Source organism: Barbus barbus, assembly GCF_936440315.1.
Source record: "Barbus barbus genome assembly, chromosome: 40".
NCBI lineage: Eukaryota > Metazoa > Chordata > Actinopteri > Cypriniformes > Cyprinidae > Barbus > Barbus barbus.
The window spans coordinates 27540279-27684457 of NC_136718.1; the positions used below are offsets into that span (position 1 = coordinate 27540279).

The 144179-nt window shown below is 42.8% G+C and overlaps 2 protein-coding genes across 2 annotated transcripts; both read left to right on the forward strand.

The window, feature by feature from the left end:
- The first annotated feature begins 8768 nt into the window (after window positions 1-8768).
- On the forward strand, window positions 8769-64422 carry LOC306859230 (atrial natriuretic peptide-converting enzyme-like). Its single transcript, XM_079400149.1, has 23 exons — window positions 8769-8934; window positions 9080-9214; window positions 9458-9604; window positions 13076-13363; window positions 15621-15840; window positions 32040-32224; window positions 32302-32415; window positions 41544-41651; window positions 42664-42774; window positions 43410-43532; window positions 43645-43752; window positions 43963-44194; window positions 44277-44422; window positions 47260-47367; window positions 47456-47569; window positions 47658-47768; window positions 48859-48976; window positions 49379-49507; window positions 50437-50486; window positions 50580-50754; window positions 55341-55612; window positions 58539-58672; window positions 62671-64422. The coding sequence occupies exons 3-23, from the start codon at window positions 9484-9486 to the stop codon at window positions 62851-62853; spliced, it is 3150 nt and encodes a 1049-aa protein (XP_079256275.1). The 5' UTR covers window positions 8769-8934; window positions 9080-9214; window positions 9458-9483; the 3' UTR covers window positions 62854-64422.
- A 1199-nt stretch (window positions 64423-65621) lies between these two features.
- On the forward strand, window positions 65622-80883 carry LOC306859762 (neuromedin-K receptor). The gene is made up of 6 exons (XM_079401004.1): window positions 65622-66057; window positions 70979-71167; window positions 71250-71400; window positions 75855-76051; window positions 78924-79218; window positions 79619-80883. Exons 1-5 carry the CDS (start codon window positions 65696-65698, stop codon window positions 79171-79173), a joined length of 1149 nt encoding a protein of 382 aa, XP_079257130.1. The 5' UTR covers window positions 65622-65695; the 3' UTR covers window positions 79174-79218; window positions 79619-80883.
- Window positions 80884-144179: the final 63296 nt, after the last annotated feature.

Genomic DNA, 144179 nt, shown 5'->3' on the forward strand with positions numbered 1-144179 from the left:
CACTCGCAAAAAGCGGATCACTCGCCAAAATAAAAGTATCCCAAAAATAAGCTCCTTTCAAAATAATATACCCGTTACATATTTATTCAATACAGTGTCTAAATTAACAAAAAATAAAGCATCAGCAGGTTGACATTCCCCAACAGCATAGCAGTAATGACTTTTTGAACATCAGAGATAAAATTGTAATCATGCAGCCTTCAGCTACAGTATCGCATTAGATAGTGTACTATATAGCACTTTTCCACTGCGTGGTACTACCCGGCTCGGCACGGTTCAGAACGGCACGACACGGCTCAGTTTGTGTTTTCACTACAGTTTAGTACCGCTTTAGAGTGGGCGGGATTATTCACGTGTCATTATAGTTGCGCCGCCTCTACTGCCATGACTCCTGAAAAACGTTTTAATTCCACGTCGCTCCATCACGCTCTCGCTGGATCCGCTCCTCAGCTATCAATGAGAGGATCGTCTATACTTCCTCAACAGACAACGACACAGCCATTTTTTGGTTGTTTAAAAAAGGTGCGCTCATTCAAAACAGTTGCGTTCGATCCTTTGCTGGCTGTGCCGATTTAAATCTAGTGGGTCTGTTGTGTCTCGTGCCGAAAGTTCAATGACGCAGGCAGTGACGATTTTCCACGGCCAATCAGTGATCAGCAGAGTTTACACATCATGTTTTGGTAACAGTAAGGCTTGGTTGAAAAAGCGGCCGAGGTGGTACTAAAAAAAATACCAGGTACTGTACCCAGTGGAAAAAACAAACAAAAGTGAGCTGTACTGAACCGTACCGTGCTATACCATGCAGTGGAAAAGCGGCAATAGATCCCCTGAGGAAAAATTCCACCCATTCTCTACTATAGGAGAGAAAGAATTGTATAAATTGTTAAATCATCTAAACCAACAAGATGTATGTTAGACCCTATTCCATCTAAACTACTAAAAGGGGTGCTTCCAGAAGTCATAGATCCTCTTCTGAATATTATTAATTCATCACTGTCATTAGGATATGTCCCAAAAATCTTTAAACTTGCTTTTATTAAGCCTCTCTATAAAAAACCTATAACTTGACCCCAAAAACTTAATTAATTACAGACCGATCTCGAATCTCCCTTTCTGTCAAAGATAATAGAAAAGGCAGTATCCTCTCCGCTATGTTCCTTCTTAGAGAAAAATGGTATTTGTGAGGAATTCCAGTCAGGATTTAGACCGTATCATAGTACTGAGACTGCTCTCATTAGAGTTACAAATGACCTGTGTGGTGAGTGGGGCGGGGCCGAGAGCCGTGGGAACGGAGCGAGGCCGGTGGAGTTCTCAACCAGCTGAGAGGCTCTCACTCGCGGTGCCATGCGATGGTACTGGACCTCTTTGGTGGCGGACGGCGATGGCTCCTCCGGTCGAGGGCAGCCGGCAGCGAGTCCCCCACTCCCTGCTCCTCCCCAACATGACGGATGGCAGCAGGCTACGGCCACATGGCGAATGGCGCCGACTCCTCCGCTCCCTCTCGGACGGCAGCCCCCCTCCTCGACCCAGGAGCACAGCAGCGAGCCTTCCGTCCCACCTGTTGTTCCATCGCTCCAGCACCTCAGCCGCCTCGGGCAGCCAGCGGCCGCCCCCGCTACTCCCTGCTGCCCGATCTCTTCAGCACCGCGATCCCCCTCAGCAGCGAGGGCTCTCTCACAGCGTGTCCCTCCTTCCTCCCGGGTTTCGGCACCAATGTACCAATGTTCGTAGGTCGGGAAGAAGGAGGCGGGAACCGGCAAACATTTAAAGATTTAATAACAAAAATAACCAAACACAAAAGTAAAGCGGCAGCCCCTCACGGACGACTGCCGCACACAAAACACAAAATAAAATCCAGGCCTGGTCCTCTCTCGTCTTCCACTGTCGTCACTCCTCCTTTTATCCTTCCGGAGCTCCTCCGTGGGACTCGAGACCGGTGAGTGTCGCAGGTGTCGCTCATAATCATTAACTCCACCGGCCTCGCTCCGTTCCCACGGCTCTCGGCCCCGCCCCACTCACCACAACCTGCTCTTATCATCTGATGGTGGTTGTAACTCTTTATTAGTGCTAAGTGGACTCTAAAACTTTGATGTCATATAAGCATATTTATTAGAATACAAGATAACTTGGGTCAAAAACATGTCATTAAACTCCAGATACTGAGACTTTAAAATCAGATGATTATGTTGACAAAACAGAAAAAAAAATGATATATTCAATTAGATTAGACAAGAAACAGAAGCGTTTCACTACTGTCTCAGACTTCTGAAGCCCTTGTATATTGTAAATGCATGTAAAAATTATACAGTTAGAAAACACATTATGTAATGAAACCGGTGACCATTCAGAGCATGAAGTGTCCAACATTCAACAACTTGTTTTTTTGTTTAATTAAGAGCATCACACATGTATTTTAAGTGCTCTTCATCGTGTTGTCATTGCAGGAGCGACACACTAATCAGGCTATTTATACTACAGAATGGCACAGAATAGAACAGTGCACGAGTGTGTGAATCGGGACTCACCTTCTGTCTTGTTTAGACCTTTTCTTTCCTACAATACATCTGTGTTCTGGTCTGTATGAAGACCCGTTCACACCAAAAACAATAACAATAATGTTCTAACTCTAGTGAAGTTCACACCACAACTATACCTATAATGGCACAGAGGAGAGATATCGCTGGAATCACTTTCAGAGTGATTTTTTCCAGCCGATGAACGATAAAAAAAACTGACAGCCAATCAGAATCCATCCTGCTTTAAAGAGATCCAGCATTTAAAGAGGTAGATGACAAAACTGCAGCGCGCTTACAATAAACAGAACATTATCATGTGTCGGAGCAGATGCTTATATAGTTATTACTAGCTGCAGTCCGTAAGTTTTGCCTCTTTGTCTCCATCTCTGTTTGAAACCTGCAATTGCAGTTATTTGCTGAATTATCATCTTTACGTGGGTTGTCCCAAATAAGAATTTTCACCGGATATTATCATGAGTAATGAGTAAGTAACATGTCTGCCACGTTTGTTCTGACCAACTGAAGAAAACGCATTACCATAAATCGCAACAACGGTGATTTAATCTAAAGATCAGTTAGCTAATATCACATCTAACCATGCAAGTTATTATTACTGTTATACTTTGTTCTCAAATTAATGATGTTAATAACATCAGTTTTGTATGACTATGTGTATGTAGTGTGTATTAGCGTTACATGTAGATTTCAATTTCTGTCAATTCTAATCTGTAATTATCAGTCATACCTTTTGAATTTCATATAAATAAATTCTTTTAAACCCCAAAAAGCTAATTATTCTTCCTTAGAACTGGTTCTCTTTAAAATACAAATCTTGTGTAATCCCAGGCTATCTGTTAGATGCACATTTAAAACTGGAATATAATCTAATTTCAGTCACGTCTTTCATATAAACAAACTTTTCTGGATTACAATCCGCCAACAAAATGATAAATTTAATTATTCCAGCTGCTGTGAGAAAAGGCTATAAACAATCCTCCACCTGCAGGACCCTCAAACTAAAAAAACATTATTATAAGCTAACCGTTGTGAATCAGGCTAAAGTAAGGAGATAGTTTTGAACGCTGGTTATGTATTTGCTCAAAAATTGATTTTGGATAATTTTTAACCAAAAAAAGTTATGGACTGCAGCTTTAACATTAACTGTAGTAATCATTATAATTATCATTGCAGTTAATGCTATTATCATTATATTTGTGTAATTATTGTTATAATTTGTATAATATATTTGTTTATAATTGTTACGCTCTGCGACCTTTTGTGCTGTTATTTCCTTTTTGTCTTTTTGCTGTTCTTACACTCATGCTCTTAGGTACCGCCTTCCTTGGATTCTACTGGCCATCTTTGCTGTCATTCATCATTAGTCAACTATGACGACATGTTTCTCTTGCCAATCACGTTATTGTCCGAGAGGTTTAAATGGAGAACGTCAGCGAGAAGAGCGGGAGTGGGTGTGACGCTTTGGGATTGTGATTGTTGCGCGCATCCGCGGAATGTATGTGTTGCGCTCTTTGTTTGGCTCACTTTAGTTGGCGGAGTTTCAGAGCTTTAATGGTTTTGGTAATGTCTTGTTAATGTCTTAGTCATAACCTCCATTGTTAATGGCTAGTTTTGTCAGCTTGTCGCTGGTTTGGAATACAAGGAAGGAGTGGAAGAGTAACTCACGTGATCCATATACCCGCACGTAGAGATCTTTGATGTATTAGACACATTAGTTTATTATTGTGCGCTTTTCCTGTATGTTTTGCTTTGTATATTTAGTGTAGTTTATGATGCTTTTGGCGTTGAAGACTTTTTCCTTTTATATCTTTACTTTAATAGTTTAGGGGATTTGGGAATTAGTTAGTATGTGGGATTCTTTTGTTATTTTTATTTTATGATTTAAGCGCCACTTTAACTTCCCTTCTTTTTCCTTTGTCTTGTTTGTTTAACTACTAATTTCTTGGGAACAATAAACTTTTCTTGAGGTGTAATTTGTGTCACGTGTTCCATTGCTATCCATTTCCCTGGCTTATTTCTTTAATATGTCATCTTAATGTTACCTCTTTCAAATCCTAGACTAAATTAACATCAGAGACGTAACAATCTTTATCGACTCAAGACGGCGGCGCGATCAAATGCAGCGGCTGGTCCGGGTCCCAAAGACGGTGCTTTTATGTCTTTTAATGTCGTCTGTTCGTCTCCAAATTGTGTAAAATTACCGCTAACTCGCAAAGAAATCAATCCAAAACACATCTATGATCGCCAAAGCCTTTTGGATATTGGCAACGCGTACGAACACCAACTCTCTGCTCTTCACACTGCTGACCCACGACTGCACTGCCAAGTCCAGCTCCAACCACATCATCAAGTTTGTTGATGACACAACAGTGGTAGGTCTCATCAGCAACAACGATGAAACGCACTACAGAGAGGAAGTGGCACAGTTGGCTGAATGGTGTGGCACAAACAATCTGTCCCTCAGTGTGGAGAAGACAAAGGAGGTTGTGATGGACTTCAGGAGAAACTCCGTTGACCACCCCCCACTGACCATCGACAGCTCGACTGTGGAGAGAGTCAGCAGCACTAAATTCCTGGGGGTGCACATCACAGAGGATCTCACCTGGACCACCAACACCATGTCACTCTCCAAAAAGGCACAACAGCGCCTACACTTTCTCCGCCGGCTGAAAAGAGCAAGTCTCCCTCCACCCATCCTCAGCACATTCTACAGAGGCACCATTGAGAGTCTGCTGACCAGCTGCATCACTGTCTGGTACGGGAACTGCAGTGCTGCTGACCGCAAGACCCTCCAGCGGACAGTGAACACAGCTGCAAAGATCATCTGTGCCCCTCTCCCCTCCATCCTGGACATTTTCCTTACACGATGCTCCAGCAAAACCAACAGCATCGTGAAGGACTCCACCCATCCCTCCTACAGTCTCTTCCAGCTCCTACCATCAGGAAGACGGTACCGGAGCATCAGAGCCCGCTCCACCAGACTGCTCAACAGCTTTTTCCCCCAGGCTGTGAGAGCCCTGAACTCAAACCACCCCGCCCCCCTCTGAAACCCCATGCAAACCCCTACCTCCTGACACATGGACCACATTTAGCGGAATGACAATAAAGCTCAACTTGAACTTGAACTATTGTTGTAGTTAATGTTATGGTCAGTTATCATCACAGTTATGGTTCTTGGTGTGAACAAGCCTTAAGTGTTTTGCAGATGTTCTTGAATCATTCTTTAAAATGATACTGTACTTCAACAAGACTTCAGCTGTGATTCTCTCTCTCTCTCTCTCTCTCTCTCTCACACAACACACACACTCACTCACTCACTCACACTCACACCTAATGGTTAGAGAGTCGGACTCGTAATCCAAAGGTTGTGGGTTTGAGTCTCCGGCCGGCAGGGATTGTAGGTGGGGGGAGTGAATGTCCAGCGCTCTCTCCACCCTCAATACCACGACTGAGGTGCCCTTGAGCAAGGCACCGAACCCCCAACTGCTCCCCGGGCGCTGCAGCATGGCTGCCCACTGCTCCAGGTGTGTGTTCACGGTGTGTGTGAGTGTGTGTGTGTGTGTGTGTGTGTGTGTGCATTTGTTCACTACTCACTGCTGTGTGTGTGCACTTGGATGGGTTAAACGCAGAGCACCAATTTCGAGTATGGGTCACCATACTTGACAATACGTCACGACTTTACTTTACTTTTACTTTACACACACACTCACACTCACTCACTCACACATGTTGGGTTTCCATGTTTTATGGGGACATCCCATAGGCGTAATGGTTTTTATACTGTACAATCTGTATGTGCTATTGCCCTACACCAACCCTACACCTAAACTTAGCCCTCACAGGAAACATGCTGCATTTTTAGATTTTCAAAAAACTTTATGCTGTATGATTTATAAGCTTGTTTCCTCATTGGGACCAAAAAATGTCCCCACAAGATTAAGATTTACTGGTATTACTATCCTTGTGGGGACATTTGGTCCCCAGGACGTGATGAATACCAGGTGCACACACACACTCACACACACTCACTCACACACACTCACTCACACACACACTCACACTCACACACACACACACTAACACACACTCACTCACACACACTCACACACACACTCACACACACACACACTAACACGCACTCACTCACACACACACACACACACACTCACTCACTCACTCACTCACTCACACACTCACACACACACTCACTCACTCACTCACTCACTCACACACTCACTCACTCACACACACACTCACACACTCACACACTCACACACACACTCACTCACACACACACACACACACTCACACACACTCACTCACACACTCACACACACTCACACACACACACACTCACCAGTCCCGGTGTGAGCGCTCGACCTGCCGTCTGATTCTCAAACACTGTCAGCTCATAAAACTCCTGAATATCTGTGGAAGAACACACACACTTCATATTAAATGACCAAAAACACACTGCCAGCAAAAATATTGGAATAATTAAGATGATTTAATGTTTCTGAAAGAAGTCTCTTCTGCTCACCAATTTATTTGCTCAAAAATACAGTAAAAATTGTGAAATATTACTACAGTTTAAAATAGCTGTTTAAACTGTAATATATTTCTGTGATGCGCAGCTGTATTTTCAGAAATCATTCTAATATGCTGATTTACTGATCAAGAAACATTTCTGATTATTGTTGTGCTGCACAATATTCAGTCCGTGAATATTAACATTTACATTTATGCATTTAGCAGACGCTTTTATCCAAAGCGATTTACATTTGCATTCAAGTTACAGTATTTACATTTTATCAGCTCAGAACCCATGACCTTGGCGTTGCTATGCTCTACTGTTTGAGCTACAGGAACGTATGCATATATGTTTGGGGTCAGTAAGAAATTAATACTTTTATTCATCATTGATGCATTAAAGTGATCAAAAGTGACAGTAAAGACATTTATAATGTTACAAAACATTTCTATTTAAAATAAATGCTGTTCTTTTGAACTTTCTAGTCATCTGTGAATCCTGAAAAATAAAATGTATCACAGTTTCCACAAAAATTAAATGTTTTCAACATTGATAATAATCAGAAATGTTGGTTGATCAGTAAATCAGTATATTATTATGATTTCTGAAGATCATGTGACTCTGAAGACTGCAGTAATGATGCTGAAAATACAGCTGCAGATCACAGAAATACATTACACTTTAACAGATTTATTTTAACTGTAATAACATTTCATCAAATAAATTCAGTCTTGTTGAGCAGAATAGATTCCTTCAAGAACCATTAAAAAATCCTAATGATTCCAAATTTCTGTCCAGTAGTGTAATTTTAGAGGATTATAAACAGATTCATATAAATACATATCAGCGTGTTGTTATGATCAGTGTGTGTCTGCATGTGATTTAAAAGCATCTCGTCTGCCAGCAGGGAATCCTGACAATCATCACTGTCATTAGGATATGTCCCCAAAACCTTCAAAATGGCTGTTATTAAGCCTCTCATTAAAAAAACACCACTTGACCCCAAGGATCTAGTTAATTACAGACCGATCTCGAAAAATGATATCTGTGAGGAATTCCAGTCAGGATTTAGACCATATCATAGTACTGAGACTGCTCTCATTAGAGTTACAAATGACCTGCTTCTGTCATCTGATCGTGGTTGTATCTCTTTATTAGTTCTACTGGATCTTAGTGCTGCGTTCAACACTATCGACCACAACATTCTTTTAAATAGACTAGAACACTTTGTTAGCATTAGTGGAAGTGCATTAGCATGGTTCAAATCGTACTTATCTGACCGCCATCAGTTTGTAGCAGTGAATGAAGAGGTATATCGATCACAAGTGCAGTACGGAGTACCTCAAGGCTCAGTACCATTACTTTTCACGCTTCACATGTTACCGTTGGGAGATATCATGAGGATACATGGTGTTAGCTTTCACTGTTATGCTGATGATACTCAGCTCTGTTTTTCTTTGCACATTTACACATTTTCCACATTTGGCTCTTTCACCAAGAATGAAACAAAGTTTTTCGGTTGGGCTACAAATGTTAAATTTGGGAAATATTTGATTAATTTTGGGGTAATGGCGGTCTCTAATGTGCAGCTGAGTCTCTGTCACTCCCAGGCTGGCGCTCTCTCTCTCTCTCTCTCTCTCTCTCTCTCTCTCTCTCTCTCTCTCTCTCTCTCTCTCTCTCTCTCTGTCTCTCTCTCTGGTGGAGATATAAATGCGTGCACCGGACTCGCTCTTCCTCAGACAGACCGATACGTGAGGATAAAACAAATGAGTTATAAAAATAACAGCAGAATACAATAATAAGGGAGTAGAATAATAGAGAAGGGAGAGAGTGTGTTTTCGCGATGGAATCGGCTGCAATGAACTTTCAGTAAGTGTCCAGTGAGTCTCTCTCTCTCTCTCGTGTGTGTGTGTCAGATTTGAACTCTCGCACTACAGTTTCTCTCTTTCCTTTCCGTTCCTATAAATAACACACTGGTTTGTGTGAGTGTGTGTTTCGGATTCTCCTGCACAAGCTGGAAACTCTGAAGCGAAAAATACCTGGGTAAAAATAGCCTCGGTTTCTCTGCTCTGATGGTCCAGAGCGCCGCTGATCTGCTGCCGTTACCGGAGGAGCGTCACAGCGCGAGCCGATCTCCAGCCCTTTACCGGTGAGATCAAAGTTCAGTCTCATTTCTGAAATGACCTTTATATTTATATTGATTTTATATTTATATTGATATATGACTGTCGTTAAAGCAACATTTACCGTTATGACTGACATATTAGCTGTTATGAATATGAGCTGAATGAATATGAATATATGTCATTCAGCTGAATATGATCAGTCCTGCTGATACACAAACTCACTGCAAACTCTCTCTCTCGCTCTCTCTTTGTGAGTGTGTCCTCAGGTGTGTGTGTGTCAGATGAGCTCATCATGGGTGAAGCGTTCACACACACGCAGCCCTGCGGGAAACATCTGCGACTGCTGCTCTTCATACTGCTACCATGTGTGTGTGTCCTCATCTGTGTGTGTGTGCTGCTGCTGGCGCTCACAGGTAACAGACACACACACACACACACACACACACACTCACAAACTTACACACACACTCACTCACACACACACACACACACACACACACACACAGGGACTGAGCGGATCCGTCAGCCTGCTCTCAGCCTTGACGCATGGAGTGATGATACAAACAAGTATCAAATAACACGTGTGTTAGAACACACACACACCTGCTGTCTCTCTGTACATGCTGATGGTGTGTGTGAGATGATTCCAGCATCTTCACTCCGCTCTTGTGGCATTTGTCCGTGTATCAGTGAGGTTTTCAGGCTGTTATGTCTAATTTTGTCTCCTGCCAAATGAGTCACAACATGATGTTCACTGTCGTCTCTGAAAAAGAGAAATCTGCAGCGATGAAACATGTTTGTTCAGTCTGTTATGTGTTTGTAAATGTCTGACTACGCTTCTGAGGTCCAGAATGTCCTCAGTAATAGTTAAACATACTAGTGAGCCGGACCTCACTAAAGGCTTATAAATGTTTCAGTGCAAATCTATGAGATGAACTCATTAATACAGTCAAACCAACGTGTGTGTGTGTTTGTGTGTGAGTGATGTATTTGTATTTGTGTGTGTGTGTGAGTGTGAGTAGGAGAGTGTAAGTGTGTGTGTGTGACGTATCTGTATAATTGTGTGTAGGAGAGTGTAAGTGTGTTTGAGTATGAGAGTGTAAGTGTGTGTGTGTGACGTATCTGTATAATTGTGTGTAGGAGAGTGTAAGTGTGTTTGAGTATGAGAGTGTAAGTGTGTGTGTGTGATGTATTTGTATAATTGTGTGTAGGAGAGTGTAAGTGTGTGTGTGAGATTGAATGAGTGTGTGACGGAGTGTGTGTGTGAGAGGTTGAAAGAGTGTGTGACTGAGTGTGTGTGTGTGTGTGTGTGTGTGAGAGAGAGAGATTGAATGAGTGTGTGACTGCATCTCCTCCTCTCTGTCTGTTTGCTCCTCATAAAAGCTCAAAGAAATCATTTGATGCTTCCAAGGTCAAAAGGTCAGCGTCTGGACAGACGTGCATGCTGATAACATCTTCTCCCCAAATTATCCTGCCGTCGTCCTCTTTCTCTGTCTCTGTCTCTCTCTCCATCTCCATCTCACTGTCTCTCTGTCTCTGTCCCTCTGCTGCTTTTTGTTTATTGGCCAGAAGGTCTCTTTGGTGAGACGTGATCAGAGCTGTGAAAGCGAGACACTCGTTCTGTCCGGACGTCCTGCTGTGTCACCGAGTCTGTTTTTGCAGCGTCACAGTGGCTGTCATCTCCCTCTCTCTCTGTCCTAAGAGCGGCCGAGATGCAGGTGTGTGGTGTGATGAGGTGGGGATCAGGCACAGGTGATGCTCGCCTGCAGCTTCCTCTGCTTTTCTTCCACTGCTTTCCGTCTGCTCTGTAGTAGGGCTGCACGATATATGGTTTCAGTATTGATATCACGATGTGCGCACCCTCGATAGTCACATTGCAGGATGTGCGATGTTTAGTACACTGATCGTTATATACTGATGGTTTTGTTTGCTCACACACAGACAGCGTGTCTACACCGGACTCAGAGCGACCGCTGCACATCATCTGAACTTTGTGTCAATCATAAACAGAACGAGGCATCAGTTGACTGTCGGGGATTAATCTGTCGCACCACATCCAGTGTAGACCGTGTCACTGATTATAATGTGTTCTGTAGTGTTTTGTGGTCAGGTGTAGACACAGTGAGAACCACGCAGATGCTCGTGAACACTGAATTATGTTCACTTCCACATCTATTTGTGCCTGAAAAGACACATACACATGAAACTGTCAAAATGCATATCTTCAAGTGTCCTTATAAACACAGTTGCTTATGGCTCAGGTGAAGGTAAACAACAAGAAAGAAAACAGTATATTAGTTCACAGCAGTTTAATATTCCTGTTGCTTTCTGTGTCATGGATGTTAATCAAACAAAACATCAAAACAAAACAAAAAAATCACTTTTGTAGCTTTAACACAGATTTTTAACAAAGATTTTTAACTCAAACTGTCGCAGCCTGTTAGTCATATAATGGCAGTCAATGAGAGACAAAAAAGCTTACATAGACAAATCAAAATTAAGCCTTGCGGCTCGTGACTGACAGACTGCAGTTAAAAATCTTTGTCTGTGTTCTACTGAAGAAACCTACATCTTGGATGCCCTTAGTGTAAGCAGATAAACATCAAATTTTCATTTTTGGGTGAACTATCCCTTTAAGAGCTGTTTGTGTGCAAAAAAGAGTGGCATGATTCTGGATCAGTTGAGGCTTTTTTAATGTAGGTTGTAGTTCTCTCACAGTTCTGAAGACAGAATATTAGACAACTAAACAAAATCTCATGGAATTTCTGAATGGAATAATTCAATGACTCACTCAAGATTGACTGATTGTGTTTTTGAATGAATATTTTGAATGAATGATTCAAAGACAAATACATTTTCAACAGCCCCTTTTCGCCAACTAAAAAAAATACACCCCTCACAGACCCCTCTGTGATATCAGGACAGAAGCGGTCAAAAGTGCACTAAAGAGTGATGTGATCTAGACTCGGCTCTGTCTCCACCCTGTTATGATTTTCTCTGTTCCTCTCTCATCTGACTGCGTTCCAGTATTCTGTCCTGTTAACAGTCACCTCACGACCTGTGTGAATGACTTTCTTCTGTGGAACACAAAGATATTTTGATAAATGTCTCTAAATGTCTCTCTTTTTTGTCCATACAGTGAAAGTCAGTGGAGTCCAATGTTGTTTGGTTCCCAACGTTCTTTAAAACATTTTTTGTTTCATAGATTAAAGAAAGTCACTCAGGTTTGAACGAGATGATGTAAATTGGACTCAATTTCTTTTTTGGATTAAAGATCCCTTTTACAAACATTCAGCGTTGTGATTCTCATGCTTGCTTGCTGTGAAATCTTTCCAAACGAGGGTCTAGTTCACTGCTGGCATGAAAACGATCTGGCCTAATTTGCGGAAATGACCCACTGTTGATTATAGTTTATTATGGTGCGTTTGTCTTGGCTGAAATTTCCTTTGTGAAGCAGCTCGTATTGGTCACGTTGCTGCAAAATAATAAACTCTTAAAAATAAAGCTTCCAAGAGGGGGTTTTCACACTGAGGCCATAGAAGAGCCACTCTGGGTTCCCCAAAGAACCTTTCAGTGATTTAAAATAAAAAGATAATTCTTAGTGTGAAGATCATTTTAATCATCTAAAGAACCCTTTTCTACTACTGATGTTAAAGGTACTTCATGGAACCATCCGGGCCATTAAAGAACCATTATGTTGCAGAATGTGAGTGAGTGAGTGAGTGAGAGTGTGTGAGAGTGAGAGTGAGTGAGTGTGTGACAGTGTGAGAGTGTGTGTGTGTGTGTGTGTGTGTGTGTGAATATCCTTAGTACTTCAGCCGTTGCTGTTTTTGTATTGAAACTCTCTCTTCCACTGCTGTTTCTGGTTTCCCGTCTTTGTCCAGGTTTATTCGGGAATGGCCTGCTGGATGCCGCATCTTCTGTTTCCGTAGTGACCGCAGGGCCCTTTAACGGCACGGACCCCGGGCCGATGATGGCCGATAATGGGACAATGTCTCCGCAGTCCAGCACGCAGCGGGTGGTCCTGACAAACACCCCTCCGCAGTGGGACTCGGCACACTGGATGCCTCGCGCCGTTACCGCCTCATCCTCACCGGCGGGCCCCACCGCCGCGGCCCTTGTGGACTGGGGGACATCCGTCTCCACTGTGATGAGCGTGAGCGCTGACGCTGGTACGGTCATGAAGAGCACGTGTTTGCATGTGTGGTTTAAAACTAACTAAAAATGGCCAGATATTCTCTCATCATCCCAGTATATGACCTTCTTTCTTCAGATAATCACAATGTTTTTTTCTCTCTATGAGATTATTTAATGCAAGTCTCAAATGCAGGGTTTGCAAAGATCCTTTAAAAGTCCTTAAAAAGTCTCAAATCAGAGCAGAAAGTCTTACATTCGTAAAGTCATTAAATGTTGCATGCACTGCAAAAAAAAAAAGATATCTCAGTATCGTGTTTTCCAGTGCAAATATCTAAAGATACTTCAATCAAGATATATTTACTGGAGATGCAAACAGAAGGTATGAAGTCTTGTTTTCTAAGAAATGAATCAAAATGAAGTGTGTGTAGATTGTCGTCACGTGGCTGGTTGCTTTCTGGAGCGTCAACGTTGGGACTTTTTGTTTTATGTATTCACGAAGACAGATTATTTTTCTGAAATATGTGTTCATCTGAAGAAAGAAAGTGAATGATCCCTTTAAATGTCACATGCTTCGCCTCATATTTTATCATCTGCTGTATGCTTCTGTCTCTCTCTCGCTCTCTTTAGCCCTTTTATGTCAAACATCTCGCTGCTTTTGTCCTCTGCAGACCAGCTGCTAATCTAATTTCAGCACAGATTTTTCTCCTGTCTCTCTCTCTCTGCGTATTTGTGTGTGAGATGGCATGTTTCAGTGTCCTCAGTGAAGGTTCTGTCCTGAAAGTCATCTGTGTGTGTCCTCTTGTGATGACCTCTACAGAGGGTGCGCCGTATGCTTTTATTTGTCTCTGTCTCCTCCAAACAGCCTAATGATTAATCGTATTTCCTGAGGTCTGTGTGTGTGTGTGCGTGTGCGCGTGCGTGTGTGTGTGTGTGTGTGTGTGTGTGTGAAGGCTGTTCCTCTCGTCTTTCTGACTTTGACTTTAGCACTAGAATCACAATTACAATCAGAGTCTCTTAGAGAGCAGTCACACACACACACACACACACACACACACACCGACACAGACTCATATACCACACACACTAGGGCTGGGCGATATGAGCAAAAATTCATATCTCTATATTTTTTGGCTGATTTGTTGTATATGGTATATATCTCGGTTTTTATACACTTTGAATTTGGATTAAACAAATAAAGCAACTATAACCATAGGCATATATTATGTTAAAAAATGGTTAACATTACATTATAACATTGCAATCTAAAAACAAAAATAATGCTTTTAAAGCAGAAGTTAAATTTAACTAAAATAAAATTTAAAATAATGAAAAAAACATTAATTGAGTAAAAAGGCTGTTCTGATTATCCCATTACAGTCACTTTACAGTTAGCGCTATCATACACATACACTTACTTGTAGGTTTAAAATTCTACATATGTCACATTTATTGTTTATTAACTACAAATATTTCAGCAAAATGTATATTTTAGTCAGAATTATTATTTCATTGCGCGTCTGTTTGGCGCGCAGCGGCGCTCGTTCAATGAACTCTGTGAAGTTTAGCAGAGAATCTCAAAGCAGAAGGCTCATGCACTTCTGACAGCAAAATGGAAATATTTCCATGCCTTTCTAACATTTACAGATGGAGAATATACCTGTGAAATGTAAGAAAACCGCACATCTCAAACACATTAAACAGCGCGAGTAGCATCTCTATCAGCAGCACACGCAACCTTTCTGTTGGAGCTGTTTTAAACTGAAACTAAACTATAGGCTTCTATATCTTATGAGTTTTTTTTTGTTTTTAAAGCACTTCATATAAAGTTTCACATGTTTAGAACAAATTGTACTATGCCCTTTCTCCGCAGCAGCTCAGTCTGTGTCCTCCACTATATTTTCAGATGCGCTCATTTCAAACTACAGTATATCAATATAAACGTTATTGCCTCATATCATATTGCTTATATAGAATATATCGATATATTGTACAAACTCGATATACCGCCCAGCCCTAACACACACTCACAGATTCACACGCACACACAAAATCACGCGCACACACACACACTCACACACAGACAGACAGTAAGACTGAGAGAATCAGCAGTGTTTCACTGCTTTGCATGAATGTCATTAGTGGTAAACATGAATTTTAATCTCATGGATATTATGAAGAATGGTGAAATCAAGCAACAATAGTGAACCGCTCAAAACGCACCTCTTCTAACCACTGAAACCACTCCTTGCTGGACGCATCAGCCAATCAGATTTCTCTGGTGTTTGGTAACAGGTTTCTGCTCTGACATCACGGAGAGTCAGTGTCACATGCTGCCGTACAACCAGAGTGGTGTGTTGCTGGGGACGCTGGGGACGAGGGACATCAAGAGCAACGAGCTGCAGATGTTCCTCAAGTTCTTCAGCTACCTGAGTCGACTGTCCTGCTACAGACACATCATGCTGTTCGGATGCTCCATCGCACTCCCACAATGCATCAGCCACAGAGACCGCAGGTCTGTGACACGATCACACTCTGTCTCACTCTTCAGCTTCAGTGTGCTTCATTGCCAGGTTATTGGTTTGCATGTAAACTGGTAAATCAGGTTATTTCAGTAAACTGATTTGAGACCCTGGAGCACAAAGCAGTCATAAATACAACACAAATTCCGGAAATGTTGGGACGTTTTTTAAATTTGAACTAGATGATAAAGTTTGTTGAGACAAACTTTAAGTTGGCTTGAGAAAGCCGGACCAGAAAGTTTTTAAAAGTTTAAAAAAGTTTTAAGTTTGACGGTTTTCAGTCTGAAATAGTTTGAAGTTTAAAGTAGTTTTAAAAGCTTAAAGTTTGATAGATAGATAGATAGATAGATAGATGGATGGATGGATGGATGGATGGATGGATGGATGGATGGATGGATGGATGGATGGATGCTAAGAACCGCAGAGTGGTTGGTAGGGTATTCTAGGTGGTTGCTAGGGTGTTGCTATGTTGTAGCTAAGGTGCTCTGGATGGTTGCTAGGGTGTTGCTATGCAGTTGCTAGGGTACTCGGGGTGGTTTCTAGCGTGTTTCTATGCGGTTGCTAGGGTACCCGGGGTGGTTGCTAGGGTGTTGCTATGCGGTTGCTAGGGTACACAAGGTAGTTGCTAAGGTGTTGCTATGTGGTTGCTAAGGTACTCTGAGTGGTTGCTATGGTATTGCTATGCGGTTGCTAGGGTACTCTGAGTGGTTGCTATGGTGTTGCTATGCGGTTGCTAGGGTACTCAGGGTGGTTGCTAGGTTGGTTTGGATAGATAGATAGATAGATAGATAGATAGATAGATAGATAGATAGATAGATAGATAGATAGATAGATAGATAGATAGTCAGATTCAAGATTCAAGAGTTTTTATTTGTCACATACACAATTATACAGAGTATAACCAGCAGTGAAATGTTGGTCAGGTCCGCTCCAAGGACAGTGCAATTATAAAGTATACAAATATTAAGAAAAGAAAAGTAGAAAAAATAAAATAAAAGAATAAAATATATAAATAAAAAAAATATAATATAAATGTGCAGGTCAGTATGTTGTTGACTTAAATAGTAATAAGAGGAATGTGCAAAAAAGTTGTACAGGGTATTTAAATAGCAGCAATATGAGGTAGAGAAAAATTATGAATAGCTTATTGATATATGATATTTACATGGATAAAAATTATGAATAGCTTATTAATATGGTGATATTTACATGGAGTCAAGTGATGTTATGACACAGAGTTAGAGTTTAGGAGCCTGATGGCCTGGGGGAAGAAGCTCCTCCTAAGTCTCTCAGTTTTTGCCATCAGGCTACGGAAGCGCTTACCAGATGGAAGCAAAGTGAAAAGACGGTTACCAGGGTGATTTGAGTCCTTGAAGATTTTAACAGCTCTATTTTTGCAGCGTTTGAGGTAGATGTCCTGCAGAGAGGGGAGAGCAGACCCTGAGATGCGCTCAGCTAAGCGCACAACTCTCTGTATTGCTTTGCAGTCCTGATTGGAGCTGTTTCCATACCACACCGAGATGCACTGAGTCAATACACTTTCTATGGTCCCTGAATAGAAAGTTTTCAGGATTGCTGGTGAGACCCTGAATTTCCTCAGCTGACGCAGATGGTACAGTCTTTGCCTGGCTTTCTTAACCTGTGTTTGGATGTGTGTAGTCCAAGTCAGGTTCTCGGAGATGTTTACACCGAGGTACTTGAAGCTACTCACCCTCTCCACAGGGGTCCCACTGATCATAAGAGGAGTGTAGGGCTGCTGCTGTCTCTTCCTAAAGTCCATGATCAGCTCTTTACTTTTGCTCACATTCAGAGAGAGACAGTTGTCCTGGCACCATGATGTGAGACTCTCTACCTCATCCAAGTATGCGGTCTCATCGTTGTTGGAGATGAGGCCCAGAACCACAGTATCATCAGCGAATTTGACAATAGATGTGGAGCTTTGAGAGGACACGCAGTCATGCGTGTAGAGAGAGTAGAGCAGGGGACTCAGGACACAGCCCTGTGGGGCTCCTATGTTCAGAGTGATGGAGTTTGAGGTGAACTGGCCAACTTTCACCACTTGAGGTCTGCCGGTGAGGAAGTCTTGAATCCAGTCACAGAGTGAGGAGTTTAGGCTGAGGTCTGTGAGTTTAGATGCCAGCCTTACATAATTCCCATTGTTGCTGTCCATGTGTGTGAGAGAAGAGTGGAGGACGTGAGAAATGGCATCGTCCATGGATCTGTTTGGGCGATAGGCAAACTGAAGAGGGTCCAGAGTATCAGGTATGGAGGAGCAAATGTGGCTCTTTACAAGTCTCTCAAAAACCTTCATGACTATAGATGTGAGGGCAACTGGGCGATAGTCATTCAGGCAAGAGGGTTTATTGTTCTTTGGCACAGGGATAATAATGGATTTTTTGAATGAAGTGGGAACCACGGAGGTAGCAAGGGACTCATTAAAGATGGAAGTGAACAAACCAGCGAGCTGATCGGCGCAGGACCTCAGAACACGGCCGGTTATCCCATCAGGTCCGGCTGCTTTCCTGACGTTCACTCTCTTTAGCGCCCTCCGAACCTCATCCTCCGACACGGTGATTACAGGATCATCGCTGCTCTGCCTGCTGCTTCCTGACGCACTGGTCGGCAGAGACGCGCCGCCGCCGTTGCCATCGACGCGGCCGTAGAAGATGTTTAACTCCTCGGCCAGCAACGGATCTGCTCTCACCTCCGTGGAGGATTTGTTTCCGAAGTCACAGATGGTCCTCAGTCCCTGCCACATCCGTCGAGAGTCGTTAAGCTGGAAATGAGACTCAATTCTCTCTCTGTATCTGTGTTTGGCGGCTCTTACTGCGCGTCGGAGAGCATAGCAGACAGAAGAGCCTCATTGTAAGTGGCAGTGCGTGTGTTAACCGCGGCACAGATTGTTCTGTCCACCCACGGTTTCTGATTGGAGAATGTCCTTATCGTTATTGTTTCTGTTGCTTGCTCGGTTAGCGTGTTTACAAAGCTTAATGCTACATCCGTGAACTCGCTGACGTCAGAAGAACTCGCCCGGAACATGTCCCAGTCAACGTCATCAAGCGCCACCTGCAGCATAGTCTCTGAGTGGGAGGACCAGCGCGTGCGTCACTACTCTCTGCACCGGAGGTTCCTGAACGAGCCTTTGTTTGTATCCCGGTGTTAGAAAAATGGCGGCATGGTCCGATTTGCTAAAAGCCGGTATTGAGCAGGCTTTGTAGGCATCCGTGAAATGAGTGTAGCAATGATCCAGTGTGTTTGGTCCTCTAGTTGGACAGGATACGTGTTGATGGAAGTTCGGCATGACCTGCCTGAGGTTGGCTTTGTTAAAGTCCCCCGCGATGATAAAGGCAGTGTCAGGATGTTTGTTAATGTAGCCGCTGAGCACATCGTGAAGCTTAGACAAAGCCAAGCCGGTGTCTGCCTGTGGTGGAATGTACACAGCAGTAACTATGATCGATGAGAACTCCCGGGGCAGATAAAATGGGCGGCAAATAATGGAAAGATTTTCCAGATGAGGCGAGCAGGAACGTGACAGAATGGAGATATTCCTGGGATCACACCATTTCTTGTTGATCATGAAACATACTCCTCCACCCCTGGATTTACCGGCCTCTGCTGTTCTGTCCGTCCGAAAGACAGAGAAGTTATCACTCGGCATTACAGCAGTGTCCGGGACCGAGGACGAAAGCCACGTTTCTGACAAACAAAGGATGTTACAGTCCCTTATGTCCCGTTGGAAACTAATCCTGGCTCTAAGATCGTCCATCTTATTCTCCAAGGATTGGACATTAGCGAGGAGAATGCTTGGAAGAGGAGGACTGTGAGCCCTTTTCCTGAGTCTGACTCGAATTCCAGCGCGCTTCCCGCGGTGTTTCTTGATCCGTCGCCATCGGGGGGTTATTGTTTATCTCCGCGTTCCGAAGAATCTCCAGAGGCCACGCAGGATTTGTGGATAAAGTGTCCTGAAGCAGGTTGGTGTAGCGGTTTCCAATGTCCAAAAGTGTTTCTATGTTGTAGGTGATCAGTGCCGACGTGAAATGTGTAAAAAGAGAAAGTAAAAGTAAGTAAAAAAGAAAGTTAAAGCAAAATCTCAGCGGAGCGACCCGAACGGCATCCGAACACAGCGGCGCCATTAACAATTAATTAATGGCGCCGCTGTCAGATGATAGATAGATGGATGGATGGATGGATAGACTGATAGATAGAAATAGTCAGATGATGGATGGATGGATGGATGGATGGATGGATGGATGGATGGATGGATGGATGGATGGATGGATGGATAGATAGATAGATAGATAGATAGATAGATAGATAGATAGATAGATAGATAGATAGATAGATAGATAGATAGATAGATAGATAGATAGATAGATAGATAGATTCCGTCAATGTAAGTCTATGGGATTTTTATGATTTTTAATCTTCATTTTTATGAAAACCGTAAGTCCGATCAGTTAGAAAAGATATAGCAACTCGAGTCATATCAGTCTGAAGAGCTGGGCTGAGTTTGGAGTCTGTAGAGTTAAAGCTCTAGGAGGAGTAGCATTTAGAAATTTTTGTCTCAGAAAAAGAATAATAATAAGTTTAAATAGGATTTCAGTAAGTTGGCTTTCTCAAGCCAACTTAATAAAATGAAAACTAAAAGAATTTCAAATCACATGAGCCAATATTTTATTCACAATAGAACATAGAGAACACAACAAATGTTTAAACTGAGATATTTTACACTTTTATCCACTAAATGAGCTCATTATGAATTTGATGCCTGCTACAGGTCTCAAAAAAGTTGTCACGGGGGCAACAAAGGGCTGAAAAAGCAAGAAATTTAGAAAAGATTCAGCTGGGAGAACATTTAGCCACTAATTAAGTTAACTGACATAAGGTCTGTAACATGATTAGCTATAAAAGGGATGTCTTAGAGAGGCAGAGTCTCTCAGAAGTAAAGATAGGCAGAGGCTCTCCAATCTTTGAAAGAGTGCGTAAAAAGATTGTGGAATACTTTAAAAACAATGTTCCTCCATGTCAAATTACAAAGGCTTTGCAAATCTCATCATCTACAGTGCATAACATCATCAAGAGGTACAGAGAAACTGGAGAAATCTCTGAGCGTAAGGGACAAGCCTGAAGACCTTTGCTGGATGCCTGTGGTCTTCGGGCCCTCAGATGACACTGAATCACTCATCGGCATGATTCTCTCATTGACATTACTAAATGGGCCCAGGAATACTTCCAGAAACCACTGTCGGTAAACACAATCCGCCGTGCCATCTGCAGATGCCAACTAAAGCTCTATCATGCAAAAAGGAAGCCATATCAAGTCAAGTCAAGTCTGCTTTATTGTCAATTCTTCCACATGTACGGCACATACATACAGAGAATTGAAATTGCGTTACTCTCATACCCTTGGTCCATACAGTTAACATTAAACACGTTCAAATACAGATAATACAGTTTAAACATATGTACATACAACTATACAGCTATACAGATGAGGACATTGTAGAAAAATAAAGAAATGGATAAAGTGGCATAAGGCGCATGGCAGAATAGATAGAGTGCAAACCAGTTAAATAAAGACAAAACTGTGCAGATATATTTGTAGTGCAAAAAGAGCTTATCAATCTGAGGACATTGTAGAAAAATAAAAAAAAGAGATAAAGTGGCATAAGGCACATGGCAGAATAGATAGAGTGCAAACCAGTTAAATAAAACAAAACTGTGCAGATGTATGTGTAGTGCAAGAAGAGCTTGTCAGTAGGGAGAACAGTCCTTCTATCAGACTATCCGAAGAGGTAGTTTGCAGTCAATGCTGGATGAGGTAGTGATCAGTCCAATGCTGCACAAGTGACAGGTGCTGGTCACAGTTTTTTTTTTTTTTTTAAGTTGGTGAGGGGGGGGGGGGGTCTCATAGTGTCAGAGTTCAGTGTTGCATGGGGTAAAAAAGGAGAGGGGGGGCAAGGACAGGAGGGAGTTCAGCTTCCTGACAGCCTGATGTATGAAGCTATCCTTCAGTCTGCTGGTCCTCGCCTGGAGACTCCGCAGTCTCCTCCCTGATGGCAGCAAACTGAAGAAGCTGTGTGTCGGGTGGGTGGGATCACCTGCAATGCGGAGGGCTTTGCGGGTGAGACGGGTGCTGTAAATATCCTGGAGGGAGGGGAGAGAGACACCAACGATCTTCGCAGCTGCTCTCACTATGCGCTGAAGTGACTTGCGGCAGGATGCGTTGCAAGCGCCATACCACACAGTAATGCAGCTGGTTAGGATGCTCTCGATGGTGCCTCTGTAGAAGGTGCACATGATGGGAGCCGGGGCTCTGGCTCTTCTCAGTTTGCGCTGCTGTGCTTTCTTGACCAGTGCTACAGTGTTTTTAGTCCAGGAGAGGTCCTCTGTGATGTGCACACCCAGGAACTTGGTGCTGCTCACTCTCTCCACAGTCGTACCGCTGATGGTCAGAGGGGCATGCTGAGTGTGTACTCTCCTGAAGTCAACAACGCTCTCCTTCGTCTTCTCCACATTCAGAGAGAGATTGTTGTCACTGCACCACCCGGCCAGGCGGCTCACCTCGCTCCTGTAGTTTGATCTCTGTTGCTAATGAGACCCACCACAGTTGTGTCATCCGCAAACTTAATGAACAGGTTGGAGTTGTGTGACGGTGTGCAGTCGTGGGTCAGCAGAGTGAAGAGGAGGGGACTCAGCACACATCCTTGGGGGGCTAGTAGAGTTAAAGCTCTAGGAGGAGTAGCATTTAGAAATTTTTGTCTCAGAAAAAGAATAATAATAAGTTTAAATAGGATTTCAGTAAGTTGGCTTTCTCAAGCCAACTTAATAAAATGAAAACTAAAAGAATTTCAAATCACATGAGCCAATATTTTATTCACAATAGAACATAGAGAACACAACAAATGTTTAAACTGAGATATTTTACACTTTTATCCACTAAATGAGCTCATTATGAATTTGATGCCTGCTACAGGTCTCAAAAAAGTTGTCACGGGGGCAACAAAGGGCTGAAAAAGCAAGAAATTTAGAAAAGATTCAGCTGGGAGAACATTTAGCCACTAATTAAGTTAACTGACATAAGGTCTGTAACATGATTAGCTATAAAAGGGATGTCTTAGAGAGGCAGAGTCTCTCAGAAGTAAAGATAGGCAGAGGCTCTCCAATCTGTGAAAGAGTGCGTAAAAAGATTGTGGAATACTTTAAAAACAATGTTCCTCCATGTCAAATTACAAAGGCTTTGCAAATCTCATCATCTACAGTGCATAACATCATCAAGAGGTACAGAGAAACTGGAGAAATCTATGAGCGTAAGGGACAAGCCTGAAGACCTTTGCTGGATGCCTGTGGTCTTCGGGCCCTCAGATGACACTGAATCACTCATCGGCATGATTCTCTCATTGACATTACTAAATGGGCCCAGGAATACTTCCAGAAACCACTGTCGGTAAACACAATCCGCCGTGCCATCTGCAGATGCCAACTAAAGCTCTATCATGCAAAAAGGAAGCCATATCAAGTCAAGTCAAGTCTGCTTTATTGTCAATTCTTCCACATGTACGGCACATACATACAGAGAATTGAAATTGCGTTACTCTCATACCCTTGGTCCATACAGTTAACATTAAACACGTTCAAATACAGATAATACAGTTTAAACATATGTACATACAACTATACAGCTATACAGATGAGGACATTGTAGAAAAATAAAGAAATGGATAAAGTGGCATAAGGCGCATGGCAGAATAGATAGAGTGCAAACCAGTTAAATAAAGACAAAACTGTGCAGATATATTTGTAGTGCAAAAAGAGCTTATCAATCTGAGGACATTGTAGAAAAATAAAAAAAAGAGATAAAGTGGCATAAGGCACATGGCAGAATAGATAGAGTGCAAACCAGTTAAATAAAACAAAACTGTGCAGATGTATGTGTAGTGCAAGAAGAGCTTGTCAGTAGGGAGAACAGTCCTTCTATCAGACTATCCGAAGAGGTAGTTTGCAGTCAATGCTGGATGAGGTAGTGATCAGTCCAATGCTGCACAAGTGACAGGTGCTGGTCACAGTTTTTTTTTTTTTTTTAAGTTGGTGAGGGGGGGGGGGGGGGGGGTCTCATAGTGTCAGAGTTCAGTGTTGCATGGGGTAAAAAAGGAGAGGGGGGGCAAGGACAGGAGGGAGTTCAGCTTCCTGACAGCCTGATGTATGAAGCTATCCTTCAGTCTGCTGGTCCTCGCCTGGAGACTCCGCAGTCTCCTCCCTGATGGCAGCAAACTGAAGAAGCTGTGTGTCGGGTGGGTGGGATCACCTGCAATGCGGAGGGCTTTGCGGGTGAGACGGGTGCTGTAAATATCCTGGAGGGAGGGGAGAGAGACACCAACGATCTTCGCAGCTGCTCTCACTATGCGCTGAAGTGACTTGCGGCAGGATGCGTTGCAAGCGCCATACCACACAGTAATGCAGCTGGTTAGGATGCTCTCGATGGTGCCTCTGTAGAAGGTGCACATGATGGGAGCCGGGGCTCTGGCTCTTCTCAGTTTGCGCTGCTGTGCTTTCTTGACCAGTGCTACAGTGTTTTTAGTCCAGGAGAGGTCCTCTGTGATGTGCACACCCAGGAACTTGGTGCTGCTCACTCTCTCCACAGTCGTACCGCTGATGGTCAGAGGGGCATGCTGAGTGTGTACTCTCCTGAAGTCAACAACGCTCTCCTTCGTCTTCTCCACATTCAGAGAGAGATTGTTGTCACTGCACCACCCGGCCAGGCGGCTCACCTCGCTCCTGTAGTTTGATCTCTGTTGCTAATGAGACCCACCACAGTTGTGTCATCCGCAAACTTAATGAACAGGTTGGAGTTGTGTGACGGTGTGCAGTCGTGGGTCAGCAGAGTGAAGAGGAGGGGACTCAGCACACATCCTTGGGGGGCCCCAGTGTTCAGTGTGATGGTGCTGGATGTGTTACTGCCAACCCATACTGCTTGAGGTCTCCCGGTCAGGAAGTCCAACAGCCAGTTGCACAGAGAGGTGTTGAGCCCCAGCTGGACCAGTTTGTGAGTGAGCTGTTGAGGGATGATTGTGTTGAATGCTGAACTGAAGTCTATGAACAGCATATGTGAACATGGTCCAGAAGCGCCGTTGTGTCCTGTGGGCCAAGGCTCATTTAAAATGGACTGTTTCAAAGTGGAAAAGTGTTCTATGGTCAGACGAGTCTAAATCTGACATTCTTGTTGGAAATCATGGACGCCATGTCCTCCGGGCTAAAGAGGAGGGAGATCTTCCAGCGTGTTATCAGTGTTCAGTTCAAAAGCCAGCATCTCTGATGGTATGGGGGTGCAAAAGTGCATACGGTTTAGGCAGCTTGCATGTTTTGGAAGGCACTATGAATGCTATGAATTAAATTAAATGTATATAAAGGTTTTAGAGCAACATATGCTCCCCTCCAGATGACGTCTATTTCAGCAGGACAATGCAAAACCACATACTACAGCTATTACAACAGCATGGCTTCGTAGTAGAAGAGTCCCGGTGCTGAATTGGCCTGCAGTCCAGATCTTTCACCTATAGAGAACATTTGGAGCATCATTAAATGAAAAATATGTCAAAGACGACCACAAACCCTTCAGTAGCTGGAAATCAGTCAAGTCAAGTTAAGTCGAGCTTTATTGTCATTCCGCTACATGTGGGGACATACAGTGGAACGAAATAAGTTTTTTCTGGAGCAAGTGTAAGGAAAATGTCCAGGATGGAGGGGAGAGGGGCACCGATGATCTTTGCAGCTGTGTTCACTGTCCGCTGGAGGGTCTTTCGGTTAGCAGCACTGCAGTTTCTGTACCAGACAGTGATGCAGCTGGTCAGCACACTCTCAATGGTGCCTCTGTAAAATGTGGTGAGGATGGGTGGAGGGAGACTTGCTCTTTTCAGCTGACGGAGAAAGTGTAAGCGCTGTTGTGCCTTTTTGGAGAGTGACATGGTGTTGGTGGTCCAGGTGAGATCCTCTGTGATGTGCACCCCCAGGAATTTAGTGCTGCTGACTCTCTCCACAGTCGAGCTGTTGAAGGTCAGTGGGTGGTGGTCAACGGAGTTTCTCCTGAAGTCCATCACAACCTCCTTTGTCTTCTCCACATTGAGGGACAGATTGTTAGTGCCACACCATTCAGCCAGCTGTGCCACTTCCTCTCTGTAGTGCGTTTCATCAATATTGCTGATGAGACCTACCACTGTTGTGTCATCAGTAAACTTGATGAGCACACAGCCTTGTGGGGCACCTGTGCTCAGTGTGGTAGTGCTCGAGGTGTTGTGGCCGACACGGACTGACTGAGGTCTTCTGGTTAGAAAGTCCAGGATCCAATTACAAAGGGAATTGTTAAGGCCCAGCAGGTTTAGTTTATTTATGAGCTGTTGTGGAATTATTGTGTTGAATGCCGAGCTGAAGTCAATGAACAGCATTCTAACATAGGAGTCTTTATTTTCTAGGTGGGTAAGAGCCAGGTGGAGGGTGGAGGAAATTGCATCGTCCGTAGAGCAGTTTGGACGGTATGCAAACTGGAGCGGGTCGAGTGTGTTGAAGATATCTGTAAGCACATCTGTCAGCTGTGCAGCGCAGTCTCTCAGAACACGGCCAGGTATGTTTTCAGGACCCGCAGTCTTGCGTGGGTTAATCCTAGATAGGGTCTTCCTTACGTCGGCTGGAGACAGACAGAGCGCCCGGTCGTTGGGAGGTGTGGGCAGTTTTTGTGCAGGTGTGTCATTCTGCATTTCAAACCGTGAATAAAAGTGGTTGAGTGCATCAGGGAGGGATGTGTCATCATCACAGGCCTGTGGCGGGGGCTTGTAGTCAGTGATGGTCTGAACGGCTTGCCAAAGGCTCCGTGTGTCTCTGCTGTCTGTGAAGTGATTATTGATTTTTTGAGCATATGACCGTTTTGCATTTTTGATGCCACAGGACAGATTGGCTCTTGCTGTTTTGAGGGCTGCTTTATCTCCTGATCTGAATGCTTCATCTCTGGTCTTTAGCAGCCCACGAACCTCTGCTGTCATCCATGGCTTCTGGTTTGCACGTGTGTGATGGTCTTGGTGACTGTCACATCATCAGTGCACTTTTTGATGTAAGCAGTCAAAGTTTCAGTGTACTCATGCAGGTCTGTGTGGTTGTTGTTGGTGGCTGCCTCTTTAAACATGTTCCACTCTGTGTCCTGGAAGCAGTCCTGCAGTGCTGAGGTGGCATTGTCTGGCCATACTGTGATCTGCTTTTGAACCGGTTTGGCGAGTTTGAGAAGTGGTCTATATGCTGGTATTAGCATAACAGTGATGTGGTCCGAGTACCCGAGGTACAGCCTTGTAAGAGTTCTTTACTGTTGTGTAAACAAAGTCCAGTGTGTTGTTTCCCCTTGTTGCAAAGTTCACATGTTGGCAGAACTTTGGCAAAACTTAAGTTTGCGTGGTTGAAGTCACCGGCTATGATGAAAAAGCCGTCGGGTTTTTTGTTAGTTGTTCGCTGATGGCGCTGTACAGTTCACGAAGCGCGTCCTTAGCGTTTGCACATGGGGGGATGTAGATTGCGACGATAACAATGGCCGTGAACTCCCGCGGCAGATAGAAGAGTCGACACTTCACAAACATAAACTTCACCAGCGATGAACAGTGTTTTGATAATACCGCAGCATTGTTACACCAGTCTTTGTTGATATACACACACAAGCCACCTCCAGTGATGAATCTCTATCTGCTCGGAAGCTGGTTAGCCCGTGCTGCTGAATGGCGGAGTCCGGGATGTTGTCGTTTAGTCATGTTTCGGTGAAAACAAACACACAACAATCCCTTGCCTCATGCTGTGTAGACCGACTGAGTTGAATTAAGTCCAGTTTGTTTTCAAGAGAGCGAACGTTTGAGAGCCTGAGTGTTGGAAGAGCCGGTCTTGTGGGGTTAGCTCTTAGCCTAGCTCGTATACGTCCCCGCTTACCGCGTTTCCGTCCTCTCTCACACCGCTTGCGACGCTGCCTTGTGCGGGTAGCGTCAGTAGGCGAGGCCGCGGTCTTAAGGTCCGGCTTCAGCAGTAAACAAAGGCCTCGTAGCTTCTCAGTAGCCACCGGCGAGAGTTGGTGTTTGTATGCGGTGCCGATATCCAAAAGACTTTGGCGATCATAGATGAGTTTTGGGGTGAGTTTCCTTATGAGTTAGCGGTAAACTGACACTATTTGGAGACGAACATACGACATTAAAAGACATAAAAGCACCGTCTTTGGGACCCGGAGCAGCCTCTGCATCTGATCGCGCCGCCATCTTGGATCATCGAAGGAATGGCGAGAATGGGACCAAATTCCAACTCCAAAAATCCAGAAACTCATCACCTCGATGCCCAGACATTTTCAAACTGTTTTGAAAAGAAGAGGAGATGCTACACCATGATAACATGCCCCGGCCCAACTATTTTGAGACCTGTAGCAGGCATCAAATTTGAAATGAGCTCATTTTGTGCATACAATTGTAAAATTTCTCAGTTTAAACATTCATGCTATGTTATCTATGTTATACTGTGAATAAAATATTGGTTTATGTGATTTGAAAGTCTTTTAGTTTTCATTTTATTCAAATTTAAAAAATGTCCCAACATTTCCGGAATTCAGGTTGTAGCTAGGGCTGTGCGATATGTTGAACGCCATTGTCATGCGCATCTCGTCAGTAAAGCCGTTTCCGTGATTAGAGGTAAATCTCCGTCACCTGCTTTCAAATGGAGCGGCATTTAATACACAGAGATAATGAATTCGATATTGCGTAGCTTGTCAGTGAACTACGGCTCTGTGTAATAAATGCCGCACCATTTGAAAGCAGGTGATGGAGATTTACCTCTATCTGGAACCGGCTTTACTGACGAGATGCGCATGACAATCGTATGCGATATATCGCGCAGCCCTAGTTGTAGCATGGGTATATTTGTAGCCAAAAATACATTGTATGGGTAAAAATTATCCATTTTTATTTTATGCCAAAAATCATTAGGATATCAAGTAAAGATCATGTTCCATGAAGATATTTAGTCAATTTCCTACCATAAGTATACCAAAATTTAATTTTTGATTAGTAATATGCATTGCTAAGGATTTCGGGTTAGGGATTTTCTCAATAGTTAGATTTTTTTTTGCACCCTCAGATTCCAGATTTTCAAACAGTTGTATCTCAGTCAAATACTGTCCTATCCTAACAAACCATACACCAATGGAAAGCATATTTATTCAGCTTTCAAAGATAATTGCTCCTTATGACTGGTTTTGTGATCCAGGGTCACATTTTTTGTAGTTATCAGCATATTGATGCACATGTAAATGTGCACAGAATCCTCTATATCCAAACTGTGTATAGCATGAAGACTCATTTTCACTGGAATTACAAGAATAACCAGCCCAAAACTGACGGAAATTGAATTTAAAAATGTTATTTCCAGTTTCAAAAGATAAATCCCAGGTTTTCAATTGACATTTCTGAACCTCACTGTCCCTTCACATACACTTATTTAGCAGATGCAATGGCATCAATGAACAGGAATACAGATGATGAAAGTGAGCTGCGGTCAGTGCTGGGTAGATTACTTACGATTACCGATTACATTATGGAAATTGTTATTAGTAACATAATCTGTTGGATTACACTTATTATGTAAAGTACTTTTTGATTACTTTTAGATTACTTTGAGCCAATTCGTGACAATATATTTTTTGTTCTTTGTTATCAACATCATGAAGTGCATTAAACATTATGCCAAGGTTTCCCAAACTGGGGTTCATGAGATCATGAATTAAACTGTGAAATTAAACTAATTATGTGACCTTTCCGTTTTCTGTGTAATTATAGTCACCTGACTAGTGGCTGGGGTGTGCGGTTCTGTAAAACTTGAAGACTTTCCATCTGTATATAAGCAGTAGGATTTTTTAGAAAGGAAAATTTAAGAGGAAAGAAAACATTGTGTAAATTGTATGTAATCTATAAAAAGGTAACTGTAATCTGATTATGAGCCCTTTAACATGTAATTATAAGTACTTAATTTTTTTAATCTGATTGCGATTGTAATCCAGATTACATGTAATCAGTTGCTACCCAGCACTGACAGCAGTTTATGTTCTTATTGAAAAAAAAAAAAAAAAGAACAGTGCATTAACCCCTGTGCTGTGTTCCTGGTCAAAAATAACGCTAAACCTGGCCTTTTAAAAACTGCTTGTAAATCTCTCTTTATACATTACACTCATTATAGTATCACCTAATATTGGATTCAATCTTTTCGTCGACTGGTTGCCCTTCGGTTTCAATCAGTATTTGTTTTTGGAGCTGATTGATTGTAGGCCTCATAGATCTGAGCTTATGCACCTCAGTTCTTGAGTGAAAAAAGCATAATTTGTGGATAATGTTCACTCAAATACTGAGGCTCAGATCAACGAGGCCTACAATCATTCAGCTCCTAAAACAAAACCTGTGCTAACCGAAAAAACAAAACAAAACAACACTGGATGCAATAATTGGCAATAATATAGCATAATGACAGATTTACAAGTCATTCTTTAAAGGGCTGCTCATTTTTAAAAGGGAAACCCACAAGTGTAACAAGGTGGGAGGAAAAAAAAGTACAAAAATGATCCAATTTTGGGGGGGAAGTTGTCATACCCTGTAAGTAAGTTTTATTCCAATGCGATAACATTAACTAGCATCTCATGGGAAAATGAAAATCCTCTCCAGGTCAAAAGGACCCACATGTATCGCTGTAGTATATCCAGTGGCGTACCGTGGGGTTTCAGTCAGGGCCTTCAGTAAGCAACTGTAAACTACATGCACACATCTATGTTACAGCTATATGCATATAATGCACATATTATGCTGCACACAGGCTCTCAACAACAATGACGGCTGATCAACAATTTCAACAGAAGGCTAGATTAGTGTCGCGGTCCTACTCGCCCCGCTCCGAGCGGGAATCGAACCGCGGTCTCCGGTGTGGGAGGCGGGCGCTCTAACAAGGAGGCTAAAGGCCACGACCTCCAGTGTCAGTCGCTAGAGCGCCACTTGAGATCGGGGAGTGAGGTTTAACCTGCACAGCACTTACCCGCTGGCCTCTGCTACACTCACCCCCCTAAACCTCACTCCCATCCAGGTCCTACTCGCCCCGCTCCGAGCGGGATTCGAACCGTGGTCTCCGGTGTGGGAGGCGGGCGCTCTAACAAGGAGGCTAAAGGAGTGAGGTTTAACCTGCACAGCACTTACCTGCTGGCCTCTGCTACATTAGGGTGGGTTAAATGCAGAGTAAATTTCCCTACATGGTCAGTAAAAGTAATCCACCAATACACAGGTCACTATGCACATTCATGTCACTCTAAAATGACGACGCGCCCAAAGCAGCAAAGCAGCAAAACTGTACAAACGCTGGACATCCACACACCGCACCACAGTATTATCAACGCACTACATACACCTCCATAACCATGTGCATGATACAATACTCATCAAATAATAACGCACTCACCTGTCACTTGTAAATAAAGTCCATGGGTCTGTCATTCCATGCCCCTTTACTCGTATTAAAAAGTAAACACAGAAAACAAAATAACTTGTGCTCGGTGCTAGCTGTTAGCCACTTATAGCACTTATAGTTGCAATCTTTGAAATGGCGCATAAAAACTTTGCTGGCCTTTGTTAGTGAATTCAATTTGGGTGTAGGTCTTCCTTTCTCAGTAATTCTCTTTTGTATTAGATCGGCAACAAGATCTGGTGTAGGCGCCGATGACTGCAACTGTCATTTTCTTTTTGTTTACTTTCACTTTCGTACTTTGGAAATCCCTGACAAAAGGGGTGGTCTAAGGCTGGGGGTAGCACTGGGCACGTAGCTAGACCAAGAGGGCAGGCTGTCATTGAACGTCAAAATTTGATTGGCTGATGATTCTGTCACTAATGCTCTTAACAAATCAGATGTGACATCTTTCAACAAAAGGGTAGCACTATCTGTAGTGCTGGCTTCAGACTTTTTTTATGTAGGATATTCCAGTTCAACCTCAACTAAACTAATCATAGGCAATTTAGTGGACATTACACAAATGAAAATGATACCTAAATAATCAATAAAAACATTTTTCACACAATTTAATTTTTTATAGGGCCAGCAAAGAAGGCCCTGCTTCCCCTGACGGCCCACCACTGAGTATATCTGTATATCTGTATTGTAGGACTCTCGTTCTGCCCTGTCAGTCATTCTGTGAAGCGGCTCGTGAGGGGTGTGAGCCCGTGCTGCAGATGTTTAACGCGTCCTGGCCGGAGTTGCTGCACTGCTCTCAGTTCACCAACAACACAGGAAGGAACGCCGAGAACACACCGCTGTGCTACATGCCACGACACGCCAGAGGAAAGCTCTGTGAGTGCCCTCCAGTGCTGCATCACATCTGCAGCGGCCACTTTCTGACTTTTATCTCTTTGTGATTTTGTCTTCAGCTGCGTGCAGAGGCAGCGATCACTTCCTGTGCGCGACCGGAATATGTGTTCCCCTGAAACTAGTGTGCAACGGATACAACGACTGCGGTGACTGGAGCGACGAGGCCGACTGCAGTAAGTGTGTGCTTCTCATCACATCCAGCCCCATCAGATGTGAGAAAATGATGCAAGGAAAGAAAATGCAGACAGAGGAATTGACAGATGGTTTTGTATATGACATTTTTCTTGATATCTCGAGTGTCAACTTCACAGCATCATGAGCTGCTTTCAAGGGATCTGCTCTTATGAGGTTTGGTTATTCATATTACTGGAAAAATTATTTTCTTCTTTAGTATTTTTGTCCTGTTTTCTAGTATAAATATCTACAAATCCCTGAATCAGGTTGCATTTACTTGACAATATTATGCCTAGTTTTCTGAAAATATTATCCAAATTCTTGCTTAAAGACCTTAGATGAACAACATATAAAATTTGATTTTGATTTATCACAACATTTAATCGCAATCACAAAGGAATCGCAACATATCATTGCAGTTAATCATTGCCGTTAATAGTGTTCACCGCCTGTTTGATTGTGTAATTTGTAACCAAGTGCATAATTTTTACTGTACATTTCTGCCATAGTCACCACTAATAACTAGGGATGCCCAATATTATTGGACTGATATTGGAATCGGCTGATAATGGCTTTAAATGTAAATATCGGCATCGGCCGGATATGAAAAATTATGCTGATATGTCTTGCCGATAAGAGTATTAACCCACATGTGCTCAGGGTGTGCTAGTGATTAGATCACGTCAGCAGTGTGGCTCATTCTTGAAGCAAAGTTTTGTCTGAATGATGATTAGATTCACTGTTGATTCACTGTTGATGCAGCGATTGATATATAGTTTATTTATAGTTATTTTCAAAGCTTCAATGTACTGTCAAAAAAACTTCCTTATTGTTTATTCAATTCTAACAAATAAGTTCTTGTTAAAAACTAACCAAAATTAAAAAAATATTTTGCTTATACTTTCTGCACAGGAGAGACTGTTTCCAAACTTTACTTTACTTTACTTTACTTTATTGTCATTGCACATGGTACAACAAAATTCTGTCTGGTGAGTCTCAGTTACAAACTAAATAACAAACAACAGTTACAACAAACATAAAGTGCAGATTATATCATTAGCTTGAGTGTGTGAGTGCAAATGGTGTAATAGAAGTCACAGCTCTTGGAAAGAAGCTGTTTCTCAGTCTTTTTGTGTGTGCTTTTATGGATGCTCCTGGCCTTATTCTGCTGTGGAGTAAAGCAGGGGTGTGTCCTCGCTCCCACCTCGTTTGGCATCTATTTCTTGGCTGTGCTGCGACGGGCATTTCCGGATCCAGATGGGGTTCTGCTGCACACCAGGTGTGATGGCAACTTCTTCAGCCTGGCTCGTCTGAGGGCCAGAACCAGGGTGAAGCATGTCCTTGTGTGCGAGTTGCTCTACGCAGACGACGCTGCCTTTGTGGCTTACACTGAACAAGAAATTCAGGAGATTCTTTTGCCGCTGCCTAAGCCTCAGTAAGACAGTGGTGATGGTTCAGAACGTTCCTGCTCGCCCTCACGTCACCATCAACGGCACATTGCTGTCAGTTGTCGAGAAGAATTTGTCTATCTCGGCTCAACTCTGACAGTAAACAACAGCCTTGATGCTGAACTGAATACCATGATCGGTCGTGCCCCAACAACCTTTGGGCGACTTCAGTCTCGTGTCTGGAACAACAGCCACCTTTCTCTCAAACTAAAGGTGCGCGTATATGAATCCTGTGTGCTCTGTGTTCTACTATATGGAAGCGAAACGTGGCCTACATACCGGCGGGAGGAGCACAAGCTTAATGCTTTTCATTTCCGTTATCTACGACAGATCCTTGGCCTGTCATGGCAGGATCAGGTCCCGAACACCACCGTGCTGAAGCTCACTAACAGCAGTGACATGTACACCGCGATCCGGAGGAGACGTCTTAGATGGATCGGCCATGTGCATCGTATGCCGGATGAACGTATCCCAAAGTCCCATGTTAGTTTCGTCTTGAGCTATTAGCAGTCCTATCTTATTGGCTGGGCTGATCAGAAGCCGGCCACAGCGACTGTTAAAGTATTTAAACTGCTCGGTCACTGCTCTAAGGTTGGGAAAGCCGATTAGTCACCAGAAGAGACGGACGGCAGCTCGCGTTAGTGTTTTGAATAACTTGGTCGCAGTTCTGTTGTTTAAATTATTTACTTGCTGCTAGGAAGGAATAGTTCGTTTCCTACCTATTTCTACTCTGCATTTTCGTTGGGGTTTTTATGTTTGATTGCACTTACTGGTAATTAGAATAATTTGCGCCTCAGCTGAGAACATTAGCAGTCCTACCTTATTGGCTGGGCTGATCAGAAGCCGGCCACAGCTGTTTTCACTTTAGTTTCTTAGACTGTATTTATTTGATGTCAGAGCGCTGACGCGGAAGCATTCACCCTCCTCGTGTGAAGACCAATGAGTGTAAAGACAGACGACTTTTTCCTGCGCGACTTTGACAGAGCAACGACACAGAGTACACATTTAAGTATCGTTTTTATCTTCCCTCACACTTTCCTATCCTCTCTCCTTCCACGTCTATCATGTGTTTCCAAACCATTCCGGTTCTCTCTCAACCTCGCTCTAAAAACACACGCAGAAGGCTACATAACCCTGCTAACCTGTGCCCTATCTCTACATCTTCCACTGCACCTCTTTCTTTCTCTGTAGGTCTTTTGAATTGCCAGTCAGCTGTCAACAAAGCCGACTTCATTTCTGCTTTTTCCTTACATTCCACACTCAGCATCCTGGGCTTGACTGAGACCTGGTTTCGTCCAGAAGACTCGGCAACCCCAGCTGCTCTCTCTCACAATTTCTCTTTCTCTCACACCCCTAGGCAAGTTGGCCGGGGTGGGGGCACTGGTTTCTAACAATTGGAAACACTCTACCCATTCTCCCCTAGGCAATCTCAACTCATTTGAATCTCATGCCGTTACTGTAACAGCTCCTACAAGACTCCAGATTGTGGTAATCTATCGTCCCCCTGGCCAAATTCTAGCAACCTTCCTAGATGAGCTGAATGGACTGCTGTCCTCTTTCATGGAGGATGGCACTCCACTCTTAGTCTTCGGCGATTTGAACATTCACCTAGACAGGCCTTATGCTACAGACTTCCAGTCACTCTTAGCTTCATTTGATCTCAAACGCCTCACCACTACTAGCACGCGCAAATCAGGCAACCAACTCGACTTAATTTACACACGCAATTGTTCTGCAGATAACATTCTGGTACAACCACTACATATCTCTGACCATTTCTTCATTACATTTACTTTACATTTTGCTACCCAGGTGCCACCGTCTCCCTTACCGGTTACTTTCAGGCGCAACCTACGCTCCCTTTCCCCCTCCCTTCTTTCCTCTGTAGTATCCTCCTCTCTTCCCTCGCCTACCCATTTCTCTTCTCTGGATGTGAATGCAGCCACTGACACTTTATGCTCTACCTTAACCTCTTGTCTAGACGACATCTGTCCTCTCTCCTCCAGGCCAGCACGGGCTGCCCCTTCAAACCCCTGGTTATCCGATGTTCTTAGTGAGAATCGGACCAAACTCAGAGTGGCAGAGAGAAAATGGCACAAATCAAACGATCCGTCGGACCTGAGTAGGTATCAGTCTTTGCTTTCATCTTTCTCTACTGAAGTCCACACTGCCAAATCCTCACATTTCCACAACAAGATCAACAGCGCTCCAGACATGCGTAATCTCTTCAGAACATTTAATTCTCTCCTCTGTCCCCCTCCTCCACCTCCCACCACTTTGATAACCAGACAAAACTAGAACAATCAGTAACCAGTTCTCAACTCCACAGGGCCTCCAATCAACCACATCCACTGCTCTAACTCCCATCTTCTCCTTCTGTCCCCTCACTGAGGCAGAAGTATCCAAACTTCTCCTCTCCAGCCATCCTACAACATGTCTTCTCGACCCAATCCCCTCACACCTTCTCCAAACAATCTCTCCCACACTCTTACCGGCACTCGCACACATTATCAACACATCTCTCCTCACAGGCATCTTCCCCACAGCATTCAAGCAGGCTCGGGTAACCCCACTGATCAAAAAACCTACATTAAACACTTTTTTAAACAACCATCTCTCACGGTTTCTTTCACAGTACAACAAACTGGATGCTAAACAGTCAGGTTTCAGGAGTGGCCATTCAACAGAGACTGCGCTACTCTCAGTCACTGAAGCCCTGTGAATTGCAAAGGCCGATTCCAAATCATCAGTCCTCGTTCTGCTGGATCTTTCTGCTGCTTTTGACACTGTCAATCATCAGATTCTCCTGTCTACCCTCTCATCACTGGGCATCACTGGGATTCCACTTCGCTGGTTTGAATCCTATCTCACCGGTAGATCTTTCAGGGTGGCCTGGGGAGGGGAGGTATCTAAACCACATCAACTGGTCACTGGAGTTCCTCAGGGATCGGTTCTTGAACCCCTCCTCTTCTCCACATACACTACATCGCTGGGTCCCATCATACATGCACATGGCTTCTCCTATCACTGCTATGCCGATGACACACAGCTCTTTCTCTCTTTTCAACCAGATGACCCAATGGTAGCTGTACGGATCTCAGGCTGCCTGGCGGACATCTCGGCATGGATGAAAGAACATCACCTACAGCTCAACCTGGCAAAGACGGAACTTCTTGTCTTCCCTGCCACTCCGACTCTACAGCATGACTTCACGATTCAGTTAGGCTCATCAATGATTACCCCATCAACTTCGGTCAGAAATCTTGGTGTAATCTTTGATGACCAGCTGACCTTCAAAGAGCACATTGCAAAGACTGCTCGATCCTGCAGGTTTGCACTACACAACATCAGAAAGATCAGGCAAAGCATGCTGCACAACTTCTTGTCCAGGCCCTTGTCGTTTCTAGACTGGACTACTGCAATGCTCTTCTGGCTGGTCTGCCATCAAACACAATCAAACCTCTACAAATGATTCAGAATGCAGCTGTACGACTGATCTTCAACGAGCCCAAAAGAGCGCATGTTACACCTCTCTTCTTCTCCTTGCACTTGCTACCAGTGGCAGCTCGCATCAAGTTCAAGACACTGATGCTTGCATACAGAACTACCACAGGCTCAGCACCCTCCTACTTCCACTCACTATTACGAACCTACATCCCCTCCAGAAGTCTGAGATCTGCTAGTGAGCGACGCCTTGTGGTACCATCACAGAATCACTCAGGCTCAAAATCACTCTCCAGAACATTCTCGTTCACCATTCCTGGCTGGTGGAATAATCTTCCCACCCCTATCCGGAATGCCGGATCCCTGTCAATCTTCAAGCAACAACTGAAAACTCATCTCTTTCGGCAGTACTTGACTTCATCCTAAACTCAAAAAAAAAAAAAAAAACTCACTCTTTCCCTCTATCTTTCTCTCCCTCCCTTACTAGCTTGTACTTATTTGAACAATGACTGAGACTTGGTGTTACGAGCACTTCCTCTGTCTGATTGCCTCTTCAAGATGAATGACTTTTTGTATTCCCCAATTGTAAGTCGCTTTGGATAAAAGCGTCTGCCAAATGACTAAATGTAAATGTAAACTCCATCTTCCATGGGGAGTTAGCTGTTGGACACCGCCCTCGTGGCCGACCCAAGCTCCGCTTTAAGGATGTCGTCAAGCGGGGCATGAATGTCTTTAAGTTCAACCCTGACCGATGGCATCATATTGTGGAAGACAGGGCAGCTTGGCGGTCTGCGCTGACAGAGGGCACGACACTGTCATGCCAAACTTACATCAGCTTTTGCACAGAAAGACAGCATGTTAGATACCGTTTAGATTGGCGCTTGCTCTGCGAAAGGCCTTGATTATCTGCATAAACAAAGTCCAGATCTGGAAGTGGATCCCGAACAATCCTCTGTGCAGTCTTAACCACCTGGGCCAAGTCCTTCCTGTCCTGAGCTGTGCAGCTGGCATACCACACAGTTACACAGTAGCATAGGATGCTTTCTATGGCACTCCTATAGAAATTTATCAGCAACCGAGAGGAGAGTCCAGCCTGCTTCAACTTCCTGAGGAAGAAAAGTCTTTGTTGAGCCTTCTTCACCAGGTAGGAGGTGTTCAGGGCCCAAGTGAGGTCCACTGAAATGTGGATACCCAGGAACTTGATGTTTTCCACACGCTCTACTTCTACCCCCTGTATGAGCAGTGGTGCATGTGCTGTCCTTTCGGACCTCCTGAAGTCCACAATAACCTCTTTGGTCTTCTTGGTGTTCAAAACCAGATTGTTTGCTGAACACCACAGGTCCAGATGATGAATTTCCTCCCTGTAGAAAGTCTCATCATTGATCGATATGAGACCCACTACGGTGGTATCGTCTGCGAATTTCACAATAGTGTTGGAGGCATGGATAGAGGTGCAGTCGTATGTGAAGAGAGTAAAGAGTGCTGGACTGAGCACGGAGGTCCTGTGTTCAGAACGAGGGCAGATGATGTGTGGTCCCCTATTCTTACTACTTGTGGCGTGTTGGTTAGAAAGTCTCTGATCCATAAGCACAATGAGTTGGACAGGCCCAATTTGTAGAGTTTCCGTACCAGTTTGTGGGGGATTATCGTATTAAAAGCGGAGCTAAAATCAACTAATAGCATCCTGACATATGTATTTGACATCTCCAGATGGGAAAGGGCTGTGTGGAGTGCTATGATGACTGCGTCTTCGATTTTCCCTGTAAGCAAACTGGTAGCTGTCTAATTCCGGAGATACAATGTTCTTAATGTGCTTGCAGAATAAGCCTCTCGAAACATTTAATAATGACAGGGGTCAAAGCCACTGGGCGATAGTCGTTGAGGCAGGTAACAGATGACGTTTTTGGCACAGGTACAATAATGGAGGATTTAAGGCAAACAAAAGGTTGAAAGGTTGAATATGTCCTGAAACACTCCTGCAAGTTGGTCTGCACATAATTTCAATGTCTGACCTGACACTTCATCCCCGTGTCAGGTCAGACATTGAAATCCCTCAACACTTCATCCCCGCTGACCCTCAACACTGGTGCTCCTCAGGGCTGCGTCCTCAGCCCACTCCTGTACTCCCTGTACACACACGACTGTACAGCAACACACAGCTCCAACGTCATCGTCAAATTTGCTGACGACACAACGGTGATAAGCCTGATCACTGACAACGATGAGACGGCCTACAGAGAGGAGGTGAGAACCCTGACTAAATGGTGTCAAGAGAACCACCTCTCACTCAACATCGACAAGACCAAGGAGCTGGTGGTGGATTTCAGGAGACAGAGCAGAGAACACACACCCATCACCATCGACATGACACCTGTGGAGCGAGTAAACAGCTTCAAATTCCTCGGTGTTCACATCACTGAGGATCTCACATGGTCCGCTCACACAGATGCAGTGCTGAAGAAGACACACCAACGCCTCTTCTTCCTGAGACGGCTGAGGAAGTTTGGAATGAGCCCCAGCATCCTCAGATCATTCTACACCTGCACTGTGGAGAGCATCCTGACCGGCTGCATCACCGCCTGGTTTGGAAACAGCACTGCTGGCAACCGCAAAGCTCTGCAAAGGGTCGTGCGAACTGCCCGTCACATTGTTGGAGGTGAGCTTCCCTCCCTCCAGGACATCTACACCAGGCGGTGTATAAAGAAAGCCCGGAGGATCATCAGTGACTCCAGCCACCCGTCCCACAGACTGCTCTCTCTGCTGCCCTCAGGAAGACGTCTCCGCAGCATCCGATCCCGCACTAGCCGACTGAGGGATAGCTTTTTTCCTCAGGCTATCAGGCTAATGAACAGTAAAAACTAATACACCCTACAGCACACTCCCACTTTACAATATACCACGCACTGCACTTTAATTCCAATACAGTTCAAACTGGACTACCAGTACACTACTGCACTAATACAACAATCTTTTTGCCAGCACTGGATACCATCCAATGCACATCCATGACATTTGCACATCCGGTTTATATATAATCTGCTGCATCTTCGCATATTACTGTGTGTATATAACGTAGAATGTGTACTACATACTGTGTATAATGTGTATCGGTAACTGTATGTCTGTCTAATAGTACACTATGTGTACTGAGTATATGTATGTGTATATTACACATTGTCATCTGTATAAGTCTGTACGTATGTATGGTAATGTCTATATGTAAATTGTTTATATGTAAATTGTCTATATGTAAATTGTTTCTGCAGTGTCTGGAGCACGCTCTCAAGAATTTCACTCACGAAGGCACACGTGCTGTGGTGATGTGACAATAAAAGTGATTTGATTTGATTTGATTTGATTTGATTTGATTTGACACCCGGTCTGGCTCCACGGCCTTGGTGACATTGATTTTCCTCAGTGCAGCCTTCACCTGATGACACTGAAGTACAAGGGTCTGCTGCCGATGTTCTTCAAACTGGGACAGCTGGCCTGTCACTTCACCCCCTTGTGAAACTTAATATTTTCTGTAAAGCTGCTTTGCAAAGATTGGTATCATGAAAAGCTCTATGCAAAGAAACTTGAATTGAATTGAAAAATATCTGTCAGTTGGGTAAGAAAAATAATGTTAATTCAAAGGCTAAACAAGATTATTTTTCTTGCCCCTTTGCCAGATATTTATACTTGTTTTAAGCAAAAACTAACAAATTTGGATAATTTCAGAAAACAAGACACAATATCTTAAGTAATTTTACTTGTCAATAAGTGCATCTTAATTCAAGAATTTGTAGATATTTATACTAGAAAACTAGACGACAAAAATACTAAGGAAGAAAATAATTTTTTGCAGAATAAATTAAAATGTATGGTTTATTTAAACTGCAAAGGAAAAAACGCATTAATTATCATGACCGATGAAACAGAAGTATGCATTATACGTTATCAGTTTTTTTGACCAGAAAAACTGTGCATCCTCGCTCACAGCTCGTCTGAAAGCTTCCTCGTTCCTCGCCTCCTCATGATGCAATTACAGAATTGAGACGTCCTTCGGGATGACTGAGTTTGATGAATATATCTGGTCACGGATGGAGGAGTGAGGAAACGAAGATGCTTCAGTTTGAGTACTGAGAGTCACCTGTGCTCACACACAGTAAAGCAGCTGGCATCCACACACTGAAGAATCAGACGTTCTCTTCTCACTCATTCATTGTGGTCCTGTTCTTCTGTGGTGTGTCCAGCTTGTGCGGAGGCTCAGTATCTGTGTGCCACCGGTCGCTGCATCAGTTCTGATCTGCTGTGTGACGGCTACGATGACTGCGGCGATCTGAGCGATGAGCAAAACTGTGGTGAGTTCTTACGTCTGAAATACTTTGCTTGGATTCACAATTGAAATCAAATTATCTAGGGCGGTCAAAGTTAACATTTGGGGGGTAACGCATTACAAGTAATCGCATTACTTATTTTAAATAACTAGTAAATGAGAAGGAAATATAAAAGTTACCTTTTCAAATAAGTAACACCTGTTACTTTGTTTCTCATGTATTGACTGACAGCTCTTGTATTGCCATGTTGAGAGAAATCAGGAGTAAGTGCAGAGCGTTGTGTGTGAACATGATCTTACTGTAGTTCAACACTAGATATCAACATTTATTTACTCATCTCACCTGCACAAAAACAATAAAAACAGTCAAATGCAAACTCAGAATATTATACAATCCTGCAATAATTAAATGTTAAATAAGACAAATATCATATATTTAATACCATTTTATTAACCAATGTCTTTGCTGCTGACCTTCGATGATCCAATTCAACCATACTAAGCAAAAATCACACATTTGTGTTTTATTTTTGTTATTGCTGAATAGTGTTGACCTTTCTTCTCCTGCGTCATATTCTTCATGTGATTAGTTTGAGCTGCGTCCTCTACTGTACAGACGTGAATTTACATTTCCTTCAGCCTGATGCGGATTCATTTCACTTTTGGTGTGAAATTGCTTTTACTTTTGTAAAATAACTTTTTTTATATTAAAAACAAACAAGCAAAGCCGTGCCCAGATTTAAAAAGTAATGCAAACCTGTACTTTCCATAAAAAGTAACTAAGTAACGTAATTATTTACTTTTTTATGGAGTAAACCAATATTGTAATGCATTACTTTTAAAAGTAACTCTCCCCAACACTGTGCTGCTTGTTGAAGAAAGAGAGCCAAGTCTTTGTGCTGCTCTGATCAACTGGGTCTGAACTTACCGTCAGGCTAGAAAGTTCTGCTCAACAATAAAGTATAATGAATTTCTGCTTGTGTTTTATTTAATTTGAGACATAATTCAGAAATAATGTGGCCTTTGTGGTGCTGTAGTGTGTGACCCGGCTGAAGAGCATTGCTGTGGAGAAGGACGCTGTATTCCTCGAGACTGGCTCTGTGACGGAGATCACGACTGCCTGGACAAAAGTGACGAGCTGAACTGCTGTGAGCTGCTGCACACACACACACACACACACACGTTTGTTTTTGTGAAAAGTGGGGACATCCCATAGACGTAATGGTTTTTATACTGTACAAACTGTATGTGTCTATTGCCCTACACCAACCCTATACCTAAACTTAGCCCTCACAGGAGACTGTTCATTTCTACTTTCCCCCAAAAAACCTCACTCTGTATGATTTATAAGCGTTTTGAAAAGTGGGGACATGGGGTAATGCATAAATGTATGCATAAATCACCTTCTCCTTGTAATACCTGTCATACCCATGTCATTATACAAATTTATGTCCTCAAATTCATGTCCTCAACGCGCACACACACACACACACACAGTGTCACACACACATGCTCACGCACACACACACAGACACGTTTGTGTTTCCATGTCTTATGGGGACTCTCCATAGGCGTAATGTTTTTTATACTGTAAAAACTATTTTCTGTCGCTCTACACCAACCCTACACCTAACACTTACAGGAAACTTTCTGCAATTTTAGATTTTCAAAAAACTTAGTTCTGTATGATTTATAAGCTTACACATGCACACAGACACACACACACTCACTGGAGTGCGTTCGTAACCCTGCAGGACATTAATGTTTGTGTGTGTGTGTGTAGCGTGTAAGTCCCAGGGTTTAGTGGAGTGCAGGAACAAGCAGTGTATTCCAAGTTCCTTCCACTGTGATGGTGAAGATGACTGTAAAGATGGCAGTGATGAAGAGAACTGCACACAACACCAGAGTGAGTACAAACACACACACACACACACACACACACACACACACACACATACTTACACACACACTCCTCTTATCGGTCAGTTGTTGTTTAAGGCTCTCTCTCTGTCTCTCAGCTCAGGGTTTGTGTCCTCCTGGTCAGTCCAGCTGTACTTCAACCTCCTGCTCCTCTGGCTGTCATGGAAACACGTCATGTGACCTGCGCAACACTGGCAACAACTGCAGTGAGTCAAACAACTGACCCCTGACCTCTGGCCAAACACAGAGCGCTGCAGAGTTTCCCATCTTTTGCTTTAGATTTAGTGACAATTAGTTCAATGAAACAGCAAAGCACTTGTGTTTAAGTGACACGATTTTATGATTTTAATGTCTCGTAAATACACACATGAAAGACACATTAATGTTTGACACAGATATGTGTGTGTGTGTGTCAGGTGGCTGTGAGCCCATCTCTCTGGAGATTTGCATGAATCTGCCCTATAACTCCACCCGCTTCCCCAACTATCTGGGTCATCACTCTCAGAAGGAGACGTCCATGAGCTGGGAGTCCTCGCTCTTTCCTGTGCTCGTTCAGACAAACTGCTACAAATATCTCATGTTCTTTGCGTGTACGGTGCTTGTGCCCATGTGCGACCCTGTATCGCAGCAGAGAGTGCCTCCCTGCAGGTCAGTCTGTGTCTGTCTGTGTGTGTATGGGCCTTCATAATGTTATATAATAGACATTGACGACTCTGCGTGTGTGTATCAGGTCTTTGTGCAGGAATTCTAAGGAACGATGTGAATTAGCGCTGAAAATTGTGGGATTGCAGTGGCCTGAGGATACAGACTGCGCTCAGTTTCCAGAGGAAGGTCAAGCAAATAGTTCCTGTTTGCTTCCTGACCCGAATGTGAACGGTCAGTGTGCAGTCAAGCTAATATTTACATTTGAACAAGCTATCTTATATCTGAACTGTTGGTGGCGCTGGAGGCACAAAACCAAAATGTCATTTGAAGTGAAGTGACATTCAGCCAAGTATGGTGACCCATACTCGGAATTCGTGCTCTGCATTTAACCCATCCAACGTGCACACACACAGCAGTGAACACACACACACCGTGAACATACACCCGGAGCAGTGGGCAGCCATTTTATGCTGCAGCGCCCGGGGAGCAGTTGGGGGTTCGGTGCCTTGCTCAAGGGCACCTCAGTCGTGGTATTGAGGGTGGAGAGAGCGCTGGACATTCACTCCCCCCACCTACAATTCCTGCCGGCCGGAGACTCGAACCCGCAACCTTCGGATTACAAGTCCGACTCTCTAACCATTAGGCCACGACTTCCCCCTGATTTGTTTTTAACTTTGCAGTTCTATTGGCTGATAGAAGATCCACAGATGCACTATATGCACAAAAGTATTGGGACTCCTGATCTTGACACCAGCAGGGACATTAAAGACATCTCATTCTAAATACATAGACATTAATATGGAGTTAGTCCTCATTAACAGCTAACAGCTTTCACTTTTCTGCGAAGGCTTTCCACATGGATTGTTTCTGTGGGAATGTTTGCCCATTTATACATGTATATTTACATTCATTCATTTAGCAGACACTTTTATACAAACCGACTTACAATTGGTGAATACATCAAGCGATTCTTCTTAAAGAGGCAAAAAGACACTGGAAGTGCTCGTAATACCAAGTTTCAGGCATTGTTCAAATAAGTACAAGCTAGACAGGGAAAGATTAAAGAATTTAATCATCTTCATCCTTTTTTTTTTTAGGATGAAGTCAGATAGTGACGAAAGAGATGAGTTTTCAGAAAAAGTTCTAGAAAGTGATTTTGTGCCTCTCTGTGATGGTACCACGAGGCGTCGCTCACTAGTGGATCTCAGACTTCTGGAGGGAATGCAGATTCGTAATAGTGAGTGAAAGTAGGCGGGTGCAGAGCCTGTGGCTGTTCTATATGCAAGCAATATCTTGAACTTGATGCGAGCTGCAACCGGTAGCCAGTGCAGGGAGATAAAGAGGGGTGTGACATAACCAGTCGTGCCACTGCATTCTGAATCATTTGTAGAGGTTTGATTGTGCATGATGGAAGTCCAAGGGCCTGGACAAGAAGTTGTGCAGCATGCTCTGTCAGAAAGGGCCTGATCTTTCTGATGTTGTGCAATGCAAACCTGCAAGATCGAGCAGTCTTTGCAATATGGTCTTTGAAAGTCAGCTGGTCATCAAAGATTACACCTAGATTTCTGACCGAACTTGATGGGGTAATTGTTGATGAATCTAACTGGATGGTGAAGTCATGCTGTAGAGTCGGAGTGGCAGGGAAGACAAGAAGCTCAGTCTTTGCCAGGTTGAGCTGGAGGTGATGATCTTTCCTCCATGCCGAGATGTCCACCAGGCAGCCTGAGATCTGTGCAGCTACCGTTGGATCATCTGGTTGAAAAGAGAGATAGAGCTATGTGTCATCAGCGTAGCAATGGTAGGAGAATCCATGTGCCTGTATGATGGGACCCAGTGATGTAGTGTATGTAGAGAAGAGGAGCAGTCTAAGAACTGATCCCTGAGGAACCCCAGTGACCAATTGATGTTCTTTGGATAACTCCCCTCCCCAGGACACCCTGAAAGACCAGGGAGATGGGATTCAAACCAGCGAAGTGGAATCCCAATGATGAAAGGGTGGACAGGAGGATCTGATGATTGACAGTGTCAAAAGCGGCAGATAGATCCAGCAAAATAAGAACTGATGATTTAGAATCAGCTTTTGCAATCCGTAAGGCTTCAGTGACTGAGAGTAGCGCCGTCTCAGTTGAATGGCCGCTTTGAAACCTGACTGGTTAGCGTCCAGATGGTTGTTCTGTGAAAGAAACAATGATACCTGGTTGAAAACAACTCCCTCGAGGGTTTTCGCTATGAATGGAAGGAGAGAGACAGGCACTGATGCTGGAAGCACAGCATTGTCCAAAATGTCTTGGTATGCTGAAGATTGGTCGCTGCACAGAACAGGTTTCCGCTGCTCCAGAGTCCAGTATCTGTGTGCTTTACACACTCATCCCACTCTCAACATTGTACTGGTGATGTGCTGCTCGGACATTGAAACCCATTCATGAAGCTCCACCATTTAGTCAGATTTTCTTGCTATTTCAATCACGTAAACTATGCGTTTACATAACATCTCCATTATCACAAAACCCAGGACACGCAACAAAAACAGATCAAAACATGGCGTCTTCCATTCACTGGTTGTTGATGTTTGTAAATCCCGCAAATAAAGACGTTGCAGTCAGCCGGTTCAGAGTTCTTGCTGCTGGTGCAAAAGCAACCAGGATAATGGCCCAAAGGAGAAATTTATTCTCTAGGAACGACCCTGCTGGCTAGTTACTAGACCTAAGTTTCTAGAACTATGCGGTGCGAAAGCACCTATTGAAACCCAAGCGTGACCCAATACTTTATTCTATATAGTGCAAGACAAATGCATGTTATCGAGTCAACACATCTGTTTCTGTAGCACTTTATACACTACAGAGTATTCTAAAACAGCTCCACAGTAAAAACAGGAAAATAACAGTGCATACAATGCATCAATTATGAAACTAACTCGGCTGTAAAGCAGCTCAACAAGAGACAATCATTGTTCAGATCAATACTTTTCAATGATTTGATGATCCTGAAAACAAGACATAAAAGCTTCCCCAGTTTCCCATGAGGGTTAGGTGATCGTGTGTGTGTGTGTGTGTGTGTGTGTGTTTCAGAGTGCTCACCCAGTCACTTTAAGTGTCGCTCGGGAAGGTGCGTCCTCTCATCCAAACGCTGTGATGGACACACGGACTGTGATGATGACAGCGACGAGGAAACATGCGGTGAGTAAAACACACTCACGTGATGTGATGGGTGGCATTATCCCGCTCACAAACATACCCAGTGTTTCCTGTGTGCGTCTGTCTCTAGGGTGTATGGAGCGGGGCTTGTGGGAATGTACCGGAGACAAAACCTGCATCCATCACAACATGATCTGTGACGGCTTTCCTGACTGCAGCCAGCAGGAGGACGAGAAGAACTGCTGTGAGTGAACGACACACACACACACGCGGAATTTAGGGGTGCTGGTGTGTGTACGCGTTCATGTGTGTGTGTGTGTTTGTGTTTTCAGCTGTGTGTAGCAGTCATGAGATGGAGTGTAACAATCATCAGTGTGTTCACCGCTCGCTGTGGTGTGACGGCAGGCGACACTGCTCTGACAGCTCAGATGAGTGGAACTGCGGTAAGAGACTCCAGATCTTTAAAAAATGTATTTAGTTACCACTTGTAGTACACTTGAACCATCTTTCATACACTAGTGCACTCAAGTGTACTACAAGTGGTGACTAAATAAATTTTTTAAATACAAAGAGAGTATGTTAAAAGCACATTTTAGTTTATATTTATGGTGTCCCAAAATAGCACAGTTGAGAACACAGATGATCTAAAGTTTATCTTAAGAAGTATCATTTTTAGTATATTAAGTACAAAATTAGTGTGTGAAAATAGGGCACTTTAAGTACATTATAGAAGTGTAATTTTTTTTCACCTGGGAGCTTCTGAAGGAAGGTGACGCAAAGACTGTTTTTCCACAGCTTGGCACTGCACAGCATCTTGTTGTCTTCAGAGCATCTTTATCATTTGGTTTCTGCATAGACCTGTGTTAACACTACATGTGCAAATCGGTGGGCAGGGCTAAACAGGCAGTGCTGTAGAATCGGTGGATGGGGCTAAACAGAGAGTGAAATAGAATCCGTGGGTGAGGCTAAACAGGTAGGGTTGTAGAATCGGTGAACGGGGCTAAACAGGCAGGGATGTAGAATCAATGGGCAGGGCTAAACAGGCAGGGATGTAGAATCAGTGGACGGGGTTACACAGGCAGTGAAATAGAATTGGTGGGCGGGGCTAAACAGGCAGTAATGTAGAGTTAGGCGTTGATCTTTTTCTGCAAGGCAGGGTTTATCCTCACTATTATATCATATATCAATGGCAGTTTTGTCAGACTGCCTTCAATATAAGCTGTTTTTAGGCTAATGAGAAAGTTTTGAGTTCTGAAACTGTTGTTGTATGCATTTGTCAGTTTTATTTAATTTCTGTATTTTCTTAAATGGGTGTGTATAGAATATTTACAGAGTGTTAACTTTTAGTTTTAGTTACTTTTTCTTATTTGTAAGTCGCTTTGGATAAAAGCGTCTGCTAAATGACTAAAAGTAAAGTAAGTAAAGTGAAACTTACAGTACAACTTACAGCAGCTGTGTATTAGGATTGTTGGAAAAACAATGCTGGTGAAGATGGTGACCATTAGTAAGCGAGTGTGTTGTGTTTGTGTGTAGTGTCTCTGTCTGACGAGGGTTTTGTGGTGGTGCATAAGGCCAGGATGGAATATCGGGTGTGTGCAGATGGATGGAGCTCAAACCTCAGCAGCATCGCGTGCACACAGATGGGTTTAGGGTAAGGTCAGTACACACACACACAGCAGCCAGTTTGCACTGCCACGTTTGCACTGTATTCTTAACATCCAGCGCATCAGTAAGCGGTTTTCTGATACTTTAGTTTCAAATTCAAATTTTTATTTGTCACATACATATACATACATAGTACGACATGTGCATACATAGTTTCACATGCACACTCTTCAGAAAAACACTGCAGGACACAAGAGCCCTGATCTAATGTATTACAAGTGTTAGATATATTACAAGATCTTTCTCTGTCTAAGTATGTTAATGGTGCTGTTACTGCTGCTGTGATTTTCAGTGAGTTACAAGGGAAATTCTGCCTGACAGTCTCTCCTGTACAAACAATATTTACCAGTCAGTTGTTTAAATGACAGAGAGTCGTGTGTGTGTGTAGTTCTCCTCTCTCTGCAGACACGGTGCTGGATGTGTCGTCTGCTGCGGAACGGAGGCGCTGGCTGCATGTTGACCCAGACAGGAATACACAGAACATGTTTCCTCTACAGGGCCTGCTGGAAAAGCGAGGGTGAGTGTGTGTGTGTGTGTGTGTGTGTGTGTGTGTGTGAGACCTAGCTGTGCGTTTGGGAACAAAATTATTAAATGAAATGTTCACATACATTTATCTACATCTGACCAAACACTTCTTTTAGGGTCATCAAAGTCTAAACATGTTGAGGGTTGTATTATAGCCCTTTGCTTGTGTTGTGGAAAATTACTTTTAAAAGTAATACATTACAATATTGTATTACTGCCTAAAAAATTAACTAATTGCATTACTTGCTTGCTTTTTTTGTTTTAAAATTAAAAATATCTATTTTTGGCAAATGTAAAAGGTAGGGATGTTCCGAGCCGATTAAGATTTTTTTAAGATCGTTATTGGCTGTCCTAAGCCCGATCCACCAGTGATTCGTCAGCTGTCATGCCGGTGTTGTGCAATAGGTGGCGGTATGCACTTACAACAGTTCACCACCATTAGAAGGAAAAGAAGATGCTCAAATGTGCATGTTTGACGCGCGAGACCCCTGCCACTGAGAAAGTCTCTGCACAACTCTGTACACACTGGGTTGATTTTAATAACTTTAATGTACTTGAATTGTACTAGGAAGCACTAGGAAAATACAATTATCGGTTTGGGACTCAGTATAGGCAGATACCTGATATTCAATGACTCGGATTGGGTGCACAAAAAACCTGATGGGGACATCCCTAGTAAAAGGCCTTTAAATGGACTTTTCAAGCAAATGTAAATTAAGGTCTGTACAGTAGACGGCGCCGCTCAAATGAACCTTCAGCTGCTCTGCTTCTCTGGATTACATGAAGAAAAGGACGCAGGGGAAGAACGTTCAACACTACTAACACAAATGTTACATGCAGACAGGAGAGCTGTTAGTCAATACATGGAAGTAGTGTGTATTTAATCATACGACACAAATCAACATCCTTTCCTGTCTGCAGGCAGAGCTGCCCATCTTACAAGAAGATCTCACTGAAGTGCACAAGAGATGGTGTGTATGAGCAGCACACACACACACACTTCTGCTGGCCAATTAAGACACTGTTTAGTCCTTCATTCTCTCTGTTTGTCCTCCATGTTTCAGAATGTGGCCGTCGGCCCGCTGCCCGAATGGTGAAGAGGATTCTGGGAGGCCGCACGAGTCGCCCGGGCCGATGGCCGTGGCAGTGCTCCCTACAGAGTGAACCCAGCGGACACATCTGTGGCTGTGTGCTCATCGGGAACAAGTGGGCACTAACTGTAGCGCACTGCTTTGAGGGGTGAGAGAACACGCACGCGAGCGCGCTCACACACACACACACACTCACTCACTCACTCACTCACTCACTCACTCACTCTCTCAGACACACACTAACACACACACACTAACACACACACACTAACACACACACACACACACTAACACACACACACTCACACACACGCACGCACGCACACTCACACACTAACACGCACTCACATACACGCGCACACACAGCATGAACTGAATTGATCTGAATAATGATTCTATTGTCTTCTGTAGAGCTGCTTTACAGCTGAAAGTTGTGCAATATGGAATAGCAATAGTGGTGGCCAAAATTATTCGAATACTTGGCATATTTACAGTGTCTTGCGAAAGTATTCAAACTCATACTTAATTTTTTCACATTTTGTTATGTTGCTGCCTTATGTTAAACTTCTTTAAATTACTTTTTTTCCACATACATTTCTACACTCCATACATCATAATGGCAAAGCAAAAAACAGGTTTTTAACATCTTTGCAAATTTATTAAAAATAAAAAAACTTAAATGATTCCATTGCACAAGTATTCGTACACTTATCCCATTGAAATTTAGCTCAGGAGCATTTATATTGCTTGTATGTGTTACTAGACTTTGAGTGAAGGTAACCTGTGAATTCTGACTTTGTTATGACAATCTGGTGCATTTGATTCAGCTACTGTATGTTTTGTTATTAGTTTAAGTATTTGCTATTGACTGTTCAAATGCGGAGTTTTGCACGTCATGTATGTGTGTGTGTGTGTGTATGTATGTGCGTGCGTGTGTGTCAAGTTAAGTCAGCTTTATTTATATAGCGCTTTTTAGGGGGAAGTTGTGGCCTAATAGTTAGAGAGTCGGACTCGTAATCCAAAGGTTGTGGGTTCGAGTCTCGGGCCGGCAGGGATTGTAGGTGGGGGAGTTAATGTCCAGCGCTCTCTCCACCCTCAATACCACGACTGAGGTGCCCTTGAGCAAGGCACCGAACCCCTAACTGCTCCCCGGGCGCCGCAGCATAAATGGCTGCCCACTGCACCGGGTGTGTGTTCACGGTGTGTGTGTGTTCACTGCTGTGTGTGTTCACTATGGATGGGTTAAATGCAGAGCACGAATTCCGAGTATGGGTCACCATACTTGGCCGTATGTCACTTCACTTTTTTTTTTTTTTCTTTTTTTTTAACAATACAGATTGTGTCAAAGCACTTAACAGTATCAAATTTGAGGATAGAGTGTCAGTAATGTATAAAAATAAGATTAAACACTATATTTTCAGTTAAGGCATTTCATTATTGAATTCAGAGATGTCATTGTCTAGCTCAGTTTAGTTTAAATAGTATCTGTGAAATCAAATTGAGGATAATCACTAGAAATGATGTGTCCCCAACTGAGCAAGCCAGAGGCGACAGCGGCAAGGAACCAAAACTCCCTCTGTAACAGAATGGAGAAAAAAAAAAACCTTGGGAGAAACCAGGCTCAGTCGGGGGGGCCAGTTTTCCTCTGGTCAGGAGATAATTGTTTATTTATTTTTTACTTATTGTTTTAATAAAAATTTTAAATGTATAAATGTATTTATTTCTATTTTATATTGTTGAAATTTCTAACAATAATAGTATTATGTAGTTAGGTATTTTGTTATATTTTTAGTTATTTTCTTTTCTTTTTCTTTTTATTGTATTTATGTCGAGGTCTTCACTGGGGATATGTCCCCGGGGCTCATCCAGGTGTCTCTGCCACCGCCAACGATCAGGGAGGCATCATCTCCCGGCGCCGATCCACAATCTGATCCTGACATGGACTGAGAAACAGAATAAGAAAGAAACAGACAAATATTAGCGTAGATGCCATTCTTCTTATGATTTAACGAGTACATTGTGTGTTATGGGGAGTGTTCCCGGTTCCGGTTGATCTAATTAATGCAGCCTAACAATCCTTTAATGGATTTGAATAATAATTTGAAGTGTATTAGTGTGTTATGTGTAAGCCAGGTTAAAGAAATGTGTCTTTAATCTAGATTTAAACTGACAGAGTGTGTCTGCCTCCCGAACAGCGTTAGGTAGATTGTTCCAGAGTATGGGTGCTAAATAGGAAAAGGATCTGCCGCCCGCAGTCGATTTTGAGATTCAAGGTATTATCAAACGGCCAGAGTTTTGAGAACGCAGCAGACGTGGAGGACTATAATGTGATAAGAGCTCGCTCAGGTACTGAGGAGCTAAGCCATTCAGGGCTTTATAAGTAGTTAACAAGATTTTAAAATCTATACGATGTTTGATAAGGAGCCAGTGCAGTGTTGACAGAACCGGGCTTAAATGGTCATACTTCCTGGTTCTAGTAAGAACTCTAGCTGCTGCATTTTGGACCAGCTGTAGTTTGTTGATCAAGCATGCAGAACAACCACCCAATAAAGTATTACAATAGTCTAACCTTGAGGTCATAAACGCATGAATTAGCATTTCTGCATTTGACGTTGAGAGCATAGGTCGCAATTTAGATACGTTTTTGAGATGGAAAAACGAAGTTTAACAGATGCTAGAAACATGGCTTTCAAATGAAAGATTGCTATCAAACAGCACACCTAGGTTCCTAACTGATGAAGAAGAATCGATAGAGCAGCCGTCAAGTGTTAGATAGTGTTCTAGGTTATTACATGTGGGGTTTTTAGGTCCGATAATTAACACCTCTGTTTTTTCTGAACTTAGCAGTAAGAAGATACTCATCATCCAGTTTTTATATCGACTATGCATTCCGTTAGTTTCTCAATTTGATGTGTTTCACTGGGCCACGAAGAAATATAGAGCTGAATATCATCAGCATAACAGTGAAAGCTAACACCATGTCTCCTGATAATATCTCCCAAGGGTAACATGTAAAGCGTGAAAAGTAACGGCCCTAGTACTGAGCTTTGAGGTACTCCGCACTGCACTTGTGATCGATATGATACCTTGTGATCTTGATTCACTGCTATGAATTGATGGCGGTCAGATAAGTACGATTTGAACCATGCTAAGGCACTTCCACTAATGCCAACAAAGTGTTCTAGTCTATTCAAAAGAATGTTGTGGTCGATAGTGTCGAACGCTGCGCTAAGATCCAGTAGCACTAATAAAGAGATACAACCACGATCAGAGGATAGAAGCAGGTCATTTGTAACTCTAATGAGGGCAGTCTCAGTACTATGATACGGTCTAAATCCTGACTGGAATTCCTCACAGATACCATTTTTCTCCAAGAAGGAATATAACCGTGAGGATACTACCTTTTCTAGTATCTTTGACAGAAAAGGGAGATTTCAGATCGGTCTGTAATTAACTAGATCTTTGGGGTCAAGTTGTGTTTTTTAATGAGAGGCTTTTTGAAGGTTTTTGGGGTTGTGAGGATTTGCAGCGTTTCTTAATTTGCATGTGTTGTGAGCATTTGCAGCATTTCTTAATTTGCATGTGTTGTGAGCATTTGCAGCACATGTGCTGTCAAAATGATGAAGATGTTTTCTTGATTTGCTGGTGTTTTTTTCTATTTGCATGTGTTTTCTGAAGTTGCAGCGCGTTGAGCTCTCTCGGCCACCGTAGTCGCGCGACTGTTCCCCTCTCGGGCTTGAACTGATGGTAAAACTAAAGACATTATTAACTATCTTTACCTTAATTTTGAAAGATGAAGCTCGCGATTATGGAAAGGGGCGTTACATTTCTGACACGGCTTGTGGTATTCGGCCAATCACAATGCACTGGTGTCAGTTGGCCCATCAAAGCAGACTGCGCTTGTTGGAAGGAGGGACTTTGTAGAAAACAAAGTGTTTGAGAGAGGCGGGGCATAGAGGAACTACAATCATGTACAGTATTTGAAAAATAATGTGTTTTTTGAACATTAAAGCATGTCAACATTGTTACACCAAATACACAAAATAATGATCTTTAAAAAAGCATCGTATGACCCCTTTAACATAAGGCAGCAACATAACAAAACGTAAGGAGTTTCAGTTGTTTTTGTTAAATTGGCCATTGCAATACCCGTAAAACAAACTATTGCCAGAACTACCTGCGATGGAGGGAATCTGCTGGAACATTGAATATGATGGACTGGCCGTCTGGCACCCTCAAAGTCCAGACCTCCATCCCATCGAGCAAATTTGGGGCGAATTGGAAAATAAACTGGACAGATCTATTATACATTCAAAAGAAACCCATTAGCTTGAGTTGCAGAAGGCATGGGATAACATTAGTGTTGAAGTTCTCAGGAAATATATTGACTCTATGCCATAGAGATGTGCTGCTGTAATTGCTGCAAAAGGTGGACATAACAAATATTAAAGGTAAAAATAGCTTGACTCCATAGTTTGAAGCCCGCTTCATCTGATATTTGTTGTGCTCAGAGCAACCATCTGCATGTTTCATGAAAATTATGAGATGAAATTATGTTTTGGAGGCAAAAAAAAGGTCAGTATTTTCAGATCTGTCAGGTGTTCTGATAATTTTGGCCGCCACTGTATTTTCCTGTTTATTACTGTGAAGCTGCTTTGAATCAGTATTTATTGTATAAAGCGCTGTAGAAATAACTGTGGCTTGATGAGAATGGTGTGTTTTATGCTTGTGCAGGCGTGAGAGCGTAGACGTGTGGAAAGTGGTTCTTGGCATCAATAATCTGGATCATCCGTCTCCATACATGCAAACACGGCACGTCAAAAGTATCGTTGTCCACTCGCGCTACAACCGGGCCGTGGTGGACTACGACATCAGCGTGCTGGAGCTGGAGACCGAGGTGGAGGTGACCAGTTATGTGCGTCCCGTCTGTCTGCCCGGCCGCGGTCAGCTGCCCAAAGCTGACCAGTACTGCCACATCACAGGCTGGGGACACGTGGGGAACAGAAGTGAGCGGAGCACACACACATTCAGACTAACACACACACACACACACACATTTGAAATCTAATTGATGATAATCGCTAGAAATCAAGTGTCCCCAACTGAGCAAGACAGAGGCGACAGTGGGAAGGAACCAAAACTCCCTCTGTGACAGAATGGAGAAAAAACCTTGGGAGAAACCAGGCTCAGTCGGGGGGCCAGCTCTCCTCTGGCCAGGATATTATTGTTTATTTATTGTTTGATTATTTATTTATTTAAAATTTTAAATGTATGAATGTATTATATTTCTATTTTTATATTGTTGCAATTTCTAACAATAATAGTATTATGTAGTTAGGTATTTTATTATATTTTTAGTTATTTTGTTTTATTTTTAGTTTTATTGTATTTTCATCAAGGTCTTCTCTGGGGATATGTCCCGGGGCTAATCCAGGTGTCCGGCCTCCGCCGACGATCAAGGCCCTAGTACTGAGCCTTGAGGTACTAAATTTTTCATAGGCGTAATGGTTTTTCTACTGTACAGACCGTATATTCTATTGCCCTACACCAATCCTACATCTAAACTTAGCCCTCACAGGAGACTGTTTGCATTTGTAGATTTTCAACAAACTTAATTCTTTGTGATTTATAAGCTTGTTTACCTGTGGCGACCTCAATTTAGGTCCCCACCATGACACAAGTCCCCATGAGTCTGTGTGTATTCAGGTTTAAGCCCCCACCGGTATATAAAAACAAAAACACACTCACACACATGCACACACACATCAGATTCCAGAAATTAAGTACTTTTAATTAGATTGTTACATTTTTTAATTAGTGCTGTCAAACGGTTAATCACATCAAAAATAAAAGTTTTTGTCTACATATGTGTATATATAAATACACACATGCATGTATACTGTATATTTAAGAAAAAAGTTTATATTTTAAAAATATTTATATATAATGTAAATATGAATATAAATGTCACGTGTCTGTTTCCTTTAAGTTCTGTTTTGCCCTTATTTGGTTTCCTGTCATCAGTTTATCATCGTTAAGTCTATCTACCTGTGTTTAATTAATCAGCTCGTTAACTCCTTTGTTTTCCGTTCTTTATAAGCACTCATTTTGGTTTGAATCCTTGTCCTGTCTGAAGCTTATTAAATGGAAATAGTGTGTTGATGCATCCCCGTTCTCCTGATCTTTATTTATTTGCTCTACAACCACATATCCGTAACAGAAGACAGGACCAACAAAGAGTATGGATGAACGTACCCAGTTCATTTTATTGGCTCACGCCACCAAGGAGCCTCTTGATTTTGCACAGGCTTTCGTACCGCTCGCCCTCGCCAGCTGCCTCAAGGGTGGCGAACTCAAGACACTGTTCCGGCTCGGAATTTTGTACCATCAGCCACTGGAGCTCCCAAACACCTCCAATCTCAACTGGCAGGAGACAGCCATCCAGTGTTTAGAGAGTCTCCGATGGAGCCCAGTCCGCGGCGATGATGGTTCCGCCGTCCACAGCAATGATGGTCCTGCCGCCCGCGACGAAGCCCAATGCCGCCTCCCGTGGCGAAATTAATGCCGCCGTCCGCGGCAAACCCGCCGGCAGAAGAAGCCCGCCGGCAGAAGATAAGGCAAGCCCGCCATCAGAAAATATGGCAAGCCAGCTGGCAGAAGTGCCTCGCAAGTTCCCTCCTTCGTCTCCGCTGGTCACGTCCAGCCCTCCTTCGTCTCCACTGGTTGTGTCCAGCTCTGCGCCCTCAAGTGTCCGCGCCTCCAGAGCGCCCTCAAGTGTCCGCGCTTCCAGAGCGCCCTCCTATGTCTCCGCTGGTCCCGTCCAGCTTCGCGCCTCCAGAGCGCCCTGAGCGCCCTCAAGTGTCTGCGCCCTCAAGTGTCCGTGCCTCCAGAGCGCCCTCAAGTGTCCGCGCTTCCAGAGCGCCCTCCTATGTCTCCGCTGGTCCCGTCCAGCTCCGTGTTGCCCAAGTGCCCCCAAGTGTCCGCGCTTCCAGAGCGCCCTCCTATGTCTCCGCTTGTCCCATCCAGCTCCGCGCTTCCAGAGCGCCCCCAAGAGTCCGCGCTTCCAGAGCGCTCCCAAGTGATAGCGCCTCTACAACCACATATCCTTAAAAATAAATATATACATGTAAATATTTTCAAAATATATGTGAGTGTATTTATATATACATAAATAAATATACACAGTACACACATATATTATCTAAACAAAAACTTTTATTTTGGATGCGATTAATCATTTGACAGCACTATTTTAAATACCCATAGTCAGACTACTGTTACTTTTTTGAGTACATGATTACACTTTTAGTAAGTGTTTTATTTTGATTGGTGTTATTTTAAAAGGATTTATTTTAATTATTAGCTTTTCATTAAACTCACAAACTTTGGTAAACTTTGATGTAATGTTTAATGCACTTCATATTGTTAATAATGAATGGAGTATATTTTCTTACTCTTGGTATTTTTATATCAATACACGGTGCATGGTTACCCTATTTAGATCAGTGTGATAAACTAGCTATCTAAAAGTAGTCTGATTATATTACCTAAAATGTGTAATGTAATGCATTATCTTACTAACTATAATTCTTGTCATGTAATTTGGAATTAGTAACAGACTACAATTTGTTAGGACTCTACCCAGCACTGCTGGATGTGTTTGTTGAAGAGTGAGTCTGTCCTTCTAGATTAGACTGAAGCTGCCATGTGTTGCCACGAGGGGGCAGAGAAGACAGCGGAAATATTGTGCTGTTCCACAGAGCTTCAGCGCTGTTACTGTTACAGCCAGTGCAGTATCTGCACTTCTGCTTTGACCACTTCAATCCAAAATAATTTAAGTATCAGATTGGTACCAAAGTACAGCACTAAACTGACTCTTCACTTTCATGTCTGATCACAATAGTCAGCGTGTGTGTGTGTCTTCTCCCGCAGTGCCGTTTAAGCTCCAGGAGGGAGAGGTGCGGATCATCTCAATCTCTCAGTGTCAGTCTTACTTCGACATGAAGAAAATCACGTCACGCATGCTCTGTGCTGGATATGAGGCAGGAACCATTGACTCGTGCATGGTGAGTGAGTGTGTGTGTGTGTGTGAGAGAGAGAGAGAGAGAGAGAGAGAGAGAGAGAGAGTGTGTGCGTGTGTGTGTGAGAGAGAGTATGTGCGTGCGTGTGTGTGTGCATGTCAAGTCAAGTCACCTTTATTTATATAGCGCTTTTAACAATACAAATTGTGTCAAAGCAGCTTTACAGTATCAAATAGGGAAATAGTGTGTTGGTAATGCAGAAGGACAATAGTAAACATAAAATTTTCAGTTAAAGGCAGTTCATTATTGAATTCAGGGATGTCATCATCCAGCTCAGTTCAGTTCTAATAGTATCTGTGCAATTCGACGATATCGCTGGAAATTAAGTGTCCCCATCTAAGCAAGCCAGAAGCAACAGTGGCAAGGAACCACAACTCCATCAGTGACAGAATGGGGGGAAAAAAAACCCTGGGAGAAACCAGTCTCAGTTGAGGGGCCAGTTCTCCCCTGACCAGACAAACCAGCAGTTCAATTCCAACTACAGTAAAGTCAGATTGTGCAGAGGACTCATCTGGTGTCTGTGGTCTTGTCCCGATGGCTGTCTAGGACACAGGGGGGCGCCAGCACCTGTCAAGGGGGGCGCGAGCATCAATTAATTCAGAGACATTGCCTTGAAGATTTACGAATACGAGCTTTCAAATCTTCAGCCATCCGCTAGGGGGCAATCTGACTCCCGCTGTTAGGCGACAGTGAGAATGGTGTAAAATAATTTACGGTTAGTCATGTCAGAAATCCAACCATTGGCATGTTGTTATCTCAGAAACGGGCTCAGCCATCACACTGAATCAGGTAAGCTGGTTATATGTGTATGTTTCTTAATGCTACGCACTGGAAATGCAGCAAACAATATGTGAATGATGTTCGCGCACTTTGGGCTCGCGGGGGGGGGCGCGAGTGAAATTAGACAAACTTGGGGGGGCGCATGTCCTAAAAGGTTGAAAACCCCTGGTCTAGGAGACAGTGTCATCACTTGGGATCTGTCTCTGGGGCTCATCTAGGTGTCCTGTCTCCGCTGCCATTCGGGGCTGTAGAGGTCGTCTCTAGGTGCTGATCCACCATCTGATCCGGATACGGACTGGATCTGGTGGCTACGGTGATCTCGGAATAAGAAAGAAACAGACTAATATTAGTGTAGATGCCATTCTTCTTACGATGTAACAAGTACATCGGGTGTTATAGGGAGTGTTCCCGGTTCCGGTAGATCTAATTAATGCAGCCTAACAATCCTTTAACAGATTTGAATTATAGAAATGTGTTAGTGTGTTATGTGTAAGCCAGGTTAAAGAAATCTGTATTTAATCTAGATTTAAACTGACAGAGTGTGTCTGCTTCCCGAACAGTGTTAGGTAGATTGTTCCAGAGTTTGGGTGCTAAATAGGAAAAGGATCTGCCGCCCGCAGTTGATTTTGATATTCTAGGTATTATCAAACGGCCAGAGTTTTGAGAACGCAGCGCATGTGGAGGACTATAATTATAGTCCAAGTGTGTGAGGGAAGAGTGGAGGACGTGAGAGATGGCATCATCCGTAGATCTGTTTGGGCAATAGGCAAACTGAAGAGGGTCCAAAGTATCAGGGATGGAGGAGCAGATGTGGCTCTTTACAAGTCTCTCAAAAACCTTCATGACTATAGATGTAAGGGCAACTCTGCGATAGTCATTCAGGCAAGAGGGTTTATTGTTCTTAGGCACAGGGATAATGACAGATTTTTTGAATGAGGTGGGAACCACGGAGGTAGCAAGGGACTCATTACAGATAGACGTGAACAAACCAGCAAGCTGATCAGCTCAGGACCTCAGAACACGGCCGGTTATCCCATCAGGTCCGGCTGCTTTCCTGACGTTCACTTTCTTTAGCGCCCTCCGAACCTCATCCTCCGACATGGTTATTACAGGATTATCGCTGCTCTGCCTGCTGCTTCCTGACGCGCTGGACGGCAGAGACGCGCCGCCGCTGTTGCAATCGAAGCGGCCGTAGAAGATGTTTAACTCGTCGGCCAGCAACGGATCCGCGGAGGTTTTGTTTCCAAAGGCACAGATGGTCCTCAGTCCCTGCCACATGCGTCGAGAGTAATTGAGCTGGAAATGAGACTCAATTCTCTCTTTGTATCTGTGTTTGGCGGCTCTTACTGCACGTCGGAGAGCATAGCACGATGCTTTGTACTCGCTCATATTCCCGGTCAGAAGAGCCTCATTGTAAGCGGCAGTGCATGTGTTAACCGCAGCACGGATTGTTCTGTCCACCCACGGTTTCTGATTGGAGAATGTCCTTATAGTTATTGTTTCTGTAGCTTGCTCGGTTAGCGTGTTTACAAAGCTCAATGCTACATCCGTGAACTCGCTGACGTCAGAAAGAACTCGCCCGGAACATGTCCCAGTCGACGTCATCAAGAGCCGCCTGCAGTATAGCCTCTGAGTGGGAGGACCAGCGTGTCACTACTCTCTGCACCGGAGGTTCTTGAACGAGCCTTGTTTGTATTCCGGTGTTAGGAAAATGGCGGCATGGTCCGATTTGCCAAAAGCCGGAAGTGAGCGGGCTTTGTAGGCATTCTTGAACTGAGTGTAGCAATGATCCAGTGTGTTTGGTCCTCTAGTTGGGACAGGATACATGTTGGTGAAAGTTCGGCATGACCCTTCTGAGGTTAGCTTTGTTAAAGTCCCCCGCGATGATAAAAGCAGCATCAGGATGTTTGTTAATGTAGCCGCTGAGCACATCGTGAAGCTTAGACGAAGCCAAGCCGGTGTCCGCCTGTGGTGGATTGTACACAGCAGTAACTATGATCGATGAAAACTCCCGGGGCAGATAAAATGGGCGGCAAGTAATGGAAAGCTGTTCCAGATGAGGCGAGCAGGAACGCGACAGAATGGAGATATTCCTGGGATCACACCATTTCTTGTTAATCATGAAACACACTCCTCCACCCCTGGATTTACCAGCCTCTGCTGTTCTGTCCGTCCGAAAAACAGAGAAGTTATCACTTGGCATTGCAGCAGTGTCCGGGATCAAGGACGAAAGCCACGTTTCTGACAAACAAAGGATGTTGCAGTCCCTTATGTCCCGTTGGAAACTAATCCTGGCTCTAAGATCGTCCATCTTATTATCCAAGGATTGGACATTTGCGAGCAGAATACTCGGAAGAGGAGGACTGTGAGCCCTTTTCCGGAGTCTATCTTGAATCCCAGCGCGTTTCCCGCTGTGTTTCTTGATCCGTCGCCTCGGGGGGTTATTGTTCATCTCCGCGTTCCGAAGAATCTCCAGAGGCCATGAAGGATTCCTGGATAAAGTGTCCTGGAACAGGTTAGTGTAGTGGTTTCCAATGTCCATAAGTGTTTCTATGTAGTAGGTGATCAGTGCCGACGTGGAATGTGTAAAATGAGAAAGTAAAAGTAAGTAAAAAAGTAAGTTAAAGCAAAATCTCAGCGGAGCAGCCTGAACGGCGTCCGAACACAGCGGCGCCATTTTGGTACCAACAAAGTTTTCTAGTCTGTGTGTGTGTCTGCTCACGTGATAATCACGAGTGAGAGTGAGTGTGTGTGTGTGTGTGTGTGTGTGCTCACGTGACAATCATGAGTGTGTGTGTGTGCTCACGTGACAGACGTGTGCTCACGTGTTTTTGTGTGCGTGCGTGTGTGCATGTTTATGTGGTTTATGAGGACACAAATTTGTATAATGACATGGGTATGACAGAGGTATTACAATATGAAGGTGGTTTATGAGGACACTGCCTATGTCCCCATAATTCAAAAGGCTTAAAAAAATTACTAAATGGTGTTTTTTTGAAAATCTAAAAATGCACAAAGTCTCCTGTGAGGGCTAAGTTTAGGTGTAGGGTTGGTGTAGGGCAATAGCACACACAGTTTGTTCAGTATAAAAACCATTACGCCTATGGAGAGTCCCCATAAACCACAAAAACGTGTGTGTGTGTGTGTGTCTGTGTGTGTGTCTGTGCTGACGTGACCTCATGAGTGTGTGTGTGTTTCTCCAGGGTGACAGCGGAGGTCCGCTGGTCTGTGAGGAGGATGACGGCCGCTGGTTTCTGTACGGTTTGACCTCCTGGGGGTCTGTGTGTTTCTCAAAGGTCCTGGGCCCCGGCGTCTACGCCAATGTGACGCACTTCACTGAATGGATAGAGAGACAGATTTACCTGCGCACGTTTAACCTGCTGTAGGTGAACACACACACGCACATGCTCATAAACACACACACACACACACACACTACACGTACACTGCGCACGCCCTCAATCTTGCACTCACACTTGTACACACTCACACTCGTGTACACACACTCACTCTTGCACACACACACTTGTACACACTCACACTCGTGTACACACACTCACTCTTGCACTCACACTTGTACACACTCACACTCGTGTACACACACTCACTCTTGCACACACACTTGTACACACTCACAGCTGGAGATGAACTGCGCTGGAACAAGGACAAGATGTCTGTGAACCTGCTACACTGATCATTCCAAAAAGAGACTGAGTGTGTGAGTGTGTGAGAGTGTGTGAGTGTGTGTGTGTGTGTGTGTGTGTGTGAGTCGTTTTGGGCATATGTCAAGCGTCCATCACATGTCCTGGTGTCTCTGTGGCAGTAGCGTCTCAAGCTCTCCAGAGGGCGATGCTGTTTCCTTCAGATTGGACACAGCAGATGTGTTCATTATCATACAGCTTCTGTAAACATGTGGACAGTGACACTAACCTGTTCAACCAGATTCTGTTCAGACTCTTTTGCCGCCATGACAGTAGCTAAGCTGAAACACAAACGCACTGTTTGCGCTAATGCCAGCTAAAGCAGCCCTTATAGACTCCAGCTGCATTACATATAGTTCTGACTCGTTTCAGAACAAACCAAGTAACCAAGTTTCTGTAGCGTGAAGCATCAGTGCTCACAAATTCAGAAACAAAAAATCACTTACTCATTTACTCACTGATATACACCACTGAAACAGACTCCAGTGAGTGTGTGTGTGTTAAAAGAGGATGAAAACTGTTTCACACTTCCTGCATCTGCAGCACGTCAGCAAAATTGCGATCATCAGTATATGTTCACTTGCACTGTTTTTGTATCACTGATTTCTGAGTTTCTGCATTTATAAACAGCCATAATAAATAACCTTTCTTGTCGTAAAAACCAATTTACACGAGGAGGGGAATCAGATGAACTCCGTGACATGTCAATAATCTACCCAGAATTCAAAGTGCAGCTGTAAAGTGAGCAGAGTGTGTGTGTGTCTGTCACAGTAGACGTCTAGTGTTTTGACTCTGGCGTGAGGGTTTGTGCTGATAAACGTCTCACCGCTCGTGCTGCAGGTGTGTGATGGTGAAACAGGCTTCACTATTTCACACCAGCTCAAAGGGCTCCTGCTGCTCACCTTAGTCTCCTCGCTGCGTTCTCTCTGCTGCTATTGGTTGGTTCTGTAAATGAGCAGGACCTTCGAAACCTCTCAACCAATGATTACTCTCTGATGGTTTGTGTTGTTGATGCTTTCGGTGTTTCTGGGATTCTCTCAGTGTTAAACGTGTTTGTGCTTTAGTAATACTGTGCTTCGTATGACTGTCACAAGCTTCTGCCTTTAATGCAACATTCCGTCTGTTTTCATTTTTTAAAGAATATTTTTCTACTGATTTTGTGCACATAAAGCAGTAAATCTGAACTCTGATGTACTGTTTTTAATGCTCTGTAAATACAGTTCACATTTGTGTAAAAATGTGCATTAAAGATTTCTATCCATTATGTTCACTGGTTGCTTAGCGATTTGTTGTTCTGTTTGTAATCTGAGTCTGTCCTCCTGTTTCTGGCTTTACTCTGAGATTTGGTCCACATCACACAAACTTTATTCTTGCATATCTCTCTATATAAATATTTTTGTGGTAAAATAAAAAAAAAAAACGAAAAGTGAAGTAGTTGTTTAATGGCAGCATTTGAAGACCAAATTTAGAGCAGATTTTTTTTCAAATAAGATGTTTTTCATTTATATATATATATATATACAGTATATATATATATATATATATATATATATATATATAAAACACACACATACCACATACAGTGTTGTTGGTAACGCATTACAAGTATTGCAAGTTACATAATCAAATTACTTTTTTTTTTTATTTAGAAGGAAATATAAAAAGGGGTTTACTACTATAGTATAGTTTTATAAGTATAGGGTTATACTACTACCCTATACTAAACCTAAAATAGAAACTATAATTTTTCTGTAAAGCTGCTTTGCAACAATGTGTATTGTGAAAAGTACAATGCATATAAATGTGAATTAAATTGCACTGAATATGACACAAACCTACAATAATTAAATATGTAAAATAACACAAATATTCTTTATGTATTTAATCCCACTTTATTAACCAGTGTACACAATTTAGATAAACCAATTACCAAGCAATGCTTTTGTTCTGTCTGTGGTGTAAAAAGATATTAGTAATTAAAGAAAACCACTCAGGTCAAAGTGTCTGAATTATTTTTGCTTCCCAATTTTTACCAGTTTTACTGAAAGTCCACTCTATGATGAATATTTGGAAATAATGTGTCACAGTTTACTTTATTTTGCTATCCTCACTTACATAAATGAACTATAGTGTCCTGCACCCACTTGTAAAAAAATATCAAATATTATATCTGGTGTCTGAATAATTTTTGGACTGTATGTGCATACAGTATAGAGAGAGAGAAAGAGAGAGAGAGAGAGAGAGAGTAAATTATATATATATATATATATATATATATATATAAAATATAAGTATATTGCTGAAAGAAATACGGCACATCAAATGCATGAAAGTATAATAAACAGAAGGGAATCATGATGAATCATATTCCGCATGCCTCTAGTGTTAGTAGACTGATTTGTTCTGGGGGTTCATGTACTCTCCGCCTCCTCTGGAGGCTGTCCACGCACACACACACACACACACACACACACAGACAGAGCTCGTCCTGTGCGCAGACAGACAGGTGTCTTCTTCACAGCGAACCATGTCCTCGTCAAGAAACTCCTCAAACTTTACCCACACCAACAAGTTCGCGCAGCCTCCGTGGCGCGTGGCGCTCTGGTCGCTCGCGTTCGCGCTGGTTCTGCTGGTGGCCGTCACCGGGAACCTTATCGTTATCTGGATCATCGCGGCGCACAAGAGGATGAGGACCGTCACCAACTACTTTCTGCTCAACCTCGCGGCGTCTGACGTGTGCGTGGCCGCGCTCAACGCGCTGGTCAACTTCGTGTATGGAGCGCACGGAGACTGGTACTTCAGCAGCGCGTTCTGCCGCTTCCAGAACTTCTACCCCGTGACCGCCGTGTTCGCCAGCATCTACTCCATGAGCGCCATCGCCCTCGACAGGTACACACACACACACACACACACACGCAGGCACACGCGCGCACACACACACACACACACACAGACAGTTAGTGTGATATTGGTTCAGTCCTCATGACTGACATCTGCAGATACTGATGATGCCATTTAAAGTTAATATGGCTCAATTTTAAAGAGAAATAAAGAGAATTCAGAAATAAATACCTGCTGGATTTGAGATAAATGTGACCTATAGCTAATCTTCAAGTCTGCAATAATAACCACAAAACACTTTTCAAAAGTGAATTAAAAGAAACCATTTGAAATTTCCCAGCAAAGATTCTTGTAGTGTTATTTAGAGTCACAGCTGTCTGTCATCAGATTCATAATCACATCCCACCAGTGCAGGGGAGTAACTAGTTACATGTGTGGTAGTGACCGTCTCGACTCTAATTAACCCAACCAAAATACCAACTACGTCACCTTGGGAGTTTCACCCAAGGAATTATTCCCCAAGGCAACACACAGGTTCCCCACCCAAGGCAGTTACCAATAATGGGAGACACAGGCTTCCGTACAAAATTACCAAAGATTTTATTTTAGAAAAAAAACAATTAAATAAAATGCAGCGCTTGCCCTCAAGCTGGAGCACACACACACACAGACAACCCACAGGGCTGCAGTCTTACTTTGGGACAGACTAGGCCAAAGATCAATTCTTACTTGTACACACAGCAAAGCACTGCAATCCGTGAGAAACACCACCACCGCAAAAGAGGCTAGCCACACGCTCTCATCCCAAGTAAAGCTGCAGCTCCTGAGCGAAACACACACACAAAAGTAAAAATAAAAACACAAATACAAAAAAAATTAGTATCAATAAAGTTGGATGTTGCAACAAGACAATTAAATGTATCAAATGTATCAAAAAAATTTAAATAAAGTTACAAAACCAGCTGAAGAATCAGCCAAAGTAAACAATACTACAAGCACAATAGACAGAAAACAAATTTCCAAAAGGTTTGGATAAAAGCGTCTGCTAAAGGCATAAATGTAAATGTAAATTAACCGCTTAAATAAACAAACAAAAAAATCAAATATCGATATATAAACCAAACTAAACAAACTGCAAGAAGAGCCCTGCAAGAAGGCTCAATCACACCGCCAAACACAATATGTCCCACATGCTTCAATGGACAATGTAACACTCGAAGCTCAAGATGGTCAGATGGGAACAAACACTCAATGAAGAATTCCACGTAGGAACAAAGCAGCGACACAATCGTGGCAGAAAAGCCGCACTCCAGCAAGTCTCCAGCAAGACTCGGAACGTAGTGTGGCGGGAGGAGCAAACGACAGACACAGTGGGTGTGGCGTCAGGCCTCGGAGAGGTTTTTATTAAACAAAAATATTAAAATAAAGTGTCCAAAGGGGGAAAAGTGTCCAAAATAAACAGGGGATCTGGTGTCCTCGTCGTGCTGCGGGGCTTGTGAAGGAGGGCAGTGTTCAGGAGGGAAGGGTCCAGGAAAGGGGCGGAGTCCGGTGGCCGCACGCGCTCCCTTCTCGGGTCCGGGAGCGAGTGGCGGCGGCTTCCTTTAGCGGCGACGTCCTTCTCCTAAGCTCCCGGAGCTTCTGGGGGACTCGACGGCCCGGCATCCTGGCCCGTCGGCCGTCTAACGGGTGCGGCAGTCCTCCTACTCGACGCGCCCTTCCTGGACCCACGAGGACACCAGCGTGCATGCACGGGGAAGAGACCGGTCTCCCGAGGAGAGGCGCGCTCAGCATTTAAACGGCGGTGATGAGGCTCTATTCACATCAGGTGCGCCTCATCACACGCCGCCAGCCATGGCTGTTTCAGCGCCCCTCCTCTCTCACACACCCACTCCCGTCGGGAGCCTGGTGAAGGGCGGCGAATACGGGACGGGGTGGTGATGACAATAAGGGGGGAGGCAGCCGACTCGTCACAGTAGTCAAAGCATTCAAACACTCCGTTTAAAAGGAATCCTCATCAGTCCGCGTACACTAAAACCAGGCTAAAAGTCATTAACTTTGCCAAATACTGAAACACTACAACATAACCAAAAATCGAAGCCAACATACGTACCAAGCAGAGAGAGAGAGAACAATACATGCCAAGGAAAGCAAAAGGCAAAAAAACGAAGCAGACGCGTGCTGGTATGAAACTCGCTTGTAGGCCAACAAAGCCACACAGGAGGGGAAGGCAGATGGAAAGTGGAGCCGAAACATGCCGCCACAGACAAACAACCCAGCCAGGAGGAACAGCAGCATCCCAGAGGGGAGTCACATTCCTGAGCAATCGGTGTGTGACGCTTATGTACGTAGCACGCCGCTAATTACTGACGTCACAACTATAACGCATGCCACACATGTAACAGGATTATGTCATTGAATAATTGCAAAATAAATGTAACTATAACCTATTACAGTTACTGAAAATAAAAATGTAATTAAATTACAGTTACTTATAAAAATGTTAATGATTACAAAGGGGTTACATCTGAATATTTGATGTATGAAGCTAGGATATGTTGAATAATGTTAATGTTAGCCTCCTGCTATTTAAAGGCTATTTAGTAAAGCGATGCAGTACTGATGCTTTTGATAGGTTCTCGTTTGAATTTGCAGCATGTCTGCCAATCACATCAATCCAGTTTGCCGCTACAAACTGTCTAAGAGTTGCCACCATGGCGTGTTAAAAATGTGTTCCAGTGCTGTGCTTTAAAATTCAATTATTATAATCTTAATTCAAGTAATGAAGAATTCTGAAAGTCTGACAGTAATCAGTGTTGAGTTCTACTGTAAGGTTAACGCTGCCTGCTTTACAGTTTTTAATCAGAATCAGAATGAGCTTTTATTGCAAGGTATGTTTACACATACGAGGAATTTGTTTTCGTGACAGAAGCTTCCACAGTGCAACAGAATGACAGCAACAAAACAAAATACACAGATAATAAAAAGAAGAATTAAGAAATAGAACAAGTAAATATACAAATAGACAGGTATATTATGTGCCAATTGAAATGTAGACTCAGCTGCTTACACACAAAAACTTTCCTTATCACACAGTTTCTGAAAGTTGTCACTCAAACAGCAGAAGCACACACCAAATCTGCAAACCCAGACCCTAATTCTCAGCCTTTGACTCGGTATTCAATTTCATTAAGTTTTTGCAAAACACAACACACAATTCTCTTTGCAACACAAAAATCTAACAGGAATTAATATTATGGCAAAGGTGTTTGTAAATGTTTGCTTTTGAGATGTGTTTGTGACTCATTTTGCAAGAGATGTGAGGCTTTTTTTTTTTTTTGTGTGTGTGCAATTCTTGGATTTGTTTGTAAATTTTAGAAAAAAAGAGACAAAGTTTTGAAAATGTGTGTAAGCAGCTGAAAAAAAACTAAATTTTTGAAAATCATTAACAGTTAAAAACATCGTATAAATTTAGAAAAGTAATCAAATGTATTCAGTTACATTGCTTTAATAAAATAATTGAAATAGTTACACTACTCATTACATTTTATATAAGGTAACTTGTAATCTGTAACCTGTTACATTTGCAAAGTAACCTTCTCAACACTGCATCCCACAAACCTCGTATGAGTGTGAGGCAATCCAGGAATCAGCAAACTAATGAACTACTGCAACACAGCTGCCAACAGAGCTTCTCCGCTCCAGTCCTCAGAATGTCTGACGCGTGTCACTGTCCAGATGAGCTCAATCAGGTGTTTTATCAAATGCATTCTGGGTCCCGAGGACTGGAGTTGAGAAACTGGTTCTGGCACAAATGGAATCATGTATCTGTTTAACTGCTTTATACTAAACATTAGTGCATGTCTGCAGTCTGCACGTTTGTTAAGATAAATGATTATATGTTGATGAATTTTTTCTTTGTGTCGTCATCTTCTGTCATTTACAGAAGGTTATTTCCAAATACATGTTTGTGCGTAATGCGTATTTCAAACGACTGCCCGGGGTCAGCTGACAGATCGGGTCGCTGTTGTGTGTCCTCACGAAACTTTAGCATTTACACGTGTTTTAAGCCTTGCCAATTTAAACATTCAAGCTGTTTTAAATCATTAAAGCACAAGAAGACACAATAGAACATTCAGTGCTTGAGTGCAGCGTTCTTTGCTTTTTAAGGCTTTGAGGGAAAACAATGTAGAATTGATTGCATATTCAGGGGTGAACTAAAGGGGCTGAATGTTTTTATTACTATGCCCTGTATGCATCATCACTGAATTTTCATGCAGAGTGAAATCATTTCTAGAACTGCGTATTTGCTCTCTGCACATTCAACAGTGTCTGCTTACTTACTTATTCTGCATATATTTTTTGATGAGAAATAAACCTAAAAGCTGAAGATTCTTTTTTGTGGTGTCTTCAGTAATATACATGATCAATAGAAACTGACATGACAGACAGTGATTAACCTCATTATATGTCTCTATGCATAAATAGACATTTACATTGATGCGCAGACAAAATTGTCAGATTTTGTAAATTTGCTTGCATTTGTCTAGAATTTAAATTAACATACAAAATGAGCCTAAAATTGCAGAAATAAGCCTTTTTTAATTAAAGTAATGTTTAGTAAAATTAACGTAATTTTTTTTTACATTTTCATGGTTCAGTACTGTTTTTTTTAAAATAAAGTTTAGTTTCAGCACTATATTAGTTCATTTTAAAAACTATCATTGATTAATCGGTTACTAGCCAGCCAACATTGATTAATGTTCCAACCTAGTTACCATTATCAGTAAAATCCACTATTGGTTGCAGTGGAAAGATTCCATGGAAATGAAAGGTTCTTCATGGAACCATCGATGCCAATAAAGAACCTTTATTTTTAAGAGTGCACCAATCATTGTTACAGAAAATAAAAATCATACGTACAGGTGAAACACATCCAGGTCACTTCCTGTGTCACTTCCTCTTTGATCAGGTACATAGCGATCATCCACCCGATGAAGCCCCGCCTCTCAGGAACAGCCACGAAAGGCGTGATTGTGTGCGTGTGGATTCTGGCTGCATTTCTGGCGTTTCCACTCTGCTTTTATTCTGTAACCGAAGTGAGGCCTCACAGGACAGTCTGCTATGTGGCCTGGCCGCGGCGTGATGACGACGCCTTCATGTGAGAGACAGACAGACGTCGTCTTCACTGAGTATGACCCTCTGTTCCCTGTCGCAGGCTGACTTGTGTGTGTGTTGAACAGATATCACGTGATTGTGGCGGTGCTGGTGTATCTCCTGCCGCTGGCGCTCATGGCTGCCACCTACAGCAGGGTCGGGCTCACGCTGTGGGGCGGAGGATTTCCAGGACACTCTTCTGGAAACTTCCAGGATCACCTGCAGGCCAAGAGAAAGGTGCTCATGCTCTTCTACTCATTTGTTAATTTAGAACAGCAGTTCTCAACCAGGGCCGTAGGATGGCTTAAAAGTATTTAAATTAATAAGCAATAGGCTACAGTTTGTCAACATAGTCTGATGTTTGAATGGGCAGCCTTTGTCAAATGAGCACAAGCACATGTTGTTCGGTGTTCTAGAGCTGAACTATGGCTTATACAATGTTCTGATCCAGAGATGTTTCTCTCACCCTTTTCAATAGAAGTCTATAGGTTGATTTGACAGTTGTCAGATATTTAAAGTAAAGTAAAGTGAAGTGAAGTGAAGTTACCAGGGACGGATTGGGAGTAAAAAACGGCCCTGGATTTTCTCTCAAATAGGCCCACCACAACTACAGTACAAACAGTCGCCAGATCTCACAATATTGCAGCAATCCTGTTGCATTTATGGCAAATAACATCATAAAACCCATGGTGACCCTGCTGACAAAAACAATAGAAACCATCACAGAAATTCTAATGATTTCAACTACAAATACCATTACAAACTATCAACTTTTAACCATTAAAACCATTAAAGAATGGTTTCCTGTAGTGTGTTTTGGGACATATTACATTAGGATTTAGTGTTTTTTGTTGTTGTTTTTAAACGGCCAATTACCAGTAGAGACCAACAGGCACCATTACAGTTTCTATTAAAACCAATAATTCTTAATAATCTCCTTCTGAGATTATTAAGGCCTCTTTTTCTGAAATCGGTAATTCCATTCAGTTATTGATTAACTCATCTCTAACTGCTGGGGTAGTCCCGAAATGTTTTAAGCATGCTGTAGTTCAACTTTTGCTTAAGAAACAGGGCTTGGAGGAAGGTTGCCTTGACAATTATCGGCCTGTCTCTAAGCTTTCATTTTTATCAAAACTTTTAGAAAAAGTTGTATATTCACAATTGATTTCCTTTTTGAATGAAGCTAAATTAACAGAACCTCTTCAATCCGGTTTCTCTGCACAGCATAGTACTGAGTCAGCTTTGCTTAAAGTGTTCAATGACATCTTACTTGCAGTTGATAGTGGTAAAAATTCAGTACTGCTGCTTCTCGATCTTACAGCTGCCTTCGATACAGTTGATCATAATATTCTCCTTTGCCGATTAGAGCATTTGTTTGGTATTGGGGGTATTGCTTTGCAGTGGTTTAATTCATATATTAGAGACAGGTCTTTTTCTGTTGAGTTGGGTAAGTTCTCTTCATCTGTTGCTCCTATTGTCTGTGGGGTCCCTCAAGGATCCATTTTGGGGCCACTTCTTTTTAATTTATATATGCGACCATTGGGAGATGTTATTAGGAGACATAATGTTTCATTTCATTTATATGCTGATGATACCCAGTTGTACATACCACTGAAAGCTGGCGATACTATTGAACCTTTATTGGCCTGTCTTGGGGACATTAAGAAATGGTTGTCTAATAATTTTCTTCGACTTAATGAAGACAAAACAGAAGTAATCATCTTTGGCCCCCCTAAGTTAAGAAGTGGTTTAATACAGGAGCTTGGCAAGCATTTCTCCTCAGTCTCTTCCCAGGTCAGGAACCTTGGTGTCATTCTGGACTCTGAGCTTTGCTTAACTAAGCAAATTAATACAGTTGTCAAGAATAGTTTTTATCAGTTAAGGATTATTTCAAGATTGAAATCATTTCTGTCTTTTAATGACCTGGAGAAAGTCATTCATGCTTTTATTACCTCCCGTCTCGATTATTGTAATTCATTATATTTGGGTCTTCCTCAGTCATCCATCGCACGTTTACAGATGGTACAGAATGCTGCTGCAAGGCTGTTGACTAGGACTAAGAAAACTGATCACATTACACCAATTTTAGCCTCTCTTCACTGGCTTCCTGTTCATTTTAGAATTCAGTTTAAAATTTTATTGTTTGTTTTTAAAGCACTTAATGGTCAAGCCCCATCTTATCTCACAGATCATCTTACTCTACATTCATCCTCCAGATCTCTAAGATCTTCTGTCAGGGCTCTTTTAGTTGTCCCGCGTTCACGTTTAAAAACAAAGGGTGATAGAGCTTTTTCGATTGCTGCCCCTCGTCTTTGGAATCAACTGCCACTGGACATTCGCCTTGCACCTTCTATTACAACTTTTAAAATGAAGTTGAAAACTTATCTTTATTCCCAGGCATTTTAATTTGATTTATCTATGTTCTATTGTTTTACTGTATCATCTGTTTTATTTTATGTTTATCTTTGACTTTGTTCAGCACTTTGGTCAGCTCTGCTGAGATAAATGTGCTATATAAATAAACTTTACTTACTTACTTACTTACAATACAATTGGATGTCACCTTATTGAGACAAAAAGCCCTCCACAACTACCCTAACCCTACCCGATACTTTATTTTCAACTTTTTGATTATTTACTTTATTAAAAAATAAATGCTTTTCTCATGTGATTTGAAATTTGAAAAGGAAGGAAAAAAAAGTTCGCCAAAAGGCGGATTCGAACCCGGGTTGATCGCGTCAAAAGGAGAATGACACACGCTTTAACATCTGCACCACTGGAGCTGATGACTTTCAGCTGTCCTTTGTAATGTTGACTAGCCCAGTGACACGTTGTTGAGTGGAGTTTATATAGACATTCCGCGTTACTTAATCTGACACTTTTTCTTTGATAATGATCCAGCCAGGCTGACGGCCACTGGATGGACGGCCATTCTGGAATGTCCAGATGGCCAGTCCGCCCCTGGAAATTACATGTGGCCAAGTATGGTGACCCATACTCGGAATTAGTGCCCTGCATTTAACCCATCCAGCCACCCATTAGCATACACACAGCAGTGAACCTTCACCTTTGTGGTACTTAAGGTGGAGAGAGTGCTGGACATTCACTCCCCACACCTACAATCCCTGCCCGACCTGAGACTCGAACCCACAACCTTTGTGTTGAGTCCAGCTCTCTATCCATTAGGCCACAACTGCCGCAATAAACAGATGTTCAGAAACGATTTGTAAAGGGGTTGCAATCCCTAAACGAATACAGACAATAATCACGTATTCATAGAATCCAATCATCATAATCTGATACCTTATTTCTAAGGTAGCAGGTTAGTTATAATCCAACCGTGGTACTTAGCAAGATACTTGGCAGTCTGAATCCAAAGATCCCACCTGTTTGTCTCTACGATGTTCTGATCCAGAGATATTCCTCTCATCCTTTTCAATGAAATTTTATGGGTTTTGGGGGGTTTTGTTTCATGGAAACCATAAGTCAGATCAGGTAGTAAAGATAAAGCAACATGAGTCAGAACAATTTGAAGGTCTGAACCAATTTTAGTGCTTATAGCATTAAAATTGTAGGAGTGCTGTTTTTAGTCAAGAACATGCAATTTCTTGAAGCTTCTCTAATCACATAAGTAAGCACTTTATTGTCATTGTACATACTGAATTATGGATGAATTTAATATACTATAATAATCAACATTTCAAGTGGATCAAAAAAGTTAATCTAAGTTGTCCTAAGACAAGAGTGCATTTTGGTTTTAGGACAACTTTGATGAAAGGTTTTGATCCACTTCAGATGTTGACTACTGTAATACACTTGAAGTTTCTGTTAATAAAATAAGGTTGGGGACCAGCAGTTCTGTCATAACTATGGCAGAAATCCTTTAGAATATTTGAGGGCCTTTTGAATATAGTGTTGGACGATGAGTGCCCTCGAAAAAATGTTGCAAACCGCTAGTTCAGTGGATGCTTTTATCCAAAAAGGAACATCTGCAGTACACTCAGGTGTATTTTACTGACAAGAGGACAAATAGCACACATATTAGATTAGTTTGGGTTAGTTTAGGTTAAGAGCAAATGAAGATTTTGTCAGAGAATCACTATGTATGTTTACTGCTTTTGTGGGCTTTAATTATGGTTTCATTCATTATGTTTTTCTTTTTTTTCTGATTGTCTTTAGTTTAATGCTGTTTAAACATAGAGTGTTCATTTGTTCTAGTCTTTTGTTTGCTGTCACACAAGTTTTGTCTTGGTAAGTAGCCAACTAAACCTTCCTACAGTTGTCAGTAGTTCAGCTGTTTTTGTCCAGCGAGTAACAGTGTTACTCAATGTGTGACGTGTTTGTATGTAATATATCACTCACGCAGGCAGTGAACACACACCTCTCTTCATTCATAGGTTTTGTGTAAATGAATTAGTTCCAAAAATAATTCAGTAGACTCTCTCTTTGTCTTTGTAGGTGAAATATGTAGTTAATACAGCTGTCCCTCACTATATAATTGACTATGAATTAAGCTTGCTAATTGTATTTAAATTTCAGTGATGCTGCTGCTTTGTAGAGTAATGACTTTATCTTGGGTAACTTGACTATAGTTTAACTGCTTTTGTTTTGCATAAATGTAGCAGCCGCAGAATCATGTGTATGTCTGTGTTCTTAGTTTTATGGCTATGGTTGTGCTGATGTTTCTGTAGGTTGTGAAGATGATGGTGATCGTAGTGGTAACATTTGCTGTCTGTTGGCTTCCATATCATGTGTATTTCATCATAACAAGCTTCAACCGGAAGCTAAAGAAGATCAAGTCGATCCAGCAGGTGTATCTGTCGGTGCTGTGGCTCTCCATGAGCTCCTCCATGTACAACCCCATCATCTACTGCTGCCTCAACAGCAGGTACTGCTTACACACAAACATCAGCGAACGCATGTGTTTAACACCTGTGCATTTACATTCACAATTTATGATATGCTCTTCTCTAAAGTTTACTTTCGTAGCAAACTAACATATCATTAACTCTTCCCTGCCACTGACAAAATTTTCCAGCTTTTCACTGAGTTTTCAGTGTTATACGGTAGGAGGCACTATTTTGCATCTTCTGAAAGAATATTGAACATCTGTGTCAAAACACAGCATAGAAGATGCAGAAACAAGGGATTGCAATTGTAAAAATAACACGATCATCAAACATTAAACAGCAAATAATTTAAAACCGCCTAAAGTTATCGAATTAAATGTCAACCCAGGAAGTGGTATTTAAAAAAACGCTAGCGAGGAAAGAGTTTTAACTCTCTTCCATCAACACTTCAAAAGCTTCAGTCCGAAACCACTTACTGGATCGACACATCATTCAATAACGTTACACAGTTTTGATTTACGGTATATGCTGTTTAATGTTTAATGATTGTGTTATTTCACATATGCATCTGCTTACATACGCGATCACTTGTTTCTGCTGCTTCTTTGCCGCGTTTTGATACAGATGTTCAATACTCTTTCAGAAGATGTGTAATAGTGCCTCGTACCGCACACCAGTGAAAACACGGGAAGATGGGAAATTACGTCAATGGCAGGGAAAGAGTTAACACTAAATCCAGAGGTAAATGTGATGTCAAGTGCTGTTCACCAGCTGTTTTAATGACATCTTCCTTCGGTTAAATCACTGTTTAGAATGATTGAGAGATGATGCATTTCAGTAAGTTCAGATGATGCCTCATCTTTCAAAATTTATTTCAGTTTATAGCTAGTAGCAAAGAAGTAAAGAAGATTGTTTCATGTGCTGTTTGAACTGAGATGCCTACAGCGATCTGTCATGCACATTAAAGACATATTGGACAGACATATGAGCTGAGTACTCACCCAGCTAACAGAGAACGTTTTCACAACTTTCACAACTTTTTTACAAGTTATATAAATGTTGGGAAAACTTTTCTTCAAAGTAAAGTTTATAGAACATTCTATAACATTAACAACAACAAAAAAAGTTAGCAGAATGTTGTAAGAAACGTTTTGTAACCTTTAAATGACGTTAAAATGGACATCAATGCTTTAGAAATATTTCAAAACAATTTTCCCAGAACATTTTTATAACCTAAATTTGTTAGCCGAGCACTACTTGAACCGTTAAAGACTATTTGGTGGTTCATTGACATCACACTGGCAATGTTTACTTGCACAGTTTTTAGAAAGTTGAGAAAACTCAAAAGTTTAAAGGGGTCATCGGATGCTAAATTCACTTTGCTTGTTGTTTGAACATAAATGTGTGTTGGAAGTGTGTGTACACATCCATGCTATAATGACAAAAATCCACCCAGTGTTTATTTTTTTAAATCCCTATTTTAAAATCCCCTTTCTCAAATCAGGCCGTTCCAAGAGTCCTGTCAGAATGACGTAATTCTGTACAGGCCCCTCCCACAATAGTTGATTGACAAGACCGTCTTACCTTAGAGCCGTCCTGAGTGAGCTGAGAGTTGTCCGCCTCCAGTGCAGGGACAAGAATGACAAGAATGTCTCAGATTAAGGGATTGAGGTGTTTTGTTGTTAGATGTAATAATGAATAAAGCAGGCATCATGTACTCCTGACATCTGAGCCGCTAAAAACGCATTAATGTTACTATAGTTTTTGAAAGGCATGCGATGATCCCCGAGCTACCGAAATGCGTCTATGTTCACGAGAATCATTCATCATCCAGCTTCAACTACAGAAGAAGTGAGTATAAGGTTTTTTTATGAATCTTTGCAAATCGCCTTTCCTAATAATGTGCTAGTCAGCCAGTTTCATGGCTGAAGTTTACAGTACTGCTCGTCACTCCATGGAAGAGAGGGACGGGGTTAGCAGAGCTCATTAGCATTTAAAGCAACATGGACTAGAATGGCTTGCTGAAAACAGAGCTGTTTTTTACAGGTTAAAAAGGGTGTTTTTTTTACAGTACCATCGAGAAATTTTAACCAAAGTTTTAGACTTTTCATTAAGACCCTGAAGAATCATATCAGCTTGTGGAAAATGAGCATCCGATGACCCCTTTAAGGCAACCAGCTTCAGGAGATTTTTGAGTTGCATGTATAAAACAACACCAATCCTATTGGTCCACGTGACCCGTGACATCATAGAGTTCCCTAGAAGGGCAACGTCTCGGGTTACCCATGTAACCATGGTTCCACGAGAGGGAACGAGATGTTGCGTACCCTCTCCATGCCTTCGGCTTGCCTGTTTACATCTCCTCAGACAACTGAGTTGGTGACGTATTCAGCAGGAGCCCTTTTATACTTTTGGGTACCCGTCTATGATGTCACAGGCCACGTGGACCAATAGGATTGGTGTTGTTTTATATATATGCTTCAGGCACCGGTCATGCTGGCTGTATTCCCCAAAGTGTCCACCAGGACACAGCGTCTTGTTCCCTCTCGGGGAACCATGGTTACATGGGTAACCCGAGACGTTTTCTCAGCTTTTGATTTTTTACAGTGTATTTATCACACAGTTTAAACACGTGTCCCCGCACCCAAACCAGTCGTCTGTGGATGAGAATCCGAAACAAGGACTGGTGGGAGGTTGTCTTGCTAGGTGTTGGGGAGGGGTTAGGATTAGGCAATCAGGTAGCAGTTTCAACAAGGGCGATAATAATTTGGCAGGGAGTCGAAAATGGGTACAACACCGTCAATCCAATTACAAACAGATTATTTGGTTGCATGTAAACATACCCACCGATACAGTAGTGGTTTTGATTATATACCGAGTTTCTCTCTCTCACTTGCATTTCTGCCACAGGTTCCGCGCAGGCTTCAAGCGTGTGTTTCGCTGCTGTCCCTTCATTCACGTGTCGGAGAGTGATGAGCTGGAGCTCCAGACCACCCGCCTCCAGCAGCAGCGGCAGAGCAGCCTATACACGGTCACGCGTGTGGAGTCCTGCCCCGACGCTCACGCTAACCCGGCCAGACGCAAGAGCTCCAGCACCAGCCGCTGCAGCCAGTCACGGCCTTCCTCCCGGCCCTCACTCAACGGGGCTCTCCACGGCTGAGAGAACACCAGCATCACCTTCACTAGCTGCAATAGCTCCACACCTGTGTGACCCTGGAGCACAAAACCAGTCATGAGGGTCCATTTTTTTTAATTGAAAGCTGAATAAATAAGCTTTCCATTGATGTATGGTTTTTTAGGATAGGACAATATTTGGCTGAGATACAACTATTTGAAAATCTGGAATCTGAGGGTGCAAAAAAATCTAAATATAAGATCTTCTCATCTCCTTTAAAGTTGTCCAAATTAAGTTCTTAGCAATGTATATTACTAATCAAAAATTAAGTTTTGATATATTTACGGTACCTTCATGGAACATGATCTTTACTAAATATCCTAATTATTTTTGGCATAAAAGAAAAATGGATAATTTTGACCCATGCAATGTATTGTTGGCTATTGCTACAAATATATTTGTGCTACTTATGACTACTTTTGTGCTCCAGGATCACATATGACGCTGAACATTCAGAGGACACACACCGCCTGTTGATGTTTGCATTGTTAAACTTTATTTGATGGTCCCTTTTAGACATTCTATTGACTATAAGTAACTTGGCAGCTGTATGTCAGCTAGCTCTCATTAGACTGCCATGTGAGCGTTAGTAGAATAATTTGACTTGTTCTTATAAAGCTTTAGTAGAATGTCATTTGAAATAAAGTGTTAATAGATATTGAACAAACAGTCTACTAAAGGTGCTTTCGCACCGCATAGTTCTATAGAGGATGTCGTGTTCGGAGCTGTTTTTGTTGTGTGTCGTGGGTTTGTGAAAACGGAGATGGAATATAAATGCATAGTTTACGCAATTAAATGATCGTTAAAATCTGACTAATTCTCCTGTGACAACTTGTAGTGTTATCATTGAGGCTGAGAAAAGAACATAATGCTGAATATTTTGAATATTTTCTTCAAGGAATTCAGTTCTGCACATAGTACATATATTGTGAAAAGATTCAGAATATTTATAAATTACAGCAAATTACAGGTTTTACTGCATTTTACAAAATGTCCCAAATTTTCTGAAAACAGGGTTGTAGTTGCAAAGTTGCTTATGGTCAACTGATCATCTAACAGTGATCATCAAAGTGAAGTGTTACCGTGCAGTTACATCACATGGATTTCTTCGCTCATATTGAGCACACGCATCTCCTCGCACTCTCACTCTCGAATGCAGCTTTGAAACGCACCCTTCGTTTCCCGGGCCATGAAGGATATTACAGCAGATGAAAATGCCAGATTATGCAAGTATTGGGTTTCAACTTAATCAAATATTTAAAGTTACAAAAAAAACTTAGTTTCTCCAAACACACAACATTAAACACAGTTTAAATGTTGACGTATGTCTTACTGAGATACAATCTTATACTTTATTATGTGCGTAAATGGAGCGAGGTGAACGCATTTAGACAGCATGTGAACTCTGTTGAATGTAACTTTTAAAAAAAGTACAGCAAAAATGTTACCATTGCTCGTCAGGAGCAGCTGTTACTGTTACTTTGTGCCCTTTGAAGGATGCAGCCTCTGAATTGGGACGCAGTGTGTGTCACTGGTCGGGTTCACATGCTAAGATGTCGTACAGATGAGTCTTTCACGCATCTGAAGCACAGATCACACGCTCCTGTTGCATGTCGTTTTTGTAGGTTTGTGCAGAAAAATCAGTGTCACCATAACCAGCAGTGTAATGATAATAAAGTTGTGTGCTTCACCTGTATATCATCATCTCTGTTGTTAATAGCAGTAGTTTGTAATTTACAGTTACTGTGTGTTTGTGTGTGTGTGTGTGTGTGTAAACATAACAGTAAATAGTTAATGATGTTTATCTGAATGTGTAAGAATGCAAACAGGTTTTCTGTAAGGGTTAGGGGACAGAAAATATCGTTTGGTCAGAATAAAAGTAATAGAAGTCTATTGAATGTCCCCACAATTCACAGAAACAAACGTGAATGGAGTGTATTGAAAATCTGAAATAGCACAAAGTTTCCTGTGAGGGCTAAGTTTAGGTGTAGGGTAGGTGTAGGGCAATAACACATACAGTTTGTACAGTATAAAAACCATTACGCCTATGGGATGTCCCCACTTTTCACAAAAACAAACGTGTGTGTGTGTGTGTGTTTGTGAGTGAGTAAGTGTGTGCAGATCTGTATCCACCGTCCAAAAGGTAAATATAAGAACAGTGTCTGTGTTGGTAGGTTAGTGAGGGAACTGTGATTTTCTTCATCTTGATTCATTGATTCATTGCTTCACTGGTTCTTTCATGTGTGTGTTGTGTATCTCTGATTAGGAAAGTCAAACTAAAATGCAGCAGATTAATCTTGTGGCATTTTTCCAGATGACAGGAGCTCCGCTGACACACCAGACGCTGCGCAGACAACAATAACAGTGTGTGTGTGTGTGTGTGTGTATGTGTCACGAGTCATTGCTGTCAACACAGTAACAGAACATTTCTAAGCATTTGCAACATGAAACAAACTCTCCTTTTTATTGATTACTGTAATTCTGCTTCAGTCTGATTCAAGCAAGTGTGTGTGTGTGTGTGTATGAAGACAGTGTCTTCTCACTATCATGAATATCACTCTCTCTCACACACACACACACACACACCCAGGCAGGCCGGTGACTATAAATGGAAGTGGTTTGTGGGTTTGGTGATGTTCACACACATGGGCACTGGCAGCTCCGCACATGTAGTTCATCACACTCATGGCACAGACAGCTGGACTATAAACAGGAATAAATAGATGTAAACATCAGCCCTATAAAACAAACAGCGTGAGTGACGTGTGACGTTACACACACCTTCAGCACGGTGACTGAAGATGTTCATCAGACGCTGTGATGAGCAGAGCTCATGTGATGAGCACACACTGATTCACACACACACACACACACACGCACAAATCACATGCTGTGAGACGTCTGTGTGTGTGTGTGAGTGTGTGTGTGTGTGTGTGTGTTTGTGTGTGTGAATCAGTCTTCTGCTTCTCTTCAGAAGGTGAGACAGACGTTCATTTTCTTCTGTTTCTTTTATATGTATTGTCTATCTGAACAGTAAATGGTCTTTTAATATTTTTATCAACATCTTCACCATATTTTGGGGACAAATGTGCATACAGAAGTGACAAAACTGGCTCCTATAAAAACCAAGAAAAAACGTATTTTAAGCATTTTAAATCATGGACATTTTGCACATTATTTGTTTCCAGAACAGTTTTTTAGAACATAGAACATAGGTTTGTTAGATGAGCACTAAACAGTCTGGTTTATTCTGCAGCCACAGGTGTCTAGTTCATGTTAACAGTGCTAGTTAGTGCAGTTATTCATTCAGCTTAATAATATGCAGGACTGTGCAATAATGAAATTTCATTGGATTTCATGATTTTTACTTGATACACGGCATTCATGAAAACTTGATTTATTTCATTAGCTTTGTTCTTAAATTTCTGTTTCAGTTTAATGTTTTGTTTATAAGATATATAACTTTGATAATTATGTTATGAATTATAACTGAAGGAATCAGCATGCTTTAATGATTAAACTGTGTGCGCGCATACGCGTGCGTGCGTGTGTGTGTGTATGTAGGTTCACGTGGGTCAAAGTTCACTTACAGACATCTGAAGAAATGGGTGAGAAAGACTTACAGCAGAATCAACAGAAACCTGTGTGTAACCAAAACAACACACACACACACACTCCCACACACAGAGATACACTGGAAACACTTTAAAATAAGATTTGATTTGTTACACATGTTATTTGTTATGATCTACTAATGAACAGCACTTCAAGTTCAAGTTCAAGTGGAACGAAATGTTACATAAATATGCTACATAAATACAGACATACAACAATGAAGTAAAAAAACACTTTAAACCTATTAACCTATAAAAAAACACTATAAACCTATACACTATAAACCTATACACAACTGACCTACTGACAGATTTTAACTATAAGTATACTATATATACATATTTACCCTATACAAACTAAAAAAAGAAGAGAAAAAATACAAACTATACGAATGCTTCACATAAATACTGTACATGTGCAAAGAGAAACATTTTGAGTCAAGCAGCTGGTTGGGGAACAGTGCAGGATGATTTGTAGTGCATGAACATGTAAACATACATATATTGCTGAGTCTTTTGTGGGATTGTGTACACGCAGCAGTGTGTGTAAAGTGTCTAGTGCACATAGAGGAGAGTGTGTTACTACAGGTGGTTTGTACAGGCCCACTCACCTGTGTGTGTCACGGTGCACACACGAGGGAGGAACCAGGAACACGCAGACGAGGATATAACTCAAATAATAGTCTTTAATCATGACATCAGGGCAGGACAAGGCAAGGCAAACATCAACAGGAACACCGGGGAGTAACGAGTAGACCAGACCAAATCCAACTGAACAGATAGAACTATAAATACACAGGTAAATCATAGATAACGAGACGAACACGGCTGGACAAGAATTAACTGATGATTACGCTTAACAAGGACAGGAAACAAACCAAATAAGGAAACATGAGGCGGGAACACATGACAGACACGACAGAACCCTGACAGTGTGTAGCATGCTTCGAATTTCACAAAAAAGTTCCATACAGTTTTTTTCTTTGGTGTGGTAAGGTTTGGGGTGGGGGGTGGTCCATGTTTCAGGAGGTAGGGGTTTGCATGGAGTTTCAGAGGGGGTGTGGTGGGGTGGTTTGAGTTCAGGGCTCTCACAGCCTGGGGGAAAAAGCCGGCGGAGAAAGTGTAGGCGCTGTTGTGCCTTTTTGGAAAGTGACATGGGGTTGGTGGTCCAGGAGAGATCCTCTGTGATGTGCACCCCCAGGAATTTAGTGCTGCTGACTCTCTCCACAGTCGAGCTGTCGATGGTCAGTGGGGGTTGGTCAACGGAGTTTCTCCTGAAGTCCATCACAACCTCCTTTGTCTTCCCCACATTGAGGGACAGATTGTTAGTGCCACACCATTAAGCCAGCTGTGCCACTTCCTCTCTGTAGTGCATTTCATCGTTGTTGCTGATGAGACCTACCACTGTTGTGTCATCAGCAAACTTGATGATGTGGTTGGAGCTGAACTTGGCAGTGCAGTCGTCGGTCAACAGCGTAAAGAGCAGCGGGCTGAGCACACAGCCTTGTGGGGCACCTGTGCTCAGTGTGGTAGTGCTCGAGGTGTTGTGGCCGACACGGACTGACTGAGGTCTTCCGGTTAGAAAGTCCAGGATCCAATTACACAGGGAATTGTTAACGCCCAGCAGGTTTAGTTTATTTATGAGCTGTTGTGGGATTATTGTGTTGAATGCCGAGCTGAAGTCAATGAACAGCATTCTACCATAGGAGTCTTTATTTTCTAGGTGGGTAAGAGCTAGGTGGAGGGTGGAGGAAATTGCATCCTCCCTCCACCTTCTACAGCATTTTTCTATTCCTAGGTAATGTACACTTCAACATTTACTAGTATTTTTTAACCTGTTAACGTTTCCCAGAGCGACGGCGCACTGAAGCGTTTCCCCCCCCCCCCCACTAGTTTAATGTTTATGAATGAATTTAACGTGAAAGAATATCATTAATCTTGGCAAACTATATATCATTCTGAAGGTCTAAGCCTCAAGCATCGACGACAGATCGCTGTTTTCCGATGGAAAGCTTATAAGGAATGTATTTGCTACATTTGTCTAAGCAGTACACATCAAAACAGGCAGAATAAAAAAGCCGTACGTACCTTTATCACTGTAATAATGAGCCACAAACGCGTCCACTGCTGAAATCCCAGTTTAGTTAGAGAGGTAAGGGTCCACAGAACAACATCCCAGCGAGCACTTTTAGTCCAACGAAACAATAACGTTGTAATAAGGACGAATATTCCTTTGTTTACGTTTCATTTCTTCAGGAGAGTTATTGTTCGCGTAAATTACACTCAAAAACAGCGTCTTGGTGGTAATAAAACAACACGGTGTTGTAGAATACAGTTTTACAAACAGAATGAGACCGTCCACGGAAAAAAAAGTCTCAGAAAAGGGGAATATAGATTATTTGAATTTGGCGCTCCCTCCTGAAAGCGTGACGCAGGCTATGACGCAGCTGTCATCTGAGCGGGGCGTAACTTAGCGATCTGCTTTTTACATAAAAAAACAGTTTATTTTTTCTTCTACATTTTTTATGTGTGTGTGTGTATTGTGTGGGGAATGTGGCCGTATCTGCATGATTATAATATGTATGGACGAACATCAGCGTGTTTATTACCGACTCTATGACGGCTATCATTGTGATTCAATGATCAGCTATTATTGATGTAGTGGCGGACCACTCTTAGCTGGGGCGTATTGCTTAGCTTCTTTGACAAGCTATCCAACACAGAGAAACTTAAATTGTACCTTTTTTGAGGTGGATGAGATGGGATTCCAGCAGATAGGTAAACAGGGCAGGTAAGCAGAGCAAGGCAGGCAGCAGGCAGGTAAGTAGGTTGGTAGTAACAGACAAAGCATGGACTCCAGTAATCCAACAAACGATTGGTAAGTGGTTGAAAAATGGTGGTCAAAAAAGGCACAACTTAATATCAAAAATAATGTCCAAATAGTGTTCAATAGCATTTCAATAGCATTGTAAAGAACTGTATGCTTAATACGTTCCAACAGCTTCCTTGTTCTTTTGTTTTTAGAAAGGTGAGAGGCGGCCATCTTTAACTTAAAACATTCTCACCAACCGTCAAACTAAAAGTCCCTACAAAATAAAGGACCCTAAATCTAACAAAATATACCAGTGCTCCAATAGCACAAAAATTTAGATTAAACTCAAAACGGCTCCTACAATTGATTATATGGCCCATCTGTATGATTATCATCTGAATGGAAGCACATCAGCGTGTGATTACTGACTGTATGACCATGTCTGCCAATATCACTTCATGTCTGGCAATCAGAATACTTCAGTATACATACTATATACAAAGCAATTTTTTTCTTTTTTTTTTCCTTTTTTATTACTCAAATAATTATTTTTGTATTTTTTAGTGCTCAAATAAATCTGTCTATTATTTTATAGTTGAAAAACTATGCAGGAATATGTATAATGACTAAAATAGTTTGTATAATTCTGCAATCCATTTGGTGGTTATTTTTCCTCAAACAGAGGGGTGGGGGGACTGAGCCAATTTGAACAATTGTATTTTATTGACTAACATTAACAAATATTAATAAATGCTGTCAAATAGCAAAAAAAAAATTAGGTAATGAAAATGTTAACAAACATTGTTAGATACACTCACACTGTTGTGCTCTAAACAGACGTGAGTGTGTGTGTGTGTGTGTGTGTGTGTGTGTGTGTGTGAGTGTGTGTGTGTGTGTGTGCGTGCGCGTGTTTTTGTGACAAATTAGGACATAAATTTGGTCCTCAATGGGGATCTGTCTCTGGCGTTCATCCAGGTGTTTGGCCTCTGCCTACGATCAGGGCCACATACATCATCTCCCAGCGCTGATCCTCCATCTCAGGTGTTCGGTCATCTCAGATCATGTAATGGTTAGATCCAGACTGAAGTTCTGTAATTCCTGGCAGAAACGTAGAGACAAGCAGAGACATGATTAGCGTAGCTGCTGTTCCATCTAAGCAAAAATAAATTGTTCAACCCAAGCTAAAGAATAATAATAATGTACATTTGATCAGATATAACTGCAGTACAAGATTATAAGATGCATTATGTGAATGCTTGGCTAAAGAGATGTGTCTTTAATCTAGATTTAAACAGAGAGAGTGTGTCTGAACCCCGAATGTTATCAGGAAGGCTATTCCAGAGTTTGGGAGCCAAATGTGAAAAAGCTCTACCTCCTTTAGTGGACTTTGCTATCCTAGGTACTACCAAAAGTCCAGAGTTTTGCGACCTTAGAGAGCGGGTTGGATTATAGCGTGGTAGAAGACAAGTTAGATACGCAGGAGCTAAACCATTTAGGTTCTTATAGGCAAGTAATCATAATTTGTAAATGATACGGAACTTAATAGGTAGCCAGTGCAGAGACTGTAAAATTGGGGTAATATGATCATATTTTCTTGATCTGGTAAGAACTCTAGCCGCTGCATTTTGGACTATCTGTAGCTTGTTTATTGAGGATGCAGGACAACCACCTAGCAGTGCATTACAATAGTCCAGTCTAGAGGTCATGAATGCATGAACTAGCTTTTCTGCATCAGAAACAGGTAGCATGCTTCGAAGCTTAGCAATGTTCCTGAGATGGAAGAATGCTGTTTTTGTAACATAGGAAATATGATTTTCAAAGGACAAGTTGCTGTCTAAAATAACACCCAGATTTTTGACTTTAGAGGATGTAACAGTACATCCGTCTAGTTGCAAATTATAATCCACAAGATTCTGTGTACTGTTTTTTGGTCCAATAAGTAATATCTCTGTCTTATCTGAATTTAGTAGGAGGAAATTATTGGTCATCCAATCTTTTACACTTTTTACACAATCTATTAGCTTAGATAGTTGAGAAGGTTCATCTGGTCTTGTTGAGATATATAATTGAGTATCATCGGCATAGCAATGAAAACTTATCCCGTGTTTTCTAATAATATTTCCAAGGGGCAACATGTAAATTGAAAATAGCAGAGGACCTAGGACAGATCCTTGTGGTACTCCATACTTTACTGGTGATAATTGAGATGACTCCCCATTTAAATGAACAAAGTGGTAGCGATCGGACAGGTAGGATCTAAACCATCTTAAAGCCTGTCCTTGAATACCAATATAGTTTTGTAATCGATCTATGAGTATATTATGGTCTATAGTGTCAAACGCAGCACTAAGATCAAGTAATACTAGCAATGAGGTGCAGCCTTGATCTGAAGCAAGTAGTAAGTCATTCGTAATTTTAACAAGTGCAGTTTCTGTACTATGATTGGGCCTGAAACCTGATTGAAATTCTTCATAGAGATCATTTTTTTGCAAAAAGGAGCATAATTGAGTAGACAACTTTTTCTAAAATTTTTGACATAAACGGAAGATTTGAAATGGGTCTGTAATTTGCCTGTTCATTTGAATCTAGTTGTGGTTTCTTAATAAGAGGCTTAATAACCGCCACCTTGAATGGTTTTGGGACGTGACCTAAAGATAACGATGAGTTAATAATATTGAGAAGCGTTTTTTCTGCTACGGGTAACAACTCTTTCAGTAATTTAGTAGGTACAGGATCTAATAAACACGTTGTTGGTTTAGATGCACTGATAAGTTTATTTAGCTCTTCCTGTCTTATAGTTGTAAAGCACGGCAGTTTTTCTTTGGGTGCGATGAATGAAGCTGAAATACTAGACGCAGTAGAATCTACATTTGATATTGTATTTCTGATGTTATCTATTTTATCAGAAAAGAAATTCATAAAATCATTACTATTAAACTGTGAGGGAATATTTAGATCGGGTGGTGTCTGTTTATTTGTTAGTCTAGCCACTGTGCTAAATAAGAACCTTGGATTGTTTTGATATTTTTATCCGTGAAAATGGTTTGGCTTGGGACCGATGCGTTGGCCTATGTGCATGAGCGTGGCCTAGCTGCTCGCGTTCAGCAAGTAGCTCCACTTGTGAAATGGACACATTGCATGGTTCATCGCGAAGCACTAGCTGCTAAAAAAATGCCGGTTCTTTTTGACTCCGTGCTGAACTAATCCGTGAAAATGATAAATCTCATCAAATCACGGCCGCTAAACACTCACTTGTTTGGGGTCCTCTGCCAGGAGATGGGGTCAGGGCATGAACAGCTGCTTCTGCACACTGAAGTTCGCTGGCTCTCCAGGGGGCGGGTGTTACAGCGGTTGTATGAGCTGCGAGAGGAGGTGAAGTGGTTTTTGACAGAAATCAAATCAGATCTGGCGAAGCATCTGGATGACACTATGTGGCTTGCATCTCTGTCCTATTTGGTCGATATATTTGACTGCTTGAACGGCCTCAACCTGTCTTTGCAAGGCCGCGAAACTCATATTTTGCTCCTTGCAGACAAAATGCACGCCTTCACACAAAAACTAGACCTCAGTGTCGAGGGAACTGCGACATGTTCCCCAGCCTTGCAGACTTTATCACTGATGCAGGCACGTCACACGATTTCTCCTCCCTATTTCAATCAGCGTCTGAGCACCTGTCAGCAATGAGAAAACAATTTGCGACGTACTTTAACCTGTTACCGTTCACCAGAGCGACCTCGCACTGAACGCTCTTTGTTTGCATGTGTCATTGTTTTCTAATAAAATAAATGAAACGGGACAAAGTTAATCTTGACAAACTATATATCATTCTGAGGGTCTAAGCCTCAAGCATCGACGACAGATCGCTGTTTTTCGATGGAAAGCTTATAAGGAATGAGTGGCACAAATTTGCTACATTTGTGTAAGCAGTACACATCCAAACAAGCAGAGTAAAAAAGCAGTACGTACCTTTATCATTGTAATAAAGTTTACTGTTTACTGAAATTGTTTACTGACTCTATGACCATGTCTGGCAATATCACTTCACGTCTGGCAGTGATATTTATCATTGTAATAACGAATAACGAAGAATACTTCAGTATACATACTATATACAAAGCATTTTTTTCTATTTTTTTTTTCCTTTTTTATTACTCAAATAATTATTTTTGTATTTTTTAGTGCTCAAATAAATCTGTCTATTATTTTATAATTGAAAAACTATGCAGGAACATGTATAATGACTAAAATAGCTTGTATAATTCTGCAATCCATTTGGTGGTTATTTTTCCTCAAACAGGGGGGTGGGGGGACTATAAATAATTTCAGAAAAAATATTGCAGGAATCTCATTTTTCATGGTATCTTCTTCAAATTTGAAATATGAACTCATGAGACACATGGCTTTCGATCCATTACTTTTCTGGATTGCTCCAGGACTTATTTCATGTATATATTTGTATATGAAATAAAAAAACATTCAGTATGGAAAAATATTTTTCAAGGCACGTCAGTGCCTATAACTTTTTATCTTTTTGAGCATTATCAACTCTGGATGATAGATAGTAAAGCCCAGAGTCTCTTCTTTCCAAAGATACCTAATTTGTTTGTGTAAGCACACTTTGTCACAAACTGTTACCATTTTAATTTAGGTAGGTTATTTTCACCTGCGAGGCCCTAAATGGGGGTGAAGGTTAACAGGTTAAAGAGGATTATCGCTCTTTTGCATGGGTTCGAGATCCGTTTGTGTGCACAGCAAACGAGCTATCAATTGATATGCAGGAACAGCTTATTGAGCTGAAGAGTGACAGTAGACTGAAGGAACTCTTTAGCTTCTGCCCTCTTTCGTCATTCTGGGCAGCATTGATGCAGGAATATCCTGAACTCTGTGACGTCGCCTTTAAGATTCTCCTTGCTTTCGCGTCAACATATTTGTGTGAGGCAGGATTCTCAAAAATGACTGCACTCAAAACGAAATACCACAATCGTGCACAAATCGAGGATGATTTGAGGCTATGTTTATCAAACATTGAGCCAAGAATTGAGGATCTTTGCAAAGCAAAGCAGGCTCAGGTCTCACATTAACATCACCTACCTGCAAGCTTCTGTAAAAAAGGCAGATGATGCCTACTATTAGGCCTAGTAATAATAACAATAATAAAGCATAAATTAATATCAGAGGTCTGGTGCCAATTCCCAATTATAGCAATAGCCTAGTAATGATAATAGGCCTATACTGATGATAATAATAATAATAATAACAACAACAACAACAACAACAGTAAAGCATGTAACCTCATACAAACCCGATTCCAAAAAAGTTGGGACACTGTACAAATTACGAATAAAAAAGGAATGCAATAATTTACAAATCTCATAAACTTATATTTTATTCACAATAGAATATAGATAACATATCAAATTTTGAAAGTGAGACATTTTGAAATGTCATGCCAAATATTGGCTCATTTTGGATTTCATGAGAGCTACACATACCAAAAAAGTTGGGACAGGTAGCAATAAGAGGCCGGAAAAGTTAAATGTACTATAAGGAACAGCTGGAGAACCAATTTGCAACTTATTAGGTCAATTGGCAATATGATTGGGTATAAAAAGAGCCTCTCAGAGTGGCAGTGTCTCTCAGAAGTCAAGATGGCAAGAGGATCACCAATTCCCCCAATGCTGCGGCGAAAAATAGTGGAGCAATATCAGAAAGGAGTTTCTCAGAGAAAAATTGCAAAGAGTTTGAAGTTATCATCATCTACAGTGCATAATATCATCCAAAGATTCAGAGAATCTGGAACAATCTCTGTGCGTAAGGGTCAAGGCCGGAAAACCATACTGGATGCCCGTGATCTTCCAGCATCTTTTGTGCTCCAGGGACACATATAGCTGCTTTTAGCGTTTATGACTGTTATAGCACCAGCTGTGGTCCCATGTCCCTAAACCTTTGTACCTGTCGCATGTGCTTACCAGGTACAACATGGGCTCAGGAATACTTGCAGAAAACATTGTCGGTGAACACAATCCACCGTGCCATTCGCCGTTGCCGGCTAAAACTCTATAGGTCAAAAAAGAAGCCATATCTAAACATGATCCAGAAGCACAGGCGTTTTCGCTGGGCCAAGGCTTATTTAAAATGGATTGTGGCAAAGTGGAAAACTGTTCTGTGATCAGACGAATCAAAATTTGAAGTTCTTTTTGGAAAATTGGGACGCCATGTCATCCGGACTAAAGAGGACAAGGACAACCCAAGTTGTTATCAGCGCTCAGTTCAGAAGCTTGCATCTCTGATGGTATGGGGTTGCATGAGTGCGTGTTGCATGGGCAGCTTACACATCTGGAAAGGTACCATCAATGCTGAAAGGTATATCCAAGTTCTAGAACAACATATGCTCCCATCCAGACGTTGTCTCTTTCAGGGAAGACCTTGCATTTTCCAACATGACAATGCCAGACCACATACTGCATCAATTACAACATCATGGCTACGTAGAAGGAGGATCCGGGTACTGAAATGGCCAGCCTGCAGTCCAGATCTTTCACCCATAGAAAACATTTGGCTCATCATAAAGAAGAAGATGTGACAAAGAAGACCTAAGACAGTTGAGCAACTAGAAGCCTGTATTAGACAAGAATGGGACAACATTCCTATTCCTAAACTTGAGCAACTTGTCTCCTCAGTCCCCAGACGTTTGCAGACTGTTATAAAAAGAAGAGGGGATGCCACACAGTGGTAAACATGGCCTTGTCCCAACTTTTTTGAGATGTGTTGATGCCATGAAATTTAAAATAAACTTATTTTTCCCTTAAAATTATACATTTTCTCAGTTTAAACATTTGATATGTCATCTATGTTGTATTCTGAATAAAATATTGACATTTGAAACTTCCACATCATTGCATTCTGGTTTTATTCACAATTTGTACAGTGTCCCAACTTTTTTGGAATCGGGTTTGTATAATTATATAGCAATAGCCTAGTAATGATGATAGGCCTACTACTACTCATAATAATAATAATGTCTGCAAGCTCACATTAGAAGTCTGGTGCTACTGCCAATTATAACAATAGCCTAGTAATGATAATAGGCCTACCTACCGCTACTGATGATAATAATAATAATAATGTGGGCCTAAAAATAATAGCCTAGGGCTATCTATCTATCTATGCAAGGTGGTGTTTGGGATGTGGGGGGGGCACTGGGGCCCCAACTGCAATGAACCAGCTTTGGGGGGGCCCAGCTTGCAAAAGGTTGAGAACCCCTGGTATATCCTAGTGATAGCTACTCTACGGAGCCCACTCAGTTGTTCTGCCCGTGTTTCCTGGATTAACCCTTTGCCTTACCGTTTGGACTCTGTGTGCACCTCGTTTGCTTTATTGCTTGTGTACCTGGATTATCTCTCTGCCTTGCCCTATTGGATATTGTTCGCCGATCGTCGACCCACGCTTGCCCTAGGATCACTCTTGTGTCTTTCCCGTGCCATATCTGTTTGTGTCATGACCGTAAATGATAGGAAGCAGTAGCGAGTGAATAGGATGCTTTATTAAGCCAGACAGTACACAGGAGGAAACACAGGATGATGGTGAGTGACGCAGGAACCTTGATGGACACGCAGATGATCGAAGTGCTGAGAGAATCCGTGAGAGTTGAGTAATCCGGAACACAGAACGCCGACAGGAACGGGAAAACAGGTGACCACACAGGAAGACATCAACAACGATCTGGCAACGGATAGAAGAACTGGTGAGTATATGTAGGAGAGATGATGAGCTGCAGCAGGTGCTGCAAACGAGACACAGCTGTGACAAATCAGCGGTGATGGGCAGGTCACGCCCACATGCACCTACACACAAACATAACAACACTGACACGAGACGAGGAGAAAGCAATGGATTAGTGAACCGTGACAGTACCCCTCCCCCTAGGAGCGCCTCCTGGCGTTCCCAGGTTCGCTTACCTGTTGATTGTAATCATCGATGAGAGAGTGATCCAGTATGTCTCTCGCAGGCACCCAACTTCTCTCCTCCGGACCGTAACCCTCCCAGTCCACCAAGTACTGAAAACCGCGTCCCCTCCGTCTACATTTACATTTTACATTTATTTATTTAGCTGACGCTTTTATCCAAAGCGACTTACAATTGCTATATATGTCAGAGGTCGCACGCCTCTGGAGCAACTAGGGGTTAAGTGTCTTGCTCAGGGACACATTGGTGTCTCACAGTGGATTCGAACCCGGGTCTCTCACACCAAAGGCATGTGTCTTATCCACTGCGCCATCACCACCACCACTGCGCTAGAGTCCAGAATACGATTGACCGAAAATGTAGGTTCCCCATCTACGAGTCGCGGCGGGGGGGGGGGGGGACCGGGGCTGGCGGATTAATGGGGGAGTGAAACACGGGTTTAATTTTGGATACGTGAAAGACGGGATGAATCCTCCTGTACACCGGAGGGAGGTTGAGGCGGACTGCCACCGGACTAATGATTTTGGTGACAGTGAATGGGCCAATGAATTTGGGAGCAAGTTTATTAGAAACGGAGCGGAGAGGAATGTTCTTGGTAGAAAGCCACACTTCTTGACCAACGACGTAAACGGGAGGCTTAGACCGGTGGCGATCGGCTTTAGCCTTGGTGCGCGCCCTCACTTGGAGTAGAGTCTCACGGGCTCTAGTCCAAGTGCGGTGACACCTCTGGACAAAGGCGTGAGCGGAGGGGACCGCGACTTCGGATTCCGTACTGGGAAAAATGGGTGTCTGGTAACCTAAGCTACATTCAAACGGAGATAGGCCCGTGGATGACACTGGTAACGCATTGTGGGCGTACTCCACCATAGACAGTTGTTGGCTCCAGGAGGAAGGATTCTTGGAGACCAAACATCGCAACACCCTTTCCAAATCTTGGTTGGCTCTCTCAGTTTGGCCATTGCTCTGGGGATGAAACCCTGAGGACAGACTGACAGTCGCTCCCAGCAATTTACAGAATTCTCGCCAAAATTTGGACACAAACTGGGGTCCCCTGTCGGAAACCACATCCACCGGGAGGCCATGTAAGCGAAAGACGTGGTTTACGACTGTCAACGCTGTCTCCTTGGCTGAGGGTAATTTGGGCAAGGGAATGAAATGGGCCGCCTTCGAGAACCGGTCCACCACGGTCAAAACGACCGTGTTGCCCTGGGAGGGCGGGAGGGCGGTAATAAAATCTAGCGCAATATGGGACCAAGGTCTCGAAGGGACAGGCAGCGGTTGAAGTAGCCCATCTGGGGGTTGATTGGAAGTCTTACCAGTGGCACAAACCGAGCAAGCCAAAACAAAACTGCGAATGTCGCGAGACATAAGTGGCCACCAGAATCGTTGCTTAATCAAAAAATTGGTGCGATTGACTCCTGGATGACAAGCCACGTTGGAACAATGTCCCCACTGAATGATGCTGGACCGTAATTCCTCCGGCACGGATAACCGATTCGGTGGGCAACCGGACGGAGGCGTTACCCCTTCTAAGGCCGTTCTGACCTTCTATTCGACCTCCCATATGAGTGCGGAGACAAAAAGGTTCTCAGGTAAAATGCACTCGGGAGTGGACGGGCGTTGGAGCGATCAAATATGCGCGATAAAGAGTCGGGTTTGATGTTCTTAGAACCCGGGCGGTACGAGAGGGAAAAATCAAAACGACAGAAAAAAAGTGCCCACCGAGCCTGCCTGGAGCTCAATCTTTTAGCAGTTCTGATATATTCCAGATTCTTGTGATCGGTCCAGACGATAAAAGGTACCCCTGACCCTTTTAACCAGTGACGCCATTCCTCCAACGCTAACTTGACTGCCAACAACTCCCTGTTACCAATGTCGTAATTCTGTTCGGCAGGTGATAAACTCCTGGTGGTGGACGAGGAGACACCACCCCTCACAATGTAGAGTGCTTTGAGGGCTTAGAGAAGCAGAAAAGCGCTATATAAATGTAATTAATTATTATTATTATTATTATAAACGATGGGACAAAAACGCGCAGGGATGCATCTTGTCGTCTGCGGAAGAACGCTGGGATAACACTGCGCCTACCCCCACCTCCAATGCGTCGACCTCCACCACAAACTGACATGAGGAATCAGGGGCTATGAGGATAGGAGCTGAAACAAAGCGGCCCTTCAGTTTGGTAAACACAGCCTCGGCTGTGTTAGACCACCTGAACGTAGTTCTGGGGGAGGTCAAGGCAGTCAGAGCGGCGGCTAGTTGGCTGAAATTGCGAATAAAACGCCGGTAAATATTGACGAATCCCAGAAACCTCTGTAGGGCCTTACGGGAATCTGGACTTGGCCAATCCACCACAGCCTTAACCTTTTCAGGATCCATGCGCACTCCCTCAGACGAGACAATGTACCCTAGAAAAGGAACGGACTGTGCATGATAAGCGCATTTCTCCGCCTTGACAAAAAGCCCATTCTCTAGCAACCTCTGAAGCACTCGCCGGACGTGCTGCACATGTTCCTGGAGAGAAGAAGAAAAAATCAATATGTCATCCAGGTAGACACATATGAATTGATCGACCATATCTCGCAGCACGTCATTGACGAGTGCTTGGAAGACCGCCGGGGAGTTGGACAGCCCGAAGGGCATGACCAAATATTCAAAGTGCCCCCTGGGGGTGTTAAAGGCAGTCTTCCACTAATCCCCCTTCCTTATGCGAACCAAATGATAGGCATTACGTAAATCCAGTTTTGTGAAAATAGACGCTCCCTGCAACCTCTCGAAGGCTGAAGACATCAACGGCAAAGGATAAGTATTCTTTACCGTGATGTTATTCAACCCCCGGTAGTCAATACAAGGACGCAAAGACCCGTCCTTCTTCCCCACAAAAAAGAACCCCGCCCCCGCTGGAGAAGAGGAAGGGCGGATGAACTTGGATGCTAGAGAATCAGAAATATATTTCTCCATAGCCTCCCTCTCTGGAACAGAAAGCGAATATAACTTGCCTTTAGGCGGAGACCTACCTGGCAGTAAATCTATAGCACAGTTGTAAGGACGATGCGGAGGAAGAGAAGCTGCTCGAGACTTACTGAACACTTCCCTCAGGTCCTGGTACTCTGCGGGCACATTAGACAACTCCACCGCCTCCTCCTGAAAAACAGAAACAGAAATCGACGGACAGGCAGACACAAGACAGGACTCATAATAATTTGTGCTCCAAGCTATGATGGATCTCTGATGCCAGTCTATTTTCGGATTGTGACGGATGAGCCAGGGGTGACCGAGGACAACAGGTGTGAGGGGGGAGTCCATGATCAAGAATGAGATGGTTTTGGTGTGATTGCCTGACGTGATGAGGGTGACGGGTCCAGAGGTAAACGAAATGGTGGTTAATGCATGGCCGTTGAGGGCATGAACGGGAATCTTGTGAGTGAGTGGTTTGATGGGAATCTGGAGTTCAAGTGCAAAAGTATGGTCCAAGAAATTACCCTCCGCCCCAGAGTCCAGTAGTGCCTGACAGTCCCGTGAATGTGTAGTCCATCTTAGTTTCACCGGAAGGAGGGTCGATGATGGTGATGAGGTCTTCTCGGCGGAGATTCCACCCGATAGTAGCCTCACAGTTACTATCGGGCTTGGCCTTTTACTGGGCAGTTGTTGAGGTAATGTCCTGCCCCCCCACAGTATAGGCAGAGGCTCTGGGATCTCCGCCTTTCCTTCTCCTCCCGGGAAAGCCGAGCCCGCCCTACCTGCATGGGTTCGTGATCGTAGGTGGGGCTGACCACGTCCCCGTCGCTGAACCGCGGACTAGCCGCTCTTCCCGGGGCTCGGCTGGCAGGGGCGCGTTGTTCCACTCTATTGAGCCGTGCCAGCTCAACGAGCCCATTGAGTGTAGTGGGGAGGTCCAGGACGTAGATCTCCCTTTGGATGCGGTCAGCCAGCCCATGCAGGAACATGTCCCACTGTGCCTCCTCGTTCCAGCGACACTCTGCCGCCAGGGTCCGGAACTCGATGGAATAATCCGAAACTGATCTCTCCCCCTGACTGAGATCGGCGAGTATCCTGGCCGCCTCCCTCCCGGCGACGGCACGATCGAATACCCGCTTCATTTCTTCAGATAGTGCCTGGAACGAGGCGCAGCATGGATCCTGGTTCTCCCACACTGCAGTCCCCCATAGTGCCGCTCTTCCAGTCAGTAGCGTCAACACAAACGCCACCTTGCTCTGCTCGGCTCCGAATCTCCGCGGTTGCAGAGCAAAGTGCATGGAGCACCGAATCAGAAACGCTCTACAGTACCTCGGTTCCCCTGAATAGAGCTCGGGAACAGGTAGACGCGGCTCTGACTGGAAAAGGGTTTCAGGTGGGGTAGGAGGAGCCGGCGGCGTGGGTGGCACAGTGGGAGCTCGCAGATGTTGAAATTGCTGGGTGAGCTCGGACACCTGCGCCACTAGATCATGAATAGCACGGCCCGTGTTATTCAGGCTCGCCTCCTGTGAATCCATCCTGCTGATGCTTACTCTGCTGAACTCCTCCATGGAGTTGGATGACGCACTCGCTGCTTCCATAGGGGTGCCAGATCGTTCTGTCATGACCGTAAATGATAGGAAGCAGTAGCGAGTGAATAGGATGCTTTATTAAGCCAGACAGTACACAGGAGGAAACACAGGATGATGGTGAGTGACGCAGGAACCTTGATGGACACACAGATGATCGAAGTGCTGAGAGAATCCGTGAAAGTTGAGTAATCCGGAACACAGAACGCCGACAGGAACGGGAAAACAGGTGACCACACAGAAAGACATCAACAACGATCTGGCAACGGATAGAAGAACTGGTGAGTATATGTAGGAGAGATGATGAGCTGCAGCAGGTGCTGCAAACGAGACACAGCTGTGACAAATCAGCGGTGATGGGCAGGTCAAGCCCACACGCACCTACACACAAACATAACAACACTGACACGAGACGAGGAGAAAGCAATGGATTAGTGAACCGTGACAGTTTGTTGTTGTTTGACCCTGCCTGTGTGCCTCGAAGGCGGCCCATGTATTGACTATAAATAAATGCTTGCACATGGATCCGCATGCCTCACGTCTTGTTCGCCCCGTAACAGAATACTCGGCCACACAAGGATCCAGCGGCTTTTCAAGTGAACAATGGCCAGGTATGGATATTGCAAGACTGTTATTGTCCCTCGAACAGGGCACACATTCACTCGAGGACTATATTCAAGAATATTTGAACATTGCTTATTACTCTGAGCTACCAGACTGTGTTTTGAAAGGCTTTTTTTGTGAGGGCATTAATCAGCCGCTCAAAACACGATTAACCCTCTGGGCCCTGAGGGTGTTTTGGGGACCTGGAGAACTTTCGACATGCCCTGACATTTGTGCTTTTTTCAGTTGCTTATAAAAATATAAATGGCTAAAGTCTAATAACACTGTAAACAGCACAAACTGGGCTACAATGTTATGTTAGCAGCATTTATGTACATGATTGTGTTTTTGAGAAAACAACGTTTATGCGTGGTTAGTGAAAAACTAAGATTTTGAAGTCACTCAAATAAGACCATAAAACACATACAGAACAATTGTTTACAAGACTTTTGAGAACCAGATCTTGTAGGCTAGAATATTTACTTCACAATTATGTGAAAATCATCTTGTTTATTTGCTCACAGAAAACAATACATTGATTTAAATTTTTAAAGACATGTTTTGTGATCGAGAGCCAATATGCGAGGGAGTGGTAATGGGCTTGAATATTAAGTGATTCTCACCTGAGAGACAAAGGGCCCTCCCCTAAAGCTGCTAATGGGCCATCAGTGTGACTGTGACTGAGGCAGGTAAGAGAGTGTGAGGAGACTGAAAAAATGGGTTTTTTAAATGATTTGTATTTTATTTACAACACAGTATAATCAAAACATACATAATGAAGGTCAAAGACACATTATTGTGCACACTGATCTAACCACAGAGATGTGAACAGACTTTGACTCGTTCCTGCAACAGATTCTGTTCAACAAGTGAAGCAAATAAATCATACCTGATATTTACGTGATATTTAAGTGTTTCTGCTACTTTTCATGGATTTCTTCTGATGTTAGTGCAGCGCTCTCAGAGGAAAACAGTTGGAAGAGACTGAAAGTCAGCAGGATTCATCATCTGTGGTGCAGGTGTCTGATTCAATAAAATACAAACAACCAAAAAAAGAGAAAAAACATTTGTGAGCATGTTTATATCAGGAGCATCTATATATATATATATGTATATATATAGATATATATGTGTGTTTTGTAGTCATAGACTCATTCATGCTTTGTATTATCGTAAAAAAAAAACATTTTATATCTGAGAAACTAATTATTATTGTTTAGCACGTTATTAAAATCTATTTTTGAACAGAGTAGGCTATTAGTCATAAACATACTTAGACTCGTAGCATTCATCATGTTACAATGTACTCTCATATTACTTTTATTGTTTTATATTCGCGCCGTAAGAAATTTAAATACAATGAATTGCCCATCATATTCACAATGTTTTACTGGATTTCAAACATTTTAGTCAGGAATTATAGTCATCCTGAACATCATGTATGATTTTATAGTATAAAAGATATGATTCTGCAGTCATAGACTCTGTACTATAAAAGGATATACTTCGTACTATAAAACATATATTTTATATCTGAGAACTAATTGTTATCGTTTAGCACGTTATTAAAATATATTTGTGAACAGATTATTAATAATAAACATGGTCTAAACATTCTTAGATGCGTAGCATTTATCGTGTTGTAGTTTGGGAACAACCCAACTAGTAATGTGTTCAAGTTTATGTCACAATAACACGTTAACTAATGCAGAAAATAAAATAAACATTACTTACTCATCAGATCGATTTTGAGGGAAATCCAGCCTTTACTCAGCGCGTCTTCTTCCCGAAAGTAACAGTATAGCAGCGATGAACTCCTCACTGACACTGACACTTTGTTTATGCTCCGCGCGCGCGGGTCACGTGGTTATTTGCATGTGAACGCGAGGGGGCGGGATCTCATTAAAAATAATGAGTTAGACGAGACAGACTGGACATCGTGTTGGTTTCATACGGATTACTTCATCACAGAATATTTGTTTTCGATATGACTTACTTCATTTGAAAGAAGACACTTCAAGCTTTCTATAGAGATAACTCTCATGTCTCTGTGTTGAGTATTCGCTGAGTTACAGTTCATTTTAGTGACGCATTTCTGAAAACAGATCGCGGAGACGGAGAAGACCGAGAGCACACCCTGTTTGTTTTCTTTATTCTTCAAAAGCACAAAGTTTAGTTGTTATTATGAGTGAATACAAATAAAAGAAGACCCCTTACAGATTCGAATGGTGTATTGCTCTTATCTGAACGATCAAAAATGGCAGAGTAATTCAAGCTCTTTTCTGCCTTATCAGGAAAATCTGCCCCAAAACGCGTATTCGCGTTTGTCGGGCTCAGAGGGTTAACCCTTGAAGGTCCCTGATCATCTCTAAGTGAGTTTATGGACTATGCTATATTGACTGTTGGTTCAGCGTTCACTGGGGGTGCCGCGGAGGAACGCAGTTACTAGTGTAATGGCGGCCGCACCAGAGCACACTCACAAAATGGCGGCGACAGCGGATCTTGATTGCAAAATGGCGGACACAACAGCATCCCGTTCCGTCACAGCTGCCAACCACGAGTCGAGCCAAGTCACAGCTGTTTGTCACAAGTCGAGCCAAGTCACAGCTGATCGTCACGAGTCCATTCAAGTCACGGTTGATGTTAAAGAGCCAAGTCAAGTCACAGCTGATGTTAACGAGCCAAGTCAAGTCACAGTTAATTGTCGTGAGTCAAGCCAGGCTGCAGTTGATCTTCGTGAGTCAAGCCAAGTCACCGTTGATCATCACAAGTCAAGTCACATCTCCGCTGATCTGCCAGAGTCTCACCACGTCTCCACTGATCTGCCAGAGTCTCTTCACGTCACAGCTGAGCAGCCAGAGTCTGGTCTCGTCCTGTCTGTCACACCCAGATATTTAAGATCTCGGTCTCTGCCATGGCTTCCTGCTCAGTCTGCTTTCCTGTGTTGGTCTTCCGTCCCGTCTGCTCCAGTCTGGTGGTCTTCTGCTCAGGTCCAGTGGTCTTCTGCTCTGCCGTGGAGATCTTCTGCTCCGTCCTGGTGAGCTCCAGTCCCATCCGCTCCGCCCTGGCTTCCTGCTCTGCCGGCTCTGCCTTGGTCCCCGGCCACTCCACTTCCACGTGGACCTGGCCCTCCATCCCTCCCCCTGTTCCGCCTCCGCTCCACCACCCTCCTGAATTGTATAGGAGCGTCTGAAAGCCGCTCCTTGGGGGGGGGGGGGTTATGTCACGAATCAGGTCTATGAACTTCCGTTTACTCACCACCAGAGGTCACTCGCTCACGACATTGACTCTTGCACCACACTACTGTTGCACTTCCCCTCAAACTACAATTCCCATAATCCATTGCACTGACAACACACAGCTGATTGCACTGATTACACAGTTTACTTAAACCATGGACTTCCTCTTACTCTCACTATCCTAGTGATAGCTACTCTACGGAGCCCACTCAGTTGTTCTAGTCTTGCCTTGCCTGATTCCTTGTGTTTTGATATCTGCCCGTGTTTCCTGGATTAACCCTTTGCCTTACCGTTCGGACTCTGTGTGCACCTCGTTTGGATTATTGCTTGTGTACCTGGATTATCTCTCTGCCTTGCCCTATTGGATATTGTTCGACCAGTACGTACTGTTTGACCAGTAGTCCAGTCTAGAAATGAAAAGGGCCTGGAGAAGAAATTATGCAGCATGCTGTGTAAGGAAGGGCCTGAGTAATGCAAACCTGCGAGATTGAGCAGTCTTTGCAATGTGGTCTTTGAAAGTCAGCTGGTCATCAAAGATTACACCAAGATTTCTGACCGAAGTTGGATGGGTAATTGTTGATGAACCTAGCTGGATGGTGAAATCATGCAGAAGAGCTGGGGTGGCAGTGAAGACAACAAGCTCAATCTTTGCCAGGTTGAGCTATAGGTGATGTTCTTTCATCCATGCCGAGATGTTCTCCAGGCAGCTTGAGATTGTGCAGCTCCCGTTGGATCATCTGGTTGAAATGAGAGATAGAGCTGTGTGTCATCAACGTAGAAATGGTAGGAGAAGCCATGTGCCTGTATGATGTGTGACGGTTCAATGAGTTCCTGTGCAGTGAGTGCTTTTGTGTTTGTCCCGAGTTACAGGCTGATTGCTGCTGATTGCTGGAGGGCGTGGCTTTACACCTGAACTAGATCAGGGTACTTTAAAAGACGCACTCTGTCAAACAGAGAGAGGGAGAGGATGGCTCGCTGGTGTTGTTGCGGCTCTGGAGGCTTCCAGAGAGCTGACGGGACGTGTGGGCTATGGGAGAGCACAACCGCTTCGGAGATCTGATGTGATATACTTTCCTCTGATGACGATATTTTGATTTGGACTTCTCGTTATGTTTGGTTGAACTGATATCACTTGAGTTTACTACACAGTTACATGCTTACACGCTGACTAACACTTATACTGATCTCCTGACATTTCATGTTTGTTACTTTATTTAAATAAATCTTATTGTTTACGCAGCGGTGTTGTGGCGTCTCCCTTACTTTGTTGCGATCTTTGAGAAGAATCTTAACAAATGGGGGCTCGTCCTAAAACAGTAATTCGTTAACAAGTGAGAGTTTGTTTGATTAAAATGTAGACATTGTTTAGCTCATTTGGTAGACTAGTGCTCTGTTAGATGATAATGTGAAAAGTTCATCTTATTTATTTCGCATTATTTTGGAGATGTACGTAAATCTTTGATTAGATTATGTTGGAGATGTCCCGTGAGTTCGAAGGTAGTTATTTAAGGTAAGTGCATGTTATTAAGGTACGGATGAAACCTTATTCATTTTTTCCCCAGAAGGTATTAGCAACGCTTTGCGTTGATTTGTTATTTTGCCTTTTTTATTTTTGTGCAGGCTTTTGGGTGAAGCACACCGCCGTGGCTACGGATTGGGCTGTATTGCTCAGTTTTGAAGCCAGCGGTATTTGGTGTTTAAAGTCGCTTTACTCTTGGAAGCTGCATGAAGATTAGGTATAGAATAGGTTAGTGGGTTGTTAGGTAGGGTAGAAGGGGAGAAGTTGAATGAGTGTTTTCGTCCATTGCTTATTAGGTTTTAAAAAATGCACTTACTTTAAGTCGAGAGTGTAATTGTTACGAATGGATTCGTGTTGCATGGGGAAAACGGTATATCATTTGCTCGTGTGTGTGCGTGCATAGGTTTCCCCCCCCCCCCCCCTTAGTGTTCTCTTTCTCTCTCGCTTTCGCTCTCTTCCCCTTTCTCTCTTTCTCCGTAATTGTTTACAGGTGGAGTTGATTGGGAGGACTGAGCTGGTTGGTGAAGGGAAGGATCGCTCCAGTATTTAAGCCATCCGGTGGAAGGAATCGTTGGCTCCCCGCTCTCTTGGTGTCTTCATTGCGAACATTGTGGTTCATTGTGTAATACGATCCTGGTGGGAGGATCGTCTACTTAGGCATTTGTTGTCAACCATTGAGTTATGTAATAGTTTAGTTGTGATCTATGTTTGTTATGTTTGGCTGCTTACGTCCCAGCCTTGTTTCATTGGAGCCTGGTAAGGAGGTGGGTGCCAGTTTGTTTTGTTTGTTTTCTCCTGTTTATGTTAGCAGGGAGGTAAGAACTTGTATTTTATTTTATATTTGATTTGTAGGTTAGTTTGTGTATATAGTAGTAGTTTTGCTTATTGTAATTTACTTTGGCGATTTGTACCTCCCGAAGTTTATGATTCTGTTTCTGTTTATTTGTATTTAAATAAAACTATTTTACTTGCACTTAAGTGTTTTGTGGTTGAGAAAGTGAGAGCGGGGACCCCAGGGATCTTTCTTGGATGGATCCCTGTTAATTGTTGCGGATCAAGTTATTTTCTCTTTGAGTAGGGGTATAATTTGTAGTTCGTAACAAATGGGGGCTCGTCCGTTTTTTTTTTCTCTTTTAACGAATGTTTAAAATGTATCTTTTATTGGTCTCTCGTTTCATTGAATAACAATGGTTCTTTATTAATTCTGTTGTCCTTGAGGAAAAAAATGCTGTGAATATGGAGTTAGATATTGGATCATTTGTTTCTAAACCTAGTATTCAGCAATTTAATTTGTTTCGTAAGAAAGATCTTTTGCAAATTGCTGAAATTTTGAATATTTCTGTATCAAGTTCTGCAGCTAAGAAAGTAATTAAAGCTGAGGTGTATGCTAAACTTGTCGAGCAAGGTTTATTGTCTGCAGAAACTGATTTGGAGGGTGAGGAAGAAAGCGATAAATTAGAGACGGAGGAAACAATTGCTTCTTCCTCATCTAAATCAGACCCTTTGTTTCTTTTTAGATTAAAAGAGCTAGAATTGCAGATTAAACGGCAAGAGCATGAAAATCGTAAATTACATTTGCGTGAACTTGAAATGCTTCAGGACGAAAGAGACGGAGAAAGAGAGCATGCGCGAACTGTTATATCACCTGTTGTAAGTCCTATGCGCGTAAATGTGCCTCCAGCTGACCAATCTGCAGGGAATGTTGCTCATGTTCGGGATGTTGTGATTCCATTTGATCCTAGTAGGCATATTAAGCTTGTACCTCCGTTTCGGGAGTCAGAAGTTGATGCTTATTTCATCGCATTTGAGCGAATTGCAGCTAAACTTAATTGGCCAAGGGATATGTGGGCACTAATGCTGCAGTGCAGTTTAGTGGGTAAGGAGCAAGAAGTATGTTCTGCTTTACCTATCGAAGACTCTCTTAATTATGATGTGGTAAAAACTGCTGTTTTGAGGGTTTATGAACTTGTTCCTGAAGCATACAGACAGAAGTTTCGTAGTTACACCAAATCAGCAAAGCAAACGTTTGTGGGTTTTGCACGCGATAAAATGTTGTTGGAAAAATGGTGTGCTGCATCGAAAATAATTACGTTTGATCAATTGCAGGAACTGTTTTTGTTAGAGGATTTCAAGAATTGTTTGCCAGGTAACCTGGTAATTTACCTTAATGAGCAAAAAGTGAATTCTCTTTCAGCTGCGGCAGTGTTAGCAGATGAATACATGCTTACTCATAAAACTGACTTTTCTTCTGTTATAGGTCAGAAGCATGGTACATCAATGTTTTTGGATACTGAGAAACCTTTGTTTTCACGTTCAATGAGACCTGTGTTGCGTTCTGCAGAACAGTGTAAGGAACAGGGTAAGAGCTCTGAGAATAAAAGAGTTTGTTTCTATTGTTTAGATCCTGGACATCTGATTGCTGACTGCAAAGTTTGGAAAAAAAAGAACATCGCAGGGAAACCTAAAGGTGTGGCAAATATTGTTTGTGAGACAATGGGTAAGGTTGGGAATCAGAGTTTGAATGTCTCTGTTTTTACTCCTTTTGTATTCAAGGGTAAAGTAGCAATCTCTCCTGATTCTTCTACAGTAAGATCCATCTCTATTTTGAGGGATACAGGAGCAGAACAGTCGTTCATCCTTGAAAGTGTTTTACCTTTTTCTAGTGAAACTTATACAGGAATGGATGTTTTGGTCCGTGGGATTGAGTTGAGCTGTATAAAAGTTCCTCTGCATACTGTGTTCCTGACATCTGATCTAGTTTCAGGGCCTGTGAAAGTTGGAGTACGTTCAGGGCTGCCTGTAGAAGGTGTAAGTTTAATTTTAGGGAACGACCTGGCTGGTGGTAAGGTGTTTCCTCACCCGACTGTGACAAATACTCCTGTTTGTGATGTGGAACTTGGCAGTCAGTTCCCATCAACTTTCTCAGCATGTGCAGTTACTCGTGCACAAGCACGTAAAAATGAGGATGAAATTGACTTGTCTGATACTTTTCTTGCTCTTGCAGATTCTCCTATTGAACTGACCCTATCTGTACATCCCAGTATGGGTAGAACAGATAGTGAGAGTAAGCTTTCTGGTGACGAATTCTCTTTGACAATGGGGAGAAATCAACTTGGTAAAGCCCAGAAATCTGATGCTTCCCTGACATGCTGTCTTGAGGCTGCAAAGGAAGGGGAAGGAAAGGATGCAGATGAGGTGCAATATTTTTGGGATCGAGGTGTATTGATGTGTAAGTGGTTGTCTCAGAATGCTAGGGAATCTGGTTTAAATCCAGATTACCAGATTGTTTTACCCTCAGATTATCGGACCGCAGTCATTAAACTTGCTCATGATCATTTGTTATCTGGTCATTTGGGCAGTAATAAAACGTTCAAGCGAGTGGCTAAGTACTTTTATTGGCCTGGTTTAAGATCTGCTGTATCGAGTTACTGTCGTTCATGTCATACTTGCCAACTTGCTGGTAAACCCAATCAAATAATTCGGCCGGCTCCTTTGCAGCCTATTCCGGTGATGGGAGAGCCATTTGAGCGTCTAATTCTAGATTGTGTTGGCCCTTTGCCAAAGTCAAAAGCTGGTTATCAGTATATTTTAACGTTAATGTGCGCGGCAACACGTTTCCCTGAGGCAGTGCCATTACATAATCTTAAGGCAAAAACGATTGTAAAGGAATTGATTAAATTTTGTTCAACATTTGGTCTACCTCGTGTGATTCAGACGGATCAGGGAACAAATTTTAAATCTAAAGTGTTTGAACAAGTGTTGAATGGAATTTCTGTGAGTCACATCGTGTCAAGCGCGTATCATCCGCAATCACAGGGAGCTCTTGAGCGATTTCACCAGACACTTAAATCAATGATGCGAGCTCATTGTGTTGAGTCTGGTAAGGACTGGGCTGATGACCTTCAAAGAGCACATTGCAAAGACTGCTCGTTCCTGCAGGTTTGCACTACACAACATCAGAAAGATCAGGCCCTTTCTGACAGAGCATGCTGCGCAACTTCTTGTCCAGGCCCTGGTTGTTTCTAGACTGGACTACTGCAATGCTCTTCTGGCTGGTCTGCCATCAAACGCAATCAAACCTCTACAAATGATTCAGAATGCAGCGGCACGACTGATCTTCAACGAGCCCAAAAGAGCGCATGTTACACCTCTCTTCATCTCTTTGCTCTGGCTACCAGTGGCAGCTCGCATCCAGTTCAAGTCACTGATGCTTGCGTACAGATCTACCACAGGCTCTGCACCCTCCTACTTCCACTCACTATTACGAACCTACATCCCCTCCAGAAGTTTGAGATCTGCTAGTGAGCGACGCCTTGTGGTACCATCACAGAGAGGCTCAAAATCACTCTCCAGAACATTCTCGTTCACCATTCCTGGCTGGTGGAATAATCTTCCCACCCCTATCCGGAACGCCGGATCTCTGGCAACCTTCAAGCAACAACTGAAAACTCATCTCTTTCGGCAGTACTTGACTTCATCCTAAACTCAAAAAAAAAAAAAAATGAATAAATAAAAAAAACTTTCCCTCTATCTTTCTCTCCACCTACTAGTTTGTACTTATTTGAACAATGACTGAGACTTGGTGTTACGAGCACTTCCTCTGTCTGACTGCCTCTTCAAGATGAATCGCTTTTTGTATTCCCCAATTGTAAGTCGCTTTGGATAAAAGCGTCTGCCAAATGACTAAATGTAAATGTAAATGATCTTCCTTTGCTCTTATTTGCGATAAGAGAAACCGTTCAAGAGTCGTTAGGTTACAGTCCTGCGGAGCTCATTTTTGGTCACACGGTTCGTGGCCCGTTAAAGTTATTACGTGAACAGTTGGTTGCTGATAATGTGCTGCTTGTCCCTGTGTCAGAGTATGTTACTTCTATTCGTGAACGTCTTCGCAAGGTATGTGAGCGAGCGAGAATTAATTTGGCAGAGTCTCAGGCTGCTATGAAGGAGTATTATGACCGTAAATGTGTTGCTCGTTCATTTCAGCCGGGCGAGTCAGTTTTGGTGTTACTGGCTACGCCTGGTTCTGCTTTGAAAGCAAAATTCTCAGGTCCTTATACAGTGATGAAGAAATTGTCTGATACAAATTATTTAATTTCTACGCCTGACCGTCGAAGAAAGTCGCGACTGGTTCATGTTAACATGATAAAGTCTTATGTGAAGGATGAGTCTGCATCAGCTGCACCTATAGTTGGGTCAAGTGCCGTTGTTGCGTTTCTACCTGTGGCAGCTGATGTTGCTGAAGAGGAGTTTTCTGTGCCTTCTGGTCTGTTGTCGAACTCCATAATATTGAACGATTTGGATGTTTATTTAAGTCATTTAAATTTGAAACAAAGAAAAGATATTGTGGCGTTGATTGAAGATTCACATTCCCTTTTTGGTGATATTCCGTCACAGACTACAGTACTTCAGCATGATATTGATGTTGGTGATGCGCAGTCTATTAAGCAGCATCCGTACCGGCTTAATCCTAAGAAACGTGATTTGATGAAAGCAGAGGTTGAGTATTTACGTCAAAATAATTTTGCGAGTCCCAGTCAGAGTGCGTGGAGTTCGCCGTGTTTGTTAGTTCCTAAATCGGATTCTTCAGTTCGCTTTTGCACAGATTATCGTAAAGTCAATGCAGTAACTAAACCTGATTCTTTTCCACTTCCTCGTATGGAGGACTGCATTGATCGAGTTGGTCCTGCAAAGTTTGTATCGAAATTAGATCTCTTAAAGGGATACTGGCAAGTACCTCTTACTCCGCGTGCCTCTGAGATTTCGGCTTTTGTTACTCCTGACGATTTCATGCAGTATTCAGTTATGGCGTTTGGAATGCGCAATGCGCCGTCAACATTCCAGAGATTGATGCGGATCGTACTGAGTGGGGTAGACCATTGCGAAGCCTACTTGGACGATATCGTTATATACTCTTCTAGTTGGGAAGAACATGTGAGTTCTCTACGTGAAGTATTTTCACGTCTTGTTGGTGCTTCCCTCACTCTGAATTTAGCCAAATGCGAGTTCGCTAAGGCTACAGTAGTGTACTTGGGGAAAATGGTAGGACAGGGTCAAGTACGCCCAGTCGACGCAAAAATTTCGGCTGTTATGGAATTTTCTGCACCTAGGAATAAAAGAGATCTGCGCCGATTTTTAGGTATGGCGGGATATTACAGAGGTTTCTGTCGCAATTTTGCTAGTGTTGTGTCACCGTTGACCGATTTACTTAGTACAGCTCGAGTTTTTGTGTGGACTCCTGCTTGTGAGCAAGCTTTTCGAGCAGCTAAGGATTTATTGTGTAATGCTCCTATCCTCTTGGCGCCAGATTTTGGGTCTCCGTTCAAGTTAGAAGTGGATGCTTCGGCAACTGGGGCTGGTGCCGTTCTTATTCAAGAGAGTGAGTTAGGAATTGAACATCCAGTTTGCTATTTTTCGAAAAAGTTTACGTTGTGTCAGCGCAGGTATAGTACGATTGAAAAGGAAGCCCTTGCGTTACTTCTAGCGCTGCAACATTTCGAGGTGTACTTGGGTGGAAGTTCTTTTCCGATTGTTGTGTACACTGATCACAATCCTCTTGTGTTTTTGGCAAGGATGTGTAACTCGAATAAACGGTTAATCCGTTGGTCATTAATCGTGCAAGAGTTTTATTTGGATATCCGACATAAGAAGGGCTCGCAGAATATTGTTGCGGATGCGCTGTCCAGAGTTTACGGTGCTGAAGTTTAAGGTGTTGTTGGGTAGTGATACAAAACTTTTGTTTGGAGGTGTTTGTGTGGAGGTGTTACGAATGGATTCGTGTTGCATGGGGAAAACGGTATATCATTTGCTCGTGTGTGTGCGTGCATAGGTTTCCCCTCCCCCCCCCTTTAGTGTTCTCTTTCTCTCTCGCTTTCGCTCTCTTCCCCTTTCTCTCTTTCTCCGTAATTGATTACAGGTGGAGTTGATTGGGAGGACTGAGCTGGTTGGTGAAGGGAAGGATCGCTCCAGTATTTAAGCCATCCGGTGGAAGGAATCGTTGGCTTCCCGCTCTCTTGGTGTCTTCATTGCGAACATTGTGGTTCATTGTGTAATACGATCCTGGTGGGAGGATCGTCTACTTAGGCATTTGTTGTCAACCATTGAGTTATGTAATAGTTTAGTTGTGATTTATGTTTGTTATGTTTGGCTGCTTACGTCCCAGCCTTGTTTCATTGGAGCCTGGTAAGGAGGTGGGTGCCAGTTTGTTTTGTTTGTTTTCTCCTGTTTATGTTAGCAGGGAGGTAAGAACTTGTATTTTATATTATATTTGATTTGTAGGTTAGTTTGTGTATATAGTAGTAGTTTTGCTTATTGTAATTTACTTTGGCGATTTGCACCTCCCGAAGTTTATGATTCTGTTTCTGTTTATTTGTATTTAAATAAAACTATTTTACTTGCACTTAAGTGTTTTGTGGTTGAGAAAGTGAGAGTGAGAGCGGGGACCCCAGGGATCTTTCTTGGATGATCCCTGTTAATTGTTGCGGATCAAGTTATTTTCTCTTTGAGTAGGGGTATAATTTGTAGTTCGTAACAGTAATCAACAAGTTTGAAGGTTAAAATGACGTCTGTTGAAGAATTTGTTAAAGCTCTGTCGGAGGACGTGTTAAATTTGTTTGTGAAACAACAGTTGTGGGAACTTGTAGAGCATTTTAAAATTGGTGATGTGGATAAAAAAATAAAGAAGAATGAACTTCGTTCTATTGTGAGAGTTTGTTTAATCGAAAATAATCTTTTGATTATTTCCACAAAGAAAAAATATGACGTTGAAAAAAAAGCTTCGATAGATATTTTTTCAGGGTTGTCTTTCGAACAGAAAAAAGAGATTTTGCAAATGCAACAGATTCACGATAGAGATTTGGTCATGGAAACTAAACGGTATGAGTTGGAGATTGAGAAATTAAGAACAGATAATTTACTCAAACAACGCGAAATTGAATTTGCACAGAAAAAAATAGAGTTTGAGAAATCAGAACGGGAGTTTGAGCTGCAGACGGAACGTTTGAATTTGATTAAGGAGGGTATATTATCCCCAGAGGGTGGTGAAAAGATATATTCGTCTGGCAGTTTTGACTTTGCTGGTAATTTAAGACTGCTCCCTAGATTCAACAAACATGACCCTGATGTTTTTTTCTCTTTATTTGAGACCATAGCGGAAGAGGGGAAATGGCCAAGTGCGGGGAAATGGCCAAGTGCGGTCCGAGTTATTATGCTTCAAACTGTCATTACAGGAAAGGCACAAGAGGCATACGCAGCGCTTACGATGGAGGACAGAAGAAACTATGATAAGGTAAAAGTGACTATTCAAGTGACTATTCTAAAAGCGTATGAGTTAGTTCCTGAGGCATACCGCCAGCGTTTTAGGAATTGGAGAAAAGCTGACCGCCAAACACATTCTGAGGTGGTAAGAGAACTTGTTTCACATTTTGATCGTTGGTGTATTGCTTCTGATGTTGATAATTTTGAGAAGTTGCGTAACTTGGTTATTTTAGAACAATTTAAGAACATTGTACCTGACTATATTGCTACATATATAAACGAAAAGAAGCCAAATGACGTGAGTGAAGCTGCAGTCTTGGCAGATGATTACATATTGACGCATAAAAATGTGTACCAAGAGAATCGACCAGGGCGTCAGTATGGTAACTTTAGTGAAAACAGGGTGGCAGCAAAACGATTTGAGCAAACTTATGTTTCAAATTGTGAGAAAAATGGTAGTGGGAGGAGTGACCGAGATTTAGTATGCAATTATTGTTTCAATGTTGGTCATTGGAAAAATAAGTGTCCTATTTTGGCCTCAAAGTTGAAATTTAATCTAAAGAATAAGACCAATGCAAATGTTAGTCCTGTATTGTTGACGGAGACTACAGGAATTAATGATTTTGCGGGTTGTGCTTTTATGGAAGTAGGGAATGCAGTGTCTGAGTCAAAGAGTGACAGCATAAAGCCCTTTGCACCATTCATTACGGAGGGATCTGTTTCTTTGATTAATTCTGATAAAAAAGTTCCAGATAAGATTTTGAGAGATACCGGAGCTTCAGAATCCTTTATTCTTGAATCAGTTTTGCCTTTTTCTGATGCATCAAGTGAAGGGAAGAATGTTTTGGGGAATTGGATTACAAACTCTTTCTGTCCCTTTACACAGGATAAACTTGACTTCGGAGTTGGTCTGTGGAGAGGTAACCCTGGGTGTGCGTCCATCATTGCCAGTGGAGGGTGTCATGATAATACTGGGGAATAATTTAGCTGGAGATAGGGTATGGCGAGAGACAGTTTTATTGGCCATGTTTGAAAAAGGATATTTCGGCCTTTATTAAAATGTGCCATACCTGTCAGTTAACAGGGAAACCGAATCAATCTTTGAGACCAGTGCCTCTGTGTCCGATTGCGGTTACAAGTAAACCCTTTGAACATTTAATAATTGACTGCGTGGGTCCATTACCTAAATCTAAATCAGGTAATGTATATTTGCTGACTGTGATGTGTCAGGCAACTCGATACCCGGCAGCTTATCCGATCAGAAGAATTACTACTAAGGCAGTTGTGAAAGCTTTAACCCAATTCATCTCTATTTTTGGGATACCAAAGATTATTCAGAGCGATAAAGGGTCTAATTTTACACAGGATAAACTTGACTTCGGAGTTGGTCTGTGGAGAGGTAACCCTGGGTGTGCGTCCATCATTGCCAGTGGAGGGTGTCATGATAATACTGGGGAATAATTTAGCTGGAGATAGGGTATGGCGAGAGGTAATTCCACCACCTGTGGTAGTGTCCACTCCATTGATTGAAGAGTCTGATGTTCTAATGCAAGAATTCCCTGAGGTATTTGTAACGTGTGCAGTAACTCGTTCGAGGAGTCGTGAGGCATCTTGTGATGATAAAGAAGTGTTTAACTGTGTTGTGCCTGGTTTGTCTACTCTTTTTCCTATTACTCATAGGGAGTTGATGACTGCACAACTGAATGATCCTGGGTTACAACAACTGTTTGAGAAGGTTATTCCATCACAGGAGGTAAGAAGTGCTGCCAGTGGATATTTTATCCAGGATGAGATACTCTTAAGGAAATTTATTCCCTGTAAGAAAGGTTTGATGGAGGAATCTGTAATTCAAGTAGTGGTGCCAAAACAATTTCGAGAGGTAGTAATGCGAATTTCACATGGTGAAGTTGCGGGTCATTTCGGAGTAAATAAAACCTATAACAGAGTTTTGAGACAGTTTTATTGGCCATGTTTGAAAAAGGATATTTCGGCCTTTATTAAAATGTGCCATACCTGTCAGTTAACAGGGAAACCGAATCAATCTTTGAGACCAGTGCCTCTGTGTCCGATTGCGGTTACAAGTAAACCCTTTGAACATTTAATAATTGACTGCGTGGGTCCATTACCTAAATCTAAATCAGGTAATGTATATTTGCTGACTGTGATGTGTCAGGCAACTCGATACCCGGCAGCTTATCCGATCAGAAGAATTACTACTAAGGCAGTTGTGAAAGCTTTAACCCAATTCATCTCTATTTTTGGGATACCAAAGATTATTCAGAGCGATAAAGGGTCTAATTTCACTTCACGTATGTTTGCTGAGATTTTGAGAGTGATTAAGGTCAAGCACAATCAATCAAGCCCATATCACGCCCAAAGTCAAGGTGCGCTCGAACGGTTTCACCAAACATGGAAAGCGTTATTACGTGCTTACTGTGTGGAATTGAACCGCGATTGGGAGGAGGGTTTACCCTGGTTGTTACTCGCAGCTAGAGAGGTACAACAAGAGAGTTTGGGTTTTAGCCCGAATGATCTTGTGTTTGGTCACAGTGTACGTGGTCCTCTTTCTGTTTTGAGGGAGGGATTGGGTGAAAAGGATCCTCCTCAAAATTTGTTGGAATATGTAGATGGTTTCCGTAGACGTTTATTTTTAGCTGGAATGAGTGCTCAGAAAAACCTTGTTGGAGCACAAGATAAAATGAAGAAACACTTTGACAAACATACTGAATGCCGTGTTTTTATACCGGGGGATCAGGTGTTGGTTTTGTTACCTTCATCTGGCTCTCCTTTTTGCGCACGATTTACTGGCCCGTATACTGTTCTTCGAAAAAGGACTGACCAAAATTATCAAATTGCAACTCCAAATCGGCGTAAGGCTAAACAGTGTTTTCACGTAAATTTACTTAAGCCTTATCATTCTCGTATTTCTGACACTCAACTGGTTAAGCCAACTGTTACTGTTGCTGCTGTCCCTCTGGATAATTCTCAACCTTTTTTGGTAGTCGGAGGGGAGGATGTGATTGAACCTGGAGACTGTGTGTTGCTTCCACGGTTAAAGAATTCAGAGACTCTTCAGAATCTGGAGGTTTTGTTTTCACATTGGTCAGAGTTAAAAAGGTCAGAATTGATAGAGTTGTAGTTTGATTTTCCTAGTTTGTTTGCAGATGTGCCCACCCGTACGCATCTGATCCAGCATGATGTGGATGTGGGAGATGCGCGACCTATTCGTCAGCGTTTTTACAGGGTTCCTATCAATAAGCGGAATGTGCTGGAGTCAGAGGTTCAGTATATGCTTAAGAATGAGATCGCTGTTCCTTCATGCTCCAGTTGGGCTTCACCATGCTTGCTGGTAAAAAAGACAGATTCTACTTATAGATTATGCACTGATTACCGCAAGTTAAACGCTATTACTAAACCTGACGCTTTTCCACTTCCTCGAATGGAGGACTGTGTGGATCATGTGGGGTCTGCTAAGTTTGTAAGCAAACTAGACCTTCTAAAGGGATATTGGCAAGTGCCTTTAACTACCAGAGCTCAAGAGATAACTTCATTCATTACACCATCAGGGTTATATTCTTACTCAGTTATGAGTTTCGGTTTGAGAAATGCACCCGCAACCTTCCAGAGATTGATGAATAAAGTGGTATTCGGCCTGGAGGGTTGTGCGGTGTATTTGGATGATGTTATTGTATTTAGTGATACATGGGAACAACATCTGGTACATCTTCGTGCGCTTCTGCTGCGTTTGGCTGTGGCATGTCTTACAGTTAACTTGGCAAAGTGTGAGTTTGCCAAGGGTATTGTCAGATATTTGGGAAAAGAAGTTGGACAGGGCGAGGTGCGTCCTGTTCAAGCCAAAGTGGCAGCTATTCAACAGTTTCCTCCTCCATCAACAAAGAAGGAGCTGATGTGTTTTTTAGGGATGGTCGGGTATTACCGGGGTTTCTGCCCAAATTTTTCAACTGTTGTTTCTCCGCTCACTGATCTGCTTAAGAGTGCTGCCAATTTCGTTTGGAGTGAAAATTGTCAGAAGGCTTTTGAATATGTTAAACTGTTATTAACTGTTGCTCCTGTTTTAGCTGCCCCTAGGCTGGATAAACTATTTAAGATACAAGTAGATGCAAGCCAGATTGGTGCTGGAGCTGTTTTGTTACAGACTGGTGAGAGTGGACTCGACCATCCTGTAAGTTTCTTTTCTCGTAAGTTTAATACTTACCAAAGGAACTATTCTGTAATAGAGAAGGAAACATTATCCTTAATTTGGGCTCTTCAACATTTTGATGTGTACGTTGGGGGCGGATTACCTGTGGAGGTTTATTCTGATCACAATCCTCTAACGTTTTTACACTCTCTACAGTCCCCGAGTCAGCGGTTAATGCGCTGGATTCTATTTTTGCAGCCTTACAGTTTAACTGTAAAACACATCAAGGGAACTAATAACGTAGTGGCAGATGCGTTATCTCGTGTTCCTGACTAGATCGAATAGTGTACTGTAAGTGTTTGTACAGTTGTTACTATTTTTCTGTGCTCTCTGTTTGTTGCCTTAATATGCTTTCAGGATCCAGATTGCTGGGGATAAATTGAGTAGTCTAGGAGAATGGAGGTGACTGTGGAAAACACTTGTCATACGGGAATCGGATCTTAAAAAAAAAAAAAAAAAAAAGTGCTTTTGAAAGGAAAGTATGATTTGTTTTTTGATTCTTTGAGAGGTTTTGAGGATCCTTATAGAATATCGGATTTTTTTTTAAAGGGGGGTGTGTGACGGTTCAATGAGTTCCTGTGCAGTGAGTGCTTTTGTGTTTGTCCCGAGTTACAGGCTGATTGCTGCTGATTGCTGGAGGGCGTGGCTTTACACCTGAACTAGATCAGGGTACTTTAAAAGACGCACTCTGTCAAACAGAGAGAGGGAGAGGATGGCTCGCTGGTGTTGTTGCGGCTCTGGAGGCTTCCAGAGAGCTGACGGGACGTGTGGGCTATGGGAGAGCACAACCGCTTCGGAGATCTGATGTGATATACTTTCCTCTGATGACGATATTTTGATTTGGACTTCTCGTTATGTTTGGTTGAACTGATATCACTTGAGTTTACTACACAGTTACATGCTTACACACTGAATAACACTTATACTGATCTCCTGACATTTCATGTTTGTTACTTTATTTAAATAAATCTTATTGTTTACGCAGCGGTGTTGTGGCGTCTCCCTTACTTTTTTGCGATCTTTGAGAAGAATCGTAACAGATGGGACCCAGTGATGTAGTGTATATGGAGAAGAGGAACCCCAGTGACCAGTTGATGTGCTTTGGATACCTCCCCTCACCAGGCCACCCTGAACGACCTACCAGAGAGATAGGATTCAAACCAGCAAAGTTGAACCAGAGAGCCAGTTCTGCTCTGACTGTCGGGTGCATGTAATGACAGTGATTACATGCAGTATGTTATATGTTCTGATAGTAAAGATGCTCAGACTCTAGAGAATCAAGAGTGAGCTATGAAAACTCTCTGGAGATGACAGTGGTTTTAAGCGTGTGTGCGTGCGTGTGTGTGTGTTTCAGCTCTGCTGGGCCTGCTGCTGTTCGGGGTGGTTTGGGCCGTGACAGGACACTCGTGTCTTCCAGGACAGAACCTCTTTGGCCTGGTGATTCTGTTCCAGTCAGCCGTGTGTGGAGGAAAACTCATCAGCGGCTTCAGATTACCCAGAACCCCTCCCGTACCAGCTCTACTGGGTTAAAAGTTTATTTATTTATTTATTTTTTTAATTTTGTATTTTACAGTGATGTATGCCTGATGTACAAAATTATCCATAATCTTGCTCCCCCTCCTCTTAGGGGATGCCTGGCCCATAAAGGCAGTGCCAGTAGGACAAGAGCATCTGCTAGGGGAGATTTAGTACCACAGTATGGAAAAACCACCTTTGGTCAAACAGCGTTTTCGGTTAGAGTAGTGAGGTTATGGAATTCCTTACCTACAAACATCCGAAGCATTGACAGCTTCACAGTTTTTAAAACCAATCTTAAGCACTGGCTACTATCAGCACAAATCTGTAACCACTAATGACTGTGTTGTAAATTCCATGTTTTTTACATATTGTTTTTATTAATCTTACATTTCTGGATATATGTATTGTGATGTTTTATGTGGTGTATATGTAATATTGTATGTTATTTTATTTGTTTACCTGCCCAGGGACAGCAGATGTAAATGAGCTATTAGCTAACTTTGGTGCAATTACTTTTAATTGTGCATTGTCCCTGTAAAAATAAACAATAAAGTAAACAACACTGAATGTGTGCTAAAGTAGCAGTAGTTATTCAAGATTACATGCAGGAGTTTTAATTTGCAAAATGATGTAAAAATCACATTTGCATATTTTTCTAAATACAATCTCATTGTTAAGCAATGTTTATGTCATAGAGTAAGCATACATTTTTTCTATAAAATAGAAAACATTTTGTTGGTGTACCCTGATTTCATATAATCCCTGTTACCCTCATCAAAAAACCCTTGTAAAATAATGTACATTCAAGTGACATCACTTTTAGGAGGGTACATGAGGCTTGACTGAGTGGGGGACATCATGCAGTGTCAATACTGTTACCATTTTTAAAATGTAAATTTAAACAATTATTTATTACATTTAATACACTGCTCAAAAAAATTAAAGAAACACTTTTTAATCAGAGTATAGCATCAAGTCAATTACGCTACGTTCACACTGCAGGCAAATGTAGCCCAAATTCAATTCAATTCAAGTTTATTTGTAAAGCGCTTTTTACGATACAAATCGTTGCAAAGCAGCTCTACAGGAATTTAAGTTTCCACAATATATTTATATATTGCAGAACCTTAATATGTTTGACTTATGGCAAAATTTGGTAATTCTGTGTGTTGTCTGAGCATTGGCATCCTCCGAAGTCCTCTGAGGGGTTGGCATTATCTTTTCTCAGGTGTTCGGTCATCTCAGATCATTTAAGGGTTGGATCCAGACTGAAGCTTCTGTCATTCCTAGTTGAGAGAAACAGAGAAACAAATAGAGACATAATTAGCGTAGCTGCTGTTCCATCTAAGCAAAAATGATTTGTTCAACCCAAGCTAAAGAATAATAATAAATGTCCATTTGATCCGATATAACTGCAGTACAAGATTATAAGATGCATTATGTGAATGCTTGGCTAAAGAGATGTGTCTTTAATCTAGATTTAAACAGAGAGAGTGTGTCTGAACCCCAAACATTATCAGGAAGGCTATTCCAGAGTTTGGGAGCCAAATGTGAAAAAGCTCTACCTCCTTTAGTGGACTTTGCTATCCTAGGTACTACCAAAAGTCCAGAGTTTTGCGACCTTAGGGAGTGGGTTGGATTGTAGCGTGGTAGAAGACAAGTTAGGTACGCAGGAGCTAAACCATTTAGGTTCTTATAGGCAAGTAATAATATTTTGTAAATGATACGGAACTGAATAGGTAGCCAGTGCAGAGACTGTAAAATTGGGGTAATATGATCATATTTTCTTGACCTGGTAAGAACTCTAGCCGCTGCATTTTGGACTATCTGTAGCTTGTTTATTGAAGATGCAGGACAACCACCTAGCAGTGTATTACAATAGTCCAGTCTAGAGGTCATGAATGCATGAACTGGCTTTTCTGCATCAGAAACAGGTAGCATGTTTCGAAGCTTGGCAATGCTTCTAAGATGGAAGAATGCTGTTTTTGTAACATGGGAAATATGATTTTCAAAGGACAAGTTGCGGTCTAATATAACACCCAGATTTTTGACTTTAGAGAACGTGACAGTGTATCCGTCTAGTTGCAAATTGTAATCCAAGAGATTCTGTGTACTGTTTTTTTGGTCCAATAATTCCAATATCTCTGTCTTATCTGAATTTAGTAGGAGGAAATTATTGGTCATCCAATCTTTTACACTTTTTACACAATCTATTAGCTTAGATAGTTGAGAAGGTTCATCTGGTCTTGTTGAGATATATAATTGAGTATCATCGGCATAGCAATGAAAACTTATCCTGTGTTTTCTAATAATATTTCCAAGGGGCAACATGTAAATTGAAAATAGCAGAGGACCTAGCACAGATCCTTGTGGTACTCCATACTTTACTGGTGATAATTGTGATGACTCTCATTTTAAATTAACAAAGTGGTAGCGATCGGACAGGTAGGATCTAAACCATCTTAAAGCCTGCCCTTGAATACCAGTATAGTTTTGTAATCGATCTATGAGTATATCATGGTCTATAGTGTCGAACGCAGCACTAAGACCAAGTAATACTAGCAATGAGATGCAGCCTTGATCTGAAGCAAGAAGTAAGTAATTTGTAATTTTAACAAGTGCAGTTTCTGTACTATCGTGAGGCCTGAAACCTGACTGAAATTCTTCATAGAGATCATTTTTTTGCAAGAAGGAGCATAATTGAGCAGACAACTTTTTCTAAAATTTTAGACATAAACAGAAGATTTGAAATGGGTCTGTAATTTGCCAGTTCATTAGAATCTAGTTGTGGTTTCTTAATAAGAGGCTTAATAACCGCCAGCTTGAATGGTTTTGGGACGTGACCTAAAGATAACAATGAGTTAATAATATTGAGAAGCGGTTCTTCTGCTACAGGTAAGAACTCTTTCAGTAGTTTAGTGGGTACAGGATGTAATAAACATGTTGTTGGTTTAGATGCACTGATAAGTTTATTTAGCTCTTCCTGCCCAATAGTTGTAAAGCACTGCAGTTTTTCTTTGGGTGCGATGAATGAAGCTGAAATACTAGACGCAGTAGAATCTACATTTGATATTGTATTTCTGATGTTATCTATTTTATCAGTAAAGAAATTCATAAAGTCATTACTATTAAACTGTGAGGGAATATTTAGATCGGGCGGTGTCTGTTTATTTGTTAATCTAGCCACTGTGCTAAATAAGAACCTTGGATTGTTTTGGTTATTATCTATGAGTTTGCGGATATGCTCTACCCTGGCAGCTTTTAGAGCCTGTCTATAGCTGGACATACTGTTTTTCCACGCAATTCTAAAAACTTCCAAGTTAGTTTTTCTCCATTTGCGCTCAAGATTACAAGTTTCTTTCTTGAGAGAATGGGTATAACTGTTGTACCATGGCACAGTACGTTTTTCTCTAACCTTTTTCAATTTGAGGGGGGCAACAGCTTCTAATGTATTAGAGAAGATAGTGCCCATGTTGCTAGTCATTTCGTCTAGTTCATGTGTATTTATGGGTACACAGAGCAGTTGAGATAAATCAGGCAGGTTATTTGTGAATCTGTCTTTGGTGGCTGGAACAATAGTTCTGTCCGGATGATAACGCGGAGCCATATAATTAATATCATTAATACGCAGAATGCACGATACAAGGAAATGATCAGTAACATCATCTCTTTGAGGTACGATATCTATATCGGTAAGATCAATTCCATGCGATATGATTAAATCTAGCGTATGATTAAAACGATGAGTGGGCCCGTTGACGATTTGCTTGACTCCAAAACAGTTTATTAGATCAGTAAACGCAAGTCCTAATGCATCATTTGTATTATCAACGTGAATGTTAAAATCTCTGACAATTAGCAGTTTATCAACATTAACCAATAGATCTGCGAGGAAATCAGCAAATTCTTTTAGGAAATCTGTATATGGCCCTGGCGGTCTATACACAGTAGCCAGAGCAAGAGATAAGAGAGATTTCTTTTACATATCTAACAGTGTAACATTAAGCAGAAGTATTTCGAATGAGTTAAACCTCCTGTATCCAGTTTTCTGAGTAACATTGAGAATAACACTATATATTGTTGCAACACCGCCGCCACGACCAGTCTGACGGGGCTCATGTTTATAACAGTAGCTTGGTGGAGTAGACTCATTTAGACCAAAATATTCATTTGGTTTCAGCCAGGTTTCAGTCAGGCAGAGTACATCAAAATTATTATCTGTGATCATTTCATTTGCAATAACTGCTTTGGGTGCGAGTGATCTAATATTTAGGAGCCCAAGCTTTAAAAATAGTTTTTGTTCATTTATTTTGCGTTTTTCTGGTTTAATCACGATCAGATTTTTTCTAGATACTGCATTAAATTTATATTTTTACCTCGCTATTCGGGGAACAGAAAAGTCAGAACAAAAGTCATCACAGCAGTTATTTGAGAATTGGCTTACTAGTCAGATGGAGTAAAGTGTCCTGGAGATGTTGTCTGACAGGAGTTCCGCTCCGACTTTGCTGTGGTGCAGGCCATCAGCACGGAAAAGCCTAGGACGCTCCCAGAAAAGATTCCAATTATTAACAAAGAGCAGTTTCTGTTTTTACACCATGACAATAACCATTCGTTTAAAGCAAATAGTCTACTGAACCTTTCGCTTCCCCGTCGATACGTGGGAAGCGGTCCTTCCCGTCGCGGGCGATGTGCTGCGTACCGTCTCGATCAGGCTCCTAAAGTCCCTCTTCAGTGTCTCCGTCTGCCGCAGCTTGGCGTCGTTAACCCCCGCATGCAGCACGACAGCACCGATGCACTCGTCGCCCTTCAGGATTGCGGTTATCTGTGCAGAAACATAGAGAACACGAGCACCGGGGAAACAGTGAGTGTGTACTTTACCTTCAGCTAACGTAGCATGGACATGCCGGACGATGGAGTCTCCGACGATCACAGCGTCGCGTTCCATCTCGCGGAGGGGAGTGAAGCGGTTCCGGGTGGAGATCTCGAAGACCGGAGACGGAGAGGTCGTCGCCCGGGGCTTGGCTCACGTGTTTAGCTGATGGTACACCCAGGGGTCCGTGGCGTCCCGGCGCCGGTGTGAAGGACATCTGGGAAGATCGCGTCCTGGGTGCACAGGGTCTGTGCAGAGAAACACACGGAGTAGAGGTGGTGGGAGTGTTAGCAGCATGCTGTATACTTACCCCGGACTTGTGAGCATCAGCCCGGGATGTTTCCAGCACGGCTCTCCGCTCTCTCAGCTGAGCCTGCTTCTCCACCAGGTCGCGGATCTGCTTCTCCACGGCCTCCAGCTCCAGCTGCACCGAATGCAGCTCGAATGTGTCCTCACCTGCACTCAAAGGTAGACACAAATCTAAGCAAGTAAGAGTGAAACAATGGTAATGTGTGTGAATAGAGTATTAGCAATCTAAGCGAGATTAGCGGCAGCCATGCTGCCGATGCTAACGGGCTATAGGCTAATAGCAGACTCGAGAAATCAAAATAAAACTAGTGATAATAAGCGCTCTGATTGGTTTTGTTTTAGAATGCTATAATGGATATATTCACACGTTATAGAAACGAAAATGATAGTATATAAAATTGTTTTTAAGATAGAAAATAGACGATAAAGATTCAACTTGACGGAGCTCAACTCAAAATCTGATTTTTTTTTTTGCTCACACGTGACTCAGATCTGATGGTTAGGAGAACTATGTGAAGAGTTTTGAAAAAGTGACTTTAGTATTGATAAATGTGTTCTAGTGACTGTAAAAAAACCTGTAAAATATGTTGTTTTTGGACTTCACATTAACCTTCAATTTTATTTCTTTTAAGAACATTAAACGTGTTGAGATTATAATATTGAGTGTTACATTTACAGAAAAAATAAATGACAGTAACATGTTAATGTTCAGAAGACTGAATGCGTTCTACCTCTGACCAGCACACACTTATTTTGTGCTTTTGTTTCTATTTATTATCTATAATTTGTGATTTTATAGTATTCTTGTGGATGTTACTAATAAAATCAAACGTGTGTGTGTGTGTGTTCCAGGCTCTGCGGCGTCTGAAGGCGGTGTGTGTGAGGGTTGCTGTCTGCCCATGTCTTACAGAGACATGTACGGTGGCTGTAGTGGCTCATTTTCTGCTGGGTTTGCCCTGGATAAGGAGCTTCATGCTCGGGTAACATTGTTCAGTGTTTGTCTTCTGTCAGTTTTCATGGTTTCATTCATTCACACACACACACACACACACACACTCACACACACTCGCACTCACACACACACTCACACACACACTCACACACACACAAAAGACTAGGCAAGGTAAGTTTATATTTCATACATAATAATCATAAAACAAATAATCATAAAAAATAATCATAACAATAAAAACAAGGAATTTAAAAAACTTTTAAAATGATTTAGAATTGATTTAAAATTAATTTAAAACAGTTAAGAATAGAAAATGATTATACATAAAATACAGTGCAGTCAGTTCAGACGTAGCACAGTGCTCATTCAGCAAATGCACAGCTAAACAGATGGGTTTTGAGTCTGGATTTAAATGTGGCTAATGTTTTAGCACATCTGATCTCTTCTGATAGCTAAAAGCGGACTCCCTTTGTTTTGTGTGAACCCTTGGTGTTTCTAACTGACTCGATCCTAATGTTCTGAGTGGTCTGTTAGGTTTACATTCAGTGAGCATATCTGCAATGTATTTAGGTCCTAGGCCATTTAGTGATTTATAAATGGGTAAAAGTACTTTAAAATCAATCCTAAATGTAACTGGAAGCCAGTGTAAGGACTGGAGGACTGATGTGATATGCTCAGATTTTCTGGTTCTAGTCAGAATCCTGGCAGAATCCGTTCTGGATGAGCTGCAGCTGTCTAATGGTCTTCTTTGGAAGGCCGGTGAGGAGACTATTACTGTCACGAATCCGGTTCGTGGTCTTTTGTCCGACTGCCACAAGAGGTCACCTCTCCATCATATTGACTCTCACACCTCACATTACACTGGACTGCATTTCCCATCATCCATGTCACTGATTGCACATACACAGCTGATTGCACTAAGTACACCCAGCTGTCTCAATCACACGCTCACACATGAGAACTATCACACAATCACACATCCTACTTAAACCATGGACTTCCTTTCAAAGATCGCAGAGTATTTTTCTGCGTTTAACACTCTCCAAGTGTTAGCTGCCTTACCGAGCCATTCTGTGTTTATATTTAGCTCCGAGTATTGTTCTGCATTTATCACTCTCTTAGTGGTAGCTGCTTTACTGAGCCATTTTGTGTTTGTTTAGTTCCAGTATTGTCTAGCGTTTATCGCTCTCCTAGTGATAGCTATATTACGGAGCCTTTCCGTTTTTCCTAAGTCTTCGTTTAGTTTTTGTTTATAGCCTCGTTTCCTGATTCCTGCCCGGGCATCTTGGATTAACCCTTCTCGCCGTTCGGACTCTGCTCATACCTCGTTTGGAATACTCGGCCACACAAGGATCCAGCGGCTTTCATGAACAATATTGGCTAGGTATGTACACTGCAAGACTATTATTAGCTTATTTGTGAGGGTCCACGTTCCTCACTCAGTCAGTTTTTGGACTATGCTCTGTTGTGTGTTGGCTCTTCATTTACTGTGGGTGTTGCAGAGGAGGAAAATAGCACTGTGTTTGTGCCTGTAAAGGCGGCTGCTGAACTCAGTAAGTTGCAAGCTGTGGGACATTCAAGTGTATTGATCGCAACTCCGGTGATTCAACCTGCTCGTGAAATGGCGGTCGCACCGGAGTGCGCTCACAAGATGGCAGCCACAACAACACCCCGTCATATCATTGCTGCATTCATAAATCAAGTCAAGTCACAGCTGCTATTTCTGAGTCTCGCCATGTCTTTGCTGATCTCCCAGAGTCTCGCCATGTCTTTGCTGATCTCCCAGAGTCTCGCCATGTCTTTGCTGATCTCCCAGAGTCTTGCAGACCTGCCAACCTGTACGCATTTTGCGTAGCGGGCACGCATTTTGACCTCAAAGTACGCAGGTACAAATTGTCACTTTAAACTACGCAAAAACCTGGTGACGCCTTTGTGCACGCACAAAGCAATCAAGCAACAGCAATGAAAGAGGACTTCGACCAATCAGAGCACTGGGTTCATTCCCCATCTAGCAAGTGGGATGATGGACAAATGCATAGACCTATCATTAAAAAGAGACTGCAAATAGACAGCAAAACAAAATCCCGCTAGGTCTCGTACCTTTTTTTTTTTTTTTACTCCCGCCGTCTGATTTCTTAAAAGAGGACAGTATACACGGTACTTACAACTAAGGTAAACGGGTTGGGGTGGATGTGGAAAGTTAAAATATTGAGTTAACTTAATCCTCTGGAGTCAACGTGATGGCATTGATATTCTAGACGAACTGTGAATTAAATAAAATCACACATTCATATTCAGTCAGATCTGCTGCGGTTTATTTGTTCATATAGCTGCACTCACTGAACAGCGTCCTAATATTAGGTCTTTTAGTCCAAAAAAGTGCACATACTTGGATAAATACTGTCTAATAAACCTTTAAAAAGTCTTACCGGAATATTCAAAGCTGTGTTCGCACAGCTGCTGACACAGAGCAGACAGTTACTATGTTTGGGTAACCACTTCCCAAACAGTCTTTTCAACTACACAGTATTATTTCTGGATTACAGTCATTCATGTTTACAAGACACCATCCCCCAGCACTTTGGAGAATCAACAACTAGCAGACGACTTGAACGAGTTTTATTGCCGGTTTGAAAAAACACCCTACACCCGCCCTGAACACCTCTGCACACAACCATTCACACCTCCAGCAACCCCCCTCTCCCCCACACCTACAATTCAGATAAGCAAAGAAGATGTGCGCCAGGTCTTCAGAAAGAACAAAAGAAGGAAAGCACCAGGCCCAGACGGTGTGTCACCAGCCTGCCTAAAAATCTGTGCTGACCAGCTGGCCCCCATCTTCACACAGATCTTCAACAGATCACTGGAGTCCCATCATGCTTCAAACGCTCCACCATCATCCCGTCCTAAAGAAACCCAAAATTACTAGACTTAATGACTACAGACCTGTGGCCCTAACGTCTGTGGCCATGAAATCATTTAAAAGACTGGTTTTGGCTTATCTGAAGGACATCACTGGACCCCCTGCAGTTTGCCTACAGAGCAAACAGGTCTGTGGATGATGCAGTCAACATGGAACGGCACTTCATCCTGCTGCATCTGGACAGACCAGGGAAGTCGTGGCCTAATGGTTAGAGAGTTGGACTCGTGATCCAAAGGTTGCGGGTTCGAGTCTCCGGCCGGCAGGGATTGTAGGTGTGGGGGAGTGAATGTCCAGCGCTCTCTCCACCCTCAATACCACGACTGAGGTGCCCTTGAGCAAGGCACCGAACCCCCAACTGCTCCCCAGGCGCTGCAGCATAAAATGGCTGTCCACTGCTCCGGGTGTGTGTTCACTGTGTGTGTGTTCACTGCTGTGTGTGTGCACGTTGGATGGGTTAAATGCAGAGCACGAATTCCGAGAATGGGTCACCAAACTTGGCTGAATGTCACTTCACTTCACTTCACTTCACTTCACTTATGTGAGGATCCTGTTTGTGGATTTCAGCTCCGCTTTTTTCAGCTCCGCTTTTAACACCATCGTCACGGACACCCTTCAGAATAAACTGACACAGCTCTCCGTCCCCACCTCCGTCTGTCAGTGGATCAACAGCTTCCTGACAGACAGGCAGCAGTTAGTAAAGCTTGGTAAATTCATATCCAACACCCGCACCATCAGCACTGGAGCTCCTCAGGACTGCGTTCTCTCCCCACCGCTCTTCTCCCTCTACACCAACGACTGCACATCTTATATATATATATATATATATATATATATATTTTATTAATTTTTTTTTTTTTTTTTTTCTTTTCATTTTACACTATTGACACAATATTTCCTTTTTTTTTTTTTGGATATTGTGCAGTTGCTTTGACACAATTTACATTGTTAAAAGCGCTATATAAGTGACTTGACTTGACTTGACTTAAAGACCCCTCTGTCAAGCTCCTGAAGTTTGCAGACGACACCACACTGATCAGCCTCATTCAGGATGGTGAGGAGTCTGCTTACAGACAGGAGGTCAAGGAGCTGGCTGTCTGGTGCAGTCTTAACAACCTGGAGCTTAACACGCTCAAAACTGTGGAGATGATCGTGTACTGCAGGAGAAACACTGATGCTCTCTCCCCACTCACCATCATGAACAGCACTGTGACTGCAGTGGAGTCATTCAGATTCCTGGGCACCACAATTTCTCAGGACCTGAAGTGGCCCATCATATCACGGTCGAAGGAACAGTAGATGAGCACTGTACCCGTCCTGTAAATGAACTCTACTTGTTTCCTGATTTATCACTGTAGACCCTCCAGAGGTGGCGGTGTCTGCTGCTGCTCCTGTTATGGCTATGGAAGCTATCTGTGAATCCTCGTCCCATCCTGTCGTGGCTACAGAGGCCACTTATGAACTTTTGCCCTGTTATGAACCGGCCGTGGAGGCCATCTCTGAACTCTCTTCCTGTGCTGAATCAGCCATGGTGGCTGATTTTGAATTGTTCATCCGTTTAGTCTCATCTAATGTGTCTGAGTTCGAGCTGTCTATCTTGCCTGTCATGTCCATGGAAACTTTAAATTAACTTTCTGTATGCCTCGTTAACTCTGTGATTTGCCAAAGATACCCCTAGTGAACAGTCTGTCTATGCAGTTTCCGTCAGTGAGTTTGATTCTGAGCTCTCTGTCTGTCCAGTTTCAATTTATGAGTGTAAATTGTCTACCTGTTTAATATCACTTACTGAAATGTCTACCAGTCCAGTTTCAGTCAATGCACCCGGTTTTGACCTGTCTGCTGGACCACCACCCCCAAGTGTGTTTAATTCTGAATTATCTGTATGTCCTGTTCCAGTCAATGAGTCTAATATTGAACTGTCTGTCTGTCCAACTACTCTCAAGGAGGCCAATACCGAGTTTGTTGCCCTGTCTATCACAAACCAGAAACCCACCTTTGAACCCTTAAACCCGCCTGTCATGAGCCCAGAGACTATCAATGCATCCTATGTCTCTCGTGTTGGCTCTGTCAATGCCATAGAGACTATTTATGAACTGTCATCCCGGGAAAATATTGATTAACTTTTTGTGTTCCCTGCCTTGGCTCTTGGGGCCCAAAATTCTCTTTCTGTTTCCTAGGTCCCAATCCTGGCCTTAGTTTACAATTCCCTCTCCTCCAGTCTGGTGGTCTTCTGTCCCACTCTGGTGGTCATCTGCTCCGCCGTGGTGGTCTTCTGCTCTGCCCTGGTGGGCTTCTGTCCAATCTGCTCCACTGTGGTGGCCTTCTGCTCTGGTCTGGTGATCTTCTGCCCCGCCTGCTCTGCCGTGGAGGTCTTCTGCTTCACCCTGGTGGGCTTCTGTCCCATCTGCTCCACCCTGGTGGGCTTCTGTCCCGTCTGTTACAACTTGGTGGGCTCTAGTCCCATCTGCTCCACCTTGGTGCCCTGCTCTGCTGGCTTTGCCTCAGTTCCGGGTCTGTTCACTTCCTCACGGACCTGTTTTTGAGATGACATGACTACTGAAACTAAGGTCTGTCTCCAGAATCACACCAAGATTCTTAACTTGATTTTTAGTTGTTTGACCCCTAGAGTCAAGGTATGCATTCACCTTGAGAACTTCATCTTCCTTTCCAAATGCAATGACTTCAGTTTTCTCCTTGTTTAACTGAAGAAAGTTGTTACATCCAACTGTTCATTTTATCAATGCATTTGCAGAGGGAGTCAATGGGGCTATAGTCATTTGGAGATGAATGAATGAATGATGCATTTATATAACGCTTTATTGTGTATTGCTGTACACCCAAAGCGCTTTACAATCATGTGCGCTCATCCTTAACCAGATAAGGCTAGGTAAATCTGGGTATCATCAGCATAGCTGTGATAGGTAATTTGGTTCTTTCTCATTATTTGACTTAGTGGGAGCATATACAGGCAAAACAAGAGCGGTGCAATAATTGAGCCTTGTGGGACTCCGCATGTTATGGACCTCTACTTAGACTTATGCTCTCCTATACTCATGGTGGCCATCTATGTTAAATCTACATTTGTCAGCTCTGTAACTTTGTCAATTACTAGAGCTAAACAGTTTGAGGTTTTGGCCATCAAAGTGGGTGTTTCGAAAGTCTCTAATATCACTGTGGTTGGCTGTTATAGAACCACGTCTGCTACAAGGGATACTCTCAAAGCTTTTTCAGATATTTTACATGAGTTAAATGACTCGGAGTTCATCCTTATGGGTGATTTAAATTGGGACTGGCTCTCTGGGACCTCAGATTGTTTTAAAGAATTGTATGACTCCTTAAGCCTTACGCAACTTATTAATTCACCAACAAGGCTAAATCCTAAAGTTCAACATAAATCTACCTTACTGGATCAAATCATAACAAATGCTGCTCATAAATTTACTTGAACTGGCATATTCTGTAATGATATCAGTGATCATTGTCTAATTGCTTGTGTCTGGGATACAAAAATCCCTAAGGTAAAACCTTGTTTTATTTTTAAAAGATATTATAAAAATTGAGGAGCAAGCTTTTTTGCATGATTTATACCATAGTGATCTTAGAAGAATAACTCTAATACAGGATGTTGAACTGGCATGGGAATATTTTCAATAAATTTTTCAGTCCATCTCTAATAAACATGTTCCCATTTAAGAAGTTCAGGATCAGTGGTAGGGATAATCCCTGGTTTTCAGATAGTCCTTCAGAATTAATTAAAGAAATAAATCATGGGCACAAGCCAGATTTTCAAACACCCCTGCTGATTGGTCTACATTCAAAACACTAAGGAATAAGTGCACATTGATGATTAGGAAGTGTAAATCAGAGTTTTATTTAAAGTCAGTCACAGAGAATTTAAATAATCCTTCAAAATTTTGGAAATTAATTAAATCCATGTCAGGGACTCGTGTAGCCTCTAGCCTTCCTGAATATATTCAGGTTGACTTAGATAAAATAAACAAAGTTACCATGATGAACCAATTAAATAAACACTTTATACATGCTGAGTATGTATTTGACAGTTTAAATGCAAATACAACTGTCCCATGTTCTGTGATTATACCAGCGACTTTAAATATGGATGTTTGTTTTTAAACCTGTTTCAGTAAATCAAATTTTTAAAGCGTTGAAAGGCACTGATAACAAAACATCTGTAGGCCCAGATAACTGTGGTGGGGGTGGTGATGGCGCAGTGGATAAGACACATGCCTTTGGTGTGAGAGACCCGGGTTCGAATCCACTGTGAGACACCAATGTGTCCCTGAGCAAGACACTTAACCCCAAGTCCCCTAGTTGCTCCAGAGGCGTGCGACCGCTGACATATATAGCAATTGTAAGTCGCTTTGGATAAAAGCGTCAGCTAAATGAATAAATGTAAATGTAAATAACTTAGACAATTATCTTTTAAAGGTGGCAGCGGATGTTATTGCTGAGCCAGTTAGTCATATTTTTATCGACGGAACCAAAGTTTTGTTTTTTATCGAATTCTTTACTTAAAATCTGGAAAGCTGCTTATGTTCTCCCATTATTTAAAGGTGGTGATCCCTCAGACATGAACAACTATCGTCCCATCTCCAAAATCTCGGTTTTGGCCAGGATTCTTGAATCTCAGGTAAACTTACAGTTAAAACCAGTTTTTATTTGAAAATAATTTAAAATGTTATTATCAATCTGGTTTTAGAACTGGCCATAGTACCATTACTGCTGCTACAGTAGTGTTAAATGATATTATTGGTGTCCTGGATAAAAAACAGCACTGCGCAGCGTTATTTGTGGATCTATCCAAGGCGTTTGATTCAGTGAATCATGAATTACTGCTAAACAAACTTAGCGATAAAAAACAGCACTGCGCAGCGTTATTTGTGGATCTATCCAAGGCGTTTGATTCAGTGAATCATGAATTACTGCTAAACAAACTTAGCAGTGCTGGTTTTGGACCAGGGACATTGAAATGGTTTAGAAATGATTTGGTAGATCGGACTCAGTGGGCCTCATTTACGAAACGAATGTACAACCGAGAATTGGGCGTGCGTCATTTCTACCAAAACTTGGAATTTATCAATATGAGCGCGAGCGCTGGCTACGATCAAATCTCACGTCAGGTCTGAGCTCGTCAAGTCAAGTCACCTTTATTTATATAGCGCTTTTTACAATGCAAATTGTGTCAAAGCACTGCACAATATCAAAAAAAGGAAAATAATGTGTCAATAAGTTTAAATAGTGTCTTTGCAATAAGGTCGGCAATATCGCTGGAAATGAAGCGTCCCCAACTAAGCAAGCCAGAGGCGACAGCGGCAAGGAACCAAAACTCCATCGGTGACAGAATGGAGAAAAAACCTTGGGAGAAACCAGGCTCAGTCGGGGGGCCAATTCTCCTTTGGCCAAACAAACCAGCAGTTCAGTTCCAAACTGCAGCAAGTCAGATTGAATGTGCTCAGCTGGTTCCAGTGGTCTTTTCCGATGGCTGTCTAAGTGGCGGGGTCCTCAATGGGGATCTGTCTCTGGCGTTCATCCAGGTGTTTGGCCTCTGCCTACGATCAGGGACACATACGTCATCTCCCGGCGCTGATCCTCTATCTCAGGTGTTCGGTCATCTCAGATCATGTAATGGTTAGATCCAGACTGAAGTTCTGTAATTCCTGCCAGAAACGTAGAGACAAGCAGAGACATGATTAGCGTAGCTGCTGTTCCATCTAAGCAAAAATAAATTGTTCAACCCAAGCTAAAGAATAATAATAATGTACATTTGATCAGATATAACTGCAGTACAAGATTATAAAATGCATTATGTGTATGCTTGGCTAAAGAGATGTGTCTTTAATCTAGATTTAAACAGAGAGAGTGTGTCAGAACCCCAAATGTTATCAGGAAGGCTATTCCAGAGTTTGGGAGCCAAATGTGAAAAAGCTCTACCTCCTTTAGTGGACTTTGCTATCCTAGGTACTGCCAAAAGTCCAGAGTTTTGCGACCTTAGGTGAGCGGGTTGGATTATAGCGTGGTAGAAGACAAGTTAGGTACGCAGGAGCTAAACCATTTAGGGCCTTATAGGCAAGTAATAATAATTTGTAAATGATACGGAATTTAATAGGTAGCCAGTGCAGAGACTGTAAAATTGGAGTAATATGATCATATTTTCTTGATCTGGTAAGAACTCTAGCCGCTGCATTTTGGACTATCTGTAGCTTGTTTATTGAAGATGCAGGACAACCACCTAGCAGTGCATTGCAATAGTCCAGTCTAGAGGTCATGAATGCATGAACTAGCTTTTCTGCATCAGAAACAGGTAGCATGCTTCGAAGCTTAGCAATGTTCCTGAGATGGAAGAATGCTGTTTTTGTAACATGGGAAATATGATTTTCAAAGGACAAGTTGCTGTCTAAAATAACACCCAGATTTTTGACTTTAGAGGACGTAACAGTACATTCGTCTAGTTGCAAATTATAATCCACGAGATTCTGTGTACTGTTTTTTGGTCCAATAAGTAATATATCTGTCTTATCTGAATTTAGTAGGAGGAAATTATTGGTCATCCAATCTTTTACACTTTTTACACAATCTATTAGCTTTCATAGAGATCATTTTTTTGCAAAAAGGAGCATAATTGAGTAGACACAACTTTTTCTAAAATTTTTGACATAAACGGAAGATTTGAAATGGGTCTGTAATTTGCCTGTTCATTTGAATCTAGTTGTGGTTTCTTAATAAGAGGCTTAATAACCGCCACCTTGAATGGTTTTGGGACGTGACCTAAATATAACGATGAGTTAATAATATTGAGAAGTGGTTTTTCTGCTACGGGTAACAACTCTTTCAGTAGTTTAGTGGGTACAGGATCTAATAAACATGTTGTTGGTTTAGATGCACTGATAAGTTTATTTAGCTCTTCCTGTCTTATAGTTGTAAAGCACGGCAGTTTTTCTTTGGGTGCGATGAATGAAGCTGAAATACTAGACGCAGTAGAATCTACATTTGATATTGTATTTCTGATGTTATCTATTTTATCAGAAAAGAAATTCATAAAATCATTACTATTAAACTGTGAGGGAATATTTAGATCGGGTGGTGTCTGTTTATTTGTTAGTCTAGCCACTGTGCTAAATAAGAACCTTGGATTGTTTTGGTTATTATCTATGAGTTTGCGGATATGCTCTACCCTGGCAGCTTTTAGAGCCTGCCTATAGCTGGACATACTGTTTTTCCACGCAATTCTACAAACTTCTAATTTAGTTTTTCTCCATTTGCGCTCAAGAATACGAGTTTCTTTCTTGAGAGAATGGGTATAACTGTTGTACCATGGCGCAGTACATTTTTCTCTAACCTTTTTCAATTTGAGGGGGGCAACAGCTTCTAATGTGTTAGAGAAGATAGTGCCCATGTTGCTAGTCATTTCGTCTAGTTCATGCGTATTTTTGGGTACACAGAGCAGTTGAGATAAATCAGGCAGGTTATTTGTGAATCTGTCTTTGGTGGCTGGAACAATAGTTCTGCCCAGACGATAACGCGGAGCCATATAATTAATATCAGTAATACGCAGCATGCACGATACAAGGAAATGATCAGTAACATCGTCACTTTGAGGTACGATATCTATATCAGTAAGATCAAGTCCATGCTGTCACGAATCTGGTCCATGCTCTCCTGTTTTAACCACCACTAGAGGTCACCCGTTCACCACATTGACTTTTTCACTCACAACACACTGGACTCCATTTCCCACAATCCATTGCACTGACGACTCGCACAGCTGTTCACCATTAGCTCAGCCACACCTGATTATCATTTCACAATCACCACTCACTACTTAAGCCTGGGACTTGCTCTTGCTCACGGCCGAGTATTGTTTAGCGTTTATCACTCACCCAGCGATAGCTACTTTACAGAGCCATTGTTATAGTCTTAGCCTTAGTCTTGCCTTGTTTCCCTGCCGTGTCTGACCCTGCCCGTGTTTCCTGGATTTACCCTTCGCCTCTGCCATTTGGACTCTGTTTGCTCCCCGTTTGGATTATTGCTGTCGACTCTGGATTATCTCTCTGCCTTGCCCCTTCGGATACTGTTCGCTGATCGTTGACCCACGCTTGCTCCACGGATTGCTCTGTCTTGCCCTTGCCATACCTGTTTGCCACTGTCTGACCCTGCCTGTTTCTGACCATGTTCTATAATAAAGCCTTGCATATGGATCCGCACGTCTCACGTCTCGTCAGCCCTGTAACAGAATACTCGGCCACACAAGGATCCAGCGGCTTTTCCAGAGGACATTGTCCAGGTATGGACACTGCACGACTGTTGTTAACCCTCGAGCAGGGTTTGAGACCGCTCGAGGAATACATACAGGAGTACTTAGACCTCGCCTATTTTTCTGATCTGCCGGACTATGCACTAATAGACTTTTTTTGTGAGGGCATTAATCAGCCGCTCAAACGACAGTTAATCCGTGAGGGTCCCCGTGCGTCACTCAGTCAATTCATGGATTATGCCTTGCTGTGTGTGGGCTCTCCGTTCACTGTGTGTGTCGCGGAGGAACCCAACACCGCACTCACTCGCAAAATGGTGGCAACAACAACACCCCTTCACGTCATGCCTGCCAAGCCAGAGTCTGCTCACGTCGTCGCTGCCAAGCCAGAGTCTGCTCACGTCGTCGCTGCCAAGCCAGAGTCTGCTCACGTCGTCGCTGCCAAGCCAGAGTCTGCTCACGTCGTCGCTGCCAAGCCAGAGTCTGCTCACGTCTCCGCTGTCAAGCCAGAGTCACACCACGTCACAGTGCTCCAGCCAGAGTCTGTCACACCCAAGGATTTAAGGTCAGTCCTTCAAGTTCCCTGTCTGATATCCAGTGTGATGGACCCACCACTGATGTCGGTGCGAGTAGCTGGCATTCCCAGGGCCTCAACCCTGGCTGTTACAGAGACTGTTCCCCTGACCTCAGTGCTTCCCGTTATGGCGGTCGCCATTTTGAGTGTGTGGGCTGCACACAGTGCTCCTGAGGCCTCTCCTGTCCACGAGTCTGCTCCAGTGCCTCCAGAGGTGGCGGCTTCCGCTGCAGAACCTCCCGAGGTGGTGGCGCCCGTTCCTGACCTCATGGTCTGCCCTGTCACGGCCATGGAGGCCGTTCCTGACGTCACTGTCTACCCTGTCACGGCCACGGAGGCCGTTCCTGACCTCATGGTCTGCCCTGTCATGGCCACGGAGGCCGTTCTTGAACTCGCTGTCTGCCCCGTCACGGCCACGGAGGCCGTTCCTGAACTCACTGTCTGCCCCGTCACGGCCATGGAGACCGTTCCTGAACTCGCTGTCTGCCCTGTCACGGTCATGAAGGCCGCCCCTGAACTCACTGTCTGTCCTGTCACGGCCAAAGAGGCCGTCTGTGAGCTCACGCCCTGTCCTGTCACGGCCAAGGAGGCCGTCTGTGAACTCACGCCCTGTCCTGTCATGGCCAAAGAGGCCGTCTGTGAGCTCTCGCCCTGTCCTGTCACGGCTAAAGAGGCCGTCTGTGAGCTCTCGCCCTGTCCTGTCACGGCTAAAGAGGCCGTCTGTGAGCTCTCGCCCTGTCCTGTCACGGCTAAAGAGGCCGTCTGTGAGCTCTCGCCCTGTCCTGTCACGGCTAAAGAGGCCGTCTGTGAGCTCTCGCCCTGTCCTGTCACGGCTAAAGAGGCCGTCTGTGAGCTCTCGCCCTGTCCTGTCACGGCTAAAGAGGCCGTCTGTGAGCTCTCGCCCTGTCCTGTCACGGCTAAAGATGCCGTCTGTGAGCTCTCGCCCTGTCCTGCCACAGCCATAGAGACCGTCCATGAACTCTCGACCTGCTCGGTCACGGCTCCTGTGACCATGGGGACTCTCTCTGTGGTGTCTGTCTCTGTTCTCCCCAGATCCCTGATCCTGTCATGGCTTCCTGACCAGTCCGCTCTGCCGTGGAGATACTCTGCCCTGTCTACGCCACACTGGTGGGCTCCGGCTCCGTCTACTCCGCCGTGGTGGTCAGTTGTCTGGCTCTGGGGGTCTCCTGCTCCGCCCAGGTGGGCTCTGGTCCCGTCCTGCCCTGCAACGAAGACTCTCCCAGTGTTGTCTGTCTCTGCTCTCTCTGTGTTGTCTGTCCTTGTTCTCCCCAGATCCCAGTCTCTGTCATGGGTTCCTGCCCTGTCTGCCTCCCTGTGGTGGTCTTCTGCTCGGGTCTGGTGGTCGTCTGCTCCGCCATGGGGGTCTTCTGCCCGGGTCTGGTGGTTGTCTGCCCCACCGTGGTGGTCTTCTGCCCGGGTCTGGTGGTTGTCTGCCCCACCGTGGTGGTCTTCTGCTCCGGTCTGGTGGTCTTCTGCTCCGCCCTGGTGGGCTCCGGTCCCGTCTGCTCCGCCCTGGTGGGCTCCGGTCCCGTCTGCTCTGCCCTGGTGGGCTCCGGTCCCGTCTACTTCACCCTGGTGGGCTCCCGTGCCGTCTGCTCCGCCCTGGTGGGCCTCTGCTCTGTCGGTCCTGAACTGGCCTCTGGCTCCGCCCTGGTTTCCTGCTCTGCCGGTTCTGCCTCTGTCCCCGGTCTTCCCACTCCCTCAAGGACCTGGCCCTCCATTCCCTCCCCCTGTTCCGCCTCCGCTCCACCACCCTCCTGGACTATATAGGAGCGTCTGGAAGCCGCTCCTTGGGGGGGGGGGGGGGCTATGTCACGAATCTGGTCCATGCTCTCCTGTTTTAACCACCACTAGAGGTCACCCGTTCACCACATTGACTTTTTCACTCACAACACACTGGACTCCATTTCCCACAATCCATTGCACTGACGACTCGCACAGCTGTTCACCATTATCTCAGCCACACCTGATTATCATTTCACAATCACCACTCACTACTTAAGCCTGGGACTTGCTCTTGCTCACGGCCGAGTATTGCTTAGCGTTTATCACTCACCCAGCGATAGCTACTTTACAGAGCCATTGTTATAGTCTTAGCCTTAGTCTTGCCGTGTCTGACCCTGCCCGTGTTTCCTGGATTTACCCTTCGCCTCTGCCATTTGGACTCTGTTTGCTCCCCGTTTGGATTATTGCTGTCGACTCTGGATTATCTCTCTGCCTTGCCCCTTCGGATACTGTTCGCTGATCGTTGACCCATGCTTGCTCCACGGATTGCTCTGTCTTGCCCTTGCCATACCTGTTTGCCACTGTCTGACCCTGCCTGTTTCTGACCATGTTCTATAATAAAGCCTTGCATATGGATCCGCACGTCTCACGTCTCGTCAGCCCCGTAACACATGCGATATAATTAAATCTAACGTATGATTAAAACGATGAGTGAGCCCGGTGACGTTTTGCTTGACTCCAAGAGAGTTTATTAGGTCAGTAAATGCAAGTCCTAACGCATCATTTGTATTATCAACGTGAATGTTAAAATCTCCGACAATTAGCAGTTTATCAACATTAACTAGTAGATCTGAGATGAAATCTGCAAATTCTTTTAGGAAATCTGTATATGGCCCTGGCGGTCTATACACAGTAGCCAGAGCAAGAGATAGGAGAGATTTCTTTTGCATATCTAACAGTGTAACATTAAGCAGAAGTATTTCGAATGAGTTAAACCTCCTGTTTTCTGAGTAACATTGAGAATATCACTATATATTGTTGCAACACCGCCGCCACGACCAGTCTGACGGGGCTCATGTTTATAACAGTAGCTTGGTGGAGTAGACTCATTTAGACCAAAATATTAATTTGGTTTAAGCCAGGTTTCAGTCAGGCAGATTACATCAAAATGATTATCTGTGATCATTTCATTTACAATAACTGCTTTGGGTGCGAGTGATCTAATATTTAAGAGCCCAAGTTTTAAAAATTGTTTTTGTTCATTTATTTTGCGTTTTTTTGGTTTATTATAATAATAAGTTTTATTTATATAGCGCCTTTCCAGTGCTCAAGGACACTTCACAATGTACATTTAACAAAGAAGAGACAATTCACGTAAGCATAGATGGATAACAATAAGTATAGATACAGTAAAGGAGCATTATATGGACAGGGCAACATACCGATAAAGAGTCAAACATAACAAAAATACAAATACAAAGCAGAGCAGACTGAAGCGACAAAGCATGAAAAGAACAAGTTCATTAGACAAAGCATGGTATCAGTAATCAAAGGTATAGCATTCAGAAAACAAGTGAGTTTTGAGTAGTGATTTAAATTCTGAGATATTGTTAATACAGCAAAGTGAGCGAGGGAGGGAATTCCAGAGTTTGGGTGCAATAATACTGAATGATCTGCCCCCCATTGAAGAAAGGCGGTGCCGAGGGACAACGAGAAGGCCAGAGTCAGAGGAACGTAGTGAACGAGTCGGGGTGTAGGGGACAAGCAAATTACACAGATAAGGGGGAGCTAAGCCATGCAAGGATTTAAAAGCGAGCAGGAGAATTTTTAATTTAATACGGTAGGCAACTGGGAGCCAGTGGAGATCATACAAAATTGGGGTGATGTGAGCAGAACGTTTGGTATGAGTGAGTATTCTAGCAGCAGAGTTTTGAATGTATTGTAATCTAGAGATGGAGCTGGCAGGTAAACCAATGAAGAGGGCATTACAGTAATCAAGACGTGATGAAACAAATGCATGGATAATCGTTTCAGCATCTATGGTACTGAGGAAAGGACGGAGTTGGGCAATGTGGCGTAAATGAAAGAATGCAGATTTAGTGATGAAGTTAATATGGGACTGAAAGGAGAGTGTGGAGTCAAAGATTACACCTAAATTTTTAACAATACTTGAAGATTTGATGGGAGAGCCTGCAATCTCACAGGTGAAATTGGTAGAAACACTGCTGGTAAGTGTAGGAGTTCCAATAAAAATGATCTCAGTTTTGTTTGTGTTAAGTTGCAGAAAATTTAAATTAAGCCAATCTTTTATGTCTTTCACACAAGCAGAGATTTTATCAATTTGGGCAGGTAGAGCAGGTGTACAGATAGAGTAAAGTTGAATGTCATCAGCGTAAAAATGATAATTAAGACCATGACGTAAAATCTGACCAAGTGGTATTATGTAAATTGTGAATAATAATGGGCCAAGAACGGACCCCTGGGGAACACCTCGCTTCAGGGGGACAGCGGGCGATCGAAAATCCTTAACGGAAATGTAGAATTGTCTGTCAGAGAGATAGGAAAGAAACCAGGAAAGAGCAGTACCAGAGATACCCAGATCAGAGAGACGAGTAATTCATGGGAAACGGTATCGAAGGCAGAACTGAGGTCGAGTAACAGAAGTATAGACAGAGAACCAGAGTCAACAGAAAGCAGTAGATCATTCACTACCTTTACAAGTGCAGTTTCAGTACTATGGAGTGGGCGAAAACCAGATTGAAAAGGATCAAAGAGATTATTTTCAACTAGAAAAGACGGGAGTTGGGCAGCAACAGTGCTTTCCAGTAGTTTAGCTATGAAGGGTAAATTTGAAATAGGACGGTAATTAGATAGAATCGAGGGGTCAAGGTTGGGCTTCTTGAGAACAGGGGTAACAACAGCAGTTTTGAGTGGTAGAGGAAATGAAGCAGAGGTAAGTGATGCATTGATAAGGTGAGAGATGGGTGCAGAGATGGCAGAATGGCAAAGTTTCAGGAGAGAAGTAGGGGCAGGATCAAGGTGACAGGATGAAGAGCTGGATTTCAAGATTAGCTTAGAGACAGAGTATGGGGACGTTAAAGAAAAACAAGACAGAGACTGACTAGATAGATTTAATGGATAGCTGAGCTCAGTATCAGTAGGGAAACATTGGTGAACAGCAACTGTCTTTTCAAGCAAATAATCCAGGAATGAACAGCAGAGCTCATTGGAAGCTAGGTCATCCTGAGATGGGGGGTTAGTAAGCTTATTTATTGTACTAAATAATGCTTTCGGCCTGTTACTTGATTTATTAATTGTGGCAGAGACCTAACTAGAGCGAGCTAAAATGAGAGCAGATTTATATAATTTGAGATGATCAAGAAAAGCCAAATAATGAACAGTAAGACCGGTTTTTCTGTAAAGACGCTCAAGCCGTCTACCAGTAGCCTTAAGAATATGAAGCTCAGGGGTATACCAAGGAGAAGAGTGGGTGGAAGGGACATTTCTGGTCTTAGTAGGAGCATGCTGCTGTAAGATTTCGGAGATTATGGAGTGATAATTAGATAATATCACGGCTGGAGAAGAAATATCAATAACATCAGAGAGGTTTGAAGAAACAATAGAAGTACAGAAAGATGCTGTATCAATAGCTTTCAGATTGCGGTATGAAATAACAGTCTTAGGGCATTTTGTATGCATAGGCAGATTTAAGCTAAAATCAAGAAGTTTGTGGTCAGAGATACCAGTGTCAAAAGAAGAGATGGAAGTGATATCCACCCTTGATGTACAAATCAGATCAAGGATATGACCATGAGTATGGGTTGGAAAATTAACATGCTGAGTCAGATTAAAACATTCAAAAACAGACAGTAATTGGTTAGTGTTAGAGCAAACAGTATCAACATGAATATTGAAGTCACCAAGCAGAAGAATGGGAAATGACACTGAGCATGCAAGGGTTAACAGTTCACTAAGTTCAGAAAAAAAGTTGGACAAGGCTTTAGGAGGACGGTAGAGCAAAATAATTATGAGACATTCAGCCTTCAAAACCATATATTCAAATGAATTGGTATTATGAAAGTCAAGTTGTTTGAGTCGGAGACTGTCCCGATAGATGACAGCAAGACCACCCCCTTTGCCATGCAGTCGAGGTCGGGATAGATACTTATATCCATCAGGTGCGAGTAGATTTAACTGCAGAAAATCAACCGGAACTTGCCAAGTTTCAGTGAGAAGAAAAATGTCAAGCTTATTGTCAATAATAATTTCATTGAGATAAGGGGCTTTGTCCGATAATGATCGACAGTTCAAAAGCGCAAAATGATGATGCAGGGAATTCAGATAAGCAGTAAAATGCTGGGCATCAGTGAGAAGAATTAGAGAGCGATGTGTAGTAGAGCCTGCAGGCAATTGTTTGGACACGGATGACAGTCTATGATTAGTCCAGATGCATGGAAGGGCTTCAGGCTTCGAGCACAGGGTACTCCTGAAGACACGCCGCGAGCGGTGGATGTATCGTGGGCGCCGGAGAATCCCTAGACTCCGGCAGCATTCGTACGTCATAGAATCAAGACGCGGATGATGATTTAACGCCCTTAGCTGCGATGGTAAATATCCAATATCCATTACGGAAGTGAGACAAAAAATGAGGCAGATAAGAGAAGAAGAAAGAAAAACTTCTATCCGAGACATGTTGGCACTGAGCAAGTGACAGCCAGTCACAGGCGAAAAACTACGATAGCCAAACCCTAAACGCCACTTCACCAAAAACAGCAGACTAAATAGGAGACAGCGCACCCAGATAGTAAGCATTAAACGAACAGCGCAACTGACTGAGAGAGCGGTAACTCACCCATCAGAAGAGCAGAACGTGGTGAATACGTTGACAAGGTAGAGGGCTCGCAGCAGCCCGGTGGCAAACTCACAGACAGCCAGAGTTTGATAGTGACAGTCCAGTTCAAAAATAATAAAAATAATAATCTAAATAAAGCTGGAGAAGAACATGTAAGTTAACACAAACACGCAAACAGTCCAGGTACGAAGCGGCAGCACAGACGCGCACAGCGTTCTCGACCCGGAAACGGAAACTTCATAACTTCTCAGATATTCTTAGAACATATTCTCAGATATTCGGTTTAATCACGGTCAGATTTTTTCTAGATCCTGCATTGAATTTATATTTTGATCTCGCTATTCGGGGAACAGACACGGTCTGTATAGATTGGACAACGCAATTACTTCTATTTTTTATGTGGGTAGAACAAAAGTCGTCATAGCAGTTATTTGAGAATTGGCTTACTAGTCAGATGGAGCGTAGCGTCCCGGAGATGTTGTCCGACAGGAGTTCCGCTCCGACTCTGCTGGGGTGCAGGCCATCAGCACGGAAAAGCCTAGGATGCTCCCAGAAAAGATTCCAATTATTAACAAAGAGCAGTTTCTGTTCTTTACACCATGACGATAACCATTCGTTTAAAGCAAACAGTCTACTGAACCTTTCGTTTCCTTGTCGATACGTGGGAAGCGGCCCTGACACGATGATCGTCGCCGCGGGCGATGTGCTGCGTACTGTCTCGATCAGGCTCCTGTAGTCCCTCTTCAGTGTCTCCGTCTGCCGCAGCTTGATGTCGTTGGCCCCCGCGTGCAGCACGACAGCACCGATGTTCTCGTTGCCCTTCAGGATCGCTGGTATCTGCGCAGAAACATCGAGAACACGTGCACCGGGGAAGCAGTGAGTGTGCACTTTACCTTCAGCTGACGTAGCACGGACGTGCCGGACGATGGAGCTTCCTACGACCACAGCATCGCGTTCCGTCTCGCAGAGGGGGGTGAAGCGGTTCCGGGTGGAGATGAAGGACATCTGGGAAAATCGCGTTCTGGGTGCACAGGGTCTGTGCAAAGAAACACACGGAGTAGAGGTGGTGGGGATGTTAGAAGCGTGTACTTTACCTTCAGCTAGCATAGCACGGACGTGCCGGACAATGGAGTCTCCAACGATCACAACGTCGCGTTCTGTCTCGCAGAGGGGGGCGAATTTGTTCCTTGTGGAGATCTCGAAGACAGGGGGGGAGAAGTCGTCACCCGAGGCCTGGCTCGCGTCCTCCTCTGCTGCAGCACCCAGGGTCCGTGGTGTCCCGGCGCCGGAGTGAAGGACATCTGGGAAGATCGAGTCCTGGGTGCACAGGGTCTGTGCAGAGAAACACACGGAGTAGAGGTGGTGGGAGTGTTAGCAGCGTGCTGTATACTTACCCCGGACTTGTGAGCGTCAGCCCGGGATGTTTCCAGCGCAGCTCTCCGTTCCTTCAGCTGGGCCTTTTTCTCCAGCAGGTCGCGGATCTGTTTCTCCACGGCCTCCAGCTCCAGCTGCACCGAATGCAGCTCGAACGTGTCCTCACCTGCACTCAGAGGTAGACACAAATCCGCCATTTAAGCAAGTAACAGTGAAACGATAGTAATGTGTGTGAATAGAGGATTTGCAATGTAAGCGAGATTAGCGGCTGCCACGCTGCCGATGCTAACGGGCTATAAGCTAATAGCAGACTCGAGAATCAGAATAAAACTAGTGATAAACAGGCGCTCTGATCGGATTTGTTATAGAACGCTATAATGGATATATTCACACGTTATAGAAAAGCCGTTTGAATAAGGCAGTCGAAGCCCCACTGTCGTCGTTAAAGCAGGTTCAGTGGCAAACGGTTCCGTATAGCGCACTAACTAACAACCCGACCAAACGCGCCAACCCGTTTGACTAAGGCTGTCAAAGCCCCACTGTCGTCGTTAAAGCAGGTTCAGTGGCAAACGGGATCACGGAGAAAAAAACAAAACAAAAAAAGGCGAAAAGGGCAAGGCCCTGTGTGTGTGTGTGTGTGAGATCTCAGTCTGGGTGTGTGCCGGAAGCGGAAGCGTTCTCTGGTGGCAAGCCTCGTGTACGCAAGTTTTTGAGTTAGCCTGAACTTGTGTGCAGCATAGAGAATTTCGGAGAACAGTATAATGACAGCATTTTGTTCATTTAGATTATTTTCCTAAACCGACAAAAAAACTTTTTTTTTTTTTTTTCTTCTTCCTTTCAGGGCTTTAGCTTTATAT

Excerpts from the sequence above, each read along its gene's own strand:
- LOC306859230 (XM_079400149.1), top strand. The coding sequence starts at position 9,484 with ATGGGTGAAGCGTTCACACACACGCAGCCCTGCGGGAAACATCTGCGA. Across the intron at positions 9,605-13,075 it reads GCTGCTGCTGGCGCTCACAG|GTTTATTCGGGAATGGCCTG; the intron begins GTAACAGACACA and ends GTCTTTGTCCAG. Across the intron at positions 44,195-44,276 it reads CAGAGAGTGCCTCCCTGCAG|GTCTTTGTGCAGGAATTCTA; the intron begins GTCAGTCTGTGT and ends TGTGTGTATCAG.
- LOC306859762 (XM_079401004.1), top strand. The coding sequence starts at position 65,696 with ATGTCCTCGTCAAGAAACTCCTCAAACTTTACCCACACCAACAAGTTC. Across the intron at positions 66,058-70,978 it reads AGCGCCATCGCCCTCGACAG|GTACATAGCGATCATCCACC; the intron begins GTACACACACAC and ends CTCTTTGATCAG. Across the intron at positions 76,052-78,923 it reads TACTGCTGCCTCAACAGCAG|GTTCCGCGCAGGCTTCAAGC; the intron begins GTACTGCTTACA and ends TTTCTGCCACAG.